Below are 141,635 nucleotides of genomic sequence, written 5' to 3' on the forward strand. Positions count from 1 at the left end.
CAAAATAGATCATCAGTCAGTCAGTAATAAGTGAGTTCTTTTTTGTTTGAAAGGTTTTTTTTACTCTTAATGTTGCTGAAAAATGTCAGAACTCAAGTTCTCATTTGCATCAGAGTGCACAAATAACTTCATTTTTACACACTTTTAATTTCACCTGCAAATGTGAGCAACATGCCCTCATTACAGACTTTAACTAAAACTTTATCTTCTCAGAAGTGTTTTTCTATAATTACATTTTTTTTATTGTTCGTTTAGAAGCAATAGTGGAGAGACCGGCTGACTGCTGCAGAAGAAATCTGCTCTGAGGTTAACAGAACGTCTGATCGTCCAGTATGAGATCAACCTTCAGCAGAGACTGCTGGATATCAGCCGGAAACCCGAGATAAAGTTACGCATAACAGGTAAAACTGCGATGGTCTCAGTGGACTAACACAAGAATACAACTCATGTAGGACCTGATCAGAGCTCAGCTTGTAGGCTAACATACTGAAATCAGGGAGCGGCTAATCACACAAGTGCGTCTCTTTTTTACGGTGAACTTTTAGCATTAAACAAACCTTGAGACCGAGAGAAAGTGCCTTTATAGAAGATTTATTTAGAAGATTAAGATAAAGGAGGCAGGGAGGGAAAGCTTCTGTTTTCTGCACTGTGCCACAGTTCGCTGTCTGCTTCGGCTCTCTGACCCTCACTCCGGGGCTACAGACAGTCCTCTGCCGCCTGTGGTGCTCCTCACGTCCGTCTGCACCCACAGACTTCCCGAGGTGGAGGCAGGCCGGCAGGGACTTTGAGAGATGGGCTTTACTTTCAAAAATACCCCTTAATCAGGGTCTAACCCTACAAGACCATCGTGCCTCCCCCACCATCCTCACCTCATTTTAAAATGTATATTTTTCAACTGAATTATATTTGGGTTCAAGAAAATGATGAAGTTTTTAAAATAACTTTGTAATGTTCTAATAAACAGTCTTAACTCGAACTAAATCAGCTCAAATCTCACAGATGTCAGTGTTATTCACAAAGCATGGAAACATAGTTGTTAGTTTTGAATGCAGCCACAGCAGGCAAACTATGGCTGCATGCTCCAAAGAACAGGAGCACAGTAACTGAACACACTCTTAGCACACTTACATCTGATTTTGGGAACAGTTAACAGATCTGAACCTGATGACCTGAGAGGTTTAACTGGGTCAAAGGTCGAGAGCCAATTGAGAACTGTCCAGTTAAACCAACTAAATGATGAAACCTTTGATTTAAAATGTCATGATCAACAGTATCAAAGGCAGCAATGAGATCAAATAGAACTAAGACTGAAACTCTGAGTCCCTAATAATCTTCAGATCACTGATGACTTTAGTTGGGTTGATTCTGTGCAATGACTGGCTGTGAAACCTGACTGGTACTTATCTGCTATGGCACTGTGAGATTTTCAGTTTAATCTACAACAATGACAAACATTTACTTGCAGCGTGAAGCTGGCAGCAGCTACCTGAATGATTTGTACTCTGAACTTTCCTAATAAGAGTATCAGAGCTCGAGAGTAACTTACACTTTCATTGTTCACATTTGTACAGTTTAAATTTCACTCCCATATGAGGACATGCTCAGAGTGGACTATATTTGCTCAGATGTGTTTTCCTGTCATCACATTATTAACCTTTTTCCTCAGTGACCCTTTGTTCCTCAAGATCTCCCCCTAACATGAAGTGTGAGGAAGAGGAGGGCCTGTATGACCAGCAGGTCTCCAACCAGGAGAGGAACTCCAGTCTGGACCAGGAGGGCCCAGATCCTCCACAGATCAAAGAGGAAGAGGAGGAACTCTGCATCAGCGATGACGTAGAAAAGATTGTACTCAAACAGGAGGATGAAGGCCTCATCTGGACTGAAGAAGAGCAGCTCAGACAGCTGGATAACATCTGGAAACCTGAAATGAACTTACACAGCAGGGGTATGTAAAACCGTAATGGTCTTACCTAAAAATTAATATGACTTTAATTCATTCAATAAAGATATTTTGGAAACACATCAGAGTTCTTCAAGGCCAGTGTTTAAATAAACTCAGCTGATTGTTAGTCGAGGTTTTCTGAGAGCTTCGCTGCTTTTTATCCCCATATTTTAATCCTACTTTTAAATTTCCCCTTCTGTCTGATGTTTGTCTTATCATTTACATAAACATCTTTCCAACAGTAATTGGTGGACAAACTGTGATTGGTGCATAGAAATTTACTAACGTGTTAGAAGTGAGTGCATGAAATCTTATTTTAACAGTTTCCAGGTCTGGGTAAATGATATGATGATATTTCGGATGATATTTTGATTAAACTCTGTTGTAGAGTTGGAAATGGACAGCTGTAGACACCACTGCCGAGTAGTCATTCTTGTTATACTTCTATATTTATCTAAGACAAGTAATTTTGTCCATTTGTCACCTCAGCTTTCCCACAACAGCATGAATGTGAGGAGGAACTGGTTTTTGGGGACCAGGAGAGAAACTTCAGCCTCGACCAGGAGGATCCGGAGCTTCCACAGATAAAAGAGGAAGAGGAGGAACCTTGCACCAGTCAGGACGTAGATCAGCTTGTAGTGAAGCAGGAGACTGAAGGCATTATTATCTTCATGGTGGCTCCTACTTATGAGGAAAGTGAGCCAGAGCTGGACAGTGAACATCTCCTTTCTTCCAGCTCTCCTGAACCAGAGAGCAGAGATCAGCAAGACAACTTTCCTGTGTCAGAGAGTCAGCGTAAAACTGACACAAGTAAAAAGTTTGTGAAATGTGAGATTTGTGGAAAAACCTTTGAGTACAGATCCAAACTAACGAGACATATGAGGGTTCACACAGGTGAGAAGCCACATTCTTGCAGCACCTGCGGAAAAAGATTCAGCCTGATGATAAACTTGAAAACTCACATGAGAATCCACACAGGTGAAAAGCTTCATTCAGAGGATACAGTTACAAAGACACATGAGGATTCACACTAGTTAAAAGTGGGAGAACTGTCAGATGAAGCAGTCCACTGAGAAGCCAGATCAGAGCAGATCAGATGACCTCCTTCCTTAAAAAACTCTGTATTGTTTATTGTATGTAGGGGTGGGAGATATAGCCTCAAAATAATATTTCAAGAAACTTACATTTAAAAAAAATAATGTACATTTTATCAGCTCGGCAGGCAGCAGCATTTATATGTGTAAGTAAATGATGGATTTTCCATCTTTCTCTTCCAGTGAGCTGCTGTCACTGATGACAGCTTAGCTAATTCAAAGTGTGAAAATGTGGCCACCTCAAGGTGCTTGATATTGTAAGGTAAAGACCCAACAATAATACAATGAAAACAGAGAAAACCCAAACAGTCATATGACCCCCTATTAGCAAGCGTTTTGGCGACAGTGGGAAGGAAAAACTCCTTTTTAACAGGAAGAAACCTCCAGCAGAACCAGGCTCAGGGAGGGACCCCCATCTGCAACAAGGAAAGTTTTAAGTCTAATCTTAAAAGCTGAAGGCTCTGCCTCCCATTCTACCTTTAAATACTCTATGAACAACATTATAGTGCAATGTTAGTGACACGGCATACATGAAATATGAGCACATAAGTATCCTCAGGGGTGTTTTTCCTGGAAGTTTTAAGAAAAGTGTATTACAAGTGCTTACACTCTAGCTTAATATCCAAAATAACCTTGTAATGCGGAGCCTGCACAATTCTGTCATATAAGCAGAGGTGGAAAGTAACGAATTACATTTACTTGCGTTACTGTAATTGAGTAGTTTTTTTGTGTATTTGTACTTTTTAAAGTCATTTTTCAAGTCTGTAATTTTACTTTTACTTAAGTATATTTTTTAAAAAGTATTGTAGTTCGCTACGTTTTCAATCACACCCGTTACTGAGTAAATTAAAAAAACCATTGCACTTCGGAAATACTGCAGGGAATGATGGGTAGTAGAACAAATTGGCGCTAAGGTCACGTTAAAGATGGAGTCTGACATCGGTGTTATGGATCCAGTGAAAAAAGAAGCCCCGTCGAATTCTGCTGACCCTGAACTCGAAGAAACGGATGTGAACCCCTGGCCGTATTTAAGGGACCATTTCGGCTTCAAGTGCAAGAAAGGCAACAGCTTTATTATGCAGTGTAAGCTGTGTTTGCCCAGAGAGACCGAGTTAGCAGCTTTTAAAAATTCCACATCAAACCTGCGCAAGCATGTGGAGGTAAGTTAAATACAACTCGTACCGTTATGGTAGCAAAAAGGCTGTGTTCAAATTAATCACATTAAGTTAAGACATCTGTGAAGAACACAGATAACGTTGGTTGGTACTAGCAACTTGCTGTAATCGGGCACGTTGTTGTCCACGCAACTTACATTTTTTTTACTGGGTTGGTAAATTGCCAAAAGAAAATGTGTTTACCTACGTTTTTCCTGTTTGTTAATAATAAGAATTTATTTAAAAAAAGAGTTAAATTAAAGACAGAAGCGGCTACTTTCTTACTTAACCCACATATGTTCACACTGCAGGCAAAAGAATAACAGAGCGCTCACTTACCTTAGATTAGTCAAAGACAGCTGACTTCTGTTACTTGTTAATTAGCACTTGCAACCTCCCGTTAACTAGCCTGTTACTGTCCAATAAAAAAAACCCCACGAGGTATATTGGTATAATTTACCAGCGGTAGCTATGTAATGCATTGATGTCTTATTAGGGACATCAAAAAACTTTCTCTCAAACTTAACACTGGCCTGCCTGCCTCAGCTGCCTTCGAGCGTCTCTTTAGCTGTGCTGGACTACTGTTCACTGCAAAGTGAGCAAGGATGAACTCTACTAACTCTGAAAATCAACTGCTCCTCAAAATTAACAGGAAGTTCAGAGAGTAACACTCTAGGATGGATACAAAGGAACTTTAATCTAGAGGTACAGTAGGGCAGGGCCAAGTTTAAAAAATTCAAAAACATTTTTAAAGCAGCTGCCGTTCAGTTCAGTACTTGTTCTCTTATTTGACAGTTTAGAACACATTCTCATGTGAAAGAATGATATGGTTTTGTATTGAAAACACTGTGATACCTGACGGTTTGGTTTGGTTGATTGGTTTGGTGACCATTATCCATTTTCATGTATAGACTTGCAGTTTAACTGCCACTGCACTTTAATTTGTAAAGTTTTTCTTTTCACTAAAAAAGAACTACTTTGAGATTTATATCCCACTGTCCTTTTTTGCACTACTCAGAAGCGGCTGTCCTCCTGCTGACAGAAAAGTAACTATGTAACTTTTACTCTGAGTACATTTTAAATGAGCTACTTTTTACTTTTACTTGAGTACATTTTTAGACAGGTAATTTTACTTGTACTTGAGTAAAATTTCAGCAAAGTAATAGTACTTTTACTTGAGTAAAATATTTTAGTACTCTTTCCACCTCTGCATATAAGGAAAAGAAATTCTACCTGGTTTGTTTCATCTTGGGTCGAGCTTTTTAACCTCCTGCTTTTCCACCGTGTAGCACATCAGTAATTTCCATCCACTGACTGCTCTTGCTGTTATATGAAATGTAACTCGCGAGTGCTCCAGTGATGCATGGTTGAATCATTTGTTTACCTTTGGGTCGCACATCACTGCTGCTAGTATCTCCTGCTCACGTGCCTTCACAGCCCGGTTGTACTCAAGTGTGTTTTTGCTTAAAGTGTTGTAACAGGTTTGCTTTTTTCACTTTCAGTGGGAAAAGTTTTCTTGCATATTTTGCGAACATTCAGCTACCAAACTGTGACTGGAGCCCGACATATGGCTCTGGCTGTGAGACATGACTGGGGTTGACTCATTGGGGTGAATGCAAACACATGATGTTCCTCTAAACACACTTTTTTGTAAACATTTATACCAGTATTATTGCAGATCATATGATATGTCACAGCCCTAATTCTGTTTGTTGCATATTCCATTAAAACCTGTAATGAAGATGAAACACGTATTTACATTCATTTGATGTGATATTTGTATCGTGTTGAGCTGTGGAGGTGACAAAAAAGTTGCTGAGATGTTTTATTTTTTTGTTTAGTGGAGAGGTTTTACTCCACAGAGTCAAAGCTGGAAAGAAACACACATGAGACCAAACATTTTGTGATTTAATCTTGATTTTCATGAAGACTGAATTTCAGCATGTGCTCATCCTGTTGATTCGTATGTTGGTGTTGGTTATGTGTCTTAAAAGTGAAATAAAGATTTCTTTAAAACTTCTTGTGGCTATTTTTTTAAGGCACAATCTTTACAACATGAAACAACGTCTGTGAAGCACATTTTGTACAGTGGGCAGGGAGACTTGCCCATCACTGTGGTGGTGGGGTGGATGAGATTTGCCTGCGGTCACTTAAGGCTCTGTATGTTGTGGGTCTGTCCTGGTTGTCCTGCTCAAACATTGTATGGAAGTTGAGGTCAGTGCCTTCAGACCGGCCAACTATGGTGGTAATCATGGTCCCCTGTTTTATGAAGGGAGTGTAGAGGGTATGTTTGCACTTCAGGCCTCCCTAGGAAGGTCTATATCTGTAGTCACTTTCACTGTTTTCTTATTGCTGTTTCAAATTGTTGTTTCTGTTTGTAGCCTTTTTATTGAAGGATTTTGGTTTATATTATTAATATGTGCATTTGTTGTTATTAATAATATTTGCTTCACTCTTCATTTGATGTGTTTTTGGTATGTTTTACTTTTAATTGTTCTATGATTATGTTTATGTGTGGTTTATAATTATATTTAAGTTCTGGGTTTTTTTTATGAATAAAAGTGACTTAACTTGTCAGAGATATGAGACTTTGGGCATTTCCCCTTCTGTCTTATTCTCAGTGTCTTGTCTCCATGTTTATTTACCTCTGTGTTGCTATCTTTGTGTCTCTGTCTCTTTCTCTTCCCCTGTTCAGTGGGATTTAAGACTTCCAACAAATAATTTCAAAGGGTCAATTAAATTTTAATAAAACCATTTTACTCAACACTGCACTCGAATTTTAGCATTTTTTTTTACTCAGTCATAAAAAGATTCATCTTAAAATATGTTTTAGAGACATTTTTATTACTTTTTTCTTTCTTTCTTTTCTTGTTGTTGTCCCGTTTCGTTTTTTAGCCATCAGAATTATTGTCTGAAGGCCAAAAAAGATGCCCAACTAACTTAATTTACCAAATGGACCATCACGGCCTTGCCATATTGGTCCATTTGATCAACCTTTGTTATTATTTATTTATTTTAATTTATTTTCAGTTGTTACAGATAGGACAGACATGACTGGGGGAAAGGAAGGAAGGAAGGAAGGAAGAAAAGGGGAAGAGGGACAGTGAGAAAGGGCACTTAAAAAATATCTCCCAGGTCACCTGTTGAGAGAAGAAAATAAGAGAAAACAAGCAAAAAAGAGAGCAACATAATAACACAACACCATTGCAATAATCTAGCTAAGTGTAAATAACAGTAAATATTAAATACTGAATGTGATTGTGCAGCACGCAAGATTGACATCGCATAATGTGGTTTGAGGTAGCAGCCAAGAAAGGTGTAGCTTGTGTGTGTGAACACCTGTGTGGATGAGTGCTCGTCTATTCAAAAGGCTTCTCCATGTAACGATCTGCTAGGTGTGGGGAGCCATAGCCTCGTCCCCCAGGGCATGAAGCAGGCATGGAGGAGATCCAGGCCCCAGACATCCAGAGGCCCCCAGAGTGCGAGCGCCCAAAGAGGACCACCGGAGGGGCAACCGTGCCACCTTCCTGGGAAGAGCTGAGGAGAACCCCAGATGAGGGGTCACCCAACAGCCACAGAGCAGAAGCCAGAGGGGGCGGCAGTGACGTACACGCGGGCTCTGCCGGCAGTCAGCTGTGCCAGAGTGAATCGAGCCCCCGCAAGGGGCCCGACCGAGCCACAGGCACCAGGCCCCACCAAGCAGCCGTACCGGGGAGTGAGCTGGTACAGACCTGAGCGTCCAGCCCTGGACACCAAGAACGCACCGATGTCTGAGGGCATCAGCCACCAGCAGGGAGTGTGGTGAGGGGAAATAAGCCTCCATACCTTGGAGGGCCTGAGATGTTCCAAGGGGGTGGAGTGTAAGACCCGAGCTGACATATAGACACAGACGAATAGGCGCACACAGACCTAAACATGCATTCCCACCCTCATGCACACATATACAAATACTCGGCGCTCATCCAACCTGGATACAGACACAAAGAGTATTTTAAACTATTCTGTAAATTCTTGGAAAGTGGTCTTTTTTGGGGGGGACCTCTGCTACTACCAGAGGTTGTCTGCACCACACCAGGGCCTGTGCTGCTAGCATAAACCAACTGAGCCTCACCAGGGCCTGTGCTGTTTTCTGAGGCCATCTCACTGCACCGGGGCCTGTGCTGCCAGCTGGATCCATCGGCACCATCCCAGGACCTGTGCTGCTGGCTGAGGCCATCTGCACCGCACCAGGGCCTAGCTGGACCCATAGGCACCACACCAGGGCCTGTTCTGCTAGCATAAACCAACTGAGCCTCACCAGGGCCTGCACTGCCGGCTGGACCCATAGGCACCACATCAGGGCCTGTTCTGCTAGCATAAACCAACTGAGCCTCACCAGGGCCTGCACTGCCGGCTGGACCCATAGGCACCACATCAGGGCCTGTGCTGCTAGCATAAACCAACTGAGCCTCACCAGGGCCTGTACTGCCGGCTGGACCCATCTGCACCACCCCAGGGCCTGTACTGCTGGCTGGGGCCATCTGCAGCACACCAGGGCCTGTTCTGCCATCTGGACCCATAGGCAACACCCCAGGGCCTGTGCTGCTGGCTGGGGCCGTCTGCAGCACACCAGGGCCTTTGCTGCCGGCTGAACAAACTGCATCTGTGTTGCTAGTGCAAGACATCAGCACCACACCAAGGCCTGTGCTGCTCGAAAAGCTTATCTGCAATACATCGGGCGCTGTGCTGTTGATTGAAGCCTTCTACACCACATTGGTGAATGTGCTAGCAGAAGCCCTCTGCTAGCAAGCCACCAGGACCCGAACTTTTGGCTGGAGCCTTACTTGCCATCCTGATGTAAACCTCATAAAGTGTCTCTGTTGCTTCCTCCTCTGTAACAGCTGTCAATGTTTCTTCATTATTTTCCTGTAGTAAAGAAATTAACAACATTGCTGTTCTACTGTAAACTCATATAATCTGTGGAGTATTAAGAGTACTCATAACTGCATGTTGGTCTGGCTCAACAGGAGGCTGCACCAGATGCAGTACACCATCACCATCAACTGATAGAATATGAGGTTTATACAGGTCACTTATAACTTACAAGGGACCAAATGGCAATTAACAAACATATACCAATCACCTTACACTTCATTGTCATTATGCTCTCAAAGACAACCAAGACTGAGGGAAGGCAAAATCAGTAGGAAAATAACTTCACTACAAAATAATTCATTATGGTAAAGAGTTTATCAAATGAATGAGTAGCACTGCAAAGGTGACTGTGAAGAAAGGATGTATGCACATCATGTATTATTTTGAATTTACCTCTTATGTAGGCACTTGTGTCTTGCGGGGTTACTGACTCAGAGGATGTCCCCGCAGAGATGCCTTCAGCCACAGGGCGCCCACTGTTTTGGCTGAGGGCCAACTGCTCAGCCTCTGTGAGTGGTGGTGGTGGAGGACCCCCACCTGTTTTTCAGGCCTCTGCTTTTTTTCTGTTGGCTATAACGGGGTCACATTTGAGCATACAGAGTAAGCAAATATGTACTTGTAATGTGCTCAGATAATTTCAATAAGTGCTTACAGAAGGAAAATTAATGTAGCCTCTAACTGCAATTGATTTACATGGGACAAACAGACCAAGCACTATGGCTCATAATACAATTACACCTTACCTGTTTGGACTATATTTTTATATTTCATTTTTACTTGCTGCCAGGAACGTTTGGGGCCTGTTGGGTTGCACCTGCGCTCACATCACGTCACAAAATAAAATGTATAAAATAAAAAATAAAATAAAATAACGTGTTAAATGGGTGGAAATCCCTAGATCAATGTTTAAAGTAACACTCACGCATTGACTCTGTCGGCTATGTTTTGCCATGCATGCTCCCTTTGTTTTGCAGCTGAGGCTGTGTTACTTTTTTTCCGCAAAATTTGCATGTTATCGGCATATGCTGCCATCAGAATTTCGGCCTCAAGCGCTGTAAAATACATTGACCGCGCCTTCTTTCCCTCCGTCTCCATGGTGACTCGCTTAATCTGTGCTCCGCTTATCAGGGCTTTATGTATCCTCGTGCGCGCGCTTGACTTGGGGTTAAAGCAACTCCGCGTTGATTGAACTGATTGTTATCAGCCTTTCTGAAACCGAATATTCCGAGTTGGACAGTTCGGGGTTACTCAACCCTGAGTATCGTTTTTCACTCTGAGTTTTCTAAACCGGCTTCCTGAAATAGGGCCCTGACATTTGATGCTTTCATGAAAGAAGGTTAGAATATCAGGATAAAACAAGATAACAACGTTTACCTGGTCAATAAACAAGCTTAATTATATTCTAAGTCAACTACCTAAGTTGATAATTGTTTCTACTTCAACAATGAATGAGAATTACCTATATTCTTAAGCTTCATCTCATCAATATTTTGTGAAGACATAGCCTTACTCTACCATTTGATAAGAAAATGCATGGCCTTTTTTTTTTTTTTAACAATTTCTGTAACATTTCTTTTCTCTTACCTTACTTCAGTGTGCCTAAAATTTAACATACCAGAAGGCAGACAGCTAGATATGAAGGTGTTTGACCAGTCTGACACAGAAGTAGACGCAGAGGTGTTTGAAGAAATAGTGAAGGGGTCACCTGTAACCTTCCGAGTCATGCTGAGCAATGAAGAACTTGGTAATCACTCACATACGTATATGTTTATATGAAATTTAAAGGTTGAGATTGAAGCATTAACAGTTAAATTTAATGCTTCTGCTTTGGTCATGTTCCTTAATGCACAGGTGTATCTCTGTCATCATCATCTTCTCCATCGGATGATACAATCATTCTAAACTTCACAATGTGTGAACCTCCTGAAGAAGCAGCAACCACTGAAGGAAGACAACCTAAAAGGCCATGCCATATAAACTATGAGGCAAAAGCTGTGGGTAGTGAACATTGTTAGTCTAATTTGCATGTTTGATGTGAAGTGTTTTTATGTAATCGTTTTCCAGTTTTTCTCAAGGTTTAAAAAATTTCTGACTTCATATTTTATGTCTATTTAAGTTGATTGAAAAAATCCTAACAACAAAGCCTGGTGGTGAAGACATCATACAAGAGTATGCAAAAACCAAATCTCTGACAGATGCAACTAGAAGACAGATGATAAACATACTTGCTGCTGAGATGACAGAAGCACATGGGTAAGAATCATAAATGTAGTCTATAAAGAAACATTTTTAGTATTGTATTATTTTTAATTGTGATGTTCAATGCCAATTGAGTGACGGTCATCACTGAATTTATACATTAGGACATCTCCCCCTAAAAGTGTAAGAGTGATGTATGCGCAGGGGATTGTTGCTCTGTTTCCATATCTGGAAGACCCATATTCACAACATGGATATGTAAGTAAAGGGGACTTTGCAACATTAAACACATAGTTGCCCTCAGAAATGTTGATAACATTCTGCTTGTATTTAATTACATAAGAACATTACTATGATCCAGAGAGCGGTTCAGGATACCTTGCGTGGCGGTTGAAGACAATTCAAAGAAAAGCTGCAGAGGAAAGAAGTGTCTCACTTTCCAAATCTCCTAAAAGTAAGTTCACTTGTGATTTAAATGATTCTGATCTAATTTGTAGGCAGGAGTCAATCAAATTGTTTTTTCTTAAGTTGGCGGGCCAGGCCGTGGTCGATCCAGACCACTCACCACTGAGACAGTGTTATCAGATGAGGATGTAAAAGCAGCTATTGCTCTTTTGAGACACTCTGCTGATGAAGACACTATCCGTGAAAAGATGAAAGCTACCTTCATTTATCGGCATTCAATGGTCAGCGATGATAAGAATGCAGCAGATGTCTTCATAGTCTTCCCGCGGTTTCTGGACACACCAGGACTGGTAAGACATCTTCATTTGTTGAATCACTGAAATATTCCATGCAGCTTGCAATTTCACTCATTACACCTCTTATCTTCTATTTTTGCATTATAGATAGAACAAGATTTCAGACTCCTGTTTGATGAGGTCACTGCCAACAAATTCTTGGAGAGGTGGCCCATCGATCTCAAATCAAAGATTGTAAAGGAAAGTCATGGACTTGTACCCACCTCGGAGCTCTTGGAGTTGATGTGCAATGCTGAGTCAGCTACTGAAGTTGAGAATGGTATGACTGACTGTTTTTATTTGCCATTGTTGGTTATATAGGCAATTCTGTCTATCGAATGTATTTTTGGAGTAATTCTTTGTTTATTCGTCTGTAGGCTGGGACAGTGACATGTCTGCTATCTTGCTGCTGCTACATCTGCTACCGCCATCTGCACAAGGGTGAAAGAGACCAGGAAAGATGTCTGCATCTCAAGCTGTCGATAACCTCATCAAATTCCTAAAGGTATGTTATTTAAAATATATATTCCATCACCGCCATTGTAATGTACAGTAAGGTGATCTAATCTAATGGGATAGTCACTAAATACTGCTGTTTAATGTGTTGTTGTAGGCTGGAACCAGTGTACAGCAGCATCTAGACAACATCACCCGAAGCAGTCAGCCCTACCTTCTTGCTCAGGGACCCACAAGAAGCAGCATCCACACCTTCTTCATTGTGATTGATAAGCATGCACTTCCATGTAAAGCGACAGGTTCAGTAGGAGCCCTTGATGAACTCTTTAAGGCCCATTATGTCTTTGATACGTCATACAGTTCATCCCTGACCAACTTTTTCACTTTTCTGCAAACAACCATTTACAACATTGATGTTGGGGAAACAAAGGAAACTCCCAGAGTTGCGAGCAAGAATGGTGCGTTAGTATCCATTGAGATCAAAATAATGAAGTGCTTTCTTTGCAAAAGTGATCATGGTAGACCAAACAGCCTTGTAAAACACCTTAAGGTAATTCATGGTCTCTGTACTGGGAGGACACTATATCTCAAATGTGGCCAAGTGGGATGCTCACGTTCTTTTAGTAGTTTTTCTGGCTTTAGAAAGCACCTGAACAAATGCCACGTAAGCAGTTCATTTGATTCTGCAGAACTAGATTTTTCACCAGTTCAAAGTGTTACGGACACAAGTACTACTGCTAATGTTGATGTGGTGCCTGAACATTTAGAGCATAGGTGTCAAACTCTGGCCCGCGGGCCAGATTTGGCCCGCAGCCTGATTACATTTGGCCCGTGAAGCCATACCAAATTACTATTAGAGCTGGCCTACTGGTAGTATACAGTTAATATATATATTGTTTAGTATTAAGCTTTGCTTGTTCCATATTCAGGTTTTCAGCAAAACTTGTTTGAGTCCATAAAAAAAGATTCATTCTTATATCTAGAGGAAGATTTTTTTTTTTCAATAAATATTAATGTTAGCCCGCGACTTTGTTCCAGTTTTGAATTTTGGCCCACTGTGTATTTGAGTTTGACACCCCTGATTTAGAGGCTGAGTCGGAATTATCTTCAGCAGACCTTGTAAATAGTTGTGCAGCTGTTATTTCTGATCTAAAGGCAGCAGGTGTAGGCCAAAGTGTAGTGAATTCTGTAGTGAATTCCATGGAAGAGATTGTTCAAGATATCCAACAACATGCTAAAGAAACAGTCATTAAGCATGTATTTAGTAATGAAAGAGAAACAGAAATGTGCAAGAAAGTTGAAGCATGTTTTGATGAGTTAGAGAATCCTTTCTCAGTTCTTAATTCTGAGTACAAGAGGTCAAAATATTTATCAGACAAGTGGGAAACTGTAGAACCAGTTGAATGTGTAATTGGCTCAAGATTTGACACAAGGCGAAATAAAAAGACTGGAACATATGATCAGGCAGTTGTTCAAGATAAATTCATGTATGTTCCAGTTTTATCAACATTGGAATCAATATTTAAGAGTCAGCATGTTGGAGAAATGTTGAAAAAATCAGACACTTGTGATTCAAGACACAGAGATATTTGTGATGGATCTCTATTGAAGACACGCCCTCTTTTTTTCAACAGAAAAGCACACAGTTCAGATCCAAATGTTCTATGATGACTTTGAGGTTGCAAATCCTCTTGGTTCCAAGCGAGGTATTCACAAGTTGGGTGCAGTATATTTTACCTTAAGAAACTTCTCTCCCAAATGGAATTCTTTTTTGGCCAACATACACCTTTGTGCCTTATTTCATGCACAAGATCTGAAACGTTATGGTTTTAGTGAAATTCTTGTTCCTATTGTTCGAGACATTAAAGTGTTAGAGAGCGATGGTATTGAGATTCCACTATTCGGTGGTTATGTTCGTGGTAGTGTGGTACAGGTCACTGGTGATAATTTAGGCTTACATAGCTTGTTTGGTCTGGTGGAGTCTTTCAGTGCAAGGTACTGTTGCAGGTTTTGTTTAGCTGATAAAGATGACTTTCAAACAGAATTCTCTGAAGATTTCCCCCAAAATAGTGTTGCGCACCAAAGACAACCACACTGCTCACTGTCAGGAAATGTCTAATAATCCATTGCTTCCTTATGTTTTTGGTGTAAAGAGTTCATGCTTATTGAATTCACTGACATATTTTCACACAACTGAGAACTTCTTAGTTGATGTGATGCATGATGTTTTGGAAGGAGTGGCCCAGTACAAACTGAAGTTATTGTTTTTGTATTTAAAAGAACAACATCTTACATTGGGAGAAGTGAATTTGAGAATACAAAGTTTTGATTATGGATTCATGGAGAAAAACAATAGGCCAGTAGCTGTGAATTTAGGTGGAGAGTCTAATGATCTGGGACTGAATGCTATTCAGACATGGTGCTTACTGAGGAATGTTCCCCTCATGTTTGGAGATTTGGTAACCTCTACTGACCAACATCGGGGCCTACTACTTTTATTACTACAGATAGTTAACATTGTATTTTCTCCTATGTTATCTCAAGGTATGTGTGTATATTTAAAACATTTGATTGTGGAACACCACAAACTGTTCAAGATGTTGTATCCCCAGAAAAAACTTTTACCAAAGCACCATTTTCTTATCCATTATCCTCGCTGCATCCAAAAAATAGGGCCTGTACTTCATAGTTGGTGCATGCGCTATGAAGGTAAGCACAATTTTTTCAAGAAACTGCTCAAATCATTCAAAAATATCACCAAAACGCTGGCCAAAAAAACACCAGAATTATATGGCATACATTTGGCAATCTTCAACAACCTTTAGTCGGTTAGACATTGGTCCAGGAAAAATGGTGTCTTTAGATATGGTAAAAGGAGGTTCTGGAATTGCAATAGCAATGCAACTGCCCAATAGAGTTCAAGTTATGAAAGTGAACTGGGCTAAACAGAATGGTATTGTTTACCGCCCGCATTTGGTTATTTGTGGCAAAGTAGTGTCTGAAATGCCTGTGTTTTACCAGATTGAGTCAGTTCTGATAATACATGAGAAACTGGCAGAGGTGGGACCAAGTCATTGTTTTGCAAGTCTCAAGTAAGTCTCAAGTCTTTATCCTCAAGTCTCAAGTCAACTCTCAAGTAATGTCAGGCAAGTCAGAGTCGAGTCTCAAGTCACTGGTGTAAAAGTCCGAGTCAAGTCACAAGTCTGAAACTTTGAATTTCAAGTCCTTTCGAGTCTTTAAAAAAAAAACAACGAAAAAATAATGTTGCAGTTATGCTAAATGTAAATATTAGACCATGTAATTTTAAAATCTGTGTTTTTCTCAACACATGACAAAATAGTGAACTTAGAAAATATACACAAATTGTGAAATTGCACCTCTTTAAAATGCAGCTCAATTAAACCTAGCTCCAAGAATAATTTTCACCAACAGTTCTGAGATAAGCTGCATGTTATTCTTGGATGCGGTTGTAGGACCAGCTTTAAAATCGCATGACAAAAATATCATACACATTAAAAAAAACTGTATCACCAACGTAGCCTGGACAACATTTGCTAGTTAGATGAAGTCAGCTATCTCATCTTAGCATATTTATATGCATATTTATAATTACACGGTTCTTGGAGTGAGTGCACACACTCATGAAGTTTAGTAACTTCAGGTCACTGCAACAAGCCCAGGTACAGTTTACCGACGGATGGGTGCAGGACCTTGAAATGCACCGTGTAGAACGAAAGACCATCGTACGTATCATAAGTTTACCAGTCTCACAAATTGTCGTCATAAATACACATTCGTTAACCGTTTATTAATATAACCTTTGAGCTCAACGGTAATTAATTAGTAGTGGAAATAATTTCTGGTACCCATCACAGAAATGTAGCAGTGACAACAATATTGTATGCTGTAATCGTACTGGGCAATTAGTGATACAAAAAACCTGTTTTATCCTGTGAATAAAAGTATATGTTTTTGTCAATGTACCATAATAACAGAAGTGAAACGCAATATTGTGTCAGGACAATTCACTATTTATGCACAATAAATAAAGGAGCATAGCGCGACAATTTCTGTTCAGCGCCAGACTTGCTTGTAACCTATATCACCAATTATGTTAAGAAAAATGACGTATTAACTACAACAGCAGACTGACCTCTGTGTAAATGCTTGGAGCAGACTAACCTGTGAGCTGGAGTGTTCTGGGACGTTATATTTGGTCTTTGAATGGCTGCAATCCAGGCCATCCGTCGCGTCTTTGTTACTTCGGAAACATGGCTCAAAACAATTTCTCTTCAACGACGTAATCCGATAACAACCGATCTCTTTACTCGTCGGCTTCCCGTGGCTGTCATGCGACCGGCTGTTGCAGTTAATAATACAACGGCTTCTTGACATTTTTGTGTTTCTTTTTATCGCTGTATAACTGATTTTAATTGAAAGTCTGCGTGCGCTAGTACCGCTTGCCACGAGTTCCCAGAATCCTTTGCGGTTCTACCCGTGAATGACGTCACATTTTCAATCTCTATATAATATGCATGTTAAATTTTATATTTGGGGTAAAATATCAAGTCTTTTCAAGTAAACCGGTTCAAGTCCAATTCAAGTCCCAAGTCATTGGTGTAAAAGTCCAAGTCAAGTCACAAGTCTTACAACATTTTTTCAAGTCAAGTCTAAAGTCATAAAATTAATGACTCGAGTCTGACTCGAGTCCAAGTCATGTGACTCGAGTCCACACCTCTGGAAACTGGTACTTCTCATTTTGCCATTATGTACAGTAGCCTTTCAAGAACATTTCCATGCTTATGAGTTGACCAGGACAAAGCAAGATTTAGTTGTCTTTCATGTTGACAGCCTGCATTATCCCAGGCCTTTTGACATACAATTGTCGTATGGAGTGAATGACAACTGTCATTACTTACTGTCATTTGTAAGAGTTTGTTATGCTAATAAATGCTGTTACTGTAACCTGTATGTTTGTAGTTATTTTCATAATATAGGATAGATCACAGCCATTTAGAAATATAGCATCATATGATAAATATGAAAAAATAATGAAAATGAAATATTATTACACATTAGAGTGAACTTGGACTAAAAATAACTCTATAAAGTGAAATCATATTACTCTAAACAGTGTGAATAACCCTCAGTGTTAAATATTTTTACACATTTTGTTGTTAATTTTGACACTAAACTGAGTAGAATTAACACTAAAAAGTTAACACTGGCCATAGAGTAAATTTTACCCTAATTTTGAGTGGGACCAAATGTTATCTGAAACAGAGTTAAAATCAACTCTCTAAGTGTAAAATTGACAGTTTTTTACTGTGTGGCCTCATATCAAATGTGAAGGCAGAATGAGTCTACGTTTGACGTTTGTTTATATCTAATCTTCCTTTTCAAACATTTCAACAGCAGCGAGTCTGCAGCTGAGGGAACACAAACTCAAATTGTCGGAACAGGTTTGCTCGTTTCTTGGATTCATTTGGTGATTTATTAAATGTATAACTGTTATTCTAATCTGCTGCTGGGTCTCTTACACTTTTCTTTATGCTGTATATTTTCACGTCTCTGGAATAGTTGGCAGTTAGTCAGCTGGGAAACTCTGCATATCGTGGATATGCTGACCTCGCTCCGTGGTGTACAGGGCCGTTTACCCTCATGATTAATATTCACAATAAAAATATTAGCCGAACATCATGAAGTCTGTATGTGTTTCATAGTGTCGAACAACCTTTGTACAGTTAAAGCCAGCAGTTACTATGTTATGCCTTTTGGTCAAAAGTCAGTAGTTAGTGCATAGTCTGATTAAGTTACATAAGCAAAGTGATAAATAAGTTCAAAGTTAAGAAATATTATAAGTGATTCATGCTAAAAACAGTTAAAATGTATGGGTTTGTAATTTGCTCAGAGTGAGACATCGTTATCACAAGCGATCTTTGTATTGTATGTGCGGAAATGGGAGCGAGGGAGCGCTCTGATCATTAACATATCTTTGACGTATTTTCTCCGTTAATGCCGTGAAAAGTGTTTCGGCAGTATTAAAAGAGTGAACGAGTTCATGTACACGCTTGTACCTTGGGAAACGTTCGTCTTTGTGAGTATTAATATGTTCAGAGATAACTTTTATATGTGTTTACATGGAGTGAACTGTGATGCTAATGTAACGCACGTGTTAAGCTAGGCTAATCAGTAAGTTGTCATTAAGATGTGTATTAGCTAGCAATTTATTTTCATTTTCTGTATGTTTCAGTTACAAATGAGAAATAGCAAGGAGAAGCCTTGAGAGAGATAAGGCTTTAAAGGATCTTCATTAAAAGCAAGAAAGGCAAGCCTTGTGTGGAAGATCTCCTCTATTTTGTTCGCTAGCTGTCTAGCTTCACATGGTCACGTGTCGTGAGGGCAGCATGTACTACATGACAGAAACACCAACGTTATCTCTTTTATGCGTTTATACACAGGTCACGCTGATTACTGAACAAAAACCCAAAGATCAGATGTTAAACAGATTTATTTGCTCTCTCTCCTCCTTAAACATGTTTTTAATGTTAGTTATAATTCAGAATTGGCGACTGAAACACGTAGGACACATAAGAATATCAGGAAATAAAACACCGATAAATATAACCTCAGTAAAAGAAGTCAGCGGGGGTTACTACAGCTGTGTACCGGGGCCTGCGCTTTGTCGGTGGGATTGCTTGCGAGGCGAGCGGGGGCCCGTTCTCCGTACGTCGCTTACTACATCCAAGATCAAATCATCGCGCTAACCGTGAGCTCGCTAATCCGGTTCCCCGAACACACCTGCTGTTGACGATTACTACAGCTGGACGCAGGAATGTGACATCACTGGGTGTAAAAGGGGCTACGCATCGATAGTAGAAACATTGATCGGCAACCCGCTGATTGGTCGGCGAAAATGTCCAAGGGGCGTGCTCGGTATTTTCCGGCAGCAGAGCAAGAACTCATGAGTGAGGGATTTCAGGAGTTTCAGAGTTTAATTAAAATGCAAGAGAACACTGCAAAGGCTGCAAAAGCAAGGAGAGAGGGCTGGCAGAAAGTTGCTGACAAATCAAACTCGTAGGTAATTTAATAATAATAATAATAATGGATTGGGTTTATATAGCGCTTTCCAAGGCACCCAAAGCGCTTTACGATACCACTATTCATTCACTCCCACATTCACACACTGGTGGAGGCAGCTACGGTTGTAGCCAGGCTGCCATATCGCGCCATCGGCCCCTCTGGCCAACACCAGTAGGCGGTAGGGTAGATCTATCATATGACACTATATTGTCCAATATCATATGGCATTATATTATATTATAATATGTTATATTATATCCCCTTTCACATTAGAGCCACAACAGGACCCACAAGAACATGGGAACAAGTAAAAGTGGAATACAGGAGTATTCTACAGAATGGTAATATTTATCTCTTAGATTGCTTTGCGTCTCTTGGCAAGGTAATACTGGCCTGTAATACTCTGTTAGTTTGTTCATAACAGCAACCAAGAAAAGGGCAGAGGAAAAAAAGACAGGTGGTGGTCCTGCACCCCCTCGTCAACAAGTTGGTTAAGTAAATAATATCCTCACGGGAATATCGATATCTCTCTATGAGCACACTGTCGCGCTGAGCTAAAGGATCCTGTCTGTCCCGCAATATACGCTGAATTCTGAGGACTCTCCTTATCAATCTTGCACCTTCCGCAATGGGTTGGTCGCGTATACGGACAGGACATGGCTGCGACAGACTTCCCAAATCCACCTTCGCTTTTATAGCCGTGGTCTCTCATCTTGATTACACGAAGTAATTTACAATTACTACTCTGAAATATGAATTACATCTGTAATAATCACATACATGTAATAGAATGTTAATAGTACATTTCCCTTTTTTAGGAAATGACCTGTATGTATCTGTGTGAAATCAATAAAAGGATCAAGTACTGCATTATCTTTAGTTACATTGATAATATTTATTTATGGTGAAACAGTGGTAAAATATCGCTGTTGCTTTCGTATAAATGAAGCGGACATACCTGCGTGGCCGCGATCTAATCCTGTTTACATAAAGTAAACCTGCTCCCGAGCAGGTTTACGCTTACGGCTCTGTTTCTATGACAGCAAGTCCCGGATGAGCTTCGGGGAACCGACTGATCCAGGATCACGCGAAATCGTCAACAATCAAATCCGGCTAACCTACTTAGCGAGGTACGAAGAACGGGCCCCTGGTCTATCCCACGCTTTGCCGTGAGACTGGGCAGACGTCTCCGAAATCATCGAAGCACTTTTGCAAAGAGGCTGTATCTTGACAAACCGACCAGACACATGAAGATTAAACCACTACATTCTCGGCTAAAAAAATATTAAAACGGTATTTGGTGACACACAAACAGGGTTTTTCAAAGCTCAGTTCTGTTAGCTTCCACATGCCGGTTGTTGTGTGCTAGAAACAATGGCCACCAGGCCTAAGCAATGGTTTTGACTTGATCAGCGTTAACCCCGCCCCCTGAGTTTGATGGGTGAGGCTGACAGATAAAATTATTTCAAGATGAGAGCCAGGCGCCAGGACTGCCAAAATGAAATAACTAAATATATCATTAAATAATTAATTAAATGTGTCAATAATTAATTAATTAAATGTGTGTTGGCCCTGCGACAGACTGGCGACCTGTCCAGGGTGTACCCCGCCTCTCGCCCTATGACAGCTGGGATAGGCTCCAGCGCCCCCCGCGACCCTGAAAAGGATAAGCGGAAGCGAATGGATGGATGGATGGAATAATTAATTAAAATGTGAAATACATAAATAATTAATTAAACGTGTCAATAATTAATTAATTACATGTGTCATAACTATTTATTTAATTAATTAATTCCAATTTTAATTAATTATTGCCACATTTAATTCATTATTTAATGGTGTATTTAATTAATTCATTATGGCAGTCCTGGCGCTCCATAGGCACCAGCGCCAGAGGTGAGGTTGAATACAAAGACTGTCCTCTGGACACCGTATAACATGCCCGATCCCAAGGCCCTATATGTATGTGTTATGAGAGTGTGAGTAATGTGGATGTCTAGGTTGTGGAATAAAATCAGTCTGCTGATAAAACAGTGAGCACAGTGAGAAGATCTTCACTGAGCTGATCCATCTCATCTCATAAAATTGAGGCACAGGTGACCAGGAGGGGACAGAGGGGGAACGACCTTTTATTGCTTTTTTCTACAACAATTTCTTAGTTCAGCTGCAGTATTTGATATCCTGTAATGACTAAAATGATAATTTAAACTAATTTACATAAAAAGATTGTCTTTTAAATGTTAAGGTTATTTAACAACTTTAAAGGCTGAGCAGTGCTATTTTTAAATGAAAAACTCACAGGCTCACATGTTCCAGGATTGAATTAGTGTCTGATAACCCTCCCTCTTCCTGCTCTCTAACTCAGCACCTCCTCTCTGTCCACATGTTCCCTTGTTCCCTCCCCTTCTGATCTGCAGTTTGAAGATGGGTGCAACCAACATGTGGTGACGTATAAGAGCTGACAGATCCCATTCGCTACAGAAACCTATGTTGTTTAGATCAGAGCAGTTTCAGTTCTGAGGAAGTGAAACTCACACAGTCACTGACACTGAGAGGAGAAATGGCGCAGAAAAGTGTTCAGCTGGACCGAGAAACCTTCTCTTGTTCGATCTGTTTGGATCTACTGAAGAATCCGGTGACTATTCCCTGTGGACACAGCTACTGCATGAAGTGTATTGAAAGCTTCTGGGATGAAGAGGAAAAGAAGAAAATCTACAGCTGCCCTCAGTGCAGACAGACTTTCACAGCGAGGCCTGTCCTGGAGAAAAACACCATGTTAGCAGTTTTAGTGGAGCAGCTGAAGAAGACTGGACTCCAAGCTGCTCCTGCTGATCACTGCTATGCTGGACCTGAAGATGTGGCCTGTGATGTCTGCACTGGGAGAAAAATGAAAGCCTTCAAGTCCTGTTTAGTCTGTCTGGCATCTTACTGTGAGAAACACCTTCAGACTCATTATGATTCACCTACATTCAAGAAACACAAGCTGGTGGAGCCCTCCAAGAAGCTCCAGGAGAACATCTGCTCTCGTCATGATGAGGTGATGAAGATGTTCTGCCGTACTGATCAGCAGAGTATCTGTTATCTCTGCCCTGTGGATGAACATAAAGGCCACGACACAGTCTCAGCTGCAGCAGAAAGGACTGAGAGGCAGAGAGAGCTGGAGGTGAGTCGACAAAACATCCAGCAGAGAATCCAGGACAGAGAGAAAGATGTGAAGCTGCTTCAACAGGAGGTGGAGGCCATCAATCAGTCTGCTGATCAAACAGTGGAGCACAGTGAGAAGATCTTCACTGAGCTGATCCATCTCATCCAGAAAAGAAGCTCTGATGTGAAGCAGCAGATCAGATCCCAGCAGGAAACTGAAGTGAGTCGAGTCAAAGAGCTTCAGGAGAAGCTGGAGCAGGAGATCACTGAGCTGAAGAGGAAAGATGCTGAGCTGAAGCAGCTCTCACACACAGAGGATCACATCCAGTTTCTACACAACTACCCCTCACTGTCAGCACTCAGTGAGTCTACAGACTCATCCAGCATCAATATCCGTCCTCTGAGCTACTTTGAGGATGTGACAGCAGCTGTGTCAGAGGTCAGAGATAAACTACAGGACATTCTGAGAGAGGAACGGACAAACATCTCACTGACAGTCACTGAAGTGGATGTTTCACTGTCACAACTAGAGCCAAAGACCAGAGCTGGATTCTTAAAATATTCATGTGAAATCACACTGGATCCAAACACAGCAAACACATATCTGTTATTATCAGAGGGGAACAGAAAAGCAACATTAATGAAACAACAACAGTCTTATTCTGATCATCCAGACAGATTCACTGTATGGTCTCAGGTCCTGAGTAGAGAGAGTCTGACTGGACGTTGTTACTGGGAGGTGGAGTGGAGAGGGGGAGGAGTTTATGTAGCAGTCGCATACAAGAATATCAGCAGAAAAGGAGGTGAATGTTTATTTGGACATAATGACAAATCTTGGGCATTACATTGTTACAACAACAGTTTTATATTTTGGTACAACAACATCCAAACTCCTGTCTCAGGTCCTCGTTCCTCCAGAGTAGGAGTGTACCTGGATCACAGAGCAGGTATTTTGTCCTTCTACAGCGTCTCTGAAACCATGACTCTCCTCCACAGAGTCCAGACCACATTCACTCAGCCGCTCTATGCTGGACTGAGGCTTTACTGTAATTATGGAGACACTGCTGAGTTGATTAAAGTGAAATAGACTGAAGTCTTTCATATTGTTGTAAGTTTAAATCTGTATTTTAGTTCCCTTTTAGTTTCTCTCCATCATTATTGTGGTATTTATGTGCTGCACATAAATCAGATGTCAGTCAAACATTATGGGCAGTACCTCGACATCTTCAACATGTTGTCTTGATGTTTTTACGTTTTATAGGTGGAGCTCTTTCCTGTGTCTGTTCAGCCATGGAGACTATCAATGCTTATGGATATTTTTATTTGAAAAATTTCTCCACATGACAACATAAACTTCTCTATCTTCTAAATGTTTACTGAATATTTTTCTTAGGTATTTGTATGTTGTTGTTTCTCTTCACTGATCTTAACAGAGAAGTCTACAGACCTTCCTTTATCACACAGATTTTATTCTCATTTGTACATTTATAAAGAAAACAATTAATTACAGAGCAATAAGAAATTTTAAGAAAGTGCATTATATCATAATTTATAGTAAAGTGTATTAAAGCATCGTTAGTTAGTCACTTATTTAGTTTGGAGCTGTATCATCTGACACTGTAGAAACATTTCCTCCAGCTTCAGCACAGAATGTTAAAAACAGAACTATTAATGAGAACAAACAGTAGGAACACAGTATCAGCAAACATCATGGCTTAAAATGGAGAGTAAAAATCTAAAAAGAAATAAACAAATTAGTAAAAAGGATTTCCTGTTGACATGTTATTGGTCCTATCTTGTCTGCAGCACCTCCAGGATGCTTCTTATATGTTTCTGGTTATTTTTGCACCAATTTTAGTTTTTGTCAGTAGGAAGTTCAAGTTCAACTCAGTGTGTTTGTTTGTTTGTTTTTTTCAAACTGATGCCTGACCTTGAACACCAAACATCTGTCAATAAAGCAATGATATAAAATGCTTATATTAGTACTGAAAAACTGCATATCCACTTTACAAATATAAATAATGATATAAATCCACAGCTGAACTGGAGGAGCAGCTGATCTAGTTCACTCATGTGTTTCTGGACTAAGAGTTGGAGCAAATACCTTATGATTCAGTGATGTTTGTTTTTGTTAAATATTTTGTAGATCCAAGAGTGAGTTTGACTCATGATGATGATGTTCCGAATTAAACAAAGTTGGTCACAAATTCTTCAAAGCTGTTTATTAAGAATATATTCACTTGGACTCATGAGACAGGCTTGTGATCCAAGGGAGCCATCAACTGGACAATTACTGACATGACAACAAAAAAGCTAAGTACAGAGGGGGGAACAGAGGTGAAAATACTTGCTTTAAAGGATTGTAATGTTTCCTTTTAAAATAAGTCTCTAAGGTCAGACAAAGGGACAGAAACTCATAGCTTTCTACCAGCCCAATGACAAAACTATAAGTTGTTTTTTAACATCTACTTTTTCATCTATTTGGCAGTCACAGTGAAAAGTATAAACATTGGCACGCTTTGTCTTGTGATTCTGCTGTTCGTAAAAAATGACCATGCGCAAAGTACCAGACTTTAAGGCTTTGACTTGATGCCAATGGCCTGAGGAGGACAGTATTACCCTTGGACATGTGTAGTCTGCCGTCTACTCAATAGAAGAAGAAGAAGCGCGGAAATGGCACAACTGTCTTCAGTTTCTGGGAGAGTTTAACAATGAGAGACTGATGATGCAGAAGAAATCTCCGTGGTTAAAAACATTAAAAACAGTCGTCCAGGATGATGAGATCCGCCACTGGCTCAGACTGCTGTATATCAGCCGGAGACCCGAGATGAAGTCACGCAGCAGGTATGTAAAACTGTGATGTTCTCAATGAACTAACACAGGAACGATCTGAGCTCAGTCTGTAAGCTAACAGGCTAAAATCAGAGAGCAGCTAATCAAACAAGTGCGTCCGTTTTTTTTAAAGGTCAACTTTTAACAATAGACTTTCATGAGACACATCAAAACCAAACAGGGAGGGAAAGCTTCGGTTTTCTGCACTGTGCCACAGTTCGCTGTCTGCTTCGGTTCACGACGCCTCACTCCGGGGCTACAGACAGTTCTCTGCCGCCTGTGGTGCTCCTCACCTCCGTCTGCACCCACAGACTTCCCGAGGTGGAGGCAGGCCGGCAGGGACTTTGAGAGATGGGCTTTACTTTTAAAAATAGCCCTTAATCAGGGTCTAACTCACTAAAAGATGGCCACATGTCTCTCTCCAACTTAATCTCTTTCTTTTAAGTAATTGTTTTTCATTGAAATGAAATTAATTGTTCAATAAAATGATTACATTTATAATTGAATTAAAGTTAAATGAATCAAGGTGATTTTGACTTTGCTAGTTAACAGGAAGAGAAACAAACTTACACAGGATAAAATGAAATTTGGACCCAGCAGAAAAAGTCAGATCACAGACAAACAGAAACATTCCTCTTTGGCTAAAATAAAATGCAGATTATTGCTCATCTGCAGTTTTAATCATGGTGAATAATTTATGATTCAGCCAAGTAAGATTCTTCTGTGTGGAGGTTTTTCCCCTGTCAAAAGGCATTGACCATTACCTTCATCTAAACATGGAATTTAAGTCATGTAGTTGCCGTTGTTTGTTTTTAAAGAGGTCATAATATTTTTGTGATGGTAGAAATTTATCTTCAAAGTAATAGTTATAAAGTGAATTAATAAGACTTTCCAACAAAGAGAGGGAGTCACATGGTGCTTCTGAAACATTTGTACAAACCTCTCTCACATATGTGAGCAACATGCTCACAGTGTACAGCCCTGCTGACTGAGGCTGCACCTTTACCTGTCTAATCTTTTTCTTTTTACTTTGTTCCTCAAGTCCCACATCAACATGAAGTGTAAGGAGGAGGAAGATCTGGCTGGCCAGCATGTCTGGAAGCAGGAGAGGAACTTCAATCTGGACCAGGAGGACACAGATCCCCCACAGATCAAAGAGGAACAGGAGGAACTCTGCATCAGTCAAGAGGGAGAACAGCTTGTAGTGAAACACGAGGATGAAGGCATCGTCGTCTGGAGCGGGGAAGAGCGGCTCAGACAGCTGCATAACATCTGGAAACCTGAGAAAGATTTACAGACCAGCGGTAAAACTGTAATGGCTTTTCTGAAGTGTTAACATTAATATTAAACCTACAGTTTGTATCAGTCAGATCTATTTAATGTGTATTCGTGAAAACATGACAGGGAGTTTTAAATGGACTGGTTCTTATATAGCGCTTTTCTACTCAATCTTGAGCACTCAAAGCGCTTTACAAAACTTGTGCATTCACCCACTCACTCCCATTCGCACAAGCACATTTTTCTTAGTGCTTTCTACCAACATTCAGACACACATTCCACAGATCAAAGAGCAACTTGAGGCAACTTGGAGTTAGTATCTTGCCCAAGGATATTTGAAATGCAGACTAGGTGAAGCCGGGAATCGAACCGATCAGTAGATGATCTGCTCTACCGCCTGAGCTACAGCCACCCCCAATAGTGAAGATTATTTTGAAAAATATCAAGATGTAGATCAGTTTCGAGATCAACTCCAAAATAGATCATCAGTCAGTCAGTAATAAGTGAGTTCTTTTTTGTTTGAAAGGTTTTTTTTACTCTTAATGTTGCTGAAAAATGTCAGAACTCAAGTTCTCATTTGCATCAGAGTGCACAAATAACTTCATTTTTACACACTTTTAATTTCACCTGCAAATGTGAGCAACATGCCCTCATTACAGACTTTAACTAAAACTTTATCTTCTCAGAAGTGTTTTTCTATAATTACATTTTTTTTATTGTTCGTTTAGAAGCAATAGTGGAGAGACCGGCTGACTGCTGCAGAAGAAATCTGCTCTGAGGTTAACAGAACGTCTGATCGTCCAGTATGAGATCAACCTTCAGCAGAGACTGCTGGATATCAGCCGGAAACCCGAGATAAAGTTACGCATAACAGGTAAAACTGCGATGGTCTCAGTGGACTAACACAAGAATACAACTCATGTAGGACCTGATCAGAGCTCAGCTTGTAGGCTAACATACTGAAATCAGGGAGCGGCTAATCACACAAGTGCGTCTCTTTTTTACGGTAAACTTTTAGCATTAAACAAACCTTGAGACCGAGAGAAAGTGCCTTTATAGAAGATTTATTTAGAAGATTAAGATAAAGGAGGCAGGGAGGGAAAGCTTCTGTTTTCTGCACTGTGCCACAGTTCGCTGTCTGCTTCGGCTCTCTGACCCTCACTCCGGGGCTACAGACAGTTCTCTGCCGCCTGTGGTGCTCCTCACGTCCGTCTGCACCCACAGACTTCCCGAGGTGGAGGCAGGCCGGCAGGGACTTTGAGAGATGGGCTTTACTTTCAAAAATACCCCTTAATCAGGGTCTAACCCTACAAGACCATCGTGCCTCCCCCACCATCCTCACCTCATGTTAAAATGTATATTTTTCAACTGAATTATATTTGGGTTCAAGAAAATGATGAAGTTTTTAAAATAACTTTGTAATGTTCTAATAAACAGTCTTAACTCGAACTAAATCAGCTCAAATCTCACAGATGTCAGTGTTATTCACAAAGCATGGAAACATAGTTGTTAGTTTTGAATGCAGCCACAGCAGGCAAACTATGGCTGCATGCTCCAAAGAACAGGAGCACAGTAACTGAACACACTCTTAGCACACTTACATCTGATTTTGGGAACAGTTAACAGATCTGAACCTGATGACCTGAGAGGTTTAACTGGGTCAAAGGTCGAGAGCCAATTGAGAACTGTCCAGTTAAACCAACTAAATGATGAAACCTTTGATTTAAAATGTCATGATCAACAGTATCAAAGGCAGCAATGAGATCAAATAGAACTAAGACTGAAACTCTGAGTCCCTAATAATCTTCAGATCACTGATGACTTTAGTTGGGTTGATTCTGTGCAATGACTGGCTGTGAAACCTGACTGGTACTTATCTGCTATGGCACTGTGAGATTTTCAGTTTAATCTACAACAATGACAAACATTTACTTGCAGCGTGAAGCTGGCAGCAGCTACCTGAATGATTTGTACTCTGAACTTTCCTAATAAGAGTATCAGAGCTCGAGAGTAACTTACACTTTCATTGTTCACGTTTGTACAGTTTAAATTTCACTCCCATATGAGGACATGCTCAGAGTGGACTATATTTGCTCAGATGTGTTTTCCTGTCATCACATTATTAACCTTTTTCCTCAGTGACCCTTTGTTCCTCAAGATCTCCCCCTAACATGAAGTGTGAGGAAGAGGAGGGCCTGTATGACCAGCAGGTCTCCAACCAGGAGAGGAACTCCAGTCTGGACCAGGAGGGCCCAGATCCTCCACAGATCAAAGAGGAAGAGGAGGAACTCTGCATCAGCGATGACGTAGAAAAGATTGTACTCAAACAGGAGGATGAAGGCCTCATCTGGACTGAAGAAGAGCAGCTCAGACAGCTGGATAACATCTGGAAACCTGAAATGAACTTACACAGCAGGGGTATGTAAAACCGTAATGGTCTTACCTAAAAATTAATATGACTTTAATTCATTCAATAAAGATATTTTGGAAACACATCAGAGTTCTTCAAGGCCAGTGTTTAAATAAACTCAGCTGATTGTTAGTCGAGGTTTTCTGAGAGCTTCGCTGCTTTTTATCCCCATATTTTAATCCTACTTTTAAATTTCCCCTTCTGTCTGATGTTTGTCTTATCATTTACATAAACATCTTTCCAACAGTAATTGGTGGACAAACTGTGATTGGTGCATAGAAATTTACTAACGTGTTAGAAGTGAGTGCATGAAATCTTATTTTAACAGTTTCCAGGTCTGGGTAAATGATATGATGATATTTCGGATGATATTTTGATTAAACTCTGTTGTAGAGTTGGAAATGGACAGCTGTAGACACCACTGCCGAGTAGTCATTCTTGTTATACTTCTATATTTATCTAAGACAAGTAATTTTGTCCATTTGTCACCTCAGCTTTCCCACAACAGCATGAATGTGAGGAGGAACTGGTTTTTGGGGACCAGGAGAGAAACTTCAGCCTCGACCAGGAGGATCCGGAGCTTCCACAGATAAAAGAGGAAGAGGAGGAACCTTGCACCAGTCAGGACGTAGATCAGCTTGTAGTGAAGCAGGAGACTGAAGGCATTATTATCTTCATGGTGGCTCCTACTTATGAGGAAAGTGAGCCAGAGCTGGACAGTGAACATCTCCTTTCTTCCAGCTCTCCTGAACCAGAGAGCAGAGATCAGCAAGACAACTTTCCTGTGTCAGAGAGTCAGCGTAAAACTGACACAAGTAAAAAGTTTGTGAAATGTGAGATTTGTGGAAAAACCTTTGAGTACAGATCCAAACTAACGAGACATATGAGGGTTCACACAGGTGAGAAGCCACATTCTTGCAGCACCTGCGGAAAAAGATTCAGCCTGATGATAAACTTGAAAACTCACATGAGAATCCACACAGGTGAAAAGCTTCATTCAGAGGATACAGTTACAAAGACACATGAGGATTCACACTAGTTAAAAGTGGGAGAACTGTCAGATGAAGCAGTCCACTGAGAAGCCAGATCAGAGCAGATCAGATGACCTCCTTCCTTAAAAAACTCTGTATTGTTTATTGTATGTAGGGGTGGGAGATATAGCCTCAAAATAATATTTCAAGAAACTTACATTTAAAAAAAATAATGTACATTTTATCAGCTCGGCAGGCAGCAGCATTTATATGTGTAAGTAAATGATGGATTTTCCATCTTTCTCTTCCAGTGAGCTGCTGTCACTGATGACAGCTTAGCTAATTCAAAGTGTGAAAATGTGGCCACCTCAAGGTGCTTGATATTGTAAGGTAAAGACCCAACAATAATACAATGAAAACAGAGAAAACCCAAACAGTCATATGACCCCCTATTAGCAAGCGTTTTGGCGACAGTGGGAAGGAAAAACTCCTTTTTAACAGGAAGAAACCTCCAGCAGAACCAGGCTCAGGGAGGGGCGGGGCCATCTGCAACAAGGAAAGTTTTAAGTCTAATCTTAAAAGCTGAAGGCTCTGCCTCCCATTCTACCTTTAAATACTCTATGAACAACATTATAGTGCAATGTTAGTGACACGGCATACATGAAATATGAGCACATAAGTATCCTCAGGGGTGTTTTTCCTGGAAGTTTTAAGAAAAGTGTATTACAAGTGCTTACACTCTAGCTTAATATCCAAAATAACCTTGTAATGCGGAGCCTGCACAATTCTGTCATATAAGCAGAGGTGGAAAGTAACGAATTACATTTACTTGCGTTACTGTAATTGAGTAGTTTTTTTGTGTATTTGTACTTTTTAAAGTCATTTTTCAAGTCTGTAATTTTACTTTTACTTAAGTATATTTTTTAAAAAGTATTGTAGTTCGCTACGTTTTCAATCACACCCGTTACTGAGTAAATTAAAAAAACCATTGCACTTCGGAAATACTGCAGGGAATGATGGGTAGTAGAACAAATTGGCGCTAAGGTCACGTTAAAGATGGAGTCTGACATCGGTGTTATGGATCCAGTGAAAAAAGAAGCCCCGTCGAATTCTGCTGACCCTGAACTCGAAGAAACGGATGTGAACCCCTGGCCGTATTTAAGGGACCATTTCGGCTTCAAGTGCAAGAAAGGCAACAGCTTTATTATGCAGTGTAAGCTGTGTTTGCCCAGAGAGACCGAGTTAGCAGCTTTTAAAAATTCCACATCAAACCTGCGCAAGCATGTGGAGGTAAGTTAAATACAACTCGTACCGTTATGGTAGCAAAAAGGCTGTGTTCAAATTAATCACATTAAGTTAAGACATCTGTGAAGAACACAGATAACGTTGGTTGGTACTAGCAACTTGCTGTAATCGGGCACGTTGTTCACGCAACTTACATTTTTTTTACTGGGTTGGTAAATTGCCAAAAGAAAATGTGTTTACCTACGTTTTTCCTGTTTGTTAATAATAAGAATTTATTTAAAAAATAGTTAAATTAAAGACAGAAGCGGCTACTTTCTTACTTAACCCACATATGTTCACACTGCAGGCAAAAGAATAACAGAGCGCTCACTTACCTTAGATTAGTCAAAGACAGCTGACTTCTGTTACTTGTTAATTAGCACTTGCAACCTCCCGTTAACTAGCCTGTTACTGTCCAATAAAAAAAACCCCACGAGGTATATTGGTATAATTTACCAGCGGTAGCTATGTAATGCATTGATGTCTTATTAGGGACATCAAAAAACTTTCTCTCAAACTTAACACTGGCCTGCCTGCCTCAGCTGCCTTCGAGCGTCTCTTTAGCTGTGCTGGACTACTGTTCACTGCAAAGTGAGCAAGGATGAACTCTACTAACTCTGAAAATCAACTGCTCCTCAAAATTAACAGGAAGTTCAGAGAGTAACACTCTAGGATGGATACAAAGGAACTTTAATCTAGAGGTACAGTAGGGCAGGGCCAAGTTTAAAAAATTCAAAAACATTTTTAAAGCAGCTGCCGTTCAGTTCAGTACTTGTTCTCTTATTTGACAGTTTAGAACACATTCTCATGTGAAAGAATGATATGGTTTTGTATTGAAAACACTGTGATACCTGACGGTTTGGTTTGGTTGATTGGTTTGGTGACCATTATCCATTTTCATGTATAGACTTGCAGTTTAACTGCCACTGCACTTTAATTTGTAAAGTTTTTCTTTTCACTAAAAAAGAACTACTTTGAGATTTATATCCCACTGTCCTTTTTTGCACTACTCAGAAGCGGCTGTCCTCCTGCTGACAGAAAAGTAACTATGTAACTTTTACTCTGAGTACATTTTAAATGAGCTACTTTTTACTTTTACTTGAGTACATTTTTAGACAGGTAATTTTACTTGTACTTGAGTAAAATTTCAGCAAAGTAATAGTACTTTTACTTGAGTAAAATATTTTAGTACTCTTTCCACCTCTGCATATAAGGAAAAGAAATTCTACCTGGTTTGTTTCATCTTGGGTCGAGCTTTTTAACCTCCTGCTTTTCCACCGTGTAGCACATCAGTAATTTCCATCCACTGACTGCTCTTGCTGTTATATGAAATGTAACTCGCGAGTGCTCCAGTGATGCATGGTTGAATCATTTGTTTACCTTTGGGTCGCACATCACTGCTGCTAGTATCTCCTGCTCACGTGCCTTCACAGCCCGGTTGTACTCAAGTGTGTTTTTGCTTAAAGTGTTGTAACAGGTTTGCTTTTTTCACTTTCAGTGGGAAAAGTTTTCTTGCATATTTTGCGAACATTCAGCTACCAAACTGTGACTGGAGCCCGACATATGGCTCTGGCTGTGAGACATGACTGGGGTTGACTCATTGGGGTGAATGCAAACACATGATGTTCCTCTAAACACACTTTTTTGTAAACATTTATACCAGTATTATTGCAGATCATATGATATGTCACAGCCCTAATTCTGTTTGTTGCATATTCCATTAAAACCTGTAATGAAGATGAAACACGTATTTACATTCATTTGATGTGATATTTGTATCGTGTTGAGCTGTGGAGGTGACAAAAAAGTTGCTGAGATGTTTTATTTTTTTGTTTAGTGGAGAGGTTTTACTCCACAGAGTCAAAGCTGGAAAGAAACACACATGAGACCAAACATTTTGTGATTTAATCTTGATTTTCATGAAGACTGAATTTCAGCATGTGCTCATCCTGTTGATTCGTATGTTGGTGTTGGTTATGTGTCTTAAAAGTGAAATAAAGATTTCTTTAAAACTTCTTGTGGCTATTTTTTTAAGGCACAATCTTTACAACATGAAACAACGTCTGTGAAGCACATTTTGTACAGTGGGCAGGGAGACTTGCCCATCACTGTGGTGGTGGGGTGGATGAGATTTGCCTGCGGTCACTTAAGGCTCTGTATGTTGTGGGTCTGTCCTGGTTGTCCTGCTCAAACATTGTATGGAAGTTGAGGTCAGTGCCTTCAGACCGGCCAACTATGGTGGTAATCATGGTCCCCTGTTTTATGAAGGGAGTGTAGAGGGTATGTTTGCACTTCAGGCCTCCCTAGGAAGGTCTATATCTGTAGTCACTTTCACTGTTTTCTTATTGCTGTTTCAAATTGTTGTTTCTGTTTGTAGCCTTTTTATTGAAGGATTTTGGTTTATATTATTAATATGTGCATTTGTTGTTATTAATAATATTTGCTTCACTCTCCATTTGATGTGTTTTTGGTATGTTTTACTTTTAATTGTTCTATGATTATGTTTATGTGGGGTCCATCCATCCATCTTCATCCGCTTTATCCGGGGCCGGGTCGCGGGGGCAGCAGCCTAAGCAAAGAGGCCCAGACCTCCCTCTCCCCAGCCACCTCCTCCAGCTTATCCGGGGGAATACCAAGGCGTTCCCAGGCCAGCCGAGAGATATAATCTCTCCAGCGTGTCCTGGGTCTGCCCCGGGGCCTCCTCCCGGTGGGACATGCCTGGAACACCTCACCCAGGAGGCGCCCAGGGGGCATCCTTGTCAGATGCCCGAACCACCTCAGCTGGCTCCTTTCGATGTGGAGCAGCAGCGGCTCTACTCTGAGCCCCTCCCGGATGGCCGAACTTCTCACCCTATCTCTAAGGGAGAGGCCAGCCACCCTTCGGAGGATGCTCATTTCCGCCGCTTGTATCCGCGATCTCGTTCTTTCGGTCACTACCCACAGCTCGTGGCCATAGGTGAGGGTAGGGACGTAGATCGACCGGTAAATTGAGAGCTTCGCTTTTACACTCAGCTCCCTCTTCACCACGACGGACCGGTGCAGCGTCCGCATTACAGCAGCTGCAGCCCCAATCCGTCTGTCGATCTCCGGCTCCCTTCTCCCATCACTCGCGAACAAGACCCCGAGATACTTGAACTCCTCCACTTGGGGCAGGAACTCATCCCCGACCCGGAGTGGGCACTCCACCCTTTTCCGGCTGAGAACCATGGCCTCAGATTTGGAGGTGCTGATCCTCATTCCCGCTGCTTCACACTCGGCTGTGAACCGTTCCAGTGCGAGCTGGAGGCCATCACCCGATGAAGCCAACAGAACCACATCATCCGCGAAAAGCAGAGATGAGATTCTGAGGCCACCGAAGCGAAAGCCCTCCGCCACTTGGCTGCGCCTAGAAATCCTGTCCATAAAAATTATGAACAGAACCGGAGACAAAGGGCAGCCCTGGCGGAGCCCATCACCCACCGGGAACGAGTCCGACTTATTGCCGGCAATGCGAACCAAGCTCTTGCAACGGTTGTATAGGGATCGAATGGCCCGTAGCAATGGGCCAGACATCCCATACTCCCGCAACACCTCCCACAGGACACCCCGAGGGACACGGTCGAATGCCTTCTCCAAGTCCACAAAACACATGTAGACTGGTTGGGCAAACTCCCATGCACCCTCAAGTATCCTCGAGAGGATAGAGAGCTGGTCCAGTGTTCCGCGACCAGGACGAAAACCGCATTGTTCCTCCTGTATCCGAGGTTCGACTAACGGACGAACTCTCCTTTCCAGCACCCTGGCATAGACTTTCCCAGGGAGGCTGAGGAGTGTGATCCCCCTGTATTTGGAACACACCCTCCGTTCCCCCTTCTTAAAGATTTTTTATGTGGGGTTTATAATTATATTTAAGTTCTGGGTTTTTTTATGAATAAAAGTGACTTAACTTGTCAGAGATATGAGACTTTGGGCATTTCCCCTTCTGTCTTATTCTCAGTGTCTTGTCTCCATGTTTATTTACCTCTGTGTTGCTATCTTTGTGTCTCTGTCTCTTTCTCTTCCCCTGTTCAGTGGGATTTAAGACTTCCAACAAATAATTTCAAAGGGTCAATTAAATTTTAATAAAACCATTTTACTCAACACTGCACTCGAATTTTAGCATTTTTTTTTACTCAGTCATAAAAAGATTCATCTTAAAAGATGTTTTAGATACATTTTTATTACTTTATTCTTTCTTTCTTTCTTTTCTTGTTGTTGTCCCGTTTCGTTTTTTAGCCATCAGAATTATTGTCTGAAGGCCAAAAAAGATGCCCAACTAACTTAATTTACCAAATGGACCATCACGGCCTTGCCATATTGGTCCATTTGATCAACCTTTGTTATTATTTATTTATTTTAATTTATTTTCAGTTGTTACAGATAGGACAGACATGACTGGGGGATAGGAAGGAAGGAAGGAAGGAAGGAAGGAAGGAAGGAAGGAAGGAAGGAAGAAAAGGAGAAGAGGGACAGTGAGAAAGGGCACTTAAAAAATATCTCCCAGGTCACCTGTTGAGAGAAGAAAATAAGAGAAAACAAGCAAAAAAGAGAGCAACATAATAACACAACACCATTGCAATAATCTAGCTAAGTGTAAATAACAGTAAATATTAAATACTGAATGTGATTGTGCAGCACGCAAGATTGACATCGCACAATGTGGTTTGAGGTAGCAGCCAAGAAAGGTGTAGCTTGTGTGTGTGAACACCTGTGTGGATGAGTGCTCGTCTATTCAAAAGGCTTCTCCATGTAACGATCTGCTAGAAGGTGTGGGGAGCCACAGCCCCGTCCCCCAGGGCATGAAGCAGGCATGGAGGAGATCCAGGCCCCAGACATCCAGAGGCCCCCAGAGTGCGAGCGCCCAAAGAGGACCACCGGAGGGGCAACCGTGCCACCTTCCTGGGAAGAGCTGAGGAGAACCCCAGATGAGGGGTCACCCAACAGCCACAGAGCAGAAGCCAGAGGGGGCGGCAGTGACGTACACGCGGGCTCTGCCGGCAGTCAGCTGTGCCAGAGTGAATCGAGCCCCCGCAAGGGGCCCGACCGAGCCACAGGCACCAGGCCCCACCAAGCAGCCGTACCGGGGAGTAAGCTGGTACAAACCTGAGCGTCCAGCCCTGGACACCAAGAACGCACCGATGTCTGAGGGCATCAGCCACCAGCAGGGAGTGTGGTGAGGGGAAATAAGCCTCCATACCTTGGAGGGCCTGAGATGTTCCAAGGGGGTGGAGTGTAAGACCCGAGCTGACATATAGACACAGACGAATAGGCGCACACAGACCTAAACATGCATTCCCACCCTCATGCACACATATACAAATACTCGGCGCTCATCCAACCTGGATACAGACACAAATGGACACTGTACATGTACTGTACAGCACGGCCCCTCCTGAGAACCCTCAATGTCTACATGCATTTAAAACTGAGAGGTGGGCACCGGCGCCAGAGGTGAGGTTGAATACAAAGACTGTCCTCTGGACACCGTATAACATGCCCGATCCCAAGGCCCTATATGTATGTGTTATGAGAGTGTGAGTAATGTGGATGTCTAGGTTGTGGAATAAAATCAGTCTGCTGATAAAACAGTGAGCACAGTGAGAAGATCTTCACTGAGCTGATCCATCTCATCTCATAAAACTGAGGCACAGGTGACCAGGAGGGGACAGAGGGGGAACGACCTTTTATTGCTTTTTTCTACAACAATTTCTTAGTTCAGCTGCAGTATTTGATATCCTGTAATGACTAAAATGATAATTTAAACTAATTTACATAAAAAGATTGTCTTTTAAATGTTAAGTTTATTTAACAACTTTAAAGGCTGAGCAGTGCTATTTTTAAATGAAAAACTCACAGGCTCACATGTTCCAGGATTGAATTAGTGTCTGATAACCCTCCCTCTTCCTGCTCTCTAACTCAGCACCTCCTCTCTGTCCACATGTTCCCTTGTTCCCTCCCCTTCTGATCTGCAGTTTGAAGATGGGTGCAACCAACATGTGGTGACGTATAAGAGCTGACAGATCCCATTCGCTACAGAAACCTATGTTGTTTAGATCAGAGCAGTTTCAGTTCTGAGGAAGTGAAACTCACACAGTCACTGACACTGTTGGGTGAAATGGCGCAGAAAAGTGTTCAGCTGGACCGAGAAACCTTCTCTTGTTCGATCTGTTTGGATCTACTGAAGAATCCGGTGACTATTCCCTGTGGACACAGCTACTGCATGAAGTGTATTGAAAGCTTCTGGGATGAAGAGGAAAAGAAGAAAATCTACAGCTGCCCTCAGTGCAGACAGACTTTCACAGCGAGGCCTGTCCTGGAGAAAAACACCATGTTAGCAGATTTAGTGGAGCAGCTGAAGAAGACTGGACTCCAAGCTGCTCCTGCTGATCACTGCTATGCTGGACCTGAAGATGTGGCCTGTGATTTCTGCACTGGAAGAAAAATGAAAGCCTTCAAGTCCTGTTTAGTCTGTCTGGCATCTTACTGTGAGAAACACCTTCAGACTCATTATGATTCACCTACATTCAAGAAACACAAGCTGGTGGAGCCCTCCAAGAAGCTCCAGGAGAACATCTGCTCTCGTCATGATGAGGTGATGAAGATGTTCTGCCGTACTGATCAGCAGAGTATCTGTTATCTCTGCTCTGTGGATGAACATAAAGGCCACGACACAGTCTCAGCTGCAGCAGAAAGGACTGAGAGGCAGAGAGAGCTGGAGGTGAGTGGACAAAACATCCAGCAGAGAATCCAGGACAGAGAGAAAGATGTGAAGCTGCTTCAACAGGAGGTGGAGGCCATCAATCAGTCTGCTGATCAAACAGTGGAGCACAGTGAGAAGATCTTCACTGAGCTGATCCATCTCATCCAGAAAAGAAGCTCTGATGTGAAGCAGCAGATCAGATCCCAGCAGGAAACTGAAGTGAGTCGAGTCAAAGAGCTTCAGGAGAAGCTGGAGCAGGAGATCACTGAGCTGAAGAGGAAAGATGCTGAGCTGAAGCAGCTCTCACACACAGAGGATCACATCCAGTTTCTACACAACTACCCCTCACTGTCAGCACTCAGTGAGCCTACAGACTCATCCAGCATCAATATCCGTCCTCTGAGCTACTTTGAGGATGTGACAGCAGCTGTGTCAGAGGTCAGAGATAAACTACAGGACATTCTGAGAGAGGAACGGACAAACATCTCACTGACAGTCACTGAAGTGGATGTTTCACTGTCACAACCAGAGCCAAAGACCAGAGCTGGATTCTTAAAATATTCATGTGAAATCACACTGGATCCAAACACAGCGTACAAAAAGCTGTTATTATCAGAGGGGAACAGAAAAGTAACATTTATGAATCAACAACAGTCTTATTCTGATCATCCAGACAGATTCACTTGGTGGTATCAGGTCCTGAGTAGAGAGAGTCTGACTGGACGTTGTTACTGGGAGGTGGAGTGGAGAGGGAGAGGAGTTTATGTAGCAGTCGCATACAAGAATATCAGCAGAAAAGGAGAGGGTTATGAATGTGGATTTGGACGTAATGACAAATCTTGGGCATTATATTGTAACAACAACAGTTTTACATTTCGGTACAACAACATCCAAACTCGTGTCTCAGGTCCTCGTTCCTCCAGAGTAGGAGTGTACCTGGATCACAGAGCAGGTATTTTGTCCTTCTACAGCGTCTCTGAAACCATGACTCTCCTCCACAGAGTCCAGACCACATTCACTCAGCCGCTCTATGCTGGACTGGGGCTTTACTGTTATGGAGACACTGCTGAGTTGATTAAAGTGAAATAGACTGAAGTCTTTCATATTGTTGTAAGTTTAAATCTGTATTTTAGTTCCCTTTTAGTTTCTCTCCATCATTATTGTGGTATTTATGTGCTGCACATAAATCAGATGTCAGTCAAACATTATGGGCAGTACCTCGACATCTTCAACATGTTGTCTTGATGTTTTTACGTTTTATAGGTGGAGCTCTTTCCTGTGTCTGTTCAGCCATGGAGACTATCAATGCTTATGGATATTTTTATTTGAAAAATTTCTCCACATGACAACATAAACTTCTCTATCTTCTAAATGTTTACTGAATATTTTTCTTAGGTATTTGTATGTTGTTGTTTCTCTTCACTGATCTTAACAGAGAAGTCTACAGACCTTCCTTTATCACACAGATTTTATTCTCATTTGTACATTTATAAAGAAAACAATTAATTACAGAGCAATAAGAAATTTTAAGAAAGTGCACTATATCATAATTTATAGTAAAGTGTATTAAAGCATCGTTAGTTAGTCACTTATTTAGTTTGGAGCTGTATCATCTGACACTGTAGAAACATTTCCTCCAGCTTCAGCACAGAATGTTAAAAACAGAACTATTAATGAGAACAAACAGTAGGAACACAGTATCAGCAAACATCATGGCTTAAAATGGAGAGTAAAAATCTAAAAAGAAATAAACAAATTAGTAAAAAGGATTTCCTGTTGACATGTTATTGGTCCTATCTTGTCTGCAGCACCTCCAGGATGCTTCTTATATGTTTCTGGTTATTTTTGCACCAATTTTAGTTTTTGTCAGTAGGAAGTTCAAGTTCAACTCAGTGTGTTTGTTTGTTTTTTTCAAACTGATGCCTGACCTTGAACACCAAACATCTGTCAATAAAGCAATGATATAAAATGCTTATATTAGTACTGAAAAACTGCATATCCACTTTACAAATATAAATAATGATATAAATCCACAGCTGAACTGGAGGAGCAGCTGATCTAGTTCACTCATGTGTTTCTGGACTAAGAGTTGGAGCAAATACCTTATGATTCAGTGATGTTTGTTTTTGTTAAATATTTTGTAGATCCAAGAGTGAGTTTGACTCATGATGATGATGTTCCGAATTAAACAAAGTTGGTCACAAATTCTTCAAAGCTGTTTATTAAGAATATATTCACTTGGACTCATGAGACAGGCTTGTGATCCAAGGGAGCCATCAACTGGACAATTACTGACATGACAACAAAAAAGCTAAGTACAGAGGGGGGAACAGAGGTGAAAATACTTGCTTTAAAGGATTGTAATGTTTCCTTTTAAAATAAGTCTCTAAGGTCAGACAAAGGGACAGAAACTCATAGCTTTCTACCAGCCCAATGACAAAACTATAAGTTGTTTTTTAACATCTACTTTTTCATCTATTTGGCAGTCACAGTGAAAAGTATAAACATTGGCACGCTTTGTCTTGTGATTCTGCTGTTCGTAAAAAATGACCATGCGCAAAGTACCAGACTTTAAGGCTTTGACTTGATGCCAATGGCCTGAGGAGGACAGTATTACCCTTGGACATGTGTAGTCTGCCGTCTACTCAATAGAAGAAGAAGAAGCGCGGAAATGGCACAACTGTCTTCAGTTTCTGGGAGAGTTTAACAATGAGAGACTGATGATGCAGAAGAAATCTCCGTGGTTAAAAACATTAAAAACAGTCGTCCAGGATGATGAGATCCGCCACTGGCTCAGACTGCTGTATATCAGCCGGAGACCCGAGATGAAGTCACGCAGCAGGTATGTAAAACTGTGATGTTCTCAATGAACTAACACAGGAACGATCTGAGCTCAGTCTGTAAGCTAACAGGCTAAAATCAGAGAGCAGCTAATCAAACAAGTGCGTCCGTTTTTTTTAAAGGTCAACTTTTAACAATAGACTTTCATGAGACACATCAAAACCAAACAGGGAGGGAAAGCTTCGGTTTTCTGCACTGTGCCACAGTTCGCTGTCTGCTTCGGTTCACGACGCCTCACTCCGGGGCTACAGACAGTTCTCTGCCGCCTGTGGTGCTCCTCACCTCCGTCTGCACCCACAGACTTCCCGAGGTGGAGGCAGGCCGGCAGGGACTTTGAGAGATGGGCTTTACTTTTAAAAATAGCCCTTAATCAGGGTCTAACTCACTAAAAGATGGCCACATGTCTCTCTCCAACTTAATCTCTTTCTTTTAAGTAATTGTTTTTCATTGAAATGAAATTAATTGTTCAATAAAATGATTACATTTATAATTGAATTAAAGTTAAATGAATCAAGGTGATTTTGACTTTGCTAGTTAACAGGAAGAGAAACAAACTTACACAGGATAAAATGAAATTTGGAGCCAGCAGAAAAAGTCAGATCACAGACAAACAGAAACATTCCTCTTTGGCTAAAATAAAATGCAGATTATTGCTCATCTGCAGTTTTAATCATGGTGAATAATTTATGATTCAGCCAAGTAAGATTCTTCTGTGTGGAGGTTTTTCCCCTGTCAAAAGGCATTGACCATTACCTTCATCTAAACATGGAATTTAAGTCATGTAGTTGCCGTTGTTTGTTTTTAAAGAGGTCATAATATTTTTGTGATGGTAGAAATTTATCTTCAAAGTAATAGTTATAAAGTGAATTAATAAGACTTTCCAACAAAGAGAGGGAGTCACATGGTGCTTCTGAAACATTTGTACAAACCTCTCTCACATATGTGAGCAACATGCTCACAGTGTACAGCCCTGCTGACTGAGGCTGCACCTTTACCTGTCTAATCTTTTTCTTTTTACTTTGTTCCTCAAGTCCCACATCAACATGAAGTGTAAGGAGGAGGAAGATCTGGCTGGCCAGCAGGTCTGGAAGCAGGAGAGGAACTTCAATCTGGACCAGGAGGACACAGATCCCCCACAGATCAAAGAGGAACAGGAGGAACTCTGCATCAGTCAAGAGGGAGAACAGCTTGTAGTGAAACACGAGGATGAAGGCATCGTCGTCTGGAGCGGGGAAGAGCGGCTCAGACAGCTGCATAACATCTGGAAACCTGAGAAAGATTTACAGACCAGCGGTAAAACTGTAATGGCTTTTCTGAAGTGTTAACATTAATATTAAACCTACAGTTTGTATCAGTCAGATCTATTTAATGTGTATTCGTGAAAACATGACAGGGAGTTTTAAATGGACTGGTTCTTATATAGCGCTTTTCTACTCAATCTTGAGCACTCAAAGCGCTTTACAAAACTTGTGCATTCACCCACTCACTCCCATTCGCACAAGCACATTTTTCTTAGTGCTTTCTACCAACATTCAGACACACATTCCACAGATCAAAGAGCAACTTGAGGCAACTTGGAGTTAGTATCTTGCCCAAGGATATTTGAAATGCAGACTAGGTGAAGCCGGGAATCGAACCGATCAGTAGATGATCTGCTCTACCGCCTGAGCTACAGCCACCCCCAATAGTGAAGATTATTTTGAAAAATATCAAGATGTAGATCAGTTTCGAGATCAACTCCAAAATAGATCATCAGTCAGTCAGTAATAAGTGAGTTCTTTTTTGTTTGAAAGGTTTTTTTTACTCTTAATGTTGCTGAAAAATGTCAGAACTCAAGTTCTCATTTGCATCAGAGTGCACAAATAACTTCATTTTTACACACTTTTAATTTCACCTGCAAATGTGAGCAACATGCCCTCATGACAGACTTTAGTATTTAGTATTTATTTATTTATTGTCATTGTCAAGAACAATGAAATTGCGTTTGGGGCTTCCATACAACCCAAAAAAAAGAAGAAAATAATAAATACCCCTTAAAACCCAAGTGTACATATTTAACCCAGTGTGACTCCAATGCAATAAGACAATCCTTAGCAATAATGTTCGTAGAAATTCAGACAAAGACCTGAGAAACATGACAAAATACAACAATGCAACCCATTCAATATTATTGTACTGTGAGATATGATATCAGATATGATAGTTATCTATTTAAGAAAGAGGGGGGGGGGCAGGAGGGGGAAGAGAATAAAGATATGATGCACCAATGCAGACCAGTTCATTGCTATTAAGAAGTTGGATATGGTTATTGTCCGTGAGAGGGGGGCAGAGAGTTCAGGAGCCTCACAGCCTGTGGATACAGGCTGTTGGCCAGTCTGGATGTTCTGGCCTGTATAGACCTGTACCTTCTCCCTGAGGGCAGCAGATGGAAAAGGTGGCGCGCAGGGTGATGTTGGTCCCGCAGGATACTGTGCACCCTCCTCAGACAGCGAGTGGGGAAGATATTACTGATCTCTGGCAGACTTGTTCCAATAATTCTGCCAGCTTCTTTCACCACCCGCTGGAGTGCTTGCTGATCGGCCTTGGTGCAGCTGGGGAACCACACTAGAAATCCATACGTCAGAACGCTGCTGATGGCACAGTTGTAGAAGTTCAACATCAGAGATCTGGGAATGTGTGCGCTCCGCAGTCTCCTCAGGTAGTAGAGGCGCTGTTGGGCCTTCCGTACAACTGAGGTGATATGGTTGCCCCAGGACAGGTCCTCGGTCACAGTTACCCCCAAGAATTTAAAACTGCTCACCCTCTCCACCGCCTCACTGCCAATGAAGAGAGGCAGATGGTTGTTATGGCCCCTCTTCCGGAAATCTACAATGATCTCCTTGGTCTTTTTGGTGTTTAAGACCAAGTTATTGTCGTGGCACCATGACTCTAGTTGTTGCACCTCTGTCCTATAGTTTGTCTCATCATTGTTGGATATAAGTCCGAGCACTGTAGTGTCATCTGCAAACTTAACAATGAGATTGGACGCGCAGGAGGAAATACAGTCATGGGTGAAGAGAGTGTATAGCAGAGGGCTCAGAACACACCCCTGAGGGGCACCGGTGTTGACCACAAGGGTGGAAGAGGTGTTCTTACCCACTCTGACACTCTGTCTACGGTTAGTGAGGAAGTCCACAATCCAGTTGCACAGAGAGGAGTTAACGAGGTGTTATATATAGAGGTGAAGACGTCCGCCAGGTCCGCAGCACAGTCTTTTAGCACCCGGCCCAGCACTCCATCCGGCCCGGCCGCCTTCCTGGTGTTAATGCTCCGGAACACACGCCTCAGCTCATGAGTGCTCAGGACCGGAGCAGGGTCGGTTGAGGGGAGAGGGGACAGGACAGGGTCGGTGTTCTCCCTGTCAAAACGGGCATAAAAGAGATTTAGATCCTCAGCCAGAGTAGAACTGTCGGCTGAGGGTGATGGTGTTCTTCTTTTGTAGTCCGTGATAGCCCTGATGCCCTCCCAGACCTGCCTTGGGTTTGTGTTGTTCTCAAACCTGGCCTCGATACGCCTCCTGTGCTGCTGCTTGGCAGTCTTGATGCCTCTTCTCAGGTTGGCCCTGGCAGCACTGTATGCCTCCTGGTCCCCGGATTTGAAAGCGTTGTTCCTTGTTCGAATAAGTTGTTGAACTCCGTGTGTCATCCAGGGTGGATTATTAGGGAACACACGGAATCGTTTCCAAGTTGTTACATTGTCCACACAGAAACAGATGTAGTCCAAGACAGTGGAGGTGTAACTGTCCAATGCGACACGATTGTCAGTGTCCTGCACCTTGAATACATCCCAGTCTGTGCAGTGGAAACAGTCCTGAAGCATCGGAATAGCATCCTGCGGCCATGTTCTCACGGTTTTGGTTGTAATCCCAGTGCTCTTGATCTTTTGTGTGTATATTGGGTGTAGCAGAAGGGAGAGATGGTCTGACAGACCCAGGTGGGGATAAGCCTGGGCTCTGTACGCATTCGCCATGTTGGTGTACACCTGGTCCAACGTTCTATCTAACTAAAACTTTATCTTCTCAGAAGTGTTTTTCTATAATTACATTTTTTTTATTGTTCGTTTAGAAGCAATAGTGGAGAGACCGGCTGACTGCTGCAGAAGAAATCTGCTCTGAGGTTAACAGAACGTCTGATCGTCCAGTATGAGATCAACCTTCAGCAGAGACTGCTGGATATCAGCCGGAAACCCGAGATAAAGTTACGCATAACAGGTAAAACTGCGATGGTCTCAGTGGACTAACACAAGAATACAACTCATGTAGGACCTGATCAGAGCTCAGCTTGTAGGCTAACATACTGAAATCAGGGAGCGGCTAATCACACAAGTGCGTCTCTTTTTTACGGTAAACTTTTAGCATTAAACAAACCTTGAGACCGAGAGAAAGTGCCTTTATAGAAGATTTATTTAGAAGATTAAGATAAAGGAGGCAGGGAGGGAAAGCTTCTGTTTTCTGCACTGTGCCACAGTTCGCTGTCTGCTTCGGCTCTCTGACCCTCACTCCGGGGCTACAGACAGTCCTCTGCCGCCTGTGGTGCTCCTCACCTCCGTCTGCACCCACAGGCTTCCCGAGGTGGAGGCAGGCCGGCAGGGACTTTGAGAGATGGGCTTTACTTTCAAAAATACCCCTTAATCAGGGTCTAACCCTACAAGACCATCGTGCCTCCCCCACCATCCTCACCTCATTTTAAAATGTATATTTTTCAACTGAATTATATTTGGGTTCAAGAAAATGATGAAGTTTTTAAAATAACTTTGTAATGTTCTAATAAACAGTCTTAACTCGAACTAAATCAGCTCAAATCTCACAGATGTCAGTGTTATTCACAAAGCATGGAAACATAGTTGTTAGTTTTGAATGCAGCCACAGCAGGCAAACTATGGCTGCATGCTCCAAAGAACAGGAGCACAGTAACTGAACACACTCTTAGCACACTTACATCTGATTTTGGGAACAGTTAACAGATCTGAACCTGATGACCTGAGAGGTTTAACTGGGTCAAAGGTCGAGAGCCAATTGAGAACTGTCCAGTTAAACCAACTAAATGATGAAACCTTTGATTTAAAATGTCATGATCAACAGTATCAAAGGCAGCAATGAGATCAAATAGAACTAAGACTGAAACTCTGAGTCCCTAATAATCTTCAGATCACTGATGACTTTAGTTGGGTTGATTCTGTGCAATGACTGGCTGTGAAACCTGACTGGTACTTATCTGCTATGGCACTGTGAGATTTTCAGTTTAATCTACAACAATGACAAACATTTACTTGCAGCGTGAAGCTGGCAGCAGCTACCTGAATGATTTGTACTCTGAACTTTCCTAATAAGAGTATCAGAGCTCGAGAGTAACTTACACTTTCATTTTTCACATTTGTACAGTTTAAATTTCACTCCCATATGAGGACATGCTCAGAGTGGACTATATTTGCTCAGATGTGTTTTCCTGTCATCACATTATTAACCTTTTTCCTCAGTGACCCTTTGTTCCTCAAGATCTCCCCCTAACATGAAGTGTGAGGAAGAGGAGGGCCTGTATGACCAGCAGGTCTCCAACCAGGAGAGGAACTCCAGTCTGGACCAGGAGGGCCCAGATCCTCCACAGATCAAAGAGGAAGAGGAGGAACTCTGCATCAGCGATGACGTAGAAAAGATTGTACTCAAACAGGAGGATGAAGGCCTCATCTGGACTGAAGAAGAGCAGCTCAGACAGCTGGATAACATCTGGAAACCTGAAATGAACTTACACAGCAGGGGTATGTAAAACCGTAATGGTCTTACCTAAAAATTAATATGACTTTAATTCATTCAATAAAGATATTTTGGAAACACATCAGAGTTCTTCAAGGCCAGTGTTTAAATAAACTCAGCTGATTGTTAGTCGAGGTTTTCTGAGAGCTTCGCTGCTTTTTATCCCCATATTTTAATCCTACTTTTAAATTTCCCCTTCTGTCTGATGTTTGTCTTATCATTTACATAAACATCTTTCCAACAGTAATTGGTGGACAAACTGTGATTGGTGCATAGAAATTTACTAACGTGTTAGAAGTGAGTGCATGAAATCTTATTTTAACAGTTTCCAGGTCTGGGTAAATGATATGATGATATTTCGGATGATATTTTGATTAAACTCTGTTGTAGAGTTGGAAATGGACAGCTGTAGACACCACTGCCGAGTAGTCATTCTTGTTATACTTCTATATTTATCTAAGACAAGTAATTTTGTCCATTTGTCACCTCAGCTTTCCCACAACAGCATGAATGTGAGGAGGAACTGGTTTTTGGGGACCAGGAGAGAAACTTCAGCCTCGACCAGGAGGATCCGGAGCTTCCACAGATAAAAGAGGAAGAGGAGGAACCTTGCACCAGTCAGGACGTAGATCAGCTTGTAGTGAAGCAGGAGACTGAAGGCATTATTATCTTCATGGTGGCTCCTACTTATGAGGAAAGTGAGCCAGAGCTGGACAGTGAACATCTCCTTTCTTCCAGCTCTCCTGAACCAGAGAGCAGAGATCAGCAAGACAACTTTCCTGTGTCAGAGAGTCAGCGTAAAACTGACACAAGTAAAAAGTTTGTGAAATGTGAGATTTGTGGAAAAACCTTTGAGTACAGATCCAAACTAACGAGACATATGAGGGTTCACACAGGTGAGAAGCCACATTCTTGCAGCACCTGCGGAAAAAGATTCAGCCTGATGATAAACTTGAAAACTCACATGAGAATCCACACAGGTGAAAAGCTTCATTCAGAGGATACAGTTACAAAGACACATGAGGATTCACACTAGTTAAAAGTGGGAGAACTGTCAGATGAAGCAGTCCACTGAGAAGCCAGATCAGAGCAGATCAGATGACCTCCTTCCTTAAAAAACTCTGTATTGTTTATTGTATGTAGGGGTGGGAGATATAGCCTCAAAATAATATTTCAAGAAACTTACATTTAAAAAAAATAATGTACATTTTATCAGCTCGGCAGGCAGCAGCATTTATATGTGTAAGTAAATGATGGATTTTCCATCTTTCTCTTCCAGTGAGCTGCTGTCACTGATGACAGCTTAGCTAATTCAAAGTGTGAAAATGTGGCCACCTCAAGGTGCTTGATATTGTAAGGTAAAGACCCAACAATAATACAATGAAAACAGAGAAAACCCAAACAGTCATATGACCCCCTATTAGCAAGCGTTTTGGCGACAGTGGGAAGGAAAAACTCCTTTTTAACAGGAAGAAACCTCCAGCAGAACCAGGCTCAGGGAGGGACCCCCATCTGCAACAAGGAAAGTTTTAAGTCTAATCTTAAAAGCTGAAGGCTCTGCCTCCCATTCTACCTTTAAATACTCTATGAACAACATTATAGTGCAATGTTAGTGACACGGCATACATGAAATATGAGCACATAAGTATCCTCAGGGGTGTTTTTCCTGGAAGTTTTAAGAAAAGTGTATTACAAGTGCTTACACTCTAGCTTAATATCCAAAATAACCTTGTAATGCGGAGCCTGCACAATTCTGTCATATAAGCAGAGGTGGAAAGTAACGAATTACATTTACTTGCGTTACTGTAATTGAGTAGTTTTTTTGTGTATTTGTACTTTTTAAAGTCATTTTTCAAGTCTGTAATTTTACTTTTACTTAAGTATATTTTTTAAAAAGTATTGTAGTTCGCTACGTTTTCAATCACACCCGTTACTGAGTAAATTAAAAAAACCATTGCGCTTCGGAAATACTGCAGGGAATGATGGGTAGTAGAACAAATTGGCGCTAAGGTCACGTTAAAGATGGAGTCTGACATCGGTGTTATGGATCCAGTGAAAAAAGAAGCCCCGTCGAATTCTGCTGACCCTGAACTCGAAGAAACGGATGTGAACCCCTGGCCGTATTTAAGGGACCATTTCGGCTTCAAGTGCAAGAAAGGCAACAGCTTTATTATGCAGTGTAAGCTGTGTTTGCCCAGAGAGACCGAGTTAGCAGCTTTTAAAAATTCCACATCAAACCTGCGCAAGCATGTGGAGGTAAGTTAAATACAACTCGTACCGTTATGGTAGCAAAAAGGCTGTGTTCAAATTAATCACATTAAGTTAAGACATCTGTGAAGAACACAGATAACGTTGGTTGGTACTAGCAACTTGCTGTAATCGGGCACGTTGTTGTCCACGCAACTTACATTTTTTTTACTGGGTTGGTAAATTGCCAAAAGAAAATGTGTTTACCTACGTTTTTCCTGTTTGTTAATAATAAGAATTTATTTTAAAAAATAGTTAAATTAAAGACAGAAGCGGCTACTTTCTTACTTAACCCACATATGTTCACACTGCAGGCAAAAGAATAACAGAGCGCTCACTTACCTTAGATTAGTCAAAGACAGCTGACTTCTGTTACTTGTTAATTAGCACTTGCAACCTCCCGTTAACTAGCCTGTTACTGTCCAATAAAAAAAACCCCACGAGGTATATTGGTATAATTTACCAGCGGTAGCTATGTAATGCATTGATGTCTTATTAGGGACATCAAAAAACTTTCTCTCAAACTTAACACTGGCCTGCCTGCCTCAGCTGCCTTCGAGCGTCTCTTTAGCTGTGCTGGACTACTGTTCACTGCAAAGTGAGCAAGGATGAACTCTACTAACTCTGAAAATCAACTGCTCCTCAAAATTAACAGGAAGTTCAGAGAGTAACACTCTAGGATGGATACAAAGGAACTTTAATCTAGAGGTACAGTAGGGCAGGGCCAAGTTTAAAAAATTCAAAAACATTTTTAAAGCAGCTGCCGTTCAGTTCAGTACTTGTTCTCTTATTTGACAGTTTAGAACACATTCTCATGTGAAAGAATGATATGGTTTTGTATTGAAAACACTGTGATACCTGACGGTTTGGTTTGGTTGATTGGTTTGGTGACCATTATCCATTTTCATGTATAGACTTGCAGTTTAACTGCCACTGCACTTTAATTTGTAAAGTTTTTCTTTTCACTAAAAAAGAACTACTTTGAGATTTATATCCCACTGTCCTTTTTTGCACTACTCAGAAGCGGCTGTCCTCCTGCTGACAGAAAAGTAACTATGTAACTTTTACTCTGAGTACATTTTAAATGAGCTACTTTTTACTTTTACTTGAGTACATTTTTAGACAGGTAATTTTACTTGTACTTGAGTAAAATTTCAGCAAAGTAATAGTACTTTTACTTGAGTAAAATATTTTAGTACTCTTTCCACCTCTGCATATAAGGAAAAGAAATTCTACCTGGTTTGTTTCATCTTGGGTCGAGCTTTTTAACCTCCTGCTTTTCCACCGTGTAGCACATCAGTAATTTCCATCCACTGACTGCTCTTGCTGTTATATGAAATGTAACTCGCGAGTGCTCCAGTGATGCATGGTTGAATCATTTGTTTACCTTTGGGTCGCACATCACTGCTGCTAGTATCTCCTGCTCACGTGCCTTCACAGCCCGGTTGTACTCAAGTGTGTTTTTGCTTAAAGTGTTGTAACAGGTTTGCTTTTTTCACTTTCAGTGGGAAAAGTTTTCTTGCATATTTTGCGAACATTCAGCTACCAAACTGTGACTGGAGCCCGACATATGGCTCTGGCTGTGAGACATGACTGGGGTTGACTCATTGGGGTGAATGCAAACACATGATGTTCCTCTAAACACACTTTTTTGTAAACATTTATACCAGTATTATTGCAGATCATATGATATGTCACAGCCCTAATTCTGTTTGTTGCATATTCCATTAAAACCTGTAATGAAGATGAAACACGTATTTACATTCATTTGATGTGATATTTGTATCGTGTTGAGCTGTGGAGGTGACAAAAAAGTTGCTGAGATGTTTTATTTTTTTGTTTAGTGGAGAGGTTTTACTCCACAGAGTCAAAGCTGGAAAGAAACACACATGAGACCAAACATTTTGTGATTTAATCTTGATTTTCATGAAGACTGAATTTCAGCATGTGCTCATCCTGTTGATTCGTGTGTTGGTTATGTGTCTTAAAAGTGAAATAAAGATTTCTTTAAAACTTCTTGTGGCTATTTTTTTAAGGCACAATCTTTACAACATGAAACAACGTCTGTGAAGCACATTTTGTACAGTGGGCAGGGAGACTTGCCCATCACTGTGGTGGTGGGGTGGATGAGATTTGCCTGCGGTCACTTAAGGCTCTGTATGTTGTGGGTCTGTCCTGGTTGTCCTGCTCAAACATTGTATGGAAGTTGAGGTCAGTGCCTTCAGACCGGCCAACTATGGTGGTAATCATGGTCCCCTGTTTTATGAAGGGAGTGTAGAGGGTATGTTTGCACTTCAGGCCTCCCTAGGAAGGTCTATATCTGTAGTCACTTTCACTGTTTTCTTATTGCTGTTTCAAATTGTTGTTTCTGTTTGTAGCCTTTTTATTGAAGGATTTTGGTTTATATTATTAATATGTGCATTTGTTGTTATTAATAATATTTGCTTCACTCTCCATTTGATGTGTTTTTGGTATGTTATACTTTTAATTGTTCTATGATTATGTTTATGTGTGGTTTATAATTATATTTAAGTTCTGGGTTTTTTTATGAATAAAAGTGACTTAACTTGTCAGAGATATGAGACTTTGGGCATTTCCCCTTCTGTCTTATTCTCAGTGTCTTGTCTCCATGTTTATTTACCTCTGTGTTGCTATCTTTGTGTCTCTGTCTCTTTCTCTTCCCCTGTTCAGTGGGATTTAAGACTTCCAACAAATAATTTCAAAGGGTCAATTAAATTTTAATAAAACCATTTTACTCAACACTGCACTCTAATTTTAGCATTTTTTTTTACTCAGTCATAAAAAGATTCATCTTAAAATATGTTTTAGATACATTTTTATTACTTTTTTCTTTCTTTCTTTTCTTGTTGTTGTCCCGTTTCGTTTTTTAGCCATCAGAATTATTGTCTGAAGGCCAAAAAAGATGCCCAACTAACTTAATTTACCAAATGGACCATCACGGCCTTGCCATATTGGTCCATTTGATCAACCTTTGTTATTATTTATTTATTTTAATTTATTTTCAGTTGTTACAGATAGGACAGACATGACTGGGGGATAGGAAGGAAGGAAGGAAGGAAGGAAGGAAGGAAGAAAAGGGGAAGAGGGACAGTGAGAAAGGGCACTTAAAAAATATCTCCCAGGTCACCTGTTGAGAGAAGAAAATAAGAGAAAACAAGCAAAAAAGAGAGCAACATAATAACACAACACCATTGCAATAATCTAGCTAAGTGTAAATAACAGTAAATATTAAATACTGAATGTGATTGTGCAGCACGCAAGATTGACATCGCACAATGTGGTTTGAGGTAGCAGCCAAGAAAGGTGTAGCTTGTGTGTGTGAACACCTGTGTGGATGAGTGCTCGTCTATTCAAAAGGCTTCTCCATGTAACGATCTGCTGGTGTGGGGAGCCACAGCCTCGTCCCCCAGGGCATGAAGCAGGCATGGAGGAGATCCAGGCCCCAGACATCCAGAGGCCCCCAGAGTGCGAGCGCCCAAAGAGGACCACCGGAGGGGCAACCGTGCCACCTTCCTGGGAAGAGCTGAGGAGAACCCCAGATGAGGGGTCACCCAACAGCCACAGAGCAGAAGCCAGAGGGGGCGGCAGTGACGTACACGCGGGCTCTGCCGGCAGTCAGCTGTGCCAGAGTGAATCGAGCCCCCGCAAGGGGCCCGACCGAGCCACAGGCACCAGGCCCCACCAAGCAGCCGTACCGGGGAGTGAGCTGGTACAGACCTGAGCGTCCAGCCCTGGACACCAAGAACGCACCGATGTCTGAGGGCATCAGCCACCAGCAGGGAGTGTGGTGAGGGGAAATAAGCCTCCATACCTTGGAGGGCCTGAGATGTTCCAAGGGGGTGGAGTGTAAGACCCGAGCTGACATATAGACACAGACGAATAGGCGCACACAGACCTAAACATGCATTCCCACCCTCATGCACACATATACAAATACTCGGCGCTCATCCAACCTGGATACAGACACAAAGAGTATTTTAAACTATTCTGTAAATTCTTGGAAAGTGGTCTTTTTTGGGGGGGACCTCTGCTACTACCAGAGGTTGTCTGCACCACACCAGGGCCTGTGCTGCTAGCATAAACCAACTGAGCCTCAACCAGGGCCTGTGCTGTTTTCTGAGGCCATCTCACTGCACCGGGGCCTGTGCTGCCAGCTGGATCCATCGGCACCATCCCAGGACCTGTGCTGCTGGCTGAGGCCATCTGCACCGCACCAGGGCCTAGCTGGACCCATAGGCACCACACCAGGGCCTGTTCTGCTAGCATAAACCAACTGAGCCTCACCAGGGCCTGCACTGCCGGCTGGACCCATAGGCACCACATCAGGGCCTGTGCTGCTGGCATAAACCAACTGAGCCTCACCAGGGCCTGCACTGCCGGCTGGACCCATAGGCACCACACCAGGGCCTGTGCTGCTGGCTGGGGCCGTCTGCAGCACACCAGGGCCTTTGCTGCCGGCTGAACAAACTGCATCTGTGTTGCTAGTGCAAGACATCAGCACCACACCAAGGCCTGTTCTGCTAGCATAAACCAACTGAGCCTCACCAGGGCCTGCACTGCCGGCTGGACCCATAGGCACCACACCAGGGCCTGTTCTGCTAGCATAAACCAACTGAGCCTCACCAGGGCCTGTACTGCCGGCTGGACCCATCTGCACCACCCCAGGGCCTGTACTGCTGGCTGGGGCCATCTGCACCACACCAGGGCCTGTTCTGCCGTCTGGACCCATAGGCAACACCCCAGGGCCTGTGCTGCTGGCTGGGGCCGTCTGCAGCACACCAGGGCCTTTGCTGCCGGCTGAACAAACTGCATCTGTGTTGCTAGTGCAAGACATCAGCACCACACCAAGGCCTGTGCTGCTCGAAAAGCTTATCTGCAATACATCGGGCGCTGTGCTGTTGATTGAAGCCTTCTACACCACATTGGTGAATGTGCTAGCAGAAGCCCTCTGCTAGCAAGCCACCAGGACCCGAACTTTTGGCTGGAGCCTTACTTGCCATCCTAGGTTTGTGCAGCCTATTTAATTCAGCATCAACAATCATTGTGTTTTGGATAATGGCTTTTTAAATAACTTTACTTTGCTTATTGGCCGTGGGGGACTTTTGGACTCTCAATTTTTCTAAGATGAGAACATTTAACAGTGACCCCATTCTGCGAGACATGGTTCCCAGATCTACATGCGTCACTGCTGCTATACATCCTGTACAATTTCCAATGTATTTGGAACAGGACATTAATCATTTTGAACTACAGAAAGATTTACCTCATCTTCAAAACCTTCTTGCTTTGTACAATTACAAAATTAGTTACGAAAAATCCTGCTTTGTGTCAACATTTCACACGTCAAAATCAATAAGTACAAAGCAGAGACTTCTGATCGTCTTACTACTGCTCTTATCTGGTAATGTGCAACCTAACCCAGGCCCTGAGCTGCAATGTAGCCAGACACCATCTGAATTTAAATCCTCACCTGGGCTGAAGATAGTTCATCTTAATGTGCGCAGTTTGTTACCCAAGATGGATATGATCAAGATCTGGGTTCAATCAACAGATGCAGATATTGTCCTCATTTCTGAAACTTGGTTGTCTAAATATATATCTGATGAACATGTTAGCATGGCTGGCTACAATATCTATCGCACCGATAGGTTTAAGAAAGGTGGTGGTGTTGCTGCTTATGTTAAGTCAAAATTTGATGCTACAATAGTTCTATCAGAATCAATTTGCAAACAATTGGAATTTTTGGCTCTGAATGTGAATGTTGCAAAGGGTCTTTGCATAACAGTTGCTTGTTGCTATCGACCCCCTTCTGCCTCCACAGAAGCTCTGCGTTCTTTAAACCTTTTGCTGTCCAGACTAAATTATGGGGAGCTTGTTCTAGCTGGTGACTTTAACTGGGATTGGCTCAAAACTGTTTCAGATGATTTTAAATCTTTCTGTGATTCTATCAGTCTTACCCAGCTGGTCAATTTACCCACTCGGCCGAATCTCAAAAGCCCCGAAAAGTCTACCTTGATTGACTTGATTTTGACAAATGTTCCTCATAAATTTTCATCTTTGGGTGTCTTTTGTAACGACTTAAGTGACCACTGTGTTGTTGCTGCTATTAGAAATACTAAAGTGGCCAAGTCACAACATGGTATTATTTTTAAAAGAACTCTTAAACATTTTAATGAGCAAGCATTTTATCATGATTTGTCAAATTATGACTGGAAGAAAATAGGATTGATCCCTGATGTAGAATTAGCGTGGGCATTCTTTAAGGATGGGTTTATGCAAATTGTGAATAAACATGCTCCATTAAGAAGATATAGGATAAAAGGTCGTGAAAACCCCTGGTTCTCCCAAGAGCTGGCAGATATCATTCATGAGCGTAATCTGGCTTGGGCCAAAGCGAGGAAAACAGGCTACCCCAGTGATTGGCTTCTTTTCAGACAACTAAGAAACAGATGTACTTCCTCTATTAAGAAAGCTAAAACAGAATATTATCTGTCTGTCACCACTGAGAACCTAAATAATCCACAGAAGTTCTGGAAAATCATTAAGTCTCTTTCAGTGAGTAAAAGCTCCCACGCTCTACCCACCTATGTTTTTAAGGATTCTGTTCCTGTTTATGATAGGAAGGAGATTATGAATTGTTTTAACAAGCACTTTATATCTTCTGGCTCTTTGTTTGACTCTCTGAACCCAGTCTCTGTAAAATCTGGCACAAACCTTCCGGTGTACACTGGTCAGCCATTTAACTTTGTTCCTTTCTCTGTGCAGGAGGTCTGTAAAGCTCTTAAACTGTTAGATCCTAGAAAATCTCCAGGGCCAGACTTACTAGATCCTTACTTCTTGAAACTGGCAGCTGATTTTGTAGCAGAGCCTCTCACAACACTTTTCAACCTCACACTGGATACGAATAAAATTCCCTCAGTATGGAAATCAGCTTTTGTTGTTCCTCTATTAAAAGGGGGCGACCCAGCAGTGTTAACTAATTACAGACCAATATCTAATCTATCTGTGCTGGCTAAAGTTCTTGAAGCTCTTGTGTGTGAGCAGTTAAAGGAGTTTTTGCACATCAATGCCATTTTATCTGAATATCAATCAGGCTTTAGGAAGAATCACAGTACTATCACAGCTGCAATTAGAGTGGTAAATGATATTACTATTGCACTTGATAAAAAACAACACTGTGCATCCCTTTTTATTGATTTGTCAAAAGCATTTGACACTGTTGATCATTGTATTTTAAAACTTAGACTCTTCCAGTCAGGACTCTCTGAGAGAGCAGTGGCATGGTTCTCAAACTACCTCAGTAACAGGACTCAGTGCATTAAATCTGACGGTGTATGTTCTGACTTTGTTACAGTGCACAACGGAGTGCCACAGGGTTCTGTATTAGGTCCCCTTCTATTTATCATTTACGTAAACAATCTTAGTCTACATGTGCCAGATGCAAACTTGCACTTCTATGCTGATGATACAGTTATTTACAGCTGTGGTTCAACTCTTGTCCAAGCCATCGACTCCTTGCAGAAAGCCTTTTCTGCTGTCCAGCACTCATTACATCAGCTTAAACTTGTTCTCAACGCAGACAAAACAAAGCTCATGTTGTTTTCTAAATCAAGGAGACGAGCCCAAACAATCCCATCAGTAACCACTCTTGAAGGTAATAAAATAGAGTTGGTTCACACCTATAAATATCTGGGAATCTTAATTGATGACTCGCTTACCTTCAAACCACATGTAGAGAATCTTGTGAAAAACCTGAAGTTAAAACTGAGATTTTATTTTCAAAATAAGTTGTGTTTCTCTTTTAATACAAAGAAGCGGCTTGTTGCTGCAACATTCTTGCCTGTGCTGGATTATGGTGATATTCTATATATGAATGCTTCTGCTCAATGTCTTCGAATGGTTGATTCTGTGTATCGTGCTTCTCTGAGGTTCATCACTAACCGTAAATTTCAGACTCACCACTGTGAGTTATACTCTCAGGTAGGATGGCCTGCTTTGGTAAGTCGGAGGAACTCTCATTTATACAGTTTTATATATAAGGCGATACTTGGGTTGCTGCCTTCTTATATATGTTCCCTGCTTGTAATGAAACATGCTGGTCGGTATTCTCTTCGTCCGCATGGTTACTTGTTGCTTTCTGTTCCATTTGCCCGAACTGAACTTGGTAAAAGAGCTTTTGTCCATTTAGCACCCTTGGCCTGGAACAAACTGCAGAAGGAATGGAAAATGACTGAATTCATTTCATTAAGTGATTTTAAATCTAAACTACGAATCCTTGAGGCCAAGTCCATAACATGCAACTGTTTCAATTAGATTGATTGTCATTTTAACTGACTTTTTATTTTATTTGAATTTTATTGAATTTTATTTTTTATTTTATTTGTATTCTTTCACTTATTGTTGCATGTGTGTTGTTGCTGCCTGTGTTTGAGTAATTTCTGTAACTGTGAGACATCTGCTGCTGCCTATCTTGGCCAGGTCTCCCTTGAAAAAGAGGTTTTTAATCTCAATGGGATCTTCCTGGTTAAATAAAGGTTAATAAATAAATAAATAAAAAATGGACACTGTACATGTACTGTACAGCACGGCCCCTCCTGAGAACCCTCAATGTCTACATGCATTTAAAACTGGGTGGTGGGCACTATGGAACGCCAGGACTGCCATAATGAATTAATTAAATACATCATTAAATAATTAATTAAATGTGGCAATAATTAATTAAAATTGGAATTAATTAATTAAATAAATAGTTATGACACATGTAATTAATTAGTTATTGACACATTTAATTAATTATTTATGTATTTCACATTTTAAATAATTATTGACACATTTAATTAATTATTGACACATTTAATTAATTATTTAATGCTATATTTAGTTATTTCATTTTGGCAGTCCTGGCGTCTGGCTGTCATCTTGAAATAATTTTATCTGTCAGCCTCACCCATCAAACTCAGGGGGCGGGGTTAACGCTGCCCATGCAGCTTCTCTAACATTTGATTGGTTGCCGTGCAAAGTAAGTCAAAACAGGTCGATCCTAGATAATCGATTGCTTGTGTAGACTTGGGGCAGCCAGGTATCCCAGAATGCATTTGAAATCACAGGCAGCAATGGTGGTGGTGTAGTTTTAAAATATCCCGTTTTTCTGTCACCAACTACACTTTTAACAGTGTTTTAGCTGCGAATGTCGCGCCGTAATCTTCACATGTCTGGTCAGGTTGTCAACATAGAACATGTTTGCAAAAGTGCTCAGATGTTTTCAGAGATTTCACTAGCTCTGCTAACAGTTAGCATGCAGAGTGCACCGAGGGGGTTACGTTAACCGGTTTGTTTACATATTCCACTCTCCGTGTTCCACATGTTGCATTCGCAGATTCTCATTTTCACCGAACGATCGTCTCTTTCCGCCTGGTCTTGTGTCTCTGTGCTTCTGTAACATAAAGAACGAGCTGACATTTTTCTCACGAAACCAGCGATCAGCTCAACAGACCCTCAGTTTACCTGCATGCAGACGGAGGTCAGACAACAATTTTACATGTATGATCTTAAAACAGGACACAGCCACTATACGTGCTGCACAGTAAAAAATGGAGTGTCAATATTTCAGTGTAAACCTATTTTAACCTAGAGAGAGTATATACAACTCTGTGAGGAGTAAACCAGCTCTAACGTCAGAGTTAAAAGTCAGTGTAAAGTTCTATAGACACGGAGTGAAGACATAACTCCACACAGTGTTGATTAGTACCAGTCCGCAGGCGTGTGCGGTCTGAGAGCTACCACAGTCAGGTAAGTTAAGTTAACATTCCCATACTGGTAACATTGTTTAGTAAGTATTTTTAAACTAAATAGCTCTTTATAGTTACACTGATGTCGAGTGAGGACATGTTAGCAGCATTTACCCATAGGTTTAATGATATTGTCGAGTAGCTACATGCTAACCATTGCTAAAAGTTCAAATGTTCGTTATATTCTCACTGAGTTAAGATTAACCTAAAACATGTTAACTATGTATTTCTTCTAAGTGCAGCTTAGATAATATTATTGTCACATGTCTAATGGGATAGTTTTAGCAACTAAATTACCGTTTATTAGTAAGCTAATAATCGCTAATTAGCTTCGAAGGAACTATCAGAAAAAGTGGGTAACATTACAATAAAGTTTACTCTACTGATTTATATTCTTTTAAGCAAATGCCAAAGGCTTACACTAATTTAGAATTAATTCAGATTCTTTTATATAAATTAATTGACAGCAATGTTAATGATATGTTAATATACAGTAATTGTTCACAGAAATAAAGCGAATTGCAGTAAGAGCGACCAATACTTGATAAGTAGACTAAAGTTATTAAACAATATTAGATGTTAGTCACACTTGGTCCATTTGCAGTAACACTGGTTGATAAAGGATCTTTATTAGCAGTTAATCTGTTACTTATTTCTTCATGCTGTAGCTGTTAAGTAATATTGACTTTTAACTGCTTCTATTTTGTATAAAAACTAAAGCTCTAAAGTACATCCACAGTTTTAAACTCTTTCCTTTATTATTTTTTTCTCTTTTGTTTTGTGAACACAATATGTTGCTGCGTGTTTTGTTTGGTGGGGAGCAGAAGTATGTTAGGCTGTCTGACCTGGGCCCTATTTCAGAAAGCCGGTTTAGTGCAAACTCTGAGTAAGTATACCCTGAGTTAACGAAAACTCTGGGTTTTCGGTTTCACAAAGCGAGTTCAGATGAATCCTGAGTGAGTCACTATGACGACACACTCCGTGAAGCTAACCTGCCCCCTAGCAGGTTTACCACAACTAACCCTGACTGTCTCCGCCTCTTTGTCGGAAACCTGACAGTAGGAAGTGTCGGACATGGCGTGCCCCTACCTCGAAGAGCCAGTAGATGTTGAAGCCCAAATTCTCCGCAGAGCTCTCCGCCGGGAGAGAGTGATTAGAGCGCGTTTGGACATTTGATCATTTCCTGATGATTTTCTGTGTGAACGTTACCGTTTTTCAGCACAATCTATAATTCATTTGAATAACATCCTCAGGCCTAATATTGCTCATGTGACACATCGCGGACATTCTCTCAGTTCTGTACATATTATTTGTATTGCACTTCGTTTTTTTGCAAACGGGAGCTTTCTGTATAATATTGGTGACGCTGAGCACGTTTCCAAGGCTACCGTCTGTCGGGCAGTCAGGAATGTTACAGTTGCACTGAAACGTCTCCTGTACTCGTCTGTGGTGTTCCCCGGTCATAGACCCACAAGATTTATCAAAGAGGGATTCCACAAAATTGCAGGTATCAGGATGAACAAAACTCAATTCATGATGTGGTGATACTTGAACTACTACTTAAATTTTACATTTATTTTCAGGGTTCCCAGGCGTGATTGGCTGTATAGATGGCACTCACATTCCAATCATTGCTCCTTCAGTAAATGAAGGAGACTATGTGAACAGGAAGTCTTTCCACAGCATTAATGTACAGGTACATAGTTCCCTGTAGCATTTCAAACTAACAAATTATTTCATTATAGTAATGGATGCTAATTTGTGTTCTCTGCACTGTGAAGATCATATGTGATGCTGCCAATATTATGACAAATGTGGAAGCCAAGTGGCCAGGCTCTGTTCATGACTCACAAATTTTTCGTGAATGTACACTGAGCACAAAATTTGGACATGGTGAGTTGAAAATACTTTAAAATATATAAAGACCAATTGCTACAGGGACATTTGAACTGAAGTGTATCCTTCTGTCTTAGGAGAGTTCACTGGCTACTTGCTTGGTGATAGGGGGTATCCATGTTTACCCTATTTGCTTACCCCTTACCCTGACCCTGAACCGGGCCCACAGCAGCGATATAATCTGGCTCATTGCAGGACAAGAGCCAGAGTTGAAATGACTATCGGAATGCTTAAGGCCCGGTTCCAGTGCCTTCAAAGACTCAGGGTCACCCCAGAAAGGGCATGTGACATTATTGTGGCATGTGTGATTCTTCACAACATTGCCACAATTAGAGGAGAACACTGTCCTTCTGAACCAAACATCAGCAGTGATCCAAACCATGAACATCCTGACCCTCCCACGGACATACAAGATGGAAGAGCAGTCAGAGACACCATATGTCACAATCATTTCCTTTGACCCATCATCTCAACATGTTGAAAGAAGAATAAACAGATTTTTTGTTCAACTGGCTTTATTGGTCGCCTGTATTTCCTGTACACAAAGTATTAATAAGTATATTATTATGTATAAGTATATAACACTGAAATAATTCGTCCATCTCTGACCACTTCACCCACCCTTAACTGATGTTCTAGCAGTAAAATCTCAATCTTGGTCTTTTGGATCTGCTGCTTGAAGTGTTCCATTTCCAAGTCACATTTTTTTTATTTTCTTGATCAAATGGGTCTTGTACAGCTGCTTTACAGGGAGCTATTGAAACACAGAAAATAGCATTGACATTCATAGTACATGCCTACTTAGGTTGGTTGTAAATCAGTGCTGAACATCTTACTGAGGAAAGGTTTGTTGGAGACGTGGCTGGACCCTCTTCCTCTTCATTTCCATCATCACTCTGTTAGAGACATAGAAAGTCCATGGTTTTATTATAGTACCACATTTTATTCAATTGTTATATTTTCCATTGTAAGATGTAAACCTCATAAAGTGTCTCTGTTGCTTCCTCCTCTGTAACAGCTGTCAATGTTTCTTCATTATTTTCCTGTAGTAAAGAAATTAACAACATTGCTGTTCTACTGTAAACTCATATAATCTGTGGAGTATTAAGAGTACTCATAACTGCATGTTGGTCTGGCTCAACAGGAGGCTGCACCAGATGCAGTACACCATCACCATCAACTGATAGAATATGAGGTTTATACAGGTCACTTATAACTTACAAGGGACCAAATGGCAATTAACAAACATATACCAATCACCTTACACTTCATTGTCATTATGCTCTCAAAGACAACCAAGACTGAGGGAAGGCAAAATCAGTAGGAAAATAACTTCACTACAAAATAATTCATTATGGTAAAGAGTTTATCAAATGAATGAGTAGCACTGCAAAGGTGACTGTGAAGAAAGGATGTATGCACATCATGTATTATTTTGAATTTACCCCTTATGTAGGCACTTGTGTCTTGCGGGGTTACTGACTCAGAGGATGTCCCCGCAGAGATGCCTTCAGCCACAGGGCGCCCACTGTTTTGGCTGAGGGCCAACTGCTCAGCCTCTGTGAGTGGTGGTGGTGGAGGACCCCCACCTGTTTTTCAGGCCTCTGCTTTTTTTCTGTTGGCTATAACGGGGTCACATTTGAGCATACAGAGTAAGCAAATATGTACTTGTAATGTGCTCAGATAATTTCAATAAGTGCTTACAGAAGGAAAATTAATGTAGCCTCTAACTGCAATTGATTTACATGGGACAAACAGACCAAGCACTATGGCTCATAATACAATTACACCTTACCTGTTTGGACTATATTTTTATATTTCATTTTTACTTGCTGCCAGGAACGTTTGGGGCCTGTTGGGTTGCACCTGCGCTCACATCACGTCACAAAATAAAATGTATAAAATAAAAAATAAAATAACGTGTTAAATGGGTGGAAATCCCTAGATCAATGTTTAAAGTAACACTCACGCATTGACTCTGTCGGCTATGTTTTGCCATGCATGCTCCCTTTGTTTTGCAGCTGAGGCTGTGTTACTTTTTTTCCACAAAATTTGCATGTTATCGGCATATGCTGCCATCAGAATTTCGGCCTCAAGCGCTGTAAAATACATTGACCGCGCCTTCTTTCCCTCCGTCTCCATGGTGACTCGCTTAATCTGTGCTCCACTAATCAGGGCTTTATGTATCCTCGTGCGCGCGCTTGACTTGGGGTTAAAGCAACTCCGCGTTGATTGAACTAATTGTTATCAGCCTTTCTGAAACCGAATATTCCGAGTTGGACAGTTCGGGGTTACTCAACCCTGAGTATCGTTTTTCACTCTGAGTTTTCTAAACCGGCTTCCTGAAATAGGGCCCTGACATTTGATGCTTTCATGAAAGAAGGTTAGAATATCAGGATAAAACAAGATAACAACGTTTACCTGGTCAATAAACAAGCTTAATTATATTCTAAGTCAACTACCTAAGTTGATAATTGTTTCTACTTCAACAATGAATGAGAATTACCTATATTCTTAAGCTTCATCTCATCAATATTTTGTGAAGACATAGCCTTACTCTACCATTTGATAAGAAAATGCATGGCCTTTTTTTTTTTTTAACAATTTCTGTAACATTTCTTTTCTCTTACCTTACTTCAGCGTGCCTAAAATTTAACATACCAGAAGGCAGACAGCTAGATATGAAGGTGTTTGACCAGTCTGACACAGAAGTAGACGCAGAGGTGTTTGAAGAAATAGTGAAGGGGTCACCTGTAACCTTCCGAGTCATGCTGAGCAATGAAGAACTTGGTAATCACTCACATACGTATATGTTTATATGAAATTTAAAGGTTGAGATTGAAGCATTAACAGTTAAATTTAATGCTTCTGCTTTGGTCATGTTCCTTAATGCACAGGTGTATCTCTGTCATCATCATCTTCTCCATCGGATGATACAATCATTCTAAACTTCACAATGTGTGAACCTCCTGAAGAAGCAGCAACCACTGAAGGAAGACAACCTAAAAGGCCATGCCATATAAACTATGAGGCAAAAGCTGTGGGTAGTGAACATTGTTAGTCTAATTTGCATGTTTGATGTGAAGTGTTTTTATGTAATCGTTTTCCAGTTTTTCTCAAGGTTTAAAAAATTTCTGACTTCATATTTTATGTCTATTTAAGTTGATTGAAAAAATCCTAACAACAAAGCCTGGTGGTGAACACATCATACAAGAGTATGCAAAAACCAAATCTCTGACAGATGCAACTAGAAGACAGATGATAAACATACTTGCTGCTGAGATGACAGAAGCACATGGGTAAGAATCATAAATGTAGTCTATAAAGAAACATTTTTAGTATTGTATTATTTTTAATTGTGATGTTCAATGCCAATTGAGTGACGGTCATCACTGAATTTATACATTAGGACATCTCCCCCTAAAAGTGTAAGAGTGATGTATGCGCAGGGGATTGTTGCTCTGTTTCCATATCTGGAAGACCCATATTCACAACATGGATATGTAAGTAAAGGGGACTTTGCAACATTAAACACATAGTTGCCCTCAGAAATGTTGATAACATTCTGCTTGTATTTAATTACATAAGAACATTACTATGATCCAGAGAGCGGTTCAGGATACCTTGCGTGGCGGTTGAAGACAATTCAAAGAAAAGCTGCAGAGGAAAGAAGTGTCTCACTTTCCAAATCTCCTAAAAGTAAGTTCACTTGTGATTTAAATGATTCTGATCTAATTTGTAGGCAGGAGTCAATCAAATTGTTTTTTCTTAAGTTGGCGGGCCAGGCCGTGGTCGATCCAGACCACTCACCACTGAGACAGTGTTATCAGATGAGGATGTAAAAGCAGCTATTGCTCTTTTGAGACACTCTGCTGATGAAGACACTATCCGTGAAAAGATGAAAGCTACCTTCATTTATCGGCATTCAATGGTCAGCGATGATAAGAATGCAGCAGATGTCTTCATAGTCTTCCCGCGGTTTCTGGACACACCAGGACTGGTAAGACATCTTCATTTGTTGAATCACTGAAATATTCCATGCAGCTTGCAATTTCACTCATTACACCTCTTATCTTCTATTTTTGCATTATAGATAGAACAAGATTTCAGACTCCTGTTTGATGAGGTCACTGCCAACAAATTCTTGGAGAGGTGGCCCATCGATCTCAAATCAAAGATTGTAAAGGAAAGTCATGGACTTGTACCCACCTCGGAGCTCTTGGAGTTGATGTGCAATGCTGAGTCAGCTACTGAAGTTGAGAATGGTATGACTGACTGTTTTTATTTGCCATTGTTGGTTATATAGGCAATTCTGTCTATCGAATGTATTTTTGGAGTAATTCTTTGTTTATTCGTCTGTAGGCTGGGACAGTGACATGTCTGCTATCTTGCTGCTGCTACATCTGCTACCGCCATCTGCACAAGGGTGAAAGAGACCAGGAAAGATGTCTGCATCTCAAGCTGTCGATAACCTCATCAAATTCCTAAAGGTATGTTATTTAAAATATATATTCCATCACCGCCATTGTAATGTACAGTAAGGTGATCTAATCTAATGGGATAGTCACTAAATACTGCTGTTTAATGTGTTGTTGTAGGCTGGAACCAGTGTACAGCAGCATCTAGACAACATCACCCGAAGCAGTCAGCCCTACCTTCTTGCTCAGGGACCCACAAGAAGCAGCATCCACACCTTCTTCATTGTGATTGACAAGCATGCACTTCCATGTAAAGCGACAGGTTCAGTAGGAGCCCTTGATGAACTCTTTAAGGCCCATTATGTCTTTGATACGTCATACAGTTCATCCCTGACCAACTTTTTCACTTTTCTGCAAACAACCATTTACAACATTGATGTTGGGGAAACAAAGGAAACTCCCAGAGTTGCGAGCAAGAATGGTGCGTTAGTATCCATTGAGATCAAAATAATGAAGTGCTTTCTTTGCAAAAGTGATCATGGTAGACCAAACAGCCTTGTAAAACACCTTAAGGTAATTCATGGTCTCTGTACTGGGAGGACACTATATCTCAAATGTGGCCAAGTGGGATGCTCACGTTCTTTTAGTAGTTTTTCTGGCTTTAGAAAGCACCTGAACAAATGCCACGTAAGCAGTTCATTTGATTCTGCAGAACTAGATTTTTCACCAGTTCAAAGTGTTACGGACACAAGTACTACTGCTAATGTTGATGTGGTGCCTGAACATTTAGAGCATAGGTGTCAAACTCTGGCCCGCGGGCCAGATTTGGCCCGCAGCCTGATTACATTTGGCCCGCGAAGCCATACCAAATTACTATTAGAGCTGGCCTACTGGTATTATACAGTTAATATATATTTTGTTTAGTATTAAGCTTTGCTTGTTCCATATTCAGGTTTTCAGCAAAACTTGTTTGAGTCCATAAAAAAAGATTCATTCTTATATCTAGAGGAAGATTTTTTTTTTCAATAAATATTAATGTTAGCCCGCGACTTTGTTCCAGTTTTGAATTTTGGCCCACTGTGTATTTGAGTTTGACACCCCTGATTTAGAGGCTGAGTCGGAATTATCTTCAGCAGACCTTGTAAATAGTTGTGCAGCTGTTATTTCTGATCTAAAGGCAGCAGGTGTAGGCCAAAGTGTAGTGAATTCTGTAGTGAATTCCATGGAAGAGATTGTTCAAGATATCCAACAACATGCTAAAGAAACAGTCATTAAGCATGTATTTAGTAATGAAAGAGAAACAGAAATGTGCAAGAAAGTTGAAGCATGTTTTGATGAGTTAGAGAATCCTTTCTCAGTTCTTAATTCTGAGTACAAGAGGTCAAAATATTTATCAGACAAGTGGGAAACTGTAGAACCAGTTGAATGTGTAATTGGCTCAAGATTTGACACAAGGCGAAATAAAAAGACTGGAACATATGATCAGGCAGTTGTTCAAGATAAATTCATGTATGTTCCAGTTTTATCAACATTGGAATCAATATTTAAGAGTCAGCATGTTGGAGAAATGTTGAAAAAATCAGACACTTGTGATTTAAGACGCAGAGATATTTGTGATGGATCTCTATTGAAGACACGCCCTCTTTTTTTCAACAGAAAAGCACACAGTTCAGATCCAAATGTTCTATGATGACTTTGAGGTTGCAAATCCTCTTGGTTCCAAGCGAGGTATTCACAAGTTGGGTGCAGTATATTTTACCTTAAGAAACTTCTCTCCCAAATGGAATTCTTTTTTGGCCAACATACACCTTTGTGCCTTATTTCATGCACAAGATCTGAAACGTTATGGTTTTAGTGAAATTCTTGTTCCTATTGTTCGAGACATTAAAGTGTTAGAGAGCGATGGTATTGAGATTCCACTATTCGGTGGTTATGTTCGTGGTAGTGTGGTACAGGTCACTGGTGATAATTTAGGCTTACATAGCTTGTTTGGTCTGGTGGAGTCTTTCAGTGCAAGGTACTGTTGCAGGTTTTGTTTAGCTGATAAAGATGACTTTCAAACAGAATTCTCTGAAGATTTCCCCCAAAATAGTGTTGCGCACCAAAGACAACCACACTGCTCACTGTCAGGAAATGTCTAATAATCCATTGCTTCCTTATGTTTTTGGTGTAAAGAGTTCATGCTTATTGAATTCACTGACATATTTTCACACAACTGAGAACTTCTCAGTTGATGTGATGCATGATGTTTTGGAAGGAGTGGCCCAGTACAAACTGAAGTTATTGTTTTTGTATTTAAAAGAACAACATCTTACATTGGGAGAAGTGAATTTGAGAATACAAAGTTTTGATTATGGATTCATGGAGAAAAACAATAGGCCAGTAGCTGTGAATTTAGGTGGAGAGTCTAATGATCTGGGACTGAATGCTATTCAGACATGGTGCTTACTGAGGAATGTTCCCCTCATGTTTGGAGATTTGGTAACCTCTACTGACCAACATCGGGGCCTACTACTTTTATTACTACAGATAGTTAACATTGTATTTTCTCCTATGTTATCTCAAGGTATGTGTGTATATTTAAAACATTTGATTGTGGAACACCACAAACTGTTCAAGATGTTGTATCCCCAGAAAAACCTTTTACCAAAGCACCATTTTCTTATCCATTATCCTCGCTGCATCCAAAAAATAGGGCCTGTACTTCATAGTTGGTGCATGCGCTATGAAGGTAAGCACAATTTTTTCAAGAAACTGCTCAAATCATTCAAAAATATCACCAAAACGCTGGCCAAAAAAACACCAGAATTATATGGCATACATTTGGCAATCTTCAACAACCTTTAGTCGGTTAGACATTGGTCCAGGAAAAATGGTGTCTTTAGATATGGTAAAAGGAGGTTCTGGAATTGCAATAGCAATGCAACTGCCCAATAGAGTTCAAGTTATGAAAGTGAACTGGGCTAAACAGAATGGTATTGTTTACCGCCCGCATTTGGTTATTTGTGGCAAAGTAGTGTCTGAAATGCCTGTGTTTTACCAGATTGAGTCAGTTCTGATAATACATGAGAAACTGGCAGAGGTGGGACCAAGTCATTGTTTTGCAAGTCTCAAGTAAGTCTCAAGTCTTTATCCTCAAGTCTCAAGTCAAGTCTCAAGTAATGTCAGGCAAGTCAGAGTCGAGTCTCAAGTCACTGGTGTAAAAGTCCGAGTCAAGTCACAAGTCTGAAACTTTGAATTTCAAGTCCTTTCGAGTCTTTAAAAAAAAAAACAACGAAAAAATAATGTTGCAGTTATGCTAAATGTAAATATTAGACCATGTAATTTTAAAATCTGTGTTTTTCTCAACACATGACAAAATAGTGAACTTAGAAAATATACACAAATTGTGAAATTGCACCTCTTTAAAATGCAGCTCAATTAAACCTAGCCCCAAGAATAATTTTCACCAACAGTTCTGAGATAAGCTGCATGTTATTCTTGGATGCGGTTGTAGGACCAGCTTTAAAATCGCATGACAAAAATATCATACACATTAAAAAAAACTGCATCACCAACGTAGCCTGGACAACATTTGCTAGTTAGATGAAGTCAGCTATCTCATCTTAGCATATTTATATGCATATTTATAATCATACGGTTCTTGGAGTGAGTGCATACACTCATGAAGTTTAGTAACTTCAGGTCACTGCAACAAGCCCAGGTATAGTTTACCGACGGATGGGTACAGGGACCATGAAATGCACCGTGTAGAACGAAAGACCATCGTACGTATCATAAGTTTACCAGTCTCACAAATCGTCGTCATAAATACACATTCCTTAACAGTTTATTAATAGGACCTTTGAGCTCAACGGTAATTAATTAGTAGTGGAAATAATTTCTGGTAGCATCACAGAAATGTAGCAGTGACAATAATATTGTATGCTGTAATCGTACTGGACAATTAGTGATACAAAACAACTGTTTTATCCTGTGAATAAAAGTATATGTTTTTGTCAATGTACCATAATAACAGAAGCGAAACGCAATATTGTGTCAGGACAATTCACTATTTATGCACAATAAATAAAGGAGCATAGCGCGACAATTTCTGTTCAGCGCCAGACTTGCTTGTAACCTATATCACCAATTATGTTAAGAAAAATGACGCATTAACTACTAAAAAACACTGACCTTCGTGTAAATGCTTGGAGCAGACTAACCTGTGAGCTGGAGGGTTCTGGGACGTTATATTTGGTCTTTGAATGGCTGCAATCCAGGCCATCCATCGCGTCTTTGTTACTTCGGAAACATGGCTCGAACAATTTCTCTTCAACGAGGTAATCCGATAACAACCGATCTCTTTACCCGTCGGCTTCCCGTGGCTGTCATGCGACCGGCTGTTGCAGTTAATAATACAACGGCTTCTTGACATTTTTGTGTTTCTTTTTATCGCTGTGTGACTGATTTTAATTGAAAGTCTGCGTGCGCTAGTACCGCTTGCCACGAGTTCCCAGAATCCTTTGCGGTTCTACCCGTGAATGACGTCACATTTTCAATCTCTATATAATATGCATGTTAAATTTTATATTTGGGGTAAAATATCAAGTCTTTTCAAGTAAACCGGTTCAAGTCCAATTCAAGTCCCAAGTCATTGGTGTAAAAGTCCAAGTCAAGTCACAAGTCTTACAACATTTTTTCAAGTCAAGTCTAAAGTCATAAAATTAATGACTCGAGTCTGACTCGAGTCCAAGTCATGTGACTCGAGTCCACACCTCTGGAAACTGGTACTTCTCATTTTGCCATTATGTACAGTAGCCTTTCAAGAACATTTCCATGCTTATGAGTTGACCAGGACAAAGCAAGATTTAGTTGTCTTTCATGTTGACAGCCTGCATTATCCCAGGCCTTTTGACATACAATTGTCGTATGGAGTGAATGACAACTGTCATTACTTACTGTCATTTGTAAGAGTTTGTTATGCTAATAAATGCTGTTACTGTAACCTGTATGTTTGTAGTTATTTTCATAATATAGGATAGATCACAGCCATTTAGAAATATAGCATCATATGATAAATATGAAAAAATAATGAAAATGAAATATTATTACACATTAGAGTGAACTTGGACTAAAAATAACTCTATAAAGTGAAATCATATTACTCTAAACAGTGTGAATAACCCTCAGTGTTAAATATTTTTACACATTTTGTTGTTAATTTTGACACTAAACTGAGTAGAATTAACACTAAAAAGTTAACACTGGCCATAGAGTAAATTTTACCCTAATTTTGAGTGGGACCAAATGTTATCTGAAACAGAGTTAAAATCAACTCTCTAAGTGTAAAATTGACAGTTTTTTACTGTGTGGCCTCATATCAAATGTGAAGGCAGAATGAGTCTACGTTTGACGTTTGTTTATATCTAATCTTCCTTTTCAAACATTTAAACAGCAGCGAGTCTGCAGCTGAGGGAACACAAACTCAAATTGTCGGAACAGGTTTGCTCGTTTCTTGGATTCATTTGGTGATTTATTAAATGTATAACTGTTATTCTAATCTGCTGCTGGGTCTCTTACACTTTTCTTTATGCTGTATATTTTCACGTCTCTGGAATAGTTGGCAGTTAGTCAGCTGGGAAACTCTGCATATCGTGGATATGCTGACCTCGCTCCGTGGTGTACAGGGCCGTTTACCCTCATGATTAATATTCACAATAAAAATATTAGCCGAACATCATGAAGTCTGTATGTGTTTCATAGTGTCGAACAACCTTTGTACAGTTAAAGCCAGCAGTTACTATGTTATGCCTTTTGGTCAAAAGTCAGTAGTTAGTGCATAGTCTGATTAAGTTACATAAGCAAAGTGATAAATAAGTTCAAAGTTAAGAAATATTATAAGTGATTCATGCTAAAAACAGTTAAAATGTATGGGTTTGTAATTTGCTCAGAGTGAGACATCGTTATCACAAGCGATCTTTGTATTGTATGTGCGGAAATGGGAGCGAGGGAGCGCTCTGATCATTAACATATCTTTGACGTATTTTCTCCGTTAATGCCGTGAAAAGTGTTTCGGCAGTATTAAAAGAGTGAACGAGTTCATGTACACGCTAAGAGTGCCCTACACGCTTGTACCTTGGGAAACGTTCGTCTTTGTGAGTATTAATATGTTCAGAGATAACTTTTATATGTGTTTACATGGAGTGAACTGTGATGCTAATGTAACGCACGTGTTAAGCTAGGCTAATCAGTAAGTTGTCATTAAGATGTGTATTAGCTAGCAATTTATTTTCATTTTCTGTATGTTTCAGTTACAAATGAGAAATAGCAAGGAGAAGCCTTGAGAGAGATAAGGCTTTAAAGGATCTTCATTAAAAGCAAGAAAGGCAAGCCTTGTGTGGAAGGTCTCCTCTATTTTTCCCATCACCTTCACTCAATACCAGGTTGAGATGCAAATGAGGAGACTTCACTCAGGCAAGTCTGCTGGACCAGACGGAGTGAGTCCCCTTGTCCTCAAGGCCTGTGCCCCCCAGCTGTGTGGAGTCTTTCATAAACTGTTTATGCTGAGTCTGAGTCTGCAGAGGGTCCCGGTGATGTGGAAGACATCATGCCTCGTCCCTGTACCAAAGACGCCTCGTCCCAGTGGCCCCCAGGATTACAGGCCCGTGGCACTGACCTCCCACATCATGAAGACCCTGGAAAGGCTCATCCTGGACCAGCTGCGACCCATAGTAAGACCACATCTGGATCCCCTTCAGTTCGCTTATCAGCCTCGTCTCGGAACTGAGGACGCCATCATCTACCTGCTCAATCGTGTCTACACCCATCTGGACCAGCCGGCGAGCACTGTGAGGGTCATGTTTTTTGACTTTTCCAGTGCTTTCAACACCATCAGGCCGACCCTCCTGGGTGATAAGTTAGCAGCGATGCAGGTGGATGCTTCTCTGGTGTCCTGGATTGTTGATTACCTGACAGGAAGACCACAATATGTACGTCTCCCACAGTGTGTGTCTGACAAGGTGATTAGCAACACAGGGGCACCACAGGGGACTGTCCTCTCCCCCTTCCTCTTCACCCTCTACACCACAGACTTCAGCCACTGCACAGAGACCTGCCATCTTCAGAAGTTTTCTGATGACTCTGCGGTGGTTGGATGCATCAGCAGGGATGATGAGACAGAGTACGGGCTGTGGTCGACTCCTTTGTCACGTGGTGTGAGCAGAATCATCTGCAGCTCAACGTGGCAAAGACCAAGGAACTGATCGTGGACTTCAGGAAGACCAGGAAACACTTGACCCCTGTTTCAATCCAGGGGGTCAGTGTTGACATTGTGGAGGACTATAAATACCTTGGAGTACACATTGACAATAAACTGGACTGGGCTAAAAACACCACAGCACTTTACAGGAAGGGCCAGAGTCGTCTCTATTTTTTGAGGCGACTGAGGTCCTTCAACATCTGCCAGAAAATGCTGAGGATTTTCTATGAGTCTGTGGTGGCCAGTGCGATCCTCTATGCTGTTGCATGCTGGGGGAGCAGGCTGAGGGTCGCAGATGCCAACAGACTTAATAAACTGATCCGTAAGGCCAGCAATGTTGTGGGGATGGAGCTGGACTCCCTCAAGGTGGTGTCGGAGAGGCGGATGCTGTCCAAGATAAAGACAATGTTGGATAACACCTCCCACCCACTCCATGACATGTTGGTCAGTCACAGGAGCTCGTTCAGTGAGAGACTGAGATTACCGAAAAGCACCACTGAACGACACAGGAAATCTTTCCTGCCTGTGGCCATCTCCCTGTACAACGCATCCACTTAACACACTGTTTGCTGCTACAACTACACATGTTTCTTTTCCAAATATTTATTTATAAGTGACTTATGTATGTATGTATGTATGTATGTATGTATGTATATATATGTATATATTGTACTATTCTTAGTTAGCGTATTGTCTGTCTTGTCTTAATGTTGGTTTAAAATGGAGCACTGTAACAAAAAATAATGGTTTTGACTTGATCAGCGTTAACCCCGCCCCCTGAGTTTGATGGGTGAGGCTGACAGATAAAATTATTTCAAGATGAGAGCCAGGCGCCAGGACTGCCAAAATGAAATGAATAAATATATCATTAAATAATTAATTAAATGTGTCAATAATTAATTAATTAAATGTGTGTTGGCCCTGCGACAGACTGGCGACCTGTCCAGGGTGTACCCCGCCTCTCGCCCTATGACAGCTGGGATAGGCTCCAGCGCCCCCCGCGACCCTGAAAAGGATAAGTGGAAGCGAATGGATGGATGGATGGATGGAATAATTAATTAAAATGTGAAATACATAAATAATTAATTAAACGTGTCAATAATTAATTAATTACATGTGTCATAACTATTTATTTAATTAATTAATTCCAATTTTAATTAATTATTGCCACATTTAATTCATTATTTAATGGTGTATTTAATTAATTCATTATGGCAGTCCTGACGCTCCATAGGCACCGGCGCCAGAGGTGAGGTTGAATACAAAGACTGTCCTCTGGACACCGTATAACATGGCCGATCCCAAGGCCCTATATGTATGTGTTATGAGAGTGTGAGTAATGTGGATGTCTAGGTTGTGGAATAAAATCAGTCTGCTGATAAAACAGTGAGCACAGTGAGAAGATCTTCACTGAGCTGATCCATCTCATCTCATAAAATTGAGGCACAGGTGACCAGGAGGGGACAGAGGGGGAACGACCTTTTATTGCTTTTTTCTACAACAATTTCTTAGTTCAGCTGCAGTATTTGATATCCTGTAATGACTAAAATGATCATTTAAACTAATTTACATAAAAAGATTGTCTTTTAAATGTTAAGTTTATTTAACAACTTTAAAGGCTGAGCAGTGCTATTTTTAAATGAAAAACTCACAGGCTCACATGTTCCAGGATTGAATTAGTGTCTGATAACCCTCCCTCTTCCTGCTCTCTAACTCAGCACCTCCTCTCTGTCCACATGTTCCCTTGTTCCCTCCCCTTCTGATCTGCAGTTTGAAGATGGGTGCAACCAACATGTGGTGACGTATAAGAGCTGACAGATCCCATTCGCTACAGAAACCTATGTTGTTTAGATCAGAGCAGTTTCAGTTCTGAGGAAGTGAAACTCACACAGTCACTGACACTGTTGGGTGAAATGGCGCAGAAAAGTGTTCAGCTGGACCGAGAAACCTTCTCTTGTTCGATCTGTTTGGATCTACTGAAGAATCCGGTGGCTATTCCCTGTGGACACAGCTACTGCATGAACTGTATTGAAAGCTTCTGGGATGAAGAGGAAAAGAAGAAAATCTACAGCTGCCCTCAGTGCAGACAGACTTTCACAGCGAGGCCTGTCCTGGTGAAAAACACCATGTTAGCAGTTTTAGTGGAGGAGCTGAAGAAGACTGGACTCCAAGCTGCTCCTGCTGATCACTGCTATGCTGGACCTGAAGATGTGGCCTGTGATGTCTGCACTGGGAGAAAAATGAAAGCCTTCAAGTCCTGTTTAGTCTGTCTGGCATCTTACTGTGAGAAACACCTTCAGACTCATTATGATTCACCTACATTCAAGAAACACAAGCTGGTGGAGCCCTCCAAGAAGCTCCAGGAGAACATCTGCTCTCGTCATGATGAGGTGATGAAGATGTTCTGCCGTACTGATCAGCAGAGTATCTGTTATCTCTGCCCTGTGGATGAACATAAAGGCCACGACACAGTCTCAGCTGCAGCAGAAAGGACTGAGAGGCAGAGAAAGCTGGAGGTGAGTCGACAAAACATCCAGCAGAGAATCCAGGACAGAGAGAAAGATGTGAAGCTGCTTCAACAGGAGGTGGAGGCCATCAATCAGTCTGCTGATCAAACAGTGGAGCACAGTGAGAAGATCTTCACTGAGCTGATCCATCTCATCCAGAAAAGAAGCTCTGATGTGAAGCAGCAGATCAGATCCCAGCAGGAAACTGAAGTGAGTCGAGTCAAAGAGCTTCAGGAGAAGCTGGAGCAGGAGATCACTGAGCTGAAGAGGAAAGATGCTGAGCTGAAGCAGCTCTCACACACAGAGGATCACATCCAGTTTCTACACAACTACCCCTCACTGTCAGCACTCAGTGAGTCTACAGACTCATCCAGCATCAATATCCGTCCTCTGAGCTACTTTGAGGATGTGACAGCAGCTGTGTCAGAGGTCAGAGATAAACTACAGGACATTCTGAGAGAGGAACGGACAAACATCTCACTGACAGTCACTGAAGTGGATGTTTCACTGTCACAACCAGAGCCAAAGACCAGAGCTGGATTCTTAAAATATTCATGTGAAATCACACTGGATCCAAACACAGCAAACACATGGCTGTTATTATCAGAGGGGAACAGAAAAGCAACATTTATGAAACAACAACAGTCTTATTCTGATCATCCAGACAGATTCACTTGGTGGTATCAGGTCCTGAGTAGAGAGAGTCTGACTGAACGTTGTTACTGGGAGGTGGAGTGGAGAGGGGGAGGAGTTGATGTAGCAGTCGCATACAAGAATATCAGCAGAAAAGGAGGTGATGAATGTTTATTTGGATGGAATGACAAATCTTGGTCATTAAATTGTAACAACAACAGTTTTACATTTCGGTACAACAACATTAAAACTCCTGTCTCAGGTCCTCGTTCCTCCAGAGTAGGAGTGTACCTGGATCACAGAGCAGGTATTTTGTCCTTCTACAGCGTCTCTGAAACCATGACTCTCCTCCACAGAGTCCAGACCACATTCACTCAGCCGCTCTATGCTGGACTGTTGGTTTACCGTAATTATGGAGCCACTGCTGAGTTGATTAAAGTGAAATAGACTGAAGTCTTTCATATTGTTGTAAGTTTAAATCTGTATTTTAGTTCCCTTTTAGTTTCTCTCCATCATTATTGTGGTATTTATGTGCTGCACATAAATCAGATGTCAGTCAAACATTATGGGCAGTACCTCGACATCTTCAACATGTTGTCTTGATGTTTTTACGTTTTATAGGTGGAGCTCTTTCCTGTGTCTGTTCAGCCATGGAGACTATCAATGCTTATGGATATTTTTATTTGAAAAATTTCTCCACATGACAACATAAACTTCTCTATCTTCTAAATGTTTACTGAATATTTTTCTTAGGTATTTGTATGTTGTTGTTTCTCTTCACTGATCTTAACAGAGAAGTCTACAGACCTTCCTTTATCACACAGATTTTATTCTCATTTGTACATTTATAAAGAAAACAATTAATTACAGAGCAATAAGAAATTTTAAGAAAGTGCACTATATCATAATTTATAGTAAAGTGTATTAAAGCATCGTTAGTTAGTCACTTATTTAGTTTGGAGCTGTATCATCTGACACTGTAGAAACATTTCCTCCAGCTTCAGCACAGAATGTTAAAAACAGAACTATTAATGAGAACAAACAGTAGGAACACAGTATCAGCAAACATCATGGCTTAAAATGGAGAGTAAAAATCTAAAAAGAAATAAACAAATTAGTAAAAAGGATTTCCTGTTGACATGTTATTGGTCCTATCTTGTCTGCAGCACCTCCAGGATGCTTCTTATATGTTTCTGGTTATTTTTGCACCAATTTTAGTTTTTGTCAGTAGGAAGTTCAAGTTCAACTCAGTGTGTTTGTTTGTTTTTTTCAAACTGATGCCTGACCTTGAACACCAAACATCTGTCAATAAAGCAATGATATAAAATGCTTATATTAGTACTGAAAAACTGCATATCCACTTTACAAATATAAATAATGATATAAATCCACAGCTGAACTGGAGGAGCAGCTGATCTAGTTCACTCATGTGTTTCTGGACTAAGAGTTGGAGCAAATACCTTATGATTCAGTGATGTTTGTTTTTGTTCAATATTTTGTAGATCCAAGAGTGAGTTTGACTCATGATGATGATGTTCCGAATTAAACAAAGTTGGTCACAAATTCTTCAAAGCTGTTTATTAAGAATATATTCACTTGGACTCATGAGACAGGCTTGTGATCCAAGGGAGCCATCAACTGGACAATTACTGACATGACAACAAAAAAGCTAAGTACAGAGGGGGGAACAGAGGTGAAAATACTTGCTTTAAAGGATTGTAATGTTTCCTTTTAAAATAAGTCTCTAAGGTCAGACAAAGGGACAGAAACTCATAGCTTTCTACCAGCCCAATGACAAAACTATAAGTTGTTTTTTAACATCTACTTTTTCATCTATTTGGCAGTCACAGTGAAAAGTATAAACATTGGCACGCTTTGTCTTGTGATTCTGCTGTTCGTAAAAAATGACCATGCGCAAAGTACCAGACTTTAAGGCTTTGACTTGATGCCAATGGCCTGAGGAGGACAGTATTACCCTTGGACATGTGTAGTCTGCCGTCTACTCAATAGAAGAAGAAGAAGCGCGGAAATGGCACAACTGTCTTCAGTTTCTGGGAGAGTTTAACAATGAGAGACTGATGATGCAGAAGAAATCTCCGTGGTTAAAAACATTAAAAACAGTCGTCCAGGATGATGAGATCCGCCACTGGCTCAGACTGCTGTATATCAGCCGGAGACCCGAGATGAAGTCACGCAGCAGGTATGTAAAACTGTGATGTTCTCAATGAACTAACACAGGAACGATCTGAGCTCAGTCTGTAAGCTAACAGGCTAAAATCAGAGAGCAGCTAATCAAACAAGTGCGTCCGTTTTTTTTAAAGGTCAACTTTTAACAATAGACTTTCATGAGACACATCAAAACCAAACAGGGAGGGAAAGCTTCGGTTTTCTGCACTGTGCCACAGTTCGCTGTCTGCTTCGGTTCACGACGCCTCACTCCGGGGCTACAGACAGTTCTCTGCCGCCTGTGGTGCTCCTCACCTCCGTCTGCACCCACAGACTTCCCGAGGTGGAGGCAGGCCGGCAGGGACTTTGAGAGATGGGCTTTACTTTTAAAAATAGCCCTTAATCAGGGTCTAACTCACTAAAAGATGGCCACATGTCTCTCTCCAACTTAATCTCTTTCTTTTAAGTAATTGTTTTTCATTGAAATGAAATTAATTGTTCAATAAAATGATTACATTTATAATTGAATTAAAGTTAAATGAATCAAGGTGATTTTGACTTTGCTAGTTAACAGGAAGAGAAACAAACTTACACAGGATAAAATGAAATTTGGACCCAGCAGAAAAAGTCAGATCACAGACAAACAGAAACATTCCTCTTTGGCTAAAATAAAATGCAGATTATTGCTCATCTGCAGTTTTAATCATGGTGAATAATTTATGATTCAGCCAAGTAAGATTCTTCTGTGTGGAGGTTTTTCCCCTGTCAAAAGGCATTGACCATTACCTTCATCTAAACATGGAATTTAAGTCATGTAGTTGCCGTTGTTTGTTTTTAAAGAGGTCATAATATTTTTGTGATGGTAGAAATTTATCTTCAAAGTAATAGTTATAAAGTGAATTAATAAGACTTTCCAACAAAGAGAGGGAGTCACATGGTGCTTCTGAAACATTTGTACAAACCTCTCTCACATATGTGAGCAACATGCTCACAGTGTACAGCCCTGCTGACTGAGGCTGCACCTTTACCTGTCTAATCTTTTTCTTTTTACTTTGTTCCTCAAGTCCCACATCAACATGAAGTGTAAGGAGGAGGAAGATCTGGCTGGCCAGCAGGTCTGGAAGCAGGAGAGGAACTTCAATCTGGACCAGGAGGACACAGATCCCCCACAGATCAAAGAGGAACAGGAGGAACTCTGCATCAGTCAAGAGGGAGAACAGCTTGTAGTGAAACACGAGGATGAAGGCATCGTCGTCTGGAGCGGGGAAGAGCGGCTCAGACAGCTGCATAACATCTGGAAACCTGAGAAAGATTTACAGACCAGCGGTAAAACTGTAATGGCTTTTCTGAAGTGTTAACATTAATATTAAACCTACAGTTTGTATCAGTCAGATCTATTTAATGTGTATTCGTGAAAACATGACAGGGAGTTTTAAATGGACTGGTTCTTATATAGCGCTTTTCTACTCAATCTTGAGCACTCAAAGCGCTTTACAAAACTTGTGCATTCACCCACTCACTCCCATTCGCACAAGCACATTTTTCTTAGTGCTTTCTACCAACATTCAGACACACATTCCACAGATCAAAGAGCAACTTGAGGCAACTTGGAGTTAGTATCTTGCCCAAGGATATTTGAAATGCAGACTAGGTGAAGCCGGGAATCGAACCGATCAGTAGATGATCTGCTCTACCGCCTGAGCTACAGCCACCCCCAATAGTGAAGATTATTTTGAAAAATATCAAGATGTAGATCAGTTTCGAGATCAACTCCAAAATAGATCATCAGTCAGTCAGTAATAAGTGAGTTCTTTTTTGTTTGAAAGGTTTTTTTTACTCTTAATGTTGCTGAAAAATGTCAGAACTCAAGTTCTCATTTGCATCAGAGTGCACAAATAACTTCATTTTTACACACTTTTAATTTCACCTGCAAATGTGAGCAACATGCCCTCATTACAGACTTTAACTAAAACTTTATCTTCTCAGAAGTGTTTTTCTATAATTACATTTTTTTTATTGTTCGTTTAGAAGCAATAGTGGAGAGACCGGCTGACTGCTGCAGAAGAAATCTGCTCTGAGGTTAACAGAACGTCTGATCGTCCAGTATGAGATCAACCTTCAGCAGAGACTGCTGGATATCAGCCGGAAACCCGAGATAAAGTTACGCATAACAGGTAAAACTGCGATGGTCTCAGTGGACTAACACAAGAATACAACTCATGTAGGACCTGATCAGAGCTCAGCTTGTAGGCTAACATACTGAAATCAGGGAGCGGCTAATCACACAAGTGCGTCTCTTTTTTACGGTAAACTTTTAGCATTAAACAAACCTTGAAACCGAGAGAAAGTGCCTTTATAGAAGATTTATTTAGAAGATTAAGATAAAGGAGGCAGGGAGGGAAAGCTTCTGTTTTCTGCACTGTGCCACAGTTCGCTGTCTGCTTCGGCTCTCTGACCCTCACTCCGGGGCTACAGACAGTCCTCTGCCGCCTGTGGTGCTCCTCACGTCCGTCTGCACCCACAGGCTTCCCGAGGTGGAGGCAGGCCGGCAGGGACTTTGAGAGATGGGCTTTACTTTCAAAAATACCCCTTAATCAGGGTCTAACCCTACAAGACCATCGTGCCTCCCCCACCATCCTCACCTCATTTTAAAATGTATATTTTTCAACTGAATTATATTTGGGTTCAAGAAAATGATGAAGTTTTTAAAATAACTTTGTAATGTTCTAATAAACAGTCTTAACTCGAACTAAATCAGCTCAAATCTCACAGATGTCAGTGTTATTCACAAAGCATGGAAACATAGTTGTTAGTTTTGAATGCAGCCACAGCAGGCAAACTATGGCTGCATGCTCCAAAGAACAGGAGCACAGTAACTGAACACACTCTTAGCACACTTACATCTGATTTTGGGAACAGTTAACAGATCTGAACCTGATGACCTGAGAGGTTTAACTGGGTCAAAGGTCGAGAGCCAATTGAGAACTGTCCAGTTAAACCAACTAAATGATGAAACCTTTGATTTAAAATGTCATGATCAACAGTATCAAAGGCAGCAATGAGATCAAATAGAACTAAGACTGAAACTCTGAGTCCCTAATAATCTTCAGATCACTGATGACTTTAGTTGGGTTGATTCTGTGCAATGACTGGCTGTGAAACCTGACTGGTACTTATCTGCTATGGCACTGTGAGATTTTCAGTTTAATCTACAACAATGACAAACATTTACTTGCAGCGTGAAGCTGGCAGCAGCTACCTGAATGATTTGTACTCTGAACTTTCCTAATAAGAGTATCAGAGCTCGAGAGTAACTTACACTTTCATTGTTCACGTTTGTACAGTTTAAATTTCACTCCCATATGAGGACATGCTCAGAGTGGACTATATTTGCTCAGATGTGTTTTCCTGTCATCACATTATTAACCTTTTTCCTCAGTGACCCTTTGTTCCTCAAGATCTCCCCCTAACATGAAGTGTGAGGAAGAGGAGGGCCTGTATGACCAGCAGGTCTCCAACCAGGAGAGGAACTCCAGTCTGGACCAGGAGGGCCCAGATCCTCCACAGATCAAAGAGGAAGAGGAGGAACTCTGCATCAGCGATGACGTAGAAAAGATTGTACTCAAACAGGAGGATGAAGGCCTCATCTGGACTGAAGAAGAGCAGCTCAGACAGCTGGATAACATCTGGAAACCTGAAATGAACTTACACAGCAGGGGTATGTAAAACCGTAATGGTCTTACCTAAAAATTAATATGACTTTAATTCATTCAATAAAGATATTTTGGAAACACATCAGAGTTCTTCAAGGCCAGTGTTTAAATAAACTCAGCTGATTGTTAGTCGAGGTTTTCTGAGAGCTTCGCTGCTTTTTATCCCCATATTTTAATCCTACTTTTAAATTTCCCCTTCTGTCTGATGTTTGTCTTATCATTTACATAAACATCTTTCCAACAGTAATTGGTGGACAAACTGTGATTGGTGCATAGAAATTTACTAACGTGTTAGAAGTGAGTGCATGAAATCTTATTTTAACAGTTTCCAGGTCTGGGTAAATGATATGATGATATTTCTGATGATATTTTGATTAAACTCTGTTGTAGAGTTGGAAATGGACAGCTGTAGACACCACTGCCGAGTAGTCATTCTTGTTATACTTCTATATTTATCTAAGACAAGTAATTTTGTCCATTTGTCACCTCAGCTTTCCCACAACAGCATGAATGTGAGGAGGAACTGGTTTTTGGGGACCAGGAGAGAAACTTCAGCCTCGACCAGGAGGATCCGGAGCTTCCACAGATAAAAGAGGAAGAGGAGGAACCTTGCACCAGTCAGGACGTAGATCAGCTTGTAGTGAAGCAGGAGACTGAAGGCATTATTATCTTCATGGTGGCTCCTACTTATGAGGAAAGTGAGCCAGAGCTGGACAGTGAACATCTCCTTTCTTCCAGCTCTCCTGAACCAGAGAGCAGAGATCAGCAAGACAACTTTCCTGTGTCAGAGAGTCAGCGTAAAACTGACACAAGTAAAAAGTTTGTGAAATGTGAGATTTGTGGAAAAACCTTTGAGTACAGATCCAAACTAACGAGACATATGAGGGTTCACACAGGTGAGAAGCCACATTCTTGCAGCACCTGCGGAAAAAGATTCAGCCTGATGATAAACTTGAAAACTCACATGAGAATCCACACAGGTGAAAAGCTTCATTCAGAGGATACAGTTACAAAGACACATGAGGATTCACACTAGTTAAAAGTGGGAGAACTGTCAGATGAAGCAGTCCACTGAGAAGCCAGATCAGAGCAGATCAGATGACCTCCTTCCTTAAAAAACTCTGTATTGTTTATTGTATGTAGGGGTGGGAGATATAGCCTCAAAATAATATTTCAAGAAACTTACATTTAAAAAAAATAATGTACATTTTATCAGCTCGGCAGGCAGCAGCATTTATATGTGTAAGTAAATGATGGATTTTCCATCTTTCTCTTCCAGTGAGCTGCTGTCACTGATGACAGCTTAGCTAATTCAAAGTGTGAAAATGTGGCCACCTCAAGGTGCTTGATATTGTAAGGTAAAGACCCAACAATAATACAATGAAAACAGAGAAAACCCAAACAGTCATATGACCCCCTATTAGCAAGCGTTTTGGCGACAGTGGGAAGGAAAAACTCCTTTTTAACAGGAAGAAACCTCCAGCAGAACCAGGCTCAGGGAGGGACCCCCATCTGCAACAAGGAAAGTTTTAAGTCTAATCTTAAAAGCTGAAGGCTCTGCCTCCCATTCTACCTTTAAATACTCTATGAACAACATTATAGTGCAATGTTAGTGACACGGCATACATGAAATATGAGCACATAAGTATCCTCAGGGGTGTTTTTCCTGGAAGTTTTAAGAAAAGTGTATTACAAGTGCTTACACTCTAGCTTAATATCCAAAATAACCTTGTAATGCGGAGCCTGCACAATTCTGTCATATAAGCAGAGGTGGAAAGTAACGAATTACATTTACTTGCGTTACTGTAATTGAGTAGTTTTTTTGTGTATTTGTACTTTTTAAAGTCATTTTTCAAGTCTGTAATTTTACTTTTACTTAAGTATATTTTTTAAAAAGTATTGTAGTTCGCTACGTTTTCAATCACACCCGTTACTGAGTAAATTAAAAAAACCATTGCGCTTCGGAAATACTGCAGGGAATGATGGGTAGTAGAACAAATTGGCGCTAAGGTCACGTTAAAGATGGAGTCTGACATCGGTGTTATGGATCCAGTGAAAAAAGAAGCCCCGTCGAATTCTGCTGACCCTGAACTCGAAGAAACGGATGTGAACCCCTGGCCGTATTTAAGGGACCATTTCGGCTTCAAGTGCAAGAAAGGCAACAGCTTTATTATGCAGTGTAAGCTGTGTTTGCCCAGAGAGACCGAGTTAGCAGCTTTTAAAAATTCCACATCAAACCTGCGCAAGCATGTGGAGGTAAGTTAAATACAACTCGTACCGTTATGGTAGCAAAAAGGCTGTGTTCAAATTAATCACATTAAGTTAAGACATCTGTGAAGAACACAGATAACGTTGGTTGGTACTAGCAACTTGCTGTAATCGGGCACGTTGTTGTCCACGCAACTTACATTTTTTTTACTGGGTTGGTAAATTGCCAAAAGAAAATGTGTTTACCTACGTTTTTCCTGTTTGTTAATAATAAGAATTTATTTAAAAAAAAGAGTTAAATTAAAGACAGAAGCGGCTACTTTCTTACTTAACCCACATATGTTCACACTGCAGGCAAAAGAATAACAGAGCGCTCACTTACCTTAGATTAGTCAAAGACAGCTGACTTCTGTTACTTGTTAATTAGCACTTGCAACCTCCCGTTAACTAGCCTGTTACTGTCCAATAAAAAAAACCCCACGAGGTATATTGGTATAATTTACCAGCGGTAGCTATGTAATGCATTGATGTCTTATTAGGGACATCAAAAAACTTTCTCTCAAACTTAACACTGGCCTGCCTGCCTCAGCTGCCTTCGAGCGTCTCTTTAGCTGTGCTGGACTACTGTTCACTGCAAAGTGAGCAAGGATGAACTCTACTAACTCTGAAAATCAACTGCTCCTCAAAATTAACAGGAAGTTCAGAGAGTAACACTCTAGGATGGATACAAAGGAACTTTAATCTAGAGGTACAGTAGGGCAGGGCCAAGTTTAAAAAATTCAAAAACATTTTTAAAGCAGCTGCCGTTCAGTTCAGTACTTGTTCTCTTATTTGACAGTTTAGAACACATTCTCATGTGAAAGAATGATATGGTTTTGTATTGAAAACACTGTGATACCTGACGGTTTGGTTTGGTTGATTGGTTTGGTGACCATTATCCATTTTCATGTATAGACTTGCAGTTTAACTGCCACTGCACTTTAATTTGTAAAGTTTTTCTTTTCACTAAAAAAGAACTACTTTGAGATTTATATCCCACTGTCCTTTTTTGCACTACTCAGAAGCGGCTGTCCTCCTGCTGACAGAAAAGTAACTATGTAACTTTTACTCTGAGTACATTTTAAATGAGCTACTTTTTACTTTTACTTGAGTACATTTTTAGACAGGTAATTTTACTTGTACTTGAGTAAAATTTCAGCAAAGTAATAGTACTTTTACTTGAGTAAAATATTTTAGTACTCTTTCCACCTCTGCATATAAGGAAAAGAAATTCTACCTGGTTTGTTTCATCTTGGGTCGAGCTTTTTAACCTCCTGCTTTTCCACCGTGTAGCACATCAGTAATTTCCATCCACTGACTGCTCTTGCTGTTATATGAAATGTAACTCGCGAGTGCTCCAGTGATGCATGGTTGAATCATTTGTTTACCTTTGGGTCGCACATCACTGCTGCTAGTATCTCCTGCTCACGTGCCTTCACAGCCCGGTTGTACTCAAGTGTGTTTTTGCTTAAAGTGTTGTAACAGGTTTGCTTTTTTCACTTTCAGTGGGAAAAGTTTTCTTGCATATTTTGCGAACATTCAGCTACCAAACTGTGACTGGAGCCCGACATATGGCTCTGGCTGTGAGACATGACTGGGGTTGACTCATTGGGGTGAATGCAAACACATGATGTTCCTCTAAACACACTTTTTTGTAAACATTTATACCAGTATTATTGCAGATCATATGATATGTCACAGCCCTAATTCTGTTTGTTGCATATTCCATTAAAACCTGTAATGAAGATGAAACACGTATTTACATTCATTTGATGTGATATTTGTATCGTGTTGAGCTGTGGAGGTGACAAAAAAGTTGCTGAGATGTTTTATTTTTTTGTTTAGTGGAGAGGTTTTACTCCACAGAGTCAAAGCTGGAAAGAAACACACATGAGACCAAACATTTTGTGATTTAATCTTGATTTTCATGAAGACTGAATTTCAGCATGTGCTCATCCTGTTGATTCGTATGTTGGTGTTGGTTATGTGTCTTAAAAGTGAAATAAAGATTTCTTTAAAACTTCTTGTGGCTATTTTTTTAAGGCACAATCTTTACAACATGAAACAACGTCTGTGAAGCACATTTTGTACAGTGGGCAGGGAGACTTGCCCATCACTGTGGTGGTGGGGTGGATGAGATTTGCCTGCGGTCACTTAAGGCTCTGTATGTTGTGGGTCTGTCCTGGTTGTCCTGCTCAAACATTGTATGGAAGTTGAGGTCAGTGCCTTCAGACCGGCCAACTATGGTGGTAATCATGGTCCCCTGTTTTATGAAGGGAGTGTAGAGGGTATGTTTGCACTTCAGGCCTCCCTAGGAAGGTCTATATCTGTAGTCACTTTCACTGTTTTCTTATTGCTGTTTCAAATTGTTGTTTCTGTTTGTAGCCTTTTTATTGAAGGATTTTGGTTTATATTATTAATATGTGCATTTGTTGTTATTAATAATATTTGCTTCACTCTCCATTTGATGTGTTTTTGGTATGTTTTACTTTTAATTGTTCTATGATTATGTTTATGTGTGGTTTATAATTATATTTAAGTTCTGGGTTTTTTTTATGAATAAAAGTGACTTAACTTGTCAGAGATATGAGACTTTGGGCATTTCCCCTTCTGTCTTATTCTCAGTGTCTTGTCTCCATGTTTATTTACCTCTGTGTTGCTATCTTTGTGTCTCTGTCTCTTTCTCTTCCCCTGTTCAGTGGGATTTAAGACTTCCAACAAATAATTTCAAAGGGTCAATTAAATTTTAATAAAACCATTTTACTCAACACTGCACTCGAATTTTAGCATTTTTTTTTACTCAGTCATAAAAAGATTCATCTTAAAATATGTTTTAGATACATTTTTATTACTTTTTTCTTTCTTTCTTTTCTTGTTGTTGTCCCGTTTCGTTTTTTAGCCATCAGAATTATTGTCTGAAGGCCAAAAAAGATGCCCAACTAACTTAATTTACCAAATGGACCATCACGGCCTTGCCATATTGGTCCATTTGATCAACCTTTGTTATTATTTATTTATTTTAATTTATTTTCAGTTGTTACAGATAGGACAGACATGACTGGGGGATAAGAAAGAAAGAAAGAAAGAAAGAAAGAAAGAAAAGGGGAAGAGGGACAGTGAGAAAGGGCACTTAAAAAATATCTCCCAGGTCACCTGTTGAGAGAAGAAAATAAGAGAAAACAAGCAAAAAAGAGCAACATAATAACACAACACCATTGCAATAATCTAGCTAAGTGTAAATAACAGTAAATATTAAATACTGAATGTGATTGTGCAGCACGCAAGATTGACATCGCATAATGTGGTTTGAGGTAGCAGCCAAGAAAGGTGTAGCTTGTGTGTGTGAACACCTGTGTGGATGAGTGCTCGTCTATTCAAAAGGCTTCTCCATGTAACGATCTGCTGGTGTGGGGAGCCATAGCCCCGTCCCCCAGGGCATGAAGCAGGCATGGAGGAGATCCAGGCCCCAGACATCCAGAGGCCCCCAGAGTGCGAGCGCCCAAAGAGGACCACCGGAGGGGCAACCGTGCCACCTTCCTGGGAAGAGCTGAGGAGAGCCCCAGATGAGGGGTCACCCAACAGCCACAGAGCAGAAGCCAGAGGGGGCGGCAGTGACGTACACGCGGGCTCTGCCGGCAGTCAGCTGTGCCAGAGTGAATCGCCCCCGCAAGGGGCCCGACCGAGCCACGGGCACCAGGCCCCACAGAGCAGCTGTACCAGCAGTGAGCTGGTACAGACCTGAGCGTCCAGCCCTGGACACCAAGAACGCACCGATGTCTGAGTTCATCAACCAGGGAGTGTGGTGAGGGGAAATAGGCCTCCATACCTTGGAGGGCCTGAGATGTTCCAAGGGGGTGGAGTCTAAGACTAGGCACACACAGACCCAAACATGCATTCCCACCCTCATGCACACATATACAAATACTCGGCGCTCATCCAACCTGGATACAGACACAAATGGACACTGTACATGTACTGTACAGCACGGCCTCTCCTGAGAACCCTCAATGTCTACATGCATTTAAAACTGAGAGGTGGGCACCGGCGCCAGAGGTGAGGTTGAATACAAAGACTGTCCTCTGGACACCGTATAACATGCCCGATCCCAAGGCCCTATATGTATGTGTTATGAGAGTGTGAGTAATGTGGATGTCTAGGTTGTGGAATAAAATCAGTCTGCTGATAAAACAGTGAGCACAGTGAGAAGATCTTCACTGAGCTGATCCATCTCATCTCATAAAATTGAGGCACAGGTGACCAGGAGGGGACAGAGGGGGAACGACCTTTTATTGCTTTTTTCTACAACAATTTCTTAGTTCAGCTGCAGTATTTGATATCCTGTAATGACTAAAATAATAATTTAAACTAATTTACATAAAAAGATTGTCTTTTAAATGTTAAGGTTATTTAACAACTTTAAAGGCTGAGCAGTGCTATTTTTAAATGAAAAACTCACAGGCTCACATGTTCCAGGATTGAATTAGTGTCTGATAACCCTCCCTCTTCCTGCTCTCTAACTCAGCACCTCCTCTCTGTCCACATGTTCCCTTGTTCCCTCCCCTTCTGATCTGCAGTTTGAAGATGGGTGCAACCAACATGTGGTGACGTATAAGAGCTGACAGATCCCATTCGCTACAGAAACCTATGTTGTTTAGATCAGAGCAGTTTCAGTTCTGAGGAAGTGAAACTCACACAGTCACTGACACTGTTGGGTGAAATGGCGCAGAAAAGTGTTCAGCTGGACCGAGAAACCTTCTCTTGTTCGATCTGTTTGGATCTACTGAAGAATCCGGTGGCTCTTCCCTGTGGACACAGCTACTGCATGAAGTGTATTGAAAGCTTCTGGGATGAAGAGGAAAAGAAGAAAATCTACAGCTGCCCTCAGTGCAGACAGACTTTCACAGCGAGGCCTGTCCTGGTGAAAAACACCATGTTAGCAGATTTAGTGGAGCAGCTGAAGAAGACTGGACTCCAAGCTGCTCCTGCTGATCACTGCTATGCTGGACCTGAAGATGTGGCCTGTGATTTCTGCACTGGAAGAAAAATGAAAGCCTTCAAGTCCTGTTTAGTCTGTCTGGCATCTTACTGTGAGAAACACCTTCAGCCTCATTATGTAGCAGCTCAGTTAAAGAAACACAAGCTGGTGGAGCCCTCCAAGAAGCTCCAGGAGAAGATCTGCTCTCGTCATGATGAGGTGATGAAGATGTTCTGCCGTACTGATCAGCAGAGTATCTGTTATCTCTGCTCTGTGGATGAACATAAAGGCCACGACACAGTCTCAGCTGCAGCAGAAAGGACTGAGAGGCAGAGAGAGCTGGAGGTGAGTCGACAAAACATCCAGCAGAGAATCCAGGACAGAGAGAAAGATGTGAAGCTGCTTCAACAGGAGGTGGAGGCCATCAATCAGTCTGCTGATCAAACAGTGGAGCACAGTGAGAAGATCTTCACTGAGCTGATCCATCTCATCCAGAAAAGAAGCTCTGATGTGAAGCAGCAGATCAGATCCCAGCAGGAAACTGAAGTGAGTCGAGTCAAAGAGCTTCAGGAGAAGCTGGAGCAGGAGATCACTGAGCTGAAGAGGAAAGATGCTGAGCTGAAGCAGCTCTCACACACAGAGGATCACATCCAGTTTCTACACAACTACCCCTCACTGTCAGCACTCAGTGAGTCTACAGACTCATCCAGCATCAATATCCGTCCTCTGAGCTACTTTGAGGATGTGACAGCAGCTGTGTCAGAGGTCAGAGATAAACTACAGGACATTCTGAGAGAGGAACGGACAAACATCTCACTGACAGTCACTGAAGTGGATGTTTCACTGTCACAACCAGAGCCAAAGACCAGAGCTGGATTCTTAAAATATTCATGTGAAATCACACTGGATCCAAACACAGCAAACACATGGCTGTTATTATCAGAGGGGAACAGAAAAGTAACATTTATGAAACAACAACAGTCTTATTCTGATCATCCAGACAGATTCACTAACAGGTTGCAGGTCCTGAGTAGAGAGAGTCTGACTGAACGTTGTTACTGGGAGGTGGAGTGGAGAGGGGGAGTTTATGTAGCAGTTGCATACAAGAATATCAGCAGAAAAGGAGGTAATGAATGTGTTTTTGGACATAATGACAAATCTTGGTCATTAAATTGTAACAACAACAGTTTTACATTTCGGTACAACAACATCCAAACTCGTGTCTCAGGTCCTCGTTCCTCCAGAGTAGGAGTGTACCTGGATTACAGAGCAGGTATTTTGTCCTTCTACAGCGTCTCTGAAACCATGACTCTCCTCCACAGAGTCCAGACCACATTCACTCAGCCGCTCTATGCTGGACTCTGGTTTTACTATTATTATGGAGACACTGCTGAGTTGATTAAAGTGAAATAGACTGAAGTCTTTCATATTGTTGTAAGTTTAAATCTGTATTTTAGTTCCCTTTTAGTTTCTCTCCATCATTATTGTGGTATTTATGTGCTGCACATAAATCAGATGTCAGTCAAACATTATGGGCAGTACCTCGACATCTTCAACATGTTGTCTTGATGTTTTTACGTTTTATAGGTGGAGCTCTTTCCTGTGTCTGTTCAGCCATGGAGACTATCAATGCTTATGGATATTTTTATTTGAAAAATTTCTCCACATGACAACATAAACTTCTCTATCTTCTAAATGTTTACTGAATATTTTTCTTAGGTATTTGTATGTTGTTGTTTCTCTTCACTGATCTTAACAGAGAAGTCTACAGACCTTCCTTTATCACACAGATTTTATTCTCATTTGTACATTTATAAAGAAAACAATTAATTACAGAGCAATAAGAAATTTTAAGAAAGTGCACTATATCATAATTTATAGTAAAGTGTATTAAAGCATCGTTAGTTAGTCACTTATTTAGTTTGGAGCTGTATCATCTGACACTGTAGAAACATTTCCTCCAGCTTCAGCACAGAATGTTAAAAACAGAACTATTAATGAGAACAAACAGTAGGAACACAGTATCAGCAAACATCATGGCTTAAAATGGAGAGTAAAAATCTAAAAAGAAATAAACAAATTAGTAAAAAGGATTTCCTGTTGACATGTTATTGGTCCTATCTTGTCTGCAGCACCTCCAGGATGCTTCTTATATGTTTCTGGTTATTTTTGCACCAATTTTAGTTTTTGTCAGTAGGAAGTTCAAGTTCAACTCAGTGTGTTTGTTTGTTTTTTTCAAACTGATGCCTGACCTTGAACACCAAACATCTGTCAATAAAGCAATGATATAAAATGCTTATATTAGTACTGAAAAACTGCATATCCACTTTACAAATATAAATAATGATATAAATCCACAGCTGAACTGGAGGAGCAGCTGATCTAGTTCACTCATGTGTTTCTGGACTAAGAGTTGGAGCAAATACCTTATGATTCAGTGATGTTTGTTTTTGTTAAATATTTTGTAGATCCAAGAGTGAGTTTGACTCATGATGATGATGTTCCGAATTAAACAAAGTTGGTCACAAATTCTTCAAAGCTGTTTATTAAGAATATATTCACTTGGACTCATGAGACAGGCTTGTGATCCAAGGGAGCCATCAACTGGACAATTACTGACATGACAACAAAAAAGCTAAGTACAGAGGGGGGAACAGAGGTGAAAATACTTGCTTTAAAGGATTGTAATGTTTCCTTTTAAAATAAGTCTCTAAGGTCAGACAAAGGGACAGAAACTCATAGCTTTCTACCAGCCCAATGACAAAACTATAAGTTGTTTTTTAACATCTACTTTTTCATCTATTTGGCAGTCACAGTGAAAAGTATAAACATTGGCACGCTTTGTCTTGTGATTCTGCTGTTCGTAAAAAATGACCATGCGCAAAGTACCAGACTTTAAGGCTTTGACTTGATGCCAATGGCCTGAGGAGGACAGTATTACCCTTGGACATGTGTAGTCTGCCGTCTACTCAATAGAAGAAGAAGAAGCGCGGAAATGGCACAACTGTCTTCAGTTTCTGGGAGAGTTTAACAATGAGAGACTGATGATGCAGAAGAAATCTCCGTGGTTAAAAACATTAAAAACAGTCGTCCAGGATGATGAGATCCGCCACTGGCTCAGACTGCTGTATATCAGCCGGAGACCCGAGATGAAGTCACGCAGCAGGTATGTAAAACTGTGATGTTCTCAATGAACTAACACAGGAACGATCTGAGCTCAGTCTGTAAGCTAACAGGCTAAAATCAGAGAGCAGCTAATCAAACAAGTGCGTCCGTTTTTTTTAAAGGTCAACTTTTAACAATAGACTTTCATGAGACACATCAAAACCAAACAGGGAGGGAAAGCTTCGGTTTTCTGCACTGTGCCACAGTTCGCTGTCTGCTTCGGTTCACGACGCCTCACTCCGGGGCTACAGACAGTTCTCTGCCGCCTGTGGTGCTCCTCACCTCCGTCTGCACCCACAGACTTCCCGAGGTGGAGGCAGGCCGGCAGGGACTTTGAGAGATGGGCTTTACTTTTAAAAATACCCCTTAATCAGGGTCTAACTCACTAAAAGATGGCCACATGTCTCTCTCCAACTTAATCTCTTTCTTTTAAGTAATTGTTTTTCATTGAAATGAAATTAATTGTTCAATAAAATGATTACATTTATAATTTAATTAAAGTTAAATGAATCAAGGTGATTTTGACTTTGCTAGTTAACAGGAAGAGAAACAAACTTACACAGGATAAAATGAAATTTGGACCCAGCAGAAAAAGTCAGATCACAGACAAACAGAAACATTCCTCTTTGGCTAAAATAAAATGCAGATTATTGCTCATCTGCAGTTTTAATCATGGTGAATAATTTATGATTCAGCCAAGTAAGATTCTTCTGTGTGGAGGTTTTTCCCCTGTCAAAAGGCATTGACCATTACCTTCATCTAAACATGGAATTTAAGTCATGTAGTTGCCGTTGTTTGTTTTTAAAGAGGTCATAATATTTTTGTGATGGTAGAAATTTATCTTCAAAGTAATAGTTATAAAGTGAATTAATAAGACTTTCCAACAAAGAGAGGGAGTCACATGGTGCTTCTGAAACATTTGTACAAACCTCTCTCACATATGTGAGCAACATGCTCACAGTGTACAGCCCTGCTGACTGAGGCTGCACCTTTACCTGTCTAATCTTTTTCTTTTTACTTTGTTCCTCAAGTCCCACATCAACATGAAGTGTAAGGAGGAGGAAGATCTGGCTGGCCAGCAGGTCTGGAAGCAGGAGAGGAACTTCAATCTGGACCAGGAGGACACAGATCCCCCACAGATCAAAGAGGAACAGGAGGAACTCTGCATCAGTCAAGAGGGAGAACAGCTTGTAGTGAAACACGAGGATGAAGGCATCGTCGTCTGGAGCGGGGAAGAGCGGCTCAGACAGCTGCATAACATCTGGAAACCTGAGAAAGATTTACAGACCAGCGGTAAAACTGTAATGGCTTTTCTGAAGTGTTAACATTAATATTAAACCTACAGTTTGTATCAGTCAGATCTATTTAATGTGTATTCGTGAAAACATGACAGGGAGTTTTAAATGGACTGGTTCTTATATAGCGCTTTTCTACTCAATCTTGAGCACTCAAAGCGCTTTACAAAACTTGTGCATTCACCCACTCACTCCCATTCGCACAAGCACATTTTTCTTAGTGCTTTCTACCAACATTCAGACACACATTCCACAGATCAAAGAGCAACTTGAGGCAACTTGGAGTTAGTATCTTGCCCAAGGATATTTGAAATGCAGACTAGGTGAAGCCGGGAATCGAACCGATCAGTAGATGATCTGCTCTACCGCCTGAGCTACAGCCACCCCCAATAGTGAAGATTATTTTGAAAAATATCAAGATGTAGATCAGTTTCGAGATCAACTCCAAAATAGATCATCAGTCAGTCAGTAATAAGTGAGTTCTTTTTTGTTTGAAAGGTTTTTTTTACTCTTAATGTTGCTGAAAAATGTCAGAACTCAAGTTCTCATTTGCATCAGAGTGCACAAATAACTTCATTTTTACACACTTTTAATTTCACCTGCAAATGTGAGCAACATGCCCTCATTACAGACTTTAACTAAAACTTTATCTTCTCAGAAGTGTTTTTCTATAATTACATTTTTTTTATTGTTCGTTTAGACCTCCACCAGCAAACTGCCTGTAAGGAGGAGGAGTTTGTCGCCAATCAGCAGGAGAGGAACTCAAGTCTGGACCAGGAGGACCCAGATCCTCCACAGATTAAAGAGGAACAGGAGGAACTCTGCACCAGTCAGGAGCTGGAGGAGATTGTACTGAAGCAGGAGATCAATAGTTTTATGGTGACTTCTAGTTTTGAGGAAAGTGACCTCAGTGAATCAGAACCAAACGATGACCAGCTCCTTGCTCTTAACTTTCCTGAACCAGAGCTTGAGGAACAGGAAGAAAACCAGCATGTGGACTCGGGATCAACTAGAAATGCGGAGCTGAAGAAAAGGAGACGTCACAAAAACCGAACAGATAAGTCTCGGAGTGAAACTGATACAAGTAAAAAATCTGTAAGCTGTGACACTTGTGGAAAAACTTTTCAGTGTAAATCCAACCTGACGAGACACATGAGAGTTCACACAAGTGAGAAGCCACATTCTTGTAGCACCTGTGGGAAAAGATTCATTTGGAAATCAGGATTGGAAACTCACGTAAGGATCCACACAGGCGAGAAGCCATATTTTTGCATCACCTGTGGGAAAAGATTTAATAAGAAATCCGGATTTGAAAGTCACGTGAGAATCCACACAGGCGAGAAGCCGTATTTCTGTAGCACATGTGGGAAAAGATTTGGTAAGAAATCAGGACTAGAAACTCATTTGAGAATCCACACCGGTGAGAAAGCGTATTCTTGCAACGTCTGTAGGAAAGAGTTTAGAGACTTGTCGACTATGAAAAGTCACAGAAGGATCCACACAGGTGAGAAACCATATATTTGTAGCTCCTGTGGGGAAAGATTCAGTTGGAAATCAGGACTGAATTTTCATCTAAGGATCCACCTGAGTGACAAACCAAATCACTGCAGCACCCGAGGTAGAAAATGACCTCATGCTCCAAGTCACGGTACATTTCCTGTCCACAGCAGTGAAGGGCACTCTATGTTGTTTGTTCCAGCCCTGACTTTATGTTTCTCTAAGTTTGATATTCTTTTTATTGGTCTTTAAAGGTGACACAAATATTTATTGAACATGGATGCTCTTTTAATATTTACCACAGAAACTTGTATTTCTTCTTCAGTATAGAAGAAAACAAACATGAAAATGAGTTTTTCATCACTTGTTCCTTGTAACAACCATGATGTGATTCCTTTTTATCAGCCAATAAATAAGTTTTGATACACAGGACTAAAGATTTAAAAAAGTTCAAGACAAGTATACAATTTTTATTTAAATATGTTTTCTTTGTGATTTATGTTAATGAAGGTTATACTTCAGCATGGCTTTGACCTGGTTGTCCTGGTTCTTCTTAGCAACATGTTGCAAGATTTGATTAAAAATGTTTGTGACTAATTTTGTGTATTGTGTAATCCCTGCTAAATAAAAGCAGTTAAATGTGCTATATTGGCTCATGATAAGTGTTTATATCATTTTGCCTAAATGCAAGTAAACTCAATGTTTGCCAACTCTGTGTGTGCAGTTTGCTTCATAAGTACAGTAACAGAACTTAAACTACATGGAGCCTATTTTGATTACATCATTACAGATGTAGATATTATTCATAGTTCATATTTCACAGTGTGCTGCAATCTTCTCCACAGACCTGCATTGCTCTCTGTTCAGACCCGTCATCTTCAAGATGTCCACTAGATGTCGTCAGAGTTCCCCCACTTTCCTCATCTATTGTGTTGCCATTACCTGAGCCTGCTTAAAACCTACAGTCCTTTACATATGGGTTCATTCAGGGTCATGTTTAGTGGGCAGGTTTAGTGCGATGAAGGAAACTCGTTTTCTTTAACTTTACCTCTGAGTAAGTAACTGGAGTAACAGACTCACTGATTCCTCCCCACCTGCTGGACATGAACCAGCTGACTGACACTTGTTTTCATTTTCTCATTCATAAAGTTGCTACCAGTTCAATTCATTTATATTTATATATAGTGCCAAAAAACAACAGTTGCCTCAAGGTGCTTTATATTGTAAGGTAAAGAATGTAAAAACCTCCACAATTGAACAAGCTGAAAAGAGCAAATGCTTGGCAGCAGTGGCAGAAACAGGCTGTCTGTCGTAATCACTGTAAAACACTAATCACTGGTCAGTCATTTGTTGTGTTGCAATCGGTTACACTGAGGGAAAAAAATTTCACAACTGGATCTCGGAGATAATGTGAATATTTGTGAAAATATGTGAAGATGAGGCTGAAATAACTCTGAGACTCTAAAACATGATGAAATGCTTACATATTGAAATGTGTGTAGTAACATGACCTACAGCTTGTTTAAGAACTCGTGATTTTTTTCCCCTGTTGGCATAAGGTGAAATCCTGCATAAAGGAGGTGACCTTTGCTCCCTGACTCAGACGTGATAAACATGACCCAAATCATTCACGTTGGTGCCAAATAATGTTTTGTTAAAGTTTAACAAGCTTTCCCAGCCTGAAACTGCCAGACAAACAAATCACCTGTTGGAGATGCTGGTTTAGCTCCCTGGGTAAAGTGGGTGACCCAGATGCTAAAGCCCAGCTATGACTCCTGCCTGAGGACTTTTAGTCTTGGTTTGCATCCAACTTTTCTGCCACAATAGTTCAATTTTCTTAATAAAACACCAAATTACAACAAGTTACCTCGAGGCAGTTTATATTGAAGGCACTTTATTTGAAGGTAAAGATCCGACAATAATACAGAGAAACAACAGGTAGAAGCAATGGAAGATTGAAAATAACGGTTGTCATTACTTTTCATTCAGTCATAAGATACAGAAACACCATCTGTTGTGTGTAAAGATGAACAGTAGGGGTAGGGTGATTTTCACCAGATCAAAGCCATGGATTCACAATTATGGTTTGGTGCTGTTGAGTACCTGGATAGAAAATGCACATGTGGAATGGTAGAAAGTGTTCAGCATGCTTTGATGATCTGCTTCAACTATGCTGGGGTGAGCATTACAGACTGCTTCTTAAATTTAATAACCAAATTGCATCAATGGGGAACTATAAATTCTACATTTGGATTTCTGATTATTATTTCTGGCTGATTTTCATTAGATCGACCTGAGTAGGGCAGCGACAGATGTGTGCGGTCCAGAAGTAGAAGAAGAAGAAAGAGGAGAGCAGAAATGATGACATTCTAGGCTCGCTTTTCACCTTTGATGTACTCTTAGCAGGAAGACTTTGGTTTGGTGATGTGTTAGAGATAATTTAGTGGTTGAAGCTACTGTGGACTGACCAGATCTGCCATCAGCTCAGAGTGCTGGATATCACCGCAAACCTGAGACAAAGTCATACAGAACAGGTGTGTAAAACTGTGATGGTCACTGTGATGGGTGCATGCAACCACACAACTGAGACACTTAGTAATATTCATTTGGTCTTTTGTCTTATGTTTACGTTATGCTTTAAAGTTTCTGTGATCATAAGTTAACTAATTTGACGTTTTGAGGTTACCTGTAGTGATGTGACGTTCTGTATCGAGGCTTCGGAGCGTGTGTCGGGTAATTGAGGGGGCGTTTCCGCGATGCGCGTATCGAGGCTTGCTTCATTTATGGGAGGAGCTGAAAATGATGACGTCCGAAGCCTCGCTGCCCGGCTGTACCACGTGACTGGTTCATGAAGTGGTTCGAACTTTGCCGCGAGATATGACAGCGATATAAACCCTCAGACTTCATTCAAAATGTAGGTGTTTGATGGAGAGTTGCGGTTAGTGAGAGTTTGGAGACAGTTTGGAGGTTTATGAGAGTGAGGAGAGAAAGTCAGGAGAGAATGGAGCCAGCTAAGAAGAGGAGGATGTCCTCCCCTGTGTGGGAACATTGTGATTTTATTCCTCCCAACAAGCTATGTAAATTTCTACAGAAGATGTATTTTCATAATACTGATGCTGCAATACAATTTATGTTAAGCTGTCTTGACTTTTGTACAAGGTGAAGTGTTTGCTATGTGCCAGGGAGCTGGGATATAACAACAACACCTCATCCATGCTTAGGCACTACAGAGCTTTGCATGAGAATAAGGGGGACACCGATTGTGGAGCAAGACCAGGTGAGCCATCAAATGCAATGATAATATAGCATGCAGTAATGTTACTAAATGATATAACAATCTTATACAACTGTTATAAGTTACGTGTGTGATATTTATATTTGTGCTTTGTCTTTATTGTCTTTCCTCAGGAGAACAATCTCAAATAGATGAAGACCTGGTCAGCATGGTGATTGAGGACTCCCAGCCAGTTAGCATTGTGGAGGACAAAGGATTCAAAAGATTTGTTAAATCATTAAATCCTAGCTATGTTCTCCCCACTAAAAAGGTCATAAAAGCAGTGAAAATTTAGTTTTTACAGAATAAAATGTGAACAGGCAGGACTGTGTAGCTGTCCATACCTCAACGTTACAACCGCACAACCACTGTCCACACCCCAACCACACCTCACCTCACAGTAAATGATCATTTGCATTTTAAGCATTTCCAAATAATCATTTTCCATACTGCCAGTATAAATATACACAGTATACTGCCATCACTACAATATACATGTTTTACACACTCCTTTTGTTGTTGACATTTACAGGCTGTGTGCAAAAGGCCACACTCTTCAAATTCATGCCAGCTATTATTTTTACGTCCAGTAGGTGTCCTACTAGAGCAAATGAAGCTTCAAGAAGCTTTGCGCTGGGGTGAACCAATTGGATGAAAAGCTTCAATTAGTGATGGCCCGCTTGAAGCTGACGCTCCGGAGCGTGTGTCGAAAAAAACAACACACTGGTTCAGAAGCACTGTGTCGAGGCTTGCTTCGTTTGGCAAAAGTCACGTGACCAGTGACGTCCGAAGCTTCATTACGCACGTAACTGCTTCGGTACCTGATTCAAACGGATATAAGGAAGAGAATCATCCACGGGATTCGTGGAGTGTGTTGATGGTGACAGATAGCGACGAGGTGATCATTCCACTGACAGATATGGAGCCAGCGAGGAAGAGAGGACGTTCTGGCGTGTGGGAATATTTTGAGTTGATTTTGCTCAATTCATTTTATCTGCCGAAGTGAAAAACTTGAAATGTCCAAAATCATGTTTTCATAATGTAAATATCATTACAGCATATGACTTTAGGAACACTTCCATGTGAATTAAAGCTGATGAAGACTACAAAAATGTATTTGACACTATACGTACATTACATTGCTACAGTTTAGAAAATCATTTTGTTTATTGTTTTTAGGTGATAGTCTGCAGGACCCAGGAATACCTGCATATCTACCAACTTGCAGTGTGGTTCCTGCACTCCACAGCCTCTTCTGTTCCATGCAAGTGGATTTTCTCCAGGGCAGGAGAAACTATTTCTAAGAAAAGAAACAGACTCAGCCAGCGCACAGTAACACTAATCCTCTTTTTAAATGTAAATAACAAAAGGGCTACCTGACATAGAGCATGTTTTTACTTTGCAAGTTCTTGATTAGGGGTGGGTTTTGATTATCGCTTTTCTGATTACAATCCATGCTAAATTGAATAAAGTGATATTGATTCATTAAAATCCAGTGTCGATTTGTAAATTAACGTTATTATGCCTGAAACGCCAGCATCTCAGGTTAAACCTCACAACATGTCGTCAAACACCATGCAGCTAAAACAGTAACTGGGAGCAGGTTTACGGATTCTGCATACAAACGTGAACACAGAGCGCGGACCCGACGCGTCAGAGTCAGATTTTGATGTGTCGTCGGGTCCGCGCTGTGTTTGCCTCTTTTTTTTTCGCTGGCTTCTGCAGCTGCAGGTTTCATAACTCTCTGTTTACATCTCTAATTAAGTCTCACATGTGTCAGCTTTCTTTTAATAGATACGAAATTATGGATATATACTGTTAAAATGATCAGACTTGTAATATTTCTGACTGAGGCAAAACTTTCCAGATTCCAATCAAATTGAATCGGATCCTGTATCGAATCAAAATGATTCTACAAATCAGTGACGATGCAGCCGTACTCAGCTTCCTAAGCATTTTCCCTTTCCAGTTCACAATCAATCCCACCCCTAGGTCAAAAATATGTATAGGACAATTGGCCTCATCTAATATTTTGTATGAACCTGTCCAGCTGTCCAGTGATTAAACGACAAGTAGATGGAGGCAGGACTTCACAGCAGGGGCATACTCCATAATGTGCTGTGCATTATCATATGTATATTATATATATTGCTCACTTATTGTATTTACCAACATCAAGGAGTTATGAGCAAAGAAAGGCCACACCATAGTGCATGTTTAAATAGGGAAAGTTTATTGATCAAAATGTATTACGCAAATACGCATTACATTTTTTTCAGCCCCCCAATCGAGAAAACAAAACCAATTACATGTTCAAAGCAACGGAACGGTGGCCCAATATCAGAGAGAACTCCACTCTTGAGTGAGCAGCGATGATTGAGCAGTCCGTTTTATTTTGCAGATTCAAGCTGCTCTTCAAAATTTTCACCACCAGATGTCACCGGAGAGGACTGTGTTGAAAAGCTTCGAGTAATGAACCGTTTTTCAATACAAGCTTCAGTGCTTCACGAAGCTTCATCTGCCCATCACTAGCATAGACTTTGCTTTGCATTGTTTGTTATTTTATATAGGTATGTTATATTGATTATATTTCTGCTCTTTCTCAGTTACCTGACCTCCGCTCCAGTCCTTCCTGGTTTGGCTGAAAGAGGAGGCTGAGGGTGGAGCTGGTTTAAATGCAGAAGCCAATAAAGTGGACTGGACCATCTATTGTGATCATGCAGGGGGAATGGGGTTCTTCTTGAATGATGGTTATCTGTTATCCCTTTAGTTTTCACCTTTGGTTTATATAATGGTTTATTCATTTGCTATATAACTGGAGCTGTTTCTCATTTGGGCAGGTCAGTTTGAGTTATGTTTTTGTTAAGTGATTTTTGAGTAGCGGTCTGTTAAGGTAACCTCTTTTATGGGCCCACTTGGTTCTTACAAACTTTATTTTTTGTTATTTTGAATTTTTGTAATCATTTTGTCCTTTTTGGGGTATAATAAAACCCTTTTTTTTGAAGATTACATTTGTGCCTGTGTGTTCCTGGCGGCTTGGATCATGACAGTCTCAGTGAAATAACACTGACTCATGCAGGACTCTGATAAAAACTCAGCTTGTGGGCTAACAGACTAAAATCAAAGAATGCTTCTCTTTTTCTCTTTTGTTAAAAACGTTGAACATCCAGTGAGACACAGAGTAAAGTGACTTTCCGAGATTGTTTCTTCTTCTACAGATTCAGATAAATGATGTCATTTTGAGCCAGAAAGAACATTTCCATCATAAAGTAGAAGACTTTTATATTCTTTATTTATTTATCTGGTAAAAAGTCTCATTGACTTTAAAATGTCTTTTTCAAAAGAGATCTGGCCAAGACCAGAAGCTCCAGTTTTCTCTGCTTCTGTTTGCAGCAGAGCAAAAAGGACAGAGAGCAAGGGACGAGAGAAGACACGAGACAAAGACATGAACGGGACCAAATACTAACCAAGACAACCTAAACAACAAATACTGAATAAATTCAAGAGCGTAAGCCCTTGAATTCTGATTTAATAAAGTAAATCAGAATACTTTATTAATCCTGAAGGATTAATAAAGTATTCTGATTCTGATAACTAGGAAACATAAGATACACAGAGAACAGAATAATGATTAAACAAGACTCAAAAAACCAAACACAAAACACTGGGTCAACGACCCAGGTACCCTAACAGCCGAGGGAAAAGATGACCTCCTATTCACATCAGTATGGTATATTTTACTCCCATATCACTACTCAAAGATCATATTTTATTGTTGTAGGTTGTGGAGGTGACACACACACAAGCTGTAGTTCAACAATGACTTCATTCCTCTATTGACCTATAAAGAGGTCTTGTTACATAAGATTAAAGCTGGAAACTGACACACATAAGCCCAAACACATTGTGTTATTGTGGACGTTGAAGTCACTGCATGTGTTTTTCATGAAGATTAAACTTTCCTGTGCTGTTGGTTCTTTGTTTAATTCTGTTGATTCTTACTTTTTTGTTCCTAAAGTTTAAACTAAACTCTTGTTGGATACCAGGTGTTCATTTAATAAAGCTGCAGGTTCAAACTTCTAACTGCATGAAAATGTAATGTGTAATGTCATGTGTTTCTAAGTACCATCATTGATTTTGGTCATCAAATCAGCCATTACTCATTTAATTTGATGTAAATTTCCCCTAATTTGCATATTCAGATTCAGTATTCAGTACCACATGTGAAAGTGACCCAGATCAGATTTGAAAATATTGGATTTGTGCCGTTCACACTGTCATAGCATGATCGGATATAGGGTCGCATAGGGTCAAAAAAATCGGATTTAATGCGCTTTCGCCTGCAGTGTGAATGTAGCCTTAGTTAGTTCTTAGAGTTTGGTTTCTGTGTTCCCCTCTATTTAGTGTCTGTATCATGTCTCTGTGCATTTCCTGTTTTATTGTGAAGGTCCATGTCTTATGTTAGTGTGTTCTGCTCACATTTCCCCTGTCTCGTGTAGTCAATTAGGATCAGCTGTGTCTTTGCCATTCCATGTCTCCCCCTGTGTGTATTTATACTATGTGTCCTCGTGTGCTCCTCGCCGGTTCATCTGTGTTTTTTCCTGCATCATTCTGTGTCGTCTCCCTGCATCTCCATTTTAGGTTTCAGTTCTGTGTTGTGTTAGTTTTTTCCAGTTTAGGTTTCACCTCCTGCTGGCCTCCTTCGCCCGTTCCTAGATGCCCCTGGTCTCATATCGCACTGGACTTCATCACTGGTCTCCCACCATCCTCAGGTAACAGTTATTCTGACCATCATCGATCGGTTCTCCAAAGCTGTGCATTTCATTGCTCTGCCTAAGGGGATTAGGTGCAAGAGTTGTTAAAATGTATAATTAAATAATAGATGGATTCAATAGCAAACTGTGCCTCGTTCTCAGATGGACAGCAAGTGGAATGTGATAGATGAGATGAGGAGATGGAAGGAAGAAGAGAGGCAAAGAGTGATTCACAGGCAGAGCTTAGTTTATTTCCCAGTTTTGTTGCCTTATGGTTCCAAGCGCCGTGACCAATCTTTGCGTTTTATTATTATCTCATAACACTTGTTTAATCAGCTACCCTCTCTCCTGTGGACTGTTTAATCTCTACAGTCTCAGATCAACACAGCCCTGCCCTCCAGCACTATCAGCAGCAAGAGCAGAAGCAACCCCCCAAACAGCAACATTGTACCCATCAGGTAAAAAATGGGCTACGTTTGCTTTGCATTGTGCCCACCTGATGACAGTGATGTAGTGTGATGTGATTCCATATTAGATTCTTGATGAATGTGGGTTGTTGTTCTTCAGCCTGCTTCTATGTGCCCTTTTTAACTGTGAGCACCCGCCCCTTTAAACATCTCTGCACTGCCCTGACTAAATGTATATATAAACTGTCTCTATGGTTTACAGTCTGAGTCTGACAAGCTGTCAGCTGTTCATTTCTGCTATTTGAATTGTTAAAAGAAACAAACTATTCATTTAGCAGATTAACAAAAAGAATAGAGAGGCATCCAGTTATTGACATTTATATTATTTAGTTAAAGGTTTGAACAGAAAAACAATTAAACACAGAGCCTCTTCCTGCTTTCTGGAATGAATCACAGCATGAAAACCCTTCCTCTTCTTCCTGCTCTCTAGCTCAGCACCTCCTGTCTGTCCATATCGTTCTGTGTTCCCTCCCCTTTAGATCTACATTATGAAGATGGGTGTAACCAACGTATGTTAGAGCTGGCAGGCCCCATTCACAGCAGCAACACTTGTTGTTCAGGTCAGACCAGTTTCTATATTAAGGAAGTGAAACTTACACAGTCACTGACACTGAGAGGAGAAATGGCGCAGAAAGGAGTTCAGCTGGATCGAGAAACCTTCTCTTGTTCGATCTGTTTGGATCTACTGAAGAATCCGGTGGCTCTTCCCTGTGGACACAGCTACTGCATGAACTGTATTAAAAGCTTCTGGGATGAAGAGGAAAAGAAGAAAATCTACAGCTGCCCTCAGTGCAGACAGACTTTCACAGCGAGGCCTGTCCTGGTGAAAAACACCATGTTAGCAGTTTTAGTGGAGCAGCTGAAGAAGACTGGACTCCAAGCTGCTCCTGCTGATCACTGCTATGCTGGACCTGAAGATGTGGCCTGTGATGTCTGCACTGGAAGAAAAATGAAAGCCTTCAAGTCCTGTTTAGTCTGTCTGGCATCTTACTGTGAGAAACACCTTCAGACTCATAATATTGTTGCAGTTTCATTAAAGAAACACAAGCTGGTGGAGCCCTCCAAGAAGCTCCAGGAGAACATCTGCTCTCGTCATGATGAGGTGATGAAGATGTTCTGCCGTACTGATCAGCAGAGTATCTGTTATCTCTGCTCTGTGGATGAACATAAAGGCCACGACACAGTCTCAGCTGCAGCAGAAAGGACTGAGAGGCAGAGAGAGCTGGAGGTGAGTCGACAAAACATCCAGCAGAGAATCCAGGACAGAGAGAAAGATGTGAAGCTGCTTCAACAGGAGGTGGAGGCCATCAATCAGTCTGCTGATCAAACAGTGGAGCACAGTGAGAAGATCTTCACTGAGCTGATCCATCTCATCCAGAAAAGAAGCTCTGATGTGAAGCAGCAGATCAGATCCCAGCAGGAAACTGAAGTGAGTCGAGTCAAAGAGCTTCAGGAGAAGCTGGAGCAGGAGATCACTGAGCTGAAGAGGAAAGATGCTGAGCTGAAGCAGCTCTCACACACAGAGGATCACATCCAGTTTCTACACAACTACCCCTCACTGTCAGCACTCAGTGAGTCTACAGACTCATCCAGCATCAATATCCGTCCTCTGAGCTACTTTGAGGATGTGACAGCAGCTGTGTCAGAGGTCAGAGATAAACTACAGGACATTCTGAGAGAGGAACGGACAAACATCTCACTGACAGTCACTGAAGTGGATGTTTCACTGTCACAACCAGAGCCAAAGACCAGAGCTGGATTCTTAAAATATTCATGTGAAATCACACTGGATCCAAACACAGCGTACAAAAAGCTGTTATTATCAGAGGGGAACAGAAAAGCAACATTTATGAATCAACAACAGTCTTATTCTGATCATCCAGACAGATTCACTGGATGGTGGTATCAGGTCCTGAGTAGAGAGAGTCTGACTGGACGTTGTTACTGGGAGGTGGAGTGGAGAGGGGGAGGAGTTGATGTAGCAGTCGCATACAAGAATATCAGCAGAAAAGGAGGTGAATCTGAATTTGGATATAATGACAAATCTTGGTCATTATATTGTAACAACAACAGTTATATATTTTGGTACAACAACATTGAAACTCCTGTCTCAGGTCCTCGTTCCTCCAGAGTAGGAGTGTACCTGGATCACAGAGCAGGTATTTTGTCCTTCTACAGCGTCTCTGAAACCATGACTCTCCTCCACAGAGTCCAGACCACATTCACTCAGCCGCTCTATGCTGGACTGATGGTTTGGCAAAATGGAGCCACTGCTGAGTTGATTAAAGTGAAATAGACTGAAGTCTTTCATATTGTTGTAAGTTTAAATCTGTATTTTAGTTCCCTTTTAGTTTCTCTCCATCATTATTGTGGTATTTATGTGCTGCACATAAATCAGATGTCAGTCAAACATTATGGGCAGTACCTCGACATCTTCAACATGTTGTCTTGATGTTTTTACGTTTTATAGGTGGAGCTCTTTCCTGTGTCTGTTCAGCCATGGAGACTATCAATGCTTATGGATATTTTTATTTGAAAAATTTCTCCACATGACAACATAAACTTCTCTATCTTCTAAATGTTTACTGAATATTTTTCTTAGGTATTTGTATGTTGTTGTTTCTCTTCACTAATCTTAACAGAGAAGTCTACAGACCTTCCTTTATCACACAGATTTTATTCTCATTTGTACATTTATAAAGAAAACAATTAATTACAGAGCAATAAGAAATTTTAAGAAAGTGCACTATATCATAATTTATAGTAAAGTGTATTAAAGCATCGTTAGTTAGTCACTTATTTAGTTTGGAGCTGTATCATCTGACACTGTAGAAACATTTCCTCCAGCTTCAGCACAGAATGTTAAAAACAGAACTATTAATGAGAACAAACAGTAGGAACACAGTATCAGCAAACATCATGGCTTAAAATGGAGAGTAAAAATCTAAAAAGAAATAAACAAATTAGTAAAAAGGATTTCCTGTTGACATGTTATTGGTCCTATCTTGTCTGCAGCACCTCCAGGATGCTTCTTATATGTTTCTGGTTATTTTTGCACCAATTTTAGTTTTTGTCAGTAGGAAGTTCAAGTTCAACTCAGTGTGTTTGTTTGTTTTTTTCAAACTGATGCCTGACCTTGAACACCAAACATCTGTCAATAAAGCAATGATATAAAATGCTTATATTAGTACTGAAAAACTGCATATCCACTTTACAAATATAAATAATGATATAAATCCACAGCTGAACTGGAGGAGCAGCTGATCTAGTTCACTCATGTGTTTCTGGACTAAGAGTTGGAGCAAATACCTTATGATTCAGTGATGTTTGTTTTTGTTAAATATTTTGTAGATCCAAGAGTGAGTTTGACTCATGATGATGATGTTCCGAATTAAACAAAGTTGGTCACAAATTCTTCAAAGCTGTTTATTAAGAATATATTCACTTGGACTCATGAGACAGGCTTGTGATCCAAGGGAGCCATCAACTGGACAATTACTGACATGACAACAAAAAAGCTAAGTACAGAGGGGGGAACAGAGGTGAAAATACTTGCTTTAAAGGATTGTAATGTTTCCTTTTAAAATAAGTCTCTAAGGTCAGACAAAGGGACAGAAACTCATAGCTTTCTACCAGCCCAATGACAAAACTATAAGTTGTTTTTTAACATCTACTTTTTCATCTATTTGGCAGTCACAGTGAAAAGTATAAACATTGGCACGCTTTGTCTTGTGATTCTGCTGTTCGTAAAAAATGACCATGCGCAAAGTACCAGACTTTAAGGCTTTGACTTGATGCCAATGGCCTGAGGAGGACAGTATTACCCTTGGACATGTGTAGTCTGCCGTCTACTCAATAGAAGAACAAGAAGCGCGGAAATGGCACAACTGTCTTCAGTTTCTGGGAGAGTTTAACAATGAGAGACTGATGATGCAGAAGAAATCTCCGTGGTTAAAAACATTAAAAACAGTCGTCCAGGATGATGAGATCCGCCACTGGCTCAGACTGCTGTATATCAGCCGGAGACCCGAGATGAAGTCACGCAGCAGGTATGTAAAACTGTGATGTTCTCAATGAACTAACACAGGAACGATCTGAGCTCAGTCTGTAAGCTAACAGGCTAAAATCAGAGAGCAGCTAATCAAACAAGTGCGTCCGTTTTTTTTAAAGGTAAACTTTTAACAATAGACTTTCATGAGACACATCAAAACCAAACAGGGAGGGAAAGCTTCGGTTTTCTGCACTGTGCCACAGTTCGCTGTCTGCTTCGGTTCACGACGCCTCACTCCGGGGCTACAGACAGTTCTCTGCCGCCTGTGGTGCTCCTCACCTCCGTCTGCACCCACAGACTTCCCGAGGTGGAGGCAGGCCGGCAGGGACTTTGAGAGATGGGCTTTACTTTTAAAAATAGCCCTTAATCAGGGTCTAACTCACTAAAAGATGGCCACATGTCTCTCTCCAACTTAATCTCTTTCTTTTAAGTAATTGTTTTTCATTGAAATGAAATTAATTGTTCAATAAAATGATTACATTTATAATTGAATTAAAGTTAAATGAATCAAGGTGATTTTGACTTTGCTAGTTAACAGGAAGAGAAACAAACTTACACAGGATAAAATGAAATTTGGACCCAGCAGAAAAAGTCAGATCACAGACAAACAGAAACATTCCTCTTTGGCTAAAATAAAATGCAGATTATTGCTCATCTGCAGTTTTAATCATGGTGAATAATTTATGATTCAGCCAAGTAAGATTCTTCTGTGTGGAGGTTTTTCCCCTGTCAAAAGGCATTGACCATTACCTTCATCTAAACATGGAATTTAAGTCATGTAGTTGCCGTTGTTTGTTTTTAAAGAGGTCATAATATTTTTGTGATGGTAGAAATTTATCTTCAAAGTAATAGTTATAAAGTGAATTAATAAGACTTTCCAACAAAGAGAGGGAGTCACATGGTGCTTCTGAAACATTTGTACAAACCTCTCTCACATATGTGAGCAACATGCTCACAGTGTACAGCCCTGCTGACTGAGGCTGCACCTTTACCTGTCTAATCTTTTTCTTTTTACTTTGTTCCTCAAGTCCCACATCAACATGAAGTGTAAGGAGGAGGAAGATCTGGCTGGCCAGCAGGTCTGGAAGCAGGAGAGGAACTTCAATCTGGACCAGGAGGACACAGATCCCCCACAGATCAAAGAGGAACAGGAGGAACTCTGCATCAGTCAAGAGGGAGAACAGCTTGTAGTGAAACACGAGGATGAAGGCATCGTCGTCTGGAGCGGGGAAGAGCGGCTCAGACAGCTGCATAACATCTGGAAACCTGAGAAAGATTTACAGACCAGCGGTAAAACTGTAATCGCTTTTCTGAAGTGTTAACATTAATATTAAACCTACAGTTTGTATCAGTCAGATCTATTTAATGTGTATTCGTGAAAACATGACAGGGAGTTTTAAATGGACTGGTTCTTATATAGCGCTTTTCTACTCAATCTTGAGCACTCAAAGCGCTTTACAAAACTTGTGCATTCACCCACTCACTCCCATTCGCACAAGCACATTTTTCTTAGTGCTTTCTACCAACATTCAGACACACATTCCACAGATCAAAGAGCAACTTGAGGCAACTTGGAGTTAGTATCTTGCCCAAGGATATTTGAAATGCAGACTAGGTGAAGCCGGGAATCGAACCGATCAGTAGATGATCTGCTCTACCGCCTGAGCTACAGCCACCCCCAATAGTGAAGATTATTTTGAAAAATATCAAGATGTAGATCAGTTTCGAGATCAACTCCAAAATAGATCATCAGTCAGTCAGTAATAAGTGAGTTCTTTTTTGTTTGAAAGGTTTTTTTTACTCTTAATGTTGCTGAAAAATGTCAGAACTCAAGTTCTCATTTGCATCAGAGTGCACAAATAACTTCATTTTTACACACTTTTAATTTCACCTGCAAATGTGAGCAACATGCCCTCATTACAGACTTTAACTAAAACTTTATCTTCTCAGAAGTGTTTTTCTATAATTACATTTTTTTTATTGTTCGTTTAGACCTCCACCAGCAAACTGCCTGTAAGGAGGAGGAGTTTGTCGCCAATCAGCAGGAGAGGAACTCAAGTCTGGACCAGGAGGACCCAGATCCTCCACAGATTAAAGAGGAACAGGAGGAACTCTGCACCAGTCAGGAGCTGGAGGAGATTGTACTGAAGCAGGAGATCAATAGTTTTATGGTGACTTCTAGTTTTGAGGAAAGTGACCTCAGTGAATCAGAACCAAACGATGACCAGCTCCTTGCTCTTAACTTTCCTGAACCAGAGCTTGAGGAACAGGAAGAAAACCAGCATGTGGACTCGGGATCAACTAGAAATGCGGAGCTGAAGAAAAGGAGACGTCACAAAAACCGAACAGATAAGTCTCGGAGTGAAACTGATACAAGTAAAAAATCTGTAAGCTGTGACACTTGTGGAAAAACTTTTCAGTGTAAATCCAACCTGACGAGACACATGAGAGTTCACACAAGTGAGAAGCCACATTCTTGTAGCACCTGTGGGAAAAGATTCATTTGGAAATCAGGATTGGAAACTCACGTGAGAATCCACACAGGCGAGAAGCCATATTTTTGCATCACCTGTGGGAAAAGATTTAATAAGAAATCCGGATTTGAAAGTCACGTGAGAATCCACACAGGCGAGAAGCCGTATTTCTGTAGCACATGTGGGAAAAGATTTGGTAAGAAATCAGGACTAGAAACTCATTTGAGAATCCACACCGGTGAGAAAGCGTATTCTTGCAACGTCTGTAGGAAAGAGTTTAGAGACTTGTCGACTATGAAAAGTCACAGAAGGATCCACACAGGTGAGAAACCATATATTTGTAGCTCCTGTGGGGAAAGATTCAGTTGGAAATCAGGACTGAATTTTCATCTAAGGATCCACCTGAGTGACAAACCAAATCACTGCAGCACCCGAGGTAGAAAATGACCTCATGCTCCAAGTCACGGTACATTTCCTGTCCACAGCAGTGAAGGGCACTCTATGTTGTTTGTTCCAGCCCTGACTTTATGTTTCTCTAAGTTTGATATTTTTTTTATTGGTCTTTAAAGGTGACACAAATATTTATTGAACATGGATGCTCTTTTAATATTTACCACAGAAACTTGTATTTCTTCTTCAGTATAGAAGAAAACAAACATGAAAATGAGTTTTTCATCACTTGTTCCTTGTAACAACCATGATGTGATTCCTTTTTATCAGCCAATAAATAAGTTTTGATACACAGGACTAAAGATTTAAAAAAGTTCAAGACAAGTATACAATTTTTATTTAAATATGTTTTCTTTGTGATTTATGTTAATGAAGGTTATACTTCAGTATGGCTTTGACCTGGTTGTCCTGGTTCTTCTTAGCAACATGTTGCAAGATTTGATTAAAAATGTTTGTGACTAATTTTGTGTATTGTGTAATCCCTGCTAAATAAAAGCAGTTAAATGTGCTATATTGGCTCATGATAAGTGTTTATATCATTTTGCCTAAATGCAAGTAAACTCAATGTTTGCCAACTCTGTGTGTGCAGTTTGCTTCATAAGTACAGTAACAGAACTTGAACTACATGGAGCCTATTTTGATTACATCATTACAGATGTAGATATTATTCATAGTTCATATTTCACAGTGTGCTGCAATCTTCTCCACAGACCTGCATTGCTCTCTGTTCAGACCCGTCATCTTCAAGATGTCCACTAGATGTCGTCAGAGTTCCCCCACTTTCCTCATCTATTGTGTTGCCATTACCTGAGCCTGCTTAAAACCTACAGTCCTTTACATATGGGTTCATTCAGGGTCATGTTTAGTGGGCAGGTTTAGTGCGATGAAGGAAACTCGTTTTCTTTAACTTTACCTCTCAGTAAGTAACTGGAGTAACAGACTCACTGATTCCTCCCCACCTGCTGGACATGAACCAGCTGACTGACACTTGTTTTCATTTTCTCATTCATAAAGTTGCTACCAGTTCAATTCATTTATATTTATATAGTGCCAAAAAACAACAGTTGCCTCAAGGTGCTTTATATTGTAAGGTAAAGAATGTAAAAACCTCCACAATTGAACAAGCTGAAAAGAGCAAATGCTTGGCAGCAGTGGCAGAAACAGGCTTTCTGTCGTAATCACTGTAAAACACTAATCACTGGTCAGTCATTTGTTCTACAAATTCTACATTTGGATTTCTGATTATTATTTCTGGCTGATTTTCATTAGATCGACCTGAGTAGGGCAGCGACAGATGTGTGCGGTCCAGAAGTAGAAGAAGAAGAAAGAGGAGAGCAGAAATGATGACATTCTAGGCTCGCTTTTCACCTTTGATGTACTCTTAGCAGGAAGACTTTGGTTTGGTGATGTGTTAGAGATAATTTAGTGGTTGAAGCTACTGTGGACTGACCAGATCTGCCATCAGCTCAGAGTGCTGGATATCACCGCAAACCTGAGACAAAGTCATACAGAACAGGTGTGTAAAACTGTGATGGTGTCAGTGAAATAACACTGACTCATGCAGGACTCTGATAAAAACTCAGCTTGTGGGCTAACAGACTAAAATCAAAGAATGCTTCTCTTTTTCTCTTTTGTTAAAAACTTTGAACATCCAGTGAGACACAGAGTAAAGTGACTTTCCGAGATTGTTTCTTCTTCTACAGATTCAGATAAATGATGTCATTTTGAGCCAGAAAGAACATTTCCATCATAAAGTAGAAGACTTTTATATTTGTAGGAGCCATAATTGAATGTATTGAATTTTGATGATCACTGGGTTTTTATTTGTTTGGTTGTTATGGGAGTCACGTGGGTGCTAGCGGTGACATAAATGGGCGTTGTCACTCTGTCATTCACGGGTTTTGATTTTGACAGAGAGGAGGGCTGGGTAGCCGTAGTTTTTGTTGACCGCTGCACTACATGTTTCGCTTCGTTATATTAGAGCCTGTGATGTTGTAAGAGTTTGAATCAGGAGCCGATGATACTACTCTGTAAACTCTCAAAGCACTTTAATTAAACGAGCAAACAATTCCATCTCTCGCATTATTGCGTAACTTTGACAGCGCGTCAGGCAAATAGGCAGGCTCCATCCCCGGCCTGTAGCGACTGTGGAAGTCGCTACAATGTTCTTTATTTATTTATCTGGTAAAAAGTCTCATTGACTTTAAAATGTCTTTTTCAAAAGAGATCTGGCCAAGACCAGAAGCTCCAGTGTTCTCTGCTTCTGTTTGCAGCAGAGCAAAAAGGACAGAGAGCAAGGGACAAGAGAAGACACGAGACAAAGACATGAACGGGACCAAATACTAACCAAGACAACCTAAACAACAAATACTGAATAAATTCAAGAGCGTAAGCCCTTGAATTCTGATTTAATAAAGTAAATCAGAATACTTTATTAATCCTGAAGGATTAATAAAGTATTCTGATTCTGATAACTAGGAAACATAAGATACACAGAGAACAGAATAATGATTAAACAAGACTCAAAAAACCAAACACAAAACACTGGGTCAACGACCCAGGTACCCTAACAGCCGAGGGAAAAGATGACCTCCTATTCACATCAGTATGGTATATTTTACTCCCATATCACTACTCAAAGATCATATTTTATTGTTGTATGTTGTGGAGGTGACACACACACAAGCTGTAGTTCAACAATGACTTCATTCCTCTATTGACCTATAAAGAGGTCTTGTTACATAAGATTAAAGCTGGAAACTGACACACATAAGCCCAAACACATTGTGTTATTGTGGACGTTGAAGTCACTGCATGTGTTTTTCATGAAGATTAAACTTTCCTGTGCTGTTGGTTCTTTGTTTAATTCTGTTGATTCTTACTTTTTTGTTCCTAAAGTTTAGTTTAAACTAAACCTAGTGTTCACATTTCCCCTGTCTCGTGTAGTCAATTAGGATCAGCTGTGTCTTTGCCATTCCATGTCTCCCCCTGTGTGTATTTATACTATGTGTCCTCGTGTGCTCCTCGCCGGTTCATCTGTGTTTTTTCCTGCATCATTCTGTGTCGTCTCCCTGCATCTCCATTTTAGGTTTCAGTTCTGTGTTGTGTTAGTTTTTTCCAGTTTAGGTTTCACCTCCTGCTGGCCTCCTTCGCCCGTTCCTAGATGCCCCTGGTCTCATATCGCACTGGACTTCATCACTGGTCTCCCACCATCCTCAGGTAACAGTTATTCTGACCATCATCGATCGGTTCTCCAAAGCTGTGCATTTCATTGCTCTGCCTAAGCTCCCATCAGCTCTGAACACCAGCCAGATTCTTACACAGCATGTGTTCACGTTCTGGGTTTGGAGAGAGTTTTGCAAGGAACTAGGGGCTCAAGTCAGCTTACCATCCGGTTTCCATCTCAAACTAATGGGCAAATGGAACAGGCAAGCCACCTTGGCTTTCATACCTTGGCTCAGGCGATTAGAGGATCATCAGGGGGTCCTTTTGTCCCTCTGTGGGGGGATACTCCCACTAGTTTTAAATCTGGGACTCCCCACCATTTGATCTTAGAACTGAAGAAGCTTCTCGGATGAGAGGTGATGAGAGGTGAAAAGTCTTGTTGAGACTAGTAGTTAAACATATGCCATTTTATGACCAGTAGTCAATGTAGTAAATTAGCTTAACAGCTGTAGGCCATATATTATCCTTTAGTTCTAATGGTGTGCTATGTATGTAGTTTAGTCTCTATTATACTCTTGAATAAAAGAAACATAATCATTTGTAGTTCATTAGACAAAGTGTGCATTACTCTGTATCCTTGATCAGCTGTGAATGTCTGACACTGTTTTCTTGAGATGTTTTATTGCTGAATCATGTGAAGAAGGCTGTAAGAGGGAGACTAGGTGTCTGGGCAGAAGAGATAAAACCACATTCCTTACCCCCCTTCCTGCTTCACACAGAAAGACAGGGAGGCAAGGTCAGGAGTCAGGCTCGCTAAGAATTAGAAAAACATGTGAAGATGCAGCTTTTATGACAAAGAGGGGGGCTGTGACTAGCTATAAAAGTCTGTGAAAGTTGCTACCATTTTGAGACATGCTGTCGAACCTCTGCAGGCATCTCTCCCGTCCGGACGTTGTAATGCTCTGACTGTTGAATTGTATGGAAATAAATGATTGTTGATTGAGCATTTATACACCGAGTATTGTCCTTCCTTCAGCCCAAAGATTCAAAGAATTGGGAGATTTCAACAACTTGGTGCCGTGTGACCCGGATCTTTGGTGTGCTGAGGAAGTGGGGCGAGGCGAACGGAAGACCGGTCTAACAACAAAAAGGTAAGCACAGCCTGTTGTATTATACCAAATGTGCATATTGGGCTTTCCAAATTAATCTGTTCGCTGAGTCACATGTATTTTCACAGTAAATTTGTCGGTGTCTGGTTTTTGGCGCAAGATACTAACAACATAAGTTGAGGCTGAATTCCAGTGTGTTAAATAAACTGCTTCTACCGAGATACTAATAAGATACTACGTTGAGCTAGTTGCAGTAAACTGCTTCTACCGAGATACTAATAAGACACTACGTTGAGCTAGTTGCAGCCACTTTACCTTCCACATTTAATTTGGTCTAATACTGGCTTCTGTAGCAATAATACGTTAGAATTTCTTCTGAAGACGCGGCCATTAGTCCAGTACATTGAAGTCGAGGTTTGTTTATTTTGTTTATGGTGTCAGTGACGTCCTGGCTTTTGCCGGCTATGAAATAGAAGTTGATTTAAGGAAAAGCAGATGCTGGCTTCACGGTGCAGTTGAACGCTGGCAACGCGAGAGCGAAACACGTCCGTAGGTTTGGTTTATGATACGGCCGTGTTCCGGTGGTGCGGCCGTGAAGTGCAGTAGTGGTTGGTGCTAGTTTTAGTACATTGGATAGAGGTTTGACGGTGGTTTGTGGCGTCAGTCGAGTTTTAAGGGCTGCGGTCATAATACAAAGTAAAATTTTAAGTACATAGAGCAAAACCTGGTTTATGATGTCAGGTATAACTTCGGGGATGCAAGCATCACTTTTATGATGCGACTTTGCCCCGTTGTGGCGGTCATAAGCGCAGAGAAAGGGGTATTTTGGTCTATGGTGCAGTGTGCTTTAAGAAGATCTAATAGTTGAGCTCAGAGGTTTCTGTGTAAAATTCCCGCTGAAGAAAAGTGTTGTGTGTGTGTGTGTGAAGGCGCGCTCTGAGTGAGAGTGTGTGCGAAGCTGCGAAGCGCGCTCTGGGTGCTGTCTTGTGTGTAAAGCGCGCTCTAGGTGTTGTTTTGAGTGTGAGTGAGGCGCGCTCTGAGTGTGTTTTTTGTGTGAAGTGTGAAGCGTGAACACAGTGACAGTGACGGTTGATGTGTTTGATTAGGAGGACATTAGAGCAAAGACACATTTTAGGATCAAAGGTTGATGCCTAGTGTACCTGTGGAAATAATTTTGCCCTAGGAGTGGCGACCCTCCTGTTCGTGGACGCGCGGCCAGGACCGGCGTTGTCCGGGTGCCGAGGTGGTGACTTGGGGAGGTGAGGGCCCCCGCATAGCTACGGAATAACACTGGGACCGCAGCGTAATCGCGGGTTCACATTTGTTCCGGACTAGAACAAGACACATTTTGCGAACAAAGGTTGAGTCTAGATTAGTTAAGAAATAAAAAGGTTAAAATTCCTCGTTTCAGTGGTTAAAATTGTTGTGTGCCTGTCCCCTGACGAGTGTGAAATTAGAATAAAGAGGGAATTTGGAGCCACATAGAGATAGACGGGCATAATTGGGTGTATTACTCTGTGGTGTAAACATTTAAAAAGTATTATAAAAAAAAAAGGAGAGAGAGGGTGAGAAGTGTGTGGTGGTGTGAATATGTCGGGTCTTAAATCTGACATAGAAAAAGGAGTGATGCAGGGTGAGTGGAAAACTGTTGATGAGCAGGTGAAGGAGTTGTTGCGGGCGCTGAGGGTCATGCGACCTGGCAGCGTGGGTGAGAAAAAAATCAAAGGCTGCAGCTGTGGCAGCGAAAGTCAAAGAGTTGTGTGATAAGGAAGGAGTGAGAGGAGAAACAAGAGGTTCGTTGGCAAAATTACTTCTGGGAATAGCACAGAAGCTCCAGGAAGAAGAGCAGGAGATTAGTACACAGTTAGAGGAGGCCTCTTTCTGGAGCAGGCGGAAACTCGGGAAAAAGTTGCAGGAAATTCAGGAGGAGAAAGCCCGTGTAACGAGGTGGGCTGTGACATGCCAGGGGGTGGAGCACTGGATGAGGGAGAGAAGGGAGGAGCCTGAGAAGCTGATGCTGCCGGCTTCTCCGGTGAAGTCATCGCTCACTGGTTTTCCCCCTCCCTATCAGGCCCCCGCCCCCCTTTACCCTGTGCTGAGGGTGGAGCAGGGCTGTCTCTCTGGTGAGAATGGCCAAGTTTTAGAAGTGACAGGAGGTTATGTGGATTGTGATATATCTAAAGAGCCCAAACGACCTACTCCAGCCCCGAAGAGTGAAAGAATAAAGCAAAGCTCCACTTTTGTTAATGAGGAGGGAGCCTGTGGCGGAGTGCAGTCACCGCCCATGAAACAGTCTCCCCAGCAGGTAGAGACTGAAGAAGAGCGGGCTGTGCGGCTGCTTGAAACAGCTATAATAACTCTAGAGCAGCGTCATCAAATTTCTGATGATGAGGCAGGTAGTGGAGTAGTTGTTGCACCACAGGTTGAGAAAGGTGAGGTGTGCGGGCCCGATGGGGACGCATACGAGGGCTGGTTATCCGGCACACTGGATGATAATACGCCAGTAAGTGTCTGGGAAAAGCAGAAATTAGATGCAGGGCCGGAGCTAGAGGGCCGGGGCCGGAGCTAGAGAAAAATCAGGAAGAGGCAGAGTAGTCAAGCCCAAACCTGCAAACAAACCACACCCCATGACGCGTCGGAGCCAGGAAGATAGGGACACTTTGTCTCTGCCGGGGACATTCCCCCTGGTGGTGACCGCTGGGGGTCACATGAAATACAAACCATACGGGGTGGGAGATGTAACTGCATTGACTGAGTTATTACCTCCTATTACGGACGGAGGTGCGGGGTGGTTGAGAGAGTTTGACAGAGCAACAACAGGTGTTCAACTGGCCCTAGGTGATTTCAGAGCTGTGGTGGCCAGATGTGTCAAAGGCACAGCACTGGATGACATAGAAAAAATAGCAGGTACAGCATTGATGGTTGATAGCACCCCGTTCTGCCGTGTTGTGAATGAAATATCTCATGCATTACGTGAAAAATATCCCACTCCAAATGCTGCTAAGATTTTGAAGTTGTTGTGGAAGCCTGATCAAACTCCAAGGAAGTACATAGAACAGGCTAAAGCCACATGGGCCCTTAACACTGGCCAGCATCCTGGTAGAGAGGGGATGCAACAATTGTGGTTTAGAGACGCTGTGTTAAAAGGTGTGCCCGAAAGGGTCAGAGTGGCCATGACTGATAATCCCGACATGGAGGGGGCGGAGTCTCACGTGTGGGAGAAACATCTGGTGCATTGCCTGCAGACAGCTCATGATGAGGTTATGGCTAAAACTGAGGAGACAGATAACATGAAAGAGCAATTGTTGAAATTACAGCTGGGTGAAATGAGGGGAAAGGCAAATGACAAGAAAAAGGATGAAAAAATAGCAAAAGTAATGGTAGCTCAAGGTTTCCAGCAAATGGGGACTGATGTTGATCCTAATGCATTGCCAGTAGACACACCGGGACCCGCGCGAGGCACAAATTGGGGTGGCCGTGGGGTCGGTAGAGGAAATTGGGGTTCACGTGGTGGTCAACGGGGAGGAGGCGGCGGCATGGGTAGACAAAGGGGTGCGCTTAGAGGTCCGTACGTGCCAGGTACTGTGTGTTTCAACTGTGGTCAGACTGGACATTGGGTTCGAGAGTGCCCAGAACCACCTCAGCAGTTCAATACCAACATGCCACGTTCGGCCAGAAGGGGGCGTGGACAATGGTCGGCCCCCAACTCACAGATGGCTCCTCCAGGCCAGTATTCAGTGGAATACTGGCAGCAGGGACAATACTGACACACCCCACAGAGAGGCCTGGGCATAGGGGGAGGGGCAGACCCCCTGGTGCCACTGAGGGTTCAAGGACGTAACCTGCCCTTTTTAGTGGACACAGGAGCGACGTATTCCACCATTCGTACGGCTCCTGACGACATCCCACTCACAGACACAAAAATCAGTGTTATCGGCTTCTCTGGGGTACCTATGACCTTGCCAGTGACCGTCCCTCTAAAGACGGAGTTAGGACGCCAGTCCTTAACACATTCATACATGATTTCATCACAAGTTCCAGTTAATCTGTTGGGCAGGGACCTGCTCATTAAGCTTGGAGCTACTATCATGTGTGGAGCTGATGGATTAACAGTGACTTTGAAAGATGGCACACAGCTGTCCTGTTTGCAATCAGGAATGAGAGGACAGTGGCTGTTATCTGAGGATTGTGAACGCACAGCGCAGATTTACTGGGCGCGACTGACCACATCAGATGGAATTCTGGCACAGTACCAACTCTGGCGTCCCTGGATAATGTCCATGTCGGTTTACTCACCCTTGCGTGACCCCTACCACGTGACCTTGTTTTACGATCGCGAGCGCACTGAGTGGTTTGAGGAATTGTTTAATGAGTGTTTAGATGAGACAACTTGGGAGCTTAACTCTCAGGACATTTATGTTGGTACAGCTGGAGTGGCAGCGTTTGTTCCACTCCCTGAAGATAAAATGAGTTGGTATAGAATGGGGGATGAAGCGGTTCCCCATGTGTCTTTGGCAGTGCACGAGGGTCATCAAGCAAAAGATTTAGGCCCCATGGTGAGAACAGCCACAAGGGCCACAGATTGGCAACAAACACAACTCACTGATGTCTCATACTCACCCAGTTGTAAAACATATCGAATTTCTGTGACTGCTACTGATCAGAGTGTGTTAGAACACAAACTTTTAAAGCGAACACATGGCAGGGAGAAATCTGATCATGAGGAAGCTGTTAAAGGCTTAACAGAACTCCCAGACACTCTGTGGTCTAAAGGTCCAACTGATGTGGGTTTAACATTTTGTTCACCCGTCACATTTGAGTTAAAGGATGACACCCCTATTTGGTGTTCACAATACAGACACAGCCCAGAGGCAGATAATGGGATTGCAGAAACTATTTCAGGGCTCCTGCAGGTGGGTGTGCTGGAGTCGTCTTCCTCTGCATGGAATACTCCGATCCTCCCAGTTGAAAAGTCAGGCACGGGCAAGTATCGCATGGCACATGACCTTAGGGCAATAAACGCTGTCCTTAAGACACAAACAGTACCTGTACCAAACCCGTACACAGCTCTGACTAATTTATCTCCAGATCAGCGGTGGTTCACATGCATAGATTTGGCAAATGCTTTCTTTTGTCTCCCTCTGCATCCATCCTTAAGAGATATTTTTTCATTTACTTACAGGGGCCAGCAGCTGCGTTACACACGGCTGCCGCAGGGTTTTGCCCTTTCACCTGGCATTTTCAATCAGGTACTTAAAAATGCTCTTTCTCCATGTGTATTACCTGAAGGATGCACACTGATCCAATATGTGGACGATTTGCTGATTGCCGCTAAAACAGCTGATGCTTGTTTTCAAGCGACAATGACTGTGCTTCGTCAGCTGGCTAAAACAGGCTTTAAAGTAAGTAGAGAAAAACTCCAACTTGTCAGAACTGAAGTTACATTTCTAGGTCGTGTGGTGGCGATGCAGACGGTGGGCATGTTGGCGTCCCAGAGGGAAACAATTATGTCACACCCCCAGCCACGTACAGTTAAAGAAATGTTGTCATTTCTTGGGCTCACAGGTTACAGCAGACACTACATTCCTGACTATGTGGGCAAAACCAAACCTTTGAGGGATTTGGTGAAAGAACACGGCATGAGAGATCTCACAGCTAATCTCAACTGGACCACTGAAGCTGAAATGCGGTTCATTGAATTAAAGCAGACCCTGTCTCGTGCAGCAGATTTGGCAATCCCCGATTATAACTCTGATTTCTCAGTTGATGTTTCTGAAACAAATGGAGTAGTAAATGGTGTGTTGTTTCAGAAAAAAGGGGGAAAGAGACAAGTGCTGATGTATATCAGCATTGGCCTGGATAACACAGAAAAAAGACACCCCATGTGCACACAACATGCAGCAGGGGTAGCAAAAATAATTCAGAAAGTGGCTCACATTGTGAGAGGGCACCCACTGAAAGTGCTCACAACACACAGTGTGGTGGCCTATGTGAACTCACAGGTATTTACAATGACCCCACTGAGACAACAGAGACTGACTAAGATTCTGGAGTCTCCAAACTTGACCTTCACACATGAAGGGATTAACATGGCAGATCAAATGGGGGGGGGGGAACACCTCATGACTGTACACAAATAGTAGAGGTTGAAGAGAAAGTAAGGTCTGATTTGAGAGCAGAACCGGTGAGTGAGGCAGATGATTATTTTACAGATGGATGTTGTTTTAGAGATCCGAGTGAAGGATTGAAAACAGGCTATGCAGTGGTGAAAGGAGTTGGAGACCAGCTGCTGGTGGAGAAATCAGGAACATTAGAAGGGCCTCAGTCAGCACAGAGAGCAGAGCTTATTGCAGTGATAGAAGCTCTGAGATTAGGGAAAGGAAAAAGAGTTAACATTTATACTGACTCAGCATATGTTTTTGGAGCAGCACATGTGGAGCTGGGGCAATGGAGGAGGGCTGGATTCAGAACAGCCACAAATAAACCGATCAAACATGAGGAGGAAATGAGACAGCTGGAGGACGCTCTGAAAGAACCTCTGGAGGTCGCTATCATAAAGTGTAAAGGGCATGACGAGTCTGACACTTGGGTGGCGAAAGGAAACAGAGCAGCCGACGAGGAAGCAAAACGGGCGGCAGGCTATAAGGAAGGAAAACAAATGGTAAGTATGGGTATGGAATGGGGAGACCTGCCAGCCCAACAGCGAGAGGACATCGAAAAGGCGCAAGGAGGAGCCTCACCCGAGGAAAAGGCCGTGTGGCAGGAAAGAGGGGCCGTACAATCAGAAGGATTGTGGAGAGGGCCCGACGGGCGGCCAGTGCTCGCAGCAGAAGTGGCCCAGGAGAAAATCAAAGAAGCTCATGGGCTAGGTCATGTGGGAGTGGCCCAGATGGAAAGGGATTTGTGTCATTGGTGGCATCCCTACATGAAAAACCTGGTAAGGGAACATGTGAGAACCTGCCTGATTTGTGGACAATACAATCCGAAGCCCACCGTGAAACCAGAAATGGGTAAGTTTCCTTTGCCAGAAAGACCAGACCAGGAAATTGTGATTGATTACACTGACATGATAACCACTGTTCGAGGGTTTAGATATCTGTTGGTGTGTGTGGATGGTCTGACTGGCTGGCCAGAGGCGTGGCCAACGCGCAGAGAGGATAGTAAAACAGTGATCAAATGTCTGGTGAATTATTATGTCCCCTGGCATGGATTCCCAGAGAAGGTAAGATCAGATAATGGCACTCACTTTAAAAATCGAGATCTCGCTGAGGTGGAATGTATGTTGGGGTTGCAACATAGATATGGTACAGTTTACCATCCACAATCTCAGGGAAAAGTGGAAAGAATGAACCAAAATCTTAAAAACAAATTGGCAAAAATCTGTGCACAGACCAACTAGGTGTCTGGGCAGAAGAGATAAAACCACATTCCTTACCCCCCTTCCTGCTTCACACAGAAAGACAGGGAGGCAAGGTCAGGAGCCAGGCTCGCTAAGAATTAGAAAAACATGTGAAGATGCAGCTTTTATGACAAAGAGGGGGGCTGTGACTAGCTATAAAAGTCTGTGAAAGTTGCTACCATTTTGAGACATGCTGTCGAACCTCTGCAGGCATCTCTCCCGTCCGGACGTTGTAATGCTCTGACTGTTGAATTGTATGGAACTAAATGATTGTTGATTGAGCATTTATACACCGAGTATTGTCCTTCCTTCAGCCCAAAGATTCAAAGAATTGGGAGATTTCAACAGTCTTCAAGCAACTTAAACAAGTCCAGACGCTTTTCTTTGCAAGCTGATTTGACTACGATGACCTGGATGACTGAGAACCTTCACAGACATAATAAACACAAAGTTTTTGTTCTATAACATTTTTCTATCATTGCTTTATTATGGATTAGGTGCAAGAGTTGTTAAAATGTATAATTAAATAATAGATGGATTCAATAGCAAACTGTGCCTCGTTCTCAGATGGACAGCAAGTGGAATGTGATAGATGAGATGAGGAGATGGAAGGAAGAAGAGAGGCAAAGAGTGATTCACAGGCAGAGCTTAGTTTATTTCCCAGTTTTGTTGCCTTATGGTTCCAAGCGCCGTGACCAATCTTTGCGTTTTATTATTATCTCATAACACTTGTTTAATCAGCTACCCTCTCTCCTGTGGACTGTTTAATCTCTACAGTCTCAGATCAACACAGCCCTGCCCTCCAGCACTATCAGCAGCAAGAGCAGAAGCAACCCCCCAAACAGCAACATTGTACCCCATCAGGTAAAAAATGGGCTACGTTTGCTTTGCATTGTGCCCACCTGATGACAGTGATGTAGTGTGATGTGATTCCATATTAGATTCTTGATGAATGTGGGTTGTTGTTCTTCAGCCTGCTTCTATGTGCCCTTTTTAACTGTGAGCACCCGCCCCTTTAAACATCTCTGCACTGCCCTGACTAAATGTATATATAAACTGTCTCTATGGTTTACAGTCTGAGTCTGACAAGCTGTCAGCTGTTCATTTCTGCTATTTGAATTGTTAAAAGAAACAAACTATTCATTTAGCAGATTAACAAAAAGAATAGAGAGGCATCCAGTTATTGACATTTATATTATTTAGTTAAAGGTTTGAACAGAAAAACAATTAAACACAGAGCCTCTTCCTGCTTTCTGGAATGAATCACACCATGAAAGCCCTTCCTCTTCTTCCTGCTCTCTAGCTCAGCACCTCCTGTCTGTCCATATCTTTCTGTGTTCCCTCCCCTTTAGATCTACATTATGAAGATGGGTGTAACCAACGTGTGTTAGAGCTGGCAGGCCCCATTCACAGCAGCAACACTTGTTGTTCAGATCAGACCAGTTTCTATATTAAGGAAGTGAAACTCACACAGTCACTGACACTGAGAGGAGAAATGGCGCAGAAAGGAGTTCAGCTGGACCGAGAAACCTTCTCTTGTTCGATCTGTTTGGATCTACTGAAGAATCCGGTGACTCTTCCCTGTGGACACAGCTACTGCATGAACTGTATTGAAAGCTTCTGGGATGAAGAGGAAAAGAAGAAAATCTACAGCTGCCCTCAGTGCAGACAGACTTTCACAGCGAGGCCTGTCCTGGTGAAAAGCACCATGTTAGCAGTTTTAGTGGAGCAGCTGAAGAAGACTGGACTCCAAGCTGCTCCTGCTGATCACTGCTATGCTGGACCTGAAGATGTGGCCTGTGATGTCTGCACTGGAAGAAAAATAAAAGCCTTCAAGTCCTGTTTAGTCTGTCTGGCATCTTACTGTGAGAAACACCTTCAGCCTCATTATGATGTGGCTCCATTAAAGAAACACAAGCTGGTGGAGCCCTCCAAGAAGCTCCAGGAGAACATCTGCTCTCGTCATGATGAGGTGATGAAGATGTTCTGCCGTACTGATCAGCAGAGTATCTGTTATCTCTGCTCTGTGGATGAACATAAAGGCCACGACACAGTCTCAGCTGCAGCAGAAAGGACTGAGAGGCAGAGAGAGCTGGAGGTGAGTCGACAAAACATCCAGCAGAGAATCCAGGACAGAGAGAAAGATGTGAAGCTGCTTCAACAGGAGGTGGAGGCCATCAATCAGTCTGCTGATCAAACAGTGGAGCACAGTGAGAAGATCTTCACTGAGCTGATCCATCTCATCCAGAAAAGAAGCTCTGATGTGAAGCAGCAGATCAGATCCCAGCAGGAAACTGAAGTGAGTCGAGTCAAAGAGCTTCAGGAGAAGCTGGAGCAGGAGATCACTGAGCTGAAGAGGAAAGATGCTGAGCTGAAGCAGCTCTCACACACAGAGGATCACATCCAGTTTCTACACAACTACCCCTCACTGTCAGCACTCAGTGAGTCTACAGACTCATCCAGCATCAATATCCGTCCTCTGAGCTACTTTGAGGATGTGACAGCAGCTGTGTCAGAGGTCAGAGATAAACTACAGGACATTCTGAGAGAGGAACGGACAAACATCTCACTGACAGTCACTGAAGTGGATGTTTCACTGTCACAACCAGAGCCAAAGACCAGAGCTGGATTCTTAAAATATTCATGTGAAATCACACTGGATCCAAACACAGCATACAAACAGCTGTTATTATCAGAGGGGAACAGAAAAGCAACATTAATGAAACAACAACAGTCTTATTCTGATCATCCAGACAGATTCACTAACAGGCGTCAGGTCCTGAGTAGAGAGAGTCTGACTGGACGTTGTTACTGGGAGGTGGAGTGGAGAGGGAGAGTTGATGTAGCAGTCGCATACAAGAATATCAGCAGAAAAGGATATGGTAATGAATGTTTATTTGGATGTAATGACAAATCTTGGTCATTAGATTGTAACAACAACAGTTATACATTTTGGTACAACAACATTAAAACTCGTGTCTCAGGTCCTCGTTCCTCCAGAGTAGGAGTGTACCTGGATCACAGAGCAGGTATTTTGTCCTTCTACAGCGTCTCTGAAACCATGACTCTCCTCCACAGAGTCCAGACCACATTCACTCAGCCGCTCTATGCTGGACTTTACTGTTATGGAGCCACTGCTGAGTTGATTAAAGTGAAATAGACTGAAGTCTTTCATATTGTTGTAAGTTTAAATCTGTATTTTAGTTCCCTTTTAGTTTCTCTCCATCATTATTGTGGTATTTATGTTCTGCACATAAATCAGATGTCAGTCAAACATTATGGGCAGTACCTCGACATCTTCAACATGTTGTCTTGATGTTTTTATGTTTTATAGGTGGAGCTCTTTCCTGTGTCTGTTCAGCCATGGAGACTATCAATGCTTATGGATATTTTTATTTGAAAAATTTCTCCACATGACAACATAAACTTCTCTATCTTCTAAATGTTTACTGAATATTTTTCTTAGGTATTTGTATGTTGTTGTTTCTCTTCACTGATCTTAACAGAGAAGTCTACAGACCTTCCTTTATCACACAGATTTTATTCTCATTTGTACATTTATAAAGAAAACAATTAATTACAGAGCAATAAGAAATTTTAAGAAAGTGCACTATATCATAATTTATAGTAAAGTGTATTAAAGCATCGTTAGTTAGTCACTTATTTAGTTTGGAGCTGTATCATCTGACACTGTAGAAACATTTCCTCCAGCTTCAGCACAGAATGTTAAAAACAGAACTATTAATGAGAACAAACAGTAGGAACACAGTATCAGCAAACATCATGGCTTAAAATGGAGAGTAAAAATCTAAAAAGAAATAAACAAATTAGTAAAAAGGATTTCCTGTTGACATGTTATTGGTCCTATCTTGTCTGCAGCACCTCCAGGATGCTTCTTATATGTTTCTGGTTATTTTTGCACCAATTTTAGTTTTTGTCAGTAGGAAGTTCAAGTTCAACTCAGTGTGTTTGTTTGTTTTTTTCAAACTGATGCCTGACCTTGAACACCAAACATCTGTCAATAAAGCAATGATATAAAATGCTTATATTAGTACTGAAAAACTGCATATCCACTTTACAAATATAAATAATGATATAAATCCACAGCTGAACTGGAGGAGCAGCTGATCTAGTTCACTCATGTGTTTCTGGACTAAGAGTTGGAGCAAATACCTTATGATTCAGTGATGTTTGTTTTTGTTCAATATTTTGTAGATCCAAGAGTGAGTTTGACTCATGATGATGATGTTCCGAATTAAACAAAGTTGGTCACAAATTCTTCAAAGCTGTTTATTAAGAATATATTCACTTGGACTCATGAGACAGGCTTGTGATCCAAGGGAGCCATCAACTGGACAATTACTGACATGACAACAAAAAAGCTAAGTACAGAGGGGGGAACAGAGGTGAAAATACTTGCTTTAAAGGATTGTAATGTTTCCTTTTAAAATAAGTCTCTAAGGTCAGACAAAGGGACAGAAACTCATAGCTTTCTACCAGCCCAATGACAAAACTATAAGTTGTTTTTTAACATCTACTTTTTCATCTATTTGGCAGTCACAGTGAAAAGTATAAACATTGGCACGCTTTGTCTTGTGATTCTGCTGTTCGTAAAAAATGACCATGCGCAAAGTACCAGACTTTAAGGCTTTGACTTGATGCCAATGGCCTGAGGAGGACAGTATTACCCTTGGACATGTGTAGTCTGCCGTCTACTCAATAGAAGAAGAAGAAGCGCGGAAATGGCACAACTGTCTTCAGTTTCTGGGAGAGTTTAACAATGAGAGACTGATGATGCAGAAGAAATCTCCGTGGTTAAAAACATTAAAAACAGTCGTCCAGGATGATGAGATCCGCCACTGGCTCAGACTGCTGTATATCAGCCGGAGACCCGAGATGAAGTCACGCAGCAGGTATGTAAAACTGTGATGTTCTCAATGAACTAACACAGGAACGATCTGAGCTCAGTCTGTAAGCTAACAGGCTAAAATCAGAGAGCAGCTAATCAAACAAGTGCGTCCGTTTTTTTTAAAGGTCAACTTTTAACAATAGACTTTCATGAGACACATCAAAACCAAACAGGGAGGGAAAGCTTCGGTTTTCTGCACTGTGCCACAGTTCGCTGTCTGCTTCGGTTCACGACGCCTCACTCCGGGGCTACAGACAGTTCTCTGCCGCCTGTGGTGCTCCTCACCTCCGTCTGCACCCACAGACTTCCCGAGGTGGAGGCAGGCCGGCAGGGACTTTGAGAGATGGGCTTTACTTTTAAAAATACCCCTTAATCAGGGTCTAACTCACTAAAAGATGGCCACATGTCTCTCTCCAACTTAATCTCTTTCTTTTAAGTAATTGTTTTTCATTGAAATGAAATTAATTGTTCAATAAAATGATTACATTTATAATTGAATTAAAGTTAAATGAATCAAGGTGATTTTGACTTTGCTAGTTAACAGGAAGAGAAACAAACTTACACAGGATAAAATGAAATTTGGACCCAGCAGAAAAAGTCAGATCACAGACAAACAGAAACATTCCTCTTTGGCTAAAATAAAATGCAGATTATTGCTCATCTGCAGTTTTAATCATGGTGAATAATTTATGATTCAGCCAAGTAAGATTCTTCTGTGTGGAGGTTTTTCCCCTGTCAAAAGGCATTGACCATTACCTTCATCTAAACATGGAATTTAAGTCATGTAGTTGCCGTTGTTTGTTTTTAAAGAGGTCATAATATTTTTGTGATGGTAGAAATTTATCTTCAAAGTAATAGTTATAAAGTGAATTAATAAGACTTTCCAACAAAGAGAGGGAGTCACATGGTGCTTCTGAAACATTTGTACAAACCTCTCTCACATATGTGAGCAACATGCTCACAGTGTACAGCCCTGCTGACTGAGGCTGCACCTTTACCTGTCTAATCTTTTTCTTTTTACTTTGTTCCTCAAGTCCCACATCAACATGAAGTGTAAGGAGGAGGAAGATCTGGCTGGCCAGCAGGTCTGGAAGCAGGAGAGGAACTTCAATCTGGACCAGGAGGACACAGATCCCCCACAGATCAAAGAGGAACAGGAGGAACTCTGCATCAGTCAAGAGGGAGAACAGCTTGTAGTGAAACACGAGGATGAAGGCATCGTCGTCTGGAGCGGGGAAGAGCGGCTCAGACAGCTGCATAACATCTGGAAACCTGAGAAAGATTTACAGACCAGCGGTAAAACTGTAATCGCTTTTCTGAAGTGTTAACATTAATATTAAACCTACAGTTTGTATCAGTCAGATCTATTTAATGTGTATTCGTGAAAACATGACAGGGAGTTTTAAATGGACTGGTTCTTATATAGCGCTTTTCTACTCAATCTTGAGCACTCAAAGCGCTTTACAAAACTTGTGCATTCACCCACTCACTCCCATTCGCACAAGCACATTTTTCTTAGTGCTTTCTACCAACATTCAGACACACATTCCACAGATCAAAGAGCAACTTGAGGCAACTTGGAGTTAGTATCTTGCCCAAGGATATTTGAAATGCAGACTAGGTGAAGCCGGGAATCGAACCGATCAGTAGATGATCTGCTCTACCGCCTGAGCTACAGCCACCCCCAATAGTGAAGATTATTTTGAAAAATATCAAGATGTAGATCAGTTTCGAGATCAACTCCAAAATAGATCATCAGTCAGTCAGTAATAAGTGAGTTCTTTTTTGTTTGAAAGGTTTTTTTTACTCTTAATGTTGCTGAAAAATGTCAGAACTCAAGTTCTCATTTGCATCAGAGTGCACAAATAACTTCATTTTTACACACTTTTAATTTCACCTGCAAATGTGAGCAACATGCCCTCATTACAGACTTTAACTAAAACTTTATCTTCTCAGAAGTGTTTTTCTATAATTACATTTTTTTTATTGTTCGTTTAGAAGCAATAGTGGAGAGACCGGCTGACTGCTGCAGAAGAAATCTGCTCTGAGGTTAACAGAACGTCTGATCGTCCAGTATGAGATCAACCTTCAGCAGAGACTGCTGGATATCAGCCGGAAACCCGAGATAAAGTTACGCATAACAGGTAAAACTGCGATGGTCTCAGTGGACTAACACAAGAATACAACTCATGTAGGACCTGATCAGAGCTCAGCTTGTAGGCTAACATACTGAAATCAGGGAGCGGCTAATCACACAAGTGCGTCTCTTTTTTACGGTAAACTTTTAGCATTAAACAAACCTTGAGACCGAGAGAAAGTGCCTTTATAGAAGATTTATTTAGAAGATTAAGATAAAGGAGGCAGGGAGGGAAAGCTTCTGTTTTCTGCACTGTGCCACAGTTCGCTGTCTGCTTCGGTTCACGACGCCTCACTCCGGGGCTACAGACAGTCCTCTGCCGCCTGTGGTGCTCCTCACGTCCGTCTGCACCCACAGACTTCCCGAGGTGGAGGCAGGCCGGCAGGGACTTTGAGAGATGGGCTTTACTTTCAAAAATACCCCTTAATCAGGGTCTAACTCCCTACAAGACCATCGTGCCTCCCCCACCATCCTCACCTCATGTTAAAATGTATATTTTTCAACTGAATTATATTTGGGTTCAAGAAAATGATGAAGTTTTTAAAATAACTTTGTAATGTTCTAATAAACAGTCTTAACTCGAACTAAATCAGCTCAAATCTCACAGATGTCAGTGTTATTCACAAAGCATGGAAACATAGTTGTTAGTTTTGAATGCAGCCACAGCAGGCAAACTATGGCTGCATGCTCCAAAGAACAGGAGCACAGTAACTGAACACACTCTTAGCACACTTACATCTGATTTTGGGAACAGTTAACAGATCTGAACCTGATGACCTGAGAGGTTTAACTGGGTCAAAGGTCGAGAGCCAATTGAGAACTGTCCAGTTAAACCAACTAAATGATGAAACCTTTGATTTAAAATGTCATGATCAACAGTATCAAAGGCAGCAATGAGATCAAATAGAACTAAGACTGAAACTCTGAGTCCCTAATAATCTTCAGATCACTGATGACTTTAGTTGGGTTGATTCTGTGCAATGACTGGCTGTGAAACCTGACTGGTACTTATCTGCTATGGCACTGTGAGATTTTCAGTTTAATCTACAACAATGACAAACATTTACTTGCAGCGTGAAGCTGGCAGCAGCTACCTGAATGATTTGTACTCTGAACTTTCCTAATAAGAGTATCAGAGCTCGAGAGTAACTTACACTTTCATTGTTCACATTTGTACAGTTTAAATTTCACTCCCATATGAGGACATGCTCAGAGTGGACTATATTTGCTCAGATGTGTTTTCCTGTCATCACATTATTAACCTTTTTCCTCAGTGACCCTTTGTTCCTCAAGATCTCCCCCTAACATGAAGTGTGAGGAAGAGGAGGGCCTGTATGACCAGCAGGTCTCCAACCAGGAGAGGAACTCCAGTCTGGACCAGGAGGGCCCAGATCCTCCACAGATCAAAGAGGAAGAGGAGGAACTCTGCATCAGCGATGACGTAGAAAAGATTGTACTCAAACAGGAGGATGAAGGCCTCATCTGGACTGAAGAAGAGCAGCTCAGACAGCTGGATAACATCTGGAAACCTGAAATGAACTTACACAGCAGGGGTATGTAAAACCGTAATGGTCTTACCTAAAAATTAATATGACTTTAATTCATTCAATAAAGATATTTTGGAAACACATCAGAGTTCTTCAAGGCCAGTGTTTAAATAAACTCAGCTGATTGTTAGTCGAGGTTTTCTGAGAGCTTCGCTGCTTTTTATCCCCATATTTTAATCCTACTTTTAAATTTCCCCTTCTGTCTGATGTTTGTCTTATCATTTACATAAACATCTTTCCAACAGTAATTGGTGGACAAACTGTGATTGGTGCATAGAAATTTACTAACGTGTTAGAAGTGAGTGCATGAAATCTTATTTTAACAGTTTCCAGGTCTGGGTAAATGATATGATGATATTTCGGATGATATTTTGATTAAACTCTGTTGTAGAGTTGGAAATGGACAGCTGTAGACACCACTGCCGAGTAGTCATTCTTGTTATACTTCTATATTTATCTAAGACAAGTAATTTTGTCCATTTGTCACCTCAGCTTTCCCACAACAGCATGAATGTGAGGAGGAACTGGTTTTTGGGGACCAGGAGAGAAACTTCAGCCTCGACCAGGAGGATCCGGAGCTTCCACAGATAAAAGAGGAACAGGAGGAACCTTGCACCAGTCAGGACGTAGATCAGCTTGTAGTGAAGCAGGAGACTGAAGGCATTATTATCTTCATGGTGGCTCCTACTTATGAGGAAAGTGAGCCAGAGCTGGACAGTGAACATCTCCTTTCTTCCAGCTCTCCTGAACCAGAGAGCAGAGATCAGCAAGACAACTTTCCTGTGTCAGAGAGTCAGCGTAAAACTGACACAAGTAAAAAGTTTGTGAAATGTGAGATTTGTGGAAAAACCTTTGAGTACAGATCCAAACTAACGAGACATATGAGGGTTCACACAGGTGAGAAGCCACATTCTTGCAGCACCTGCGGAAAAAGATTCAGCCTGATGATAAACTTGAAAACTCACATGAGAATCCACACAGGTGAAAAGCTTCATTCAGAGGATACAGTTACAAAGACACATGAGGATTCACACTAGTTAAAAGTGGGAGAACTGTCAGATGAAGCAGTCCACTGAGAAGCCAGATCAGAGCAGATCAGATGACCTCCTTCCTTAAAAAACTCTGTATTGTTTATTGTATGTAGGGGTGGGAGATATAGCCTCAAAATAATATTTCAAGAAACTTACATTTAAAAAAAATAATGTACATTTTATCAGCTCGGCAGGCAGCAGCATTTATATGTGTAAGTAAATGATGGATTTTCCATCTTTCTCTTCCAGTGAGCTGCTGTCACTGATGACAGCTTAGCTAATTCAAAGTGTGAAAATGTGGCCACCTCAAGGTGCTTGATATTGTAAGGTAAAGACCCAACAATAATACAATGAAAACAGAGAAAACCCAAACAGTCATATGACCCCCTATTAGCAAGCGTTTTGGCGACAGTGGGAAGGAAAAACTCCTTTTTAACAGGAAGAAACCTCCAGCAGAACCAGGCTCAGGGAGGGACCCCCATCTGCAACAAGGAAAGTTTTAAGTCTAATCTTAAAAGCTGAAGGCTCTGCCTCCCATTCTACCTTTAAATACTCTATGAACAACATTATAGTGCAATGTTAGTGACACGGCATACATGAAATATGAGCACATAAGTATCCTCAGGGGTGTTTTTCCTGGAAGTTTTAAGAAAAGTGTATTACAAGTGCTTACACTCTAGCTTAATATCCAAAATAACCTTGTAATGCGGAGCCTGCACAATTCTGTCATATAAGCAGAGGTGGAAAGTAACGAATTACATTTACTTGCGTTACTGTAATTGAGTAGTTTTTTTGTGTATTTGTACTTTTTAAAGTCATTTTTCAAGTCTGTAATTTTACTTTTACTTAAGTATATTTTTTAAAAAGTATTGTAGTTCGCTACGTTTTCAATCACACCCGTTACTGAGTAAATTAAAAAAACCATTGCACTTCGGAAATACTGCAGGGAATGATGGGTAGTAGAACAAATTGGCGCTAAGGTCACGTTAAAGATGGAGTCTGACATCGGTGTTATGGATCCAGTGAAAAAAGAAGCCCCGTCGAATTCTGCTGACCCTGAACTCGAAGAAACGGATGTGAACCCCTGGCCGTATTTAAGGGACCATTTCGGCTTCAAGTGCAAGAAAGGCAACAGCTTTATTATGCAGTGTAAGCTGTGTTTGCCCAGAGAGACCGAGTTAGCAGCTTTTAAAAATTCCACATCAAACCTGCGCAAGCATGTGGAGGTAAGTTAAATACAACTCGTACCGTTATGGTAGCAAAAAGGCTGTGTTCAAATTAATCACATTAAGTTAAGACATCTGTGAAGAACACAGATAACGTTGGTTGGTACTAGCAACTTGCTGTAATCGGGCACGTTGTTGTCCACGCAACTTACATTTTTTTTACTGGGTTGGTAAATTGCCAAAAGAAAATGTGTTTACCTACGTTTTTCCTGTTTGTTAATAATAAGAATTTATTTTAAAAAATAGTTAAATTAAAGACAGAAGCGGCTACTTTCTTACTTAACCCACATATGTTCACACTGCAGGCAAAAGAATAACAGAGCGCTCACTTACCTTAGATTAGTCAAAGACAGCTGACTTCTGTTACTTGTTAATTAGCACTTGCAACCTCCCGTTAACTAGCCTGTTACTGTCCAATAAAAAAAACCCCACGAGGTATATTGGTATAATTTACCAGCGGTAGCTATGTAATGCATTGATGTCTTATTAGGGACATCAAAAAACTTTCTCTCAAACTTAACACTGGCCTGCCTGCCTCAGCTGCCTTCGAGCGTCTCTTTAGCTGTGCTGGACTACTGTTCACTGCAAAGTGAGCAAGGATGAACTCTACTAACTCTGAAAATCAACTGCTCCTCAAAATTAACAGGAAGTTCAGAGAGTAACACTCTAGGATGGATACAAAGGAACTTTAATCTAGAGGTACAGTAGGGCAGGGCCAAGTTTAAAAAATTCAAAAACATTTTTAAAGCAGCTGCCGTTCAGTTCAGTACTTGTTCTCTTATTTGACAGTTTAGAACACATTCTCATGTGAAAGAATGATATGGTTTTGTATTGAAAACACTGTGATACCTGACGGTTTGGTTTGGTTGATTGGTTTGGTGACCATTATCCATTTTCATGTATAGACTTGCAGTTTAACTGCCACTGCACTTTAATTTGTAAAGTTTTTCTTTTCACTAAAAAAGAACTACTTTGAGATTTATATCCCACTGTCCTTTTTTGCACTACTCAGAAGCGGCTGTCCTCCTGCTGACAGAAAAGTAACTATGTAACTTTTACTCTGAGTACATTTTAAATGAGCTACTTTTTACTTTTACTTGAGTACATTTTTAGACAGGTAATTTTACTTGTACTTGAGTAAAATTTCAGCAAAGTAATAGTACTTTTACTTGAGTAAAATATTTTAGTACTCTTTCCACCTCTGCATATAAGGAAAAGAAATTCTACCTGGTTTGTTTCATCTTGGGTGGAGCTTTTTAACCTCCTGCTTTTCCACCGTGTAGCACATCAGTAATTTCCATCCACTGACTGCTCTTGCTGTTATATGAAATGTAACTCGCGAGTGCTCCAGTGATGCATGGTTGAATCATTTGTTTACCTTTGGGTCGCACATCACTGCTGCTAGTATCTCCTGCTCACGTGCCTTCACAGCCCGGTTGTACTCAAGTGTGTTTTTGCTTAAAGTGTTGTAACAGGTTTGCTTTTTTCACTTTCAGTGGGAAAAGTTTTCTTGCATATTTTGCGAACATTCAGCTACCAAACTGTGACTGGAGCCCGACATATGGCTCTGGCTGTGAGACATGACTGGGGTTGACTCATTGGGGTGAATGCAAACACATGATGTTCCTCTAAACACACTTTTTTGTAAACATTTATACCAGTATTATTGCAGATCATATGATATGTCACAGCCCTAATTCTGTTTGTTGCATATTCCATTAAAACCTGTAATGAAGATGAAACACGTATTTACATTCATTTGATGTGATATTTGTATCGTGTTGAGCTGTGGAGGTGACAAAAAAGTTGCTGAGATGTTTTATTTTTTTGTTTAGTGGAGAGGTTTTACTCCACAGAGTCAAAGCTGGAAAGAAACACACATGAGACCAAACATTTTGTGATTTAATCTTGATTTTCATGAAGACTGAATTTCAGCATGTGCTCATCCTGTTGATTCGTATGTTGGTGTTGGTTATGTGTCTTAAAAGTGAAATAAAGATTTCTTTAAAACTTCTTGTGGCTATTTTTTTTAAGGCACAATCTTTACAACATGAAACAACGTCTGTGAAGCACATTTTGTACAGTGGGCAGGGAGACTTGCCCATCACTGTGGTGGTGGGGTGGATGAGATTTGCCTGCGGTCACTTAAGGCTCTGTATGTTGTGGGTCTGTCCTGGTTGTCCTGCTCAAACATTGTATGGAAGTTGAGGTCAGTGCCTTCAGACCGGCCAACTATGGTGGTAATCATGGTCCCCTGTTTTATGAAGGGAGTGTAGAGGGTATGTTTGCACTTCAGGCCTCCCTAGGAAGGTCTATATCTGTAGTCACTTTCACTGTTTTCTTATTGCTGTTTCAAATTGTTGTTTCTGTTTGTAGCCTTTTTATTGAAGGATTTTGGTTTATATTATTAATATGTGCATTTGTTGTTATTAATAATATTTGCTTCACTCTCCATTTGATGTGTTTTTGGTATGTTATACTTTTAATTGTTCTATGATTATGTTTATGTGGGGTTTATAATTATATTTAAGTTCTGGGTTTTTTTATGAATAAAAGTGACTTAACTTGTCAGAGATATGAGACTTTGGGCATTTCCCCTTCTGTCTTATTCTCAGTGTCTTGTCTCCATGTTTATTTACCTCTGTGTTGCTATCTTTGTGTCTCTGTCTCTTTCTCTTCCCCTTTTCAGTGGGATTTAAGACTTCCAACAAATAATTTCAAAGGGTCAATTAAATTTTAATAAAACCATTTTACTCAACACTGCACTCGAATTTTAGCATTTTTTTTTACTCAGTCATAAAAAGATTCATCTTAAAATATGTTTTAGATACATTTTTATTACTTTTTTCTTTCTTTCTTTTCTTGTTGTTGTCCCGTTTCGTTTTTTAGCCATCAGAATTATTGTCTGAAGGCCAAAAAAGATGCCCAACTAACTTAATTTACCAAATGGACCATCACGGCCTTGCCATATTGGTCCATTTGATCAACCTTTGTTATTATTTATTTATTTTAATTTATTTTCAGTTGTTACAGATAGGACAGACATGACTGGGGGATAGGAAGGAAGGAAGGAAGGAAGGAAGGAAGAAAAGGGGAAGAGGGACAGTGAGAAAGGGCACTTAAAAAATATCTCCCAGGTCACCTGTTGAGAGAAGAAAATAAGAGAAAACAAGCAAAAAAGAGAGCAACATAATAACACAACACCATTGCAATAATCTAGCTAAGTGTAAATAACAGTAAATATTAAATACTGAATGTGATTGTGCAGCACGCAAGATTGACATCGCATAATGTGGTTTGAGGTAGCAGCCAAGAAAGGTGTAGCTTGTGTGTGTGAACACCTGTGTGGATGAGTGCTCGTCTATTCAAAAGGCTTCTCCATGTAACGATCTGCTGGTGTGGGGAGCCACAGCCCCGTCCCCCAGGGCATGAAGCAGGCATGGAGGAGATCCAGGCCCCAGACATCCAGAGGCCCCCAGAGTGCGAGCGCCCAAAGAGGACCACCGGAGGGGCAACCGTGCCACCTTCCTGGGAAGAGCTGAGGAGAACCCCAGATGAGGGGTCACCCAACAGCCACAGAGCAGAAGCCAGAGGGGGCGGCAGTGACGTACACGCGGGCTCTGCAGGCAGTCAGCTGTGCCAGAGTGAATCGAGCCCCCGCAAGGGGCCCGACCGAGCCACGGGCACCAGGCCCCACCAAGCAGCCGTACCGGGGAGTAAGCTGGTACAGACCTATGCGCCCAGCCCTGGACACCAAGAACGCACCGATGTCTGAGGGCATCAGCCACCAGCAGGGAGTGTGGTGAGGGGAAATAAGCCTCCATACCTTGGAGGGCCTGAGATGTTCCAAGGGGGTGGAGTGTAAGACCCGAGCTGACATATAGACACAGACGAATAGGCGCACACAGACCTAAACATGCAGTCCCACCCTCATGCACACATATACAAATACTCGGCGCTCATCCAACCTGGATACAGACACAAAGAGTATTTTAAACTATTCTGTAAATTCTTGGAAAGTGGTCTTTTTTGGGGGGGACCTCTGCTACTACCAGAGGTTGTCTGCACCACACCAGGGCCTGTGCTGTTTTCTGAGGCCATCTCACTGCACCGGGGCCTGTGCTGCCAGCTGGATCCATCGGCACCATCCCAGGACCTGTGCTGCTGGCTGAGGTAGGGTTGCCAACTCCCTGAAAAATAAATAAGGGACACCTCGTGGCCAGGGCCGGGCGACCCAGTTGTCTTCACCCTTCCCAGTGTGGTGAATTTTCTAGCTCTTTTTTTGTGTGTGAAATTATTTTTTTAACCATTTGACTTGAAGTTGATTTAAGTACATGCATATTCTATTCTTTGTGATATGAACTCATGTGAAACAAATGATCATTTAGCCATTTATTTTTAGCTCAAAATGACAACATTAACACAGTAAAACAGGTCTCTTTCTTAAACAGAAGCCTGTCATGCTTAACTTTTGAGAATATAAGTAAATCTTTCTTTAAAAGAACTCTGTCCTGCTTAACTTAAAATAATAGAAAACAATAGAAAGAAAAATATTCTTCTAACAGTGCACATTTAGTGCATTTAGTACAATTGGCTTCAGTTGAGGTATTATTTCAGCTTTTCTAATGCTAATCAGCTGCTCCCGTTTGAAAACCCGCTTGTTCCCATGATTACGCATCATAACTCATCATCATTATTAATCTATGTATTACTTTTATGTATTAGTCATCTATTTGTTGTAATCATCTATCCTTGCAGTTGTTTATTACACAAAATAAATTATATTATCACACTTCTGGCCACATAGCGCTGATATTCACTGCACATGCCCATATTAACTTTTTCCAGCCAGGTGTTTTCCTTTTCCCATTTTTACCTTTCTCTGAGGGGAACAAACATTGCTGCTCTAATGCTGGGCTTACACTGTGCGGTTTTTGGCCCATTTTGAGCCGATTTTTGAGTGATCGGACCGATTTTGGCCTTCATCGTGCGTCGTGTAGTATACGTGGGGTAACGAGAAGTGATTAACACCTCACGACCAGCTCCCGATCATCAATCGCTCGTGAGGGTGTCACCACAGGCGCTCACACTGCTCACGCGCAAACACGTAAACGTTGGTGAAAAAGACGGCGCAGCACGGCTGTGCAGCGTGTGATCTGGACACAAGCGATGGAGGCACTACTTGTAGAACTTCGAAAAGGCTCGGATGAACTTTCCAATGTGGCCTCACAAAATGATCACGACCACAACAACCGTGAAAATAGTTGGATTTACATTGCTGCTCAATCACAGCTGCCTGATCAATGTTTTTCATTAGCAATTTAGCAAAGTTGATGGTGGTGGTGTGTCTGTGTGAGTGAAAGACAGAGAGAGAGAGGGAGAGCGACAGATTTTCTGTTATAACCTTCATTTTATGGAGGCACAGTGTGAGCACTCAGGTCGCATCAGAGCATCGGGCGGTATAGTGTGAGACCTGCATCGTGACCTACCAACTTCTAACCCCTGCGAGTCAATCGTGCAGTTTGAGCAGGAGCTGAATAACGTGACTGAAAAAATCGCACAGTGTTTGCCCAGCTTTAGGTGTACTGTCGTCCGAGACTTGCACCGCAGTGTCAGCGTTTGTTTCCCTGTTGGCCATGCTTCTTGTTGTGGTCATCTGTTGTCTTCCGGTATTTTCTCCGTAAGCGACCTTTCCTCGACCAATGAGATGAGCGGTAATCTGAATTGTCATACTCGAATTGTCATAAGTGTGGTGTCAGCTCATTGGTCACAAAGCAGGAGAGGGGCTGGGAATTATGTTTTCAAACAAAGCGTTAATTCCATTAACATTTATAGACTACTTTTGATTCTCACTGTATTACGGGACAAAGTGCGTCCCTTATTAGCTCAATACGGGACGTGTACTTTTGTTTCGAAATACGGGACGATTCCGTATTTTAAGGGACGGTTGGCAACCCTAGGCTGAGGCCATCTGCACCGCACCAGGGCCTAGCTGGACCCATAGGCACCACACCAGGGCCTGTTCTGCTAGCATAAACCAACTGAGCCTCACCAGGGCCTGCACTGCCGGCTGGACCCATAGGCACCACACCAGGGCCTGTTCTGCTAGCATAAACCAACTGAGCCTCACCAGGGCCTGCACTGCCGGCTGGACCCATAGGCACCACACCAGGGCCTGTTCTGCTAGCATAAACCAACTGAGCCTCACCAGGGCCTGCACTGCCGGCTGGACCCATAGGCACCACATCAGGGCCTGTGCTGCTAGCATAAACCAACTGAGCCTCACCAGGGCCTGTACTGCCGGCTGGACCCATCTGCACCACCCCAGGGCCTGTACTGCTGGCTGGACCCATCTGCACCACCCCAGGGCCTGTACTGCCGGCTGGACCCATCTGCACCACCCCAGGGCCTGTTCTGCCGTCTGGACCCATAGGCAACACCCCAGGGCCTGTACTGCTGGCTGGGGCCATCTGCAGCACACCAGGGCCTTTGCTGCCGGCTGAACAAACTGCATCTGTGTTGCTAGTGCAAGACATCAGCACCACACCAAGGCCTGTGCTGCTCGAAAAGCTTATCTGCAATACATCGGGCGCTGTGCTGTTGATTGAAGCCTTCTACACCACATTGGTGAATGTGCTAGCAGAAGCCCTCTGCTAGCAAGCCACCAGGACCCGAACTTTTGGCTGGAGCCTTACTTGCCATCCTAGTTTTGTGCAGCCTATTTAATTCAGCATCAACAATCATTGTGTTTTGGATAATGGCTTTTTTAATAACTTTACTTTGCTTATTGGCCGTGGGGGACTTTTGGACTCTCAATTTTTCTAAGATGAGAACATTTAACGGTGACCCCATTCTGCGAGACATGGTTCCCAGATCTACATGCGTCACTGCTGCTATACATCCTGTACAATTTCCAATGTATTTGGAACAGGACATTAATCATTTTGAACTACAGAAAGATTTACCTCATCTTCAAAACCTTCTTGCTTTGTACAATTACAAAATTAGTTACGAAAAATCCTGCTTTGTGTCAACATTTCACACGTCAAAATCAATAAGTACAAAGCAGAGACTTCTGATCGTCTTACTACTGCTCTTATCTGGTAATGTGCAACCTAACCCAGGCCCTGAGCTGCAATGTAGCCAGACACCATCTGAATTTAAATCCTCACCTGGGCTGAAGATAGTTCATCTTAATGTGCGCAGTTTGTTACCCAAGATGGATATGATCAAGATCTGGGTTCAATCAACAGATGCAGATATTGTCCTCATTTCTGAAACTTGGTTGTCTAAATATATATCTGATGAACATGTTAGCATGGCTGGCTACAATATCTATCGCACCGATAGGTTTAAGAAAGGTGGTGGTGTTGCTGCTTATGTTAAGTCAAAATTTGATGCTACAATAGTTCTATCAGAATCAATTTGCAAACAATTGGAATTTTTGGCTCTGAATGTGAATGTTGCAAAGGGTCTTTGCATAACAGTTGCTTGTTGCTATCGACCCCCTTCTGCCTCCACAGAAGCTCTGCGTTCTTTAAACCTTTTGCTGTCCAGACTAAATTATGGGGAGCTTGTTCTAGCTGGTGACTTTAACTGGGATTGGCTCAAAACTGTTTCAGATGATTTTAAATCTTTCTGTGATTCTATCAGTCTTACCCAGCTGGTCAATTTACCCACTCGGCCGAATCTCAAAAGCCCCGAAAAGTCTACCTTGATTGACTTGATTTTGACAAATGTTCCTCATAAATTTTCATCTTTGGGTGTCTTTTGTAACGACTTAAGTGACCACTGTGTTGTTGCTGCTATTAGAAATACTAAAGTGGCCAAGTCACAACATGGTATTATTTTTAAAAGAACTCTTAAACATTTTAATGAGCAAGCATTTTATCATGATTTGTCAAATTATGACTGGAAGAAAATAGGATTGATCCCTGATGTAGAATTAGCGTGGGCATTCTTTAAGGATGGGTTTATGCAAATTGTGAATAAACATGCTCCATTAAGAAGATATAGGATAAAAGGTCGTGAAAACCCCTGGTTCTCCCAAGAGCTGGCAGATATCATTCATGAGCGTAATCTGGCTTGGGCCAAAGCGAGGAAAACAGGCTACCCCAGTGATTGGCTTCTTTTCAGACAACTAAGAAACAGATGTACTTCCTCTATTAAGAAAGCTAAAACAGAATATTATCTGTCTGTCACCACTGAGAACCTAAATAATCCACAGAAGTTCTGGAAACTCATTAAGTCTCTTTCAGTGAGTAAAAGCTCCCACGCTCTACCCACCTATGTTTTTAAGGATTCTGTTCCTGTTTATGATAGGAAGGAGATTATGAATTGTTTTAACAAGCACTTTATATCTTCTGGCTCTTTGTTTGACTCTCTGAACCCAGTCTCTGTAAAATCTGGCACAAACCTTCCGGTGTACACTGGTCAGCCATTTAACTTTGTTCCTTTCTCTGTGCAGGAGGTCTGTAAAGCTCTTAAACTGTTAGATCCTAGAAAATCTCCAGGGCCAGACTTACTAGATCCTTACTTCTTGAAACTGGCAGCTGATTTTGTAGCAGAGCCTCTCACAACACTTTTCAACCTCACACTGGATACGAATAAAATTCCCTCAGTATGGAAATCAGCTTTTGTTGTTCCTCTATTAAAAGGGGGCGACCCAGCAGTGTTAACTAATTACAGACCAATATCTAATCTATCTGTGCTGGCTAAAGTTCTTGAAGCTCTTGTGTGTGAGCAGTTAAAGGAGTTTTTGCACATCAATGCCATTTTATCTGAATATCAATCAGGCTTTAGGAAGAATCACAGTACTATCACAGCTGCAATTAGAGTGGTAAATGATATTACTATTGCACTTGATAAAAAACAACACTGTGCATCCCTTTTTATTGATTTGTCAAAAGCATTTGACACTGTTGATCATTGTATTTTAAAACTTAGACTCTTCCAGTCAGGACTCTCTGAGAGAGCAGTGGCATGG

The 141,635-nt window shown here is 41.3% G+C and overlaps 15 protein-coding genes, 1 long non-coding RNA gene and 1 pseudogene across 23 annotated transcripts; all 17 read left to right on the forward strand.

Moving 5' to 3' along the window:
* Window positions 1–1,608: 1,608 nt before the first annotated feature.
* LOC147307764 (uncharacterized) lies at window positions 1,609–6,209 on the forward strand. Its single transcript, XM_086273187.1, has 2 exons — window positions 1,609–1,945; window positions 2,432–6,209. The coding sequence occupies exons 1-2, from the start codon at window positions 1,699–1,701 to the stop codon at window positions 2,974–2,976; spliced, it is 792 nt and encodes a 263-aa protein (XP_086129313.1). The 5' UTR covers window positions 1,609–1,698; the 3' UTR covers window positions 2,977–6,209.
* A 2,822-nt stretch (window positions 6,210–9,031) lies between these two features.
* LOC147307765 (uncharacterized) lies at window positions 9,032–13,334 on the forward strand (annotated as a pseudogene).
* Window positions 13,335–22,103: 8,769 nt separating this feature from the next.
* LOC147307766 (tripartite motif-containing protein 16-like) lies at window positions 22,104–23,813 on the forward strand. 4 transcript variants are annotated; one of them, XM_086273052.1, is made up of 2 exons: window positions 22,143–22,619; window positions 22,728–23,813. In XM_086273052.1, the coding sequence occupies exons 1-2, from the start codon at window positions 22,143–22,145 to the stop codon at window positions 23,811–23,813; spliced, it is 1,563 nt and encodes a 520-aa protein (XP_086129178.1). The 4 variants fall into 4 exon arrangements, with proteins under 4 accessions (XP_086129180.1, XP_086129178.1, XP_086129179.1 ...); XM_086273053.1 differs by having other exon boundaries at window positions 22,143–22,483; window positions 22,655–23,813; XM_086273051.1 differs by having other exon boundaries at window positions 22,143–22,252; window positions 22,316–23,813.
* A 5,121-nt stretch (window positions 23,814–28,934) lies between these two features.
* Window positions 28,935–31,148, forward strand: LOC147307767 (uncharacterized). Its single transcript, XM_086273171.1, has 2 exons — window positions 28,935–29,254; window positions 29,741–31,148. Exons 1-2 carry the CDS (start codon window positions 29,008–29,010, stop codon window positions 30,283–30,285), a joined length of 792 nt encoding a protein of 263 aa, XP_086129297.1. The 5' UTR covers window positions 28,935–29,007; the 3' UTR covers window positions 30,286–31,148.
* A 6,486-nt stretch (window positions 31,149–37,634) lies between these two features.
* LOC147307768 (tripartite motif-containing protein 16-like) lies at window positions 37,635–39,308 on the forward strand. Its single transcript, XM_086273002.1, has one exon. It carries the CDS (start codon window positions 37,635–37,637, stop codon window positions 39,306–39,308), a length of 1,674 nt encoding a protein of 557 aa, XP_086129128.1.
* A 7,209-nt stretch (window positions 39,309–46,517) lies between these two features.
* LOC147307769 (uncharacterized) lies at window positions 46,518–48,745 on the forward strand. Its single transcript, XM_086273183.1, has 2 exons — window positions 46,518–46,853; window positions 47,340–48,745. Exons 1-2 carry the CDS (start codon window positions 46,607–46,609, stop codon window positions 47,882–47,884), a joined length of 792 nt encoding a protein of 263 aa, XP_086129309.1. The 5' UTR covers window positions 46,518–46,606; the 3' UTR covers window positions 47,885–48,745.
* Window positions 48,746–57,997: 9,252 nt separating this feature from the next.
* Window positions 57,998–61,318, forward strand: LOC147307770 (uncharacterized). The gene is made up of 2 exons (XR_015126212.1): window positions 57,998–60,797; window positions 60,878–61,318. It is a non-coding gene; the product is annotated as an uncharacterized LOC147307770 (long non-coding RNA).
* A 1,575-nt stretch (window positions 61,319–62,893) lies between these two features.
* LOC147307771 (uncharacterized) lies at window positions 62,894–66,100 on the forward strand. 4 transcript variants are annotated; one of them, XM_086273140.1, is made up of 6 exons: window positions 62,894–63,590; window positions 63,698–63,840; window positions 63,963–64,099; window positions 64,210–64,303; window positions 64,389–64,499; window positions 64,574–64,712. In XM_086273140.1, the coding sequence occupies exons 1-5, from the start codon at window positions 63,377–63,379 to the stop codon at window positions 64,437–64,439; spliced, it is 639 nt and encodes a 212-aa protein (XP_086129266.1). In that variant the 5' UTR covers window positions 62,894–63,376; the 3' UTR covers window positions 64,440–64,499; window positions 64,574–64,712. The 4 variants fall into 4 exon arrangements, with proteins under 4 accessions (XP_086129266.1, XP_086129268.1, XP_086129267.1 ...); XM_086273142.1 differs by having other exon boundaries at window positions 64,407–64,499; XM_086273143.1 differs by lacking the exons at window positions 62,894–63,590; window positions 63,698–63,840; window positions 63,963–64,099; window positions 64,210–64,303 and adding exons at window positions 64,894–65,065; window positions 65,163–65,290; window positions 65,399–66,100 and having other exon boundaries at window positions 64,413–64,499; window positions 64,574–64,800.
* Window positions 66,101–74,353: 8,253 nt separating this feature from the next.
* On the forward strand, window positions 74,354–76,045 carry LOC147307772 (tripartite motif-containing protein 16-like). 2 transcript variants are annotated; one of them, XM_086273071.1, is made up of 2 exons: window positions 74,372–74,712; window positions 74,884–76,045. In XM_086273071.1, the coding sequence occupies exons 1-2, from the start codon at window positions 74,372–74,374 to the stop codon at window positions 76,043–76,045; spliced, it is 1,503 nt and encodes a 500-aa protein (XP_086129197.1). The 2 variants fall into 2 exon arrangements, with proteins under 2 accessions (XP_086129198.1, XP_086129197.1); XM_086273072.1 differs by having other exon boundaries at window positions 74,354–76,045.
* Window positions 76,046–81,162: 5,117 nt separating this feature from the next.
* On the forward strand, window positions 81,163–85,747 carry LOC147307773 (uncharacterized). The gene is made up of 2 exons (XM_086273177.1): window positions 81,163–81,482; window positions 81,969–85,747. The coding sequence occupies exons 1-2, from the start codon at window positions 81,236–81,238 to the stop codon at window positions 82,511–82,513; spliced, it is 792 nt and encodes a 263-aa protein (XP_086129303.1). The 5' UTR covers window positions 81,163–81,235; the 3' UTR covers window positions 82,514–85,747.
* A 2,679-nt stretch (window positions 85,748–88,426) lies between these two features.
* On the forward strand, window positions 88,427–90,112 carry LOC147307774 (tripartite motif-containing protein 16-like). The gene has a single exon (XM_086273107.1). It carries the CDS (start codon window positions 88,442–88,444, stop codon window positions 90,110–90,112), a length of 1,671 nt encoding a protein of 556 aa, XP_086129233.1. The 5' UTR covers window positions 88,427–88,441.
* Window positions 90,113–93,855: 3,743 nt separating this feature from the next.
* On the forward strand, window positions 93,856–94,898 carry LOC147307775 (uncharacterized). The gene has a single exon (XM_086273161.1). The coding sequence runs from the start codon at window positions 94,036–94,038 to the stop codon at window positions 94,786–94,788; it is 753 nt and encodes a 250-aa protein (XP_086129287.1). The 5' UTR covers window positions 93,856–94,035; the 3' UTR covers window positions 94,789–94,898.
* An 8,875-nt stretch (window positions 94,899–103,773) lies between these two features.
* On the forward strand, window positions 103,774–105,447 carry LOC147307776 (tripartite motif-containing protein 16-like). Its single transcript, XM_086273003.1, has one exon. The coding sequence runs from the start codon at window positions 103,774–103,776 to the stop codon at window positions 105,445–105,447; it is 1,674 nt and encodes a 557-aa protein (XP_086129129.1).
* A 3,743-nt stretch (window positions 105,448–109,190) lies between these two features.
* Window positions 109,191–110,446, forward strand: LOC147307777 (uncharacterized). The gene has a single exon (XM_086273162.1). The coding sequence runs from the start codon at window positions 109,371–109,373 to the stop codon at window positions 110,121–110,123; it is 753 nt and encodes a 250-aa protein (XP_086129288.1). The 5' UTR covers window positions 109,191–109,370; the 3' UTR covers window positions 110,124–110,446.
* Window positions 110,447–116,739: 6,293 nt separating this feature from the next.
* Window positions 116,740–119,112, forward strand: LOC147307778 (uncharacterized). Its single transcript, XM_086273105.1, has one exon. The coding sequence runs from the start codon at window positions 117,028–117,030 to the stop codon at window positions 118,165–118,167; it is 1,140 nt and encodes a 379-aa protein (XP_086129231.1). The 5' UTR covers window positions 116,740–117,027; the 3' UTR covers window positions 118,168–119,112.
* Window positions 119,113–123,227: 4,115 nt separating this feature from the next.
* On the forward strand, window positions 123,228–125,057 carry LOC147307779 (tripartite motif-containing protein 16-like). Its single transcript, XM_086272976.1, has one exon. The coding sequence runs from the start codon at window positions 123,295–123,297 to the stop codon at window positions 124,957–124,959; it is 1,665 nt and encodes a 554-aa protein (XP_086129102.1). The 5' UTR covers window positions 123,228–123,294; the 3' UTR covers window positions 124,960–125,057.
* A 4,998-nt stretch (window positions 125,058–130,055) lies between these two features.
* On the forward strand, window positions 130,056–132,290 carry LOC147307780 (uncharacterized). Its single transcript, XM_086273179.1, has 2 exons — window positions 130,056–130,398; window positions 130,885–132,290. The coding sequence occupies exons 1-2, from the start codon at window positions 130,152–130,154 to the stop codon at window positions 131,427–131,429; spliced, it is 792 nt and encodes a 263-aa protein (XP_086129305.1). The 5' UTR covers window positions 130,056–130,151; the 3' UTR covers window positions 131,430–132,290.
* The last annotated feature ends 9,345 nt before the right edge of the window (window positions 132,291–141,635 follow it).

This window comes from Aulonocara sp. 'chitande type north' Nkhata Bay, linkage group LG18 (assembly GCF_057382095.1).
Source record: "Aulonocara sp. 'chitande type north' Nkhata Bay isolate Kocher_YH1m ecotype deep benthic linkage group LG18, A_spYH_male_GT1.1, whole genome shotgun sequence".
In the NCBI taxonomy this organism is placed as follows: domain Eukaryota; kingdom Metazoa; phylum Chordata; class Actinopteri; order Cichliformes; family Cichlidae; genus Aulonocara; species Aulonocara sp. 'chitande type north' Nkhata Bay.

Bases quoted from the DNA above. Each gene is read 5' to 3' on its own strand.
- LOC147307777 (XM_086273162.1), top strand. From the start codon at position 109,371: ATGGTGACTTCTAGTTTTGAGGAAAGTGACCTCAGTGAATCAGAACCA.
- LOC147307774 (XM_086273107.1), top strand. From the start codon at position 88,442: ATGGCGCAGAAAAGTGTTCAGCTGGACCGAGAAACCTTCTCTTGTTCG.
- LOC147307779 (XM_086272976.1), top strand. From the start codon at position 123,295: ATGGCGCAGAAAGGAGTTCAGCTGGACCGAGAAACCTTCTCTTGTTCG.
- LOC147307776 (XM_086273003.1), top strand. From the start codon at position 103,774: ATGGCGCAGAAAGGAGTTCAGCTGGATCGAGAAACCTTCTCTTGTTCG.
- LOC147307769 (XM_086273183.1), top strand. From the start codon at position 46,607: ATGAAGTGTGAGGAAGAGGAGGGCCTGTATGACCAGCAGGTCTCCAAC. The intron at 46,854-47,339 runs GTATGTAAAACC...TTGTCACCTCAG, and splicing joins AATGAACTTACACAGCAGGG to CTTTCCCACAACAGCATGAA.
- LOC147307772 (XM_086273072.1), top strand. From the start codon at position 74,372: ATGGCGCAGAAAAGTGTTCAGCTGGACCGAGAAACCTTCTCTTGTTCG.
- LOC147307767 (XM_086273171.1), top strand. From the start codon at position 29,008: ATGAAGTGTGAGGAAGAGGAGGGCCTGTATGACCAGCAGGTCTCCAAC. The intron at 29,255-29,740 runs GTATGTAAAACC...TTGTCACCTCAG, and splicing joins AATGAACTTACACAGCAGGG to CTTTCCCACAACAGCATGAA.
- LOC147307780 (XM_086273179.1), top strand. From the start codon at position 130,152: ATGAAGTGTGAGGAAGAGGAGGGCCTGTATGACCAGCAGGTCTCCAAC. The intron at 130,399-130,884 runs GTATGTAAAACC...TTGTCACCTCAG, and splicing joins AATGAACTTACACAGCAGGG to CTTTCCCACAACAGCATGAA.
- LOC147307778 (XM_086273105.1), top strand. From the start codon at position 117,028: ATGACGCGTCGGAGCCAGGAAGATAGGGACACTTTGTCTCTGCCGGGG.
- LOC147307771 (XM_086273140.1), top strand. From the start codon at position 63,377: ATGCATGGCCTTTTTTTTTTTTTAACAATTTCTGTAACATTTCTTTTC. The intron at 63,591-63,697 runs GTAATCACTCAC...CTTAATGCACAG, and splicing joins GCTGAGCAATGAAGAACTTG to GTGTATCTCTGTCATCATCA. The intron at 64,100-64,209 runs GTAAGAATCATA...TTTATACATTAG, and splicing joins GAGATGACAGAAGCACATGG to GACATCTCCCCCTAAAAGTG.
- LOC147307768 (XM_086273002.1), top strand. From the start codon at position 37,635: ATGGCGCAGAAAAGTGTTCAGCTGGACCGAGAAACCTTCTCTTGTTCG.
- LOC147307775 (XM_086273161.1), top strand. From the start codon at position 94,036: ATGGTGACTTCTAGTTTTGAGGAAAGTGACCTCAGTGAATCAGAACCA.
- LOC147307766 (XM_086273054.1), top strand. From the start codon at position 22,143: ATGGCGCAGAAAAGTGTTCAGCTGGACCGAGAAACCTTCTCTTGTTCG.
- LOC147307773 (XM_086273177.1), top strand. From the start codon at position 81,236: ATGAAGTGTGAGGAAGAGGAGGGCCTGTATGACCAGCAGGTCTCCAAC. The intron at 81,483-81,968 runs GTATGTAAAACC...TTGTCACCTCAG, and splicing joins AATGAACTTACACAGCAGGG to CTTTCCCACAACAGCATGAA.
- LOC147307764 (XM_086273187.1), top strand. From the start codon at position 1,699: ATGAAGTGTGAGGAAGAGGAGGGCCTGTATGACCAGCAGGTCTCCAAC. The intron at 1,946-2,431 runs GTATGTAAAACC...TTGTCACCTCAG, and splicing joins AATGAACTTACACAGCAGGG to CTTTCCCACAACAGCATGAA.